Raw genomic sequence first — 138,764 nt, forward strand, 5'->3', positions numbered from 1 at the left:
AGGTTCCCATTTACCTGCTAACTTCCGTTTGCCTCTTTCGCTTTTGTTGGCAATCAGCACTCTGTCTCCACAGTGTAGATGTACCCCTTTTATCCTGCGGTTATACATCTCAGCCTGTTTGTTTTGTTCTTGTGTGGCATGTTTTTGGGCAATTTCAGCTGCTTCTGAAAGGTGAGACATCAATGCAGCAGCATAGTTGCTATAATCAACAGTTACAGGATCATTCAAAACTTGTTTAAACATGACATCCACAGGCAACCGTGGTATGCGCCCAAACATAAGCTGAAAAGGGGCATAACCAGTTGTTTCATGTACTGTTGAATTATAGGCGAACGTCAGAGTCTGTATCTGTTGTGGCCACTTGTCCTTAGATCTCAAGGGCAATGAACGTATCATGGTCCCCAATGTTCGGTTAAACCGTTCTGTGATGCCATTGCCTATAGGATGATAGGCAGTCGTGCGAGATTTGGAGACACCAGAAAGCGCCAGAAGTTCAGTGATAAGCTCGCTCTCAAAATTTGTGCCTTGATCTGTATGGATTCGCTCAGGGAAACCATAGACACAGAACACATGATCCCATAACTTCCGAGCGACTTGCTTAGCTGTTTGGTTAATGCAAGGAAAAGCATGTGCGAGCTTAGTGAAATGATCTGTCAAGACCAACACATCCACTGAACGTTGCTTATTATCCTCTGCACTCCAAAAGTCAAGACAAACCAACTCCATTGGCGCAGAAGTTTTTATGCTTTCCAGTGGGGCTTTAGCAGCTGGCTCAGGTGTTTTAGCCAGAATACACCTCCTGCAACACTTGACATACTCCTTAATCTCATGGTCCATCTTGGGCCAGAAAAATCGCTGTCTTGCTAAATGAATTGTTCTAGCCTGTCCTTGGTGACCAGCAAGATCATGGAGACCACTCAAAGCTTTTTCCTTCATACATTGAGGGAGAACATACTGGTGGCGTTTCTGTCTGCTTACTGGGTCCTTTGTCACTCTATACAAGATTCCGTCCTGGATTTTCAGACGATCCCACTGCTTTATGAGTGTTAGAGCTCTGATATCCAACTGGTCTCTTTCTCGTCGAGAAGGGCGTCTTTTCCGAATTACTAAAGGGAGAACTTTCGAAATAGTACTGTCAAGCTCTTGACTCCTTTGCAACTCATCATGAGAAAATCCAAGTAAAGAGATTTGGTTAGCAGCTGCAACCTGACTGACAGATTGTGCCAACTGGACTGCACGAGTAAATGTAGCAGTTTCCCACTCATTATGGACTTGGCAAAGTAACTTGATGACTACTGAGTCACATGGTTGCTCATATCTGGATAGACATTCCACACGATCATTACACTTGTGGCACTCAACCTTTAATCGAAATGCATCTTGTATACCATCTTCCTTAACGGCATCAGCTTCAGTCAGGAGATGGTTGTAGCTCTCATTCATGAGTCTGTGACTAACTGTTCTCGCAAACGGGTCTCTACTTAAAGTGTCAGCCACCACATTCTTTGTTCCTGCGATATGTTTAATGTCAAAGGAGTAAGGGGCTAGTTTTGAGACCCACCTTTGTTCACAGGCATCAAGTTTTGGCTTTGACATTATGTAAGTAAGCGGATTGTTGTCAGTCCAAACTGTAAAGGTGTGCCCTTTGAGCCAATGGCTGAACTTTTCGCACACGCTCCACTTCAAAGCCAAAAACTCAAGCCTGTGAGCAGGATACTTTTTCTGTGACACACTCAAGGTCTTGCTGGCGAAAGCAATAGGTCTGGCTATTTCTTCCCCTGCTGGAACTTGGGAAAGCACGGCGCCAAGCCCATCCAAAGATGCATCGATAGAGAGAATGAGTGGTTTTGAGAAATCAGGGTGTGCTAGAACAGCACATTTCAACAACTTCTCCTTAAGCATGCTGAAAGCAACATCGCACTCATTTACCCAGTCACTAGGATTCAGCTTCCGAAATGTGCCAACATGCTTCCCAAATCTCACTTTACCTCGTCTCTTTTGACCTGCAGTTAGAGCAAAAAGGGGCTTAGCAATCGCAGAACAATTAGGAATGAAATGTTGATAGTAAAAAATCATTCCTAAAAACGACTTAATTCTTTTTGGTGATGGAGTGCAACCATCTTCCTCCATGAGCTGTGACTTGGACATTTTAGATATAACATCTACCTTAGCAGAATCCACAGAAATGCCGCTTCCAGAAATAATATGGCCTAAAAATTTTACTGAATCACGCAAGAACTGGCACTTCTTGGGACTCAACTTTAGGCGATGCATCCTAAGCCGGTGGAAAACTATTTCCAGCCTGTTCAAAGCTTCTTCCTCAGTAGATGCAAATACAAGTAAATCATCCAAGTAGCAGAGTAAGCTGCTAAAGTTCATGTCTCCAAAAATGCTAAGCATCATCCGCATGAATGAAGCTGGGCTGTTGCACAAACCCTGGGGCATGCGGTTGTACTCATGTAGCCCCATAGGAGTAACGAAAGCGGTGTACTTCTTGTCCTGTTCCCTCATAGGCAAATTATAAAATCCTGAGGTTAGGTCCATCGTACTGAAGTAATTATTACCTCCTAAAGCAGCCAAGCAGTCCGACTGATGGGGGAGTGGGTGAGCATCTTTGAGCGTTCTTGCATTAAGCCACCGAAAGTCTGTACAAATGCGAAGACTTCCATCTTTTTTCCATACAAGCACTAACGGTGATGCATATTCGCTGACAGATTTTCTAATAATCCCTTGCTCCTCCATTTCAGTTAGCGCTTGCCGCAGTTTTTGGTAATGGGCAGGAGGAATCCGACGATATGGTAATCGGAAAGGCCTCTCATCTGTAAGTCGTATACAGTGTTCAAATTCCTTGGCTTCGCCACAATCTAACGAATGTTTAGAAAAGACATCATTGTACTTGATCAATAACTGAACAAGTTTCTCCTTAGATGCATCCGTGACTTTGCAGAGATCGATGTCAATTTCATCCAATCCAACATCACGCAGTTTTGAATTTGAAGTACAACTTGGATTAGCTTGTATCTCTGAATTAACCATCTGTATCTTTCCAGTGCCTTGCAAGATGGGGAAATCCTCAACAGCCAGACAAGGTGAAACATCTGCCAGTCTCCGATTCTTTCTCAGTGTGACAGGTAGGTCAGATAAGTTGGTTATCTTCATAGGAACCCACCTATCATCCCACATAGATGTTATCACCCGTGCAACCATGATGTTTCTTGGCATAGTCTTGGAAGTTGTTGGTTCAACCAAAATAGTGCTCCCTAGGGACAATGGAGTCTTACTAGGCAGTCGACCCCACACTAAATGTTCTTGTCTAGCAGCAAGAGTAACAGCACGCTGGAGTTTTACTGTTCCAATCTTGTGAGGGATCTCATCATGTCGCCAGCGTGTGATATTTGACATCACATCCAAAAAGTGTTCCCCTTCCTGTGATAGCTGTGTGGGACTCTGTGATATGAAATCCCAGTACTCATCAGTGTTCTCCATTTTGCTCACGATGTGTTTTATCAAGTTAGTACCAAGAATCAAATCATCGTGCTGACCTGGGACCACAAGAATTGGAACTCGACAGCAAATGCCATAAACTTTCATGTTAACTTCGTACAAACATTTTGGTTGCGCCGTCCTACCTCCAACACCCACAAGAACAATATTCTCCGGGAGTGCTCTCTTATCCAAAACAGCGTTTTCAGACAGCAACTTTTGTTCGGCTGCTTCACTTAGTGTACAGGACATAGAGCCGGTGTCAAGCATTCCGTTCAAGTGGAAGTGATCATTCACAATCACAGAGGTATAGAATAAATCGTCAAAAGGCCTTATTTTCTGTATATTTTGTGTGTATATAACATGAGTACCATCAGAAACTGCATTACATGCATTCTCATACTGTCGTTCCAGATCCATCATGAGGGTTTCATCATCACCCACACATCCCCTCACCGAATGTGGGTCTAATGGTTTAACGGACCAGTTCCTTGTGAGGAGTAGTTTACGTCTGGACTGTGTCGACTACTCCAGTTTGGGCACTCTCTCTTTCTGTGTCCATATTCAAAGCAAGACAGGCACAACCCTTCTCTTCTGCAATGCGCTACTGTAGAATGATTAGTAGCTCTGCACACTTTGCAAAACATCCGTCTCGCATTCGCATGTCTATAATCTTCAGGTACAGATGGAGTCTGTGCATTTTGTTTCAGCACACGATCAAGCAGATTGATAAGAGACTGTGTGCAACTGTCGCTTGACTGAACTGATGGTGGTAACGGTGACACATTTTGACCTGCTGATACATCTGGTTCATTCCCAGACAATTCACCATCCAAAGTCGGTGCTTGAGCATAAGTGGCAACAGGCTTCATAAAGGCAGAACGATTAGACTGTGCCTTCATCTGCGCTCTTTTCTCAGCTTGAAATTCATCAAGGCGTTCTTGTATTTCAGCTGCAGTCCATTTATCAGCAGTCTTAAATTTTAAGATGGCAGAAAGAGAATGATCAGGGCAGTATTTAACAAACATCATCGTCACTTCACGGTTGGGATCTTCAATACTTCGTCCCTGTCTCCTCAAACACTCATCTGCTATATCAACAGCTTTATTAAGCCGAATCCAATACTCCATAGCAGTTTCTCCTGGAACAGGTAAGGTACCATAAAAATCAGCTAGCGGCATCGAAGAATATGTCAAGTCACTGAAATGTTGCTTTAGTATGTCTGTGACAACTCTTGGGTCTTTTTGTGGCTGCAATAATGGGTTGCTACGAAGAGTAATCTTTATTATATCTTTGGCTCTGCCTGTTAAGTTCGACATAATTTCATCAGCTTGTTCAGGTAGAGGGATGCCTTTCTTTCTCAGATAAACGTTCATGAGTTCTTCCCACTCATGTACTGTCAATTTGTCAGATCCATCCCCTCTGAAGCAGGGGGGTGCCTTAACATCAGGCTTCATAACCAGCTTCATACCAGTTAAATTGAGAGACGGTGACTCAGTGAGAACCTGGCTTGTTCTTATGCTCTGTGGTTGATTATCAATAGTTTCATTCTTTTCGCTACCTTTTTTCAGCTGATCAGATATTGACTGACCTATTTGTTGAGCCAGCTGTGTGATCAAATTACTCAGGTCAGTGTTAGTGCACTCATTATCATGTGAATCAGCATTTACACACTGTTCAGTATTGTGCACCCTATCAGAAGTACGGGTAGAGCAAAAATTGGGACTACCAAAATTAACAGCTCTTCTTAGTGGGGTATGTTCAAGTTCACCAAAGATACGCCCCCTAGCAAAACCCAATTCAAACCCATTACTAGCTGAAAGATCTGTCTTCTCACCCTCTTGTGACATCTTAATTAATAATGATCACCAAAAATAAACAGTTGATAAAACAAAAAAAAATAGTCAGATCATTAACGTAAAATTAATTCACAAGTAATTGTTTTTCTTTTTTCTTTTTGTCCTTTATATTTTTTCTACTGTCTTTGGTAAGATTAATTTCAAACTTTCAGCTTCTTTTTTTTCTGTATGCACGGGTTAATGTCCAACCTCTTCCCTTTTGACACAGATACCAGCAGAAATCAGATGTCCAACGATGCAGTACACCCCGGCGACCAAACTGGCGTTGATCAAGCAGAATCCATGATGACACATCAGTTGAAAGTCACGGCACCAATGTGACCGGTCCTCGCTTTACTCTGCGTTGTGTTGTGATTAGGTGAAAGGAACCAGTCATATGGGAATTAACAGGCTTTTATTCTGCATGAATAAAGCAAACAAATGGCAAAGCTGAGTATATGTGCCTTCCTTAGGAGCTCACCAACCTCTCCTCAATCGCGTTTGCCGCGAACTGAGTGAGAGCAGGCGGAACCGGAAAACGACACTTAAAGGGGCCACGCGCAATTTTCCAAAATACACCAACCCATTGAAAACAAACACAACTATGATTTCATTAACTCTGAAATATAAGATATATAAAGAACAACTTTGAAAATACACAATTAAATAAAAATAATTGATGAATAACAAGGAGAATTTTGAGTGAAATTAATAAAAATAATATAACACCTGTTACATATAGAATGTATTTATACTGCAATGCATGCTGGGATTTTTGTACTTTGCATCACCCAGCAAGTGTAAGGTGTAGGCCAGATATGGGCCAGAATAAAAGCAAATTGTTGCCCAGAATAGGGTCAGTTCTAGTTTATTTGGTTGAATTCTGGCTAAATATGTGGTGTTGCTTTGACTTAAAGAGCCCATATTATGGGTTTTTGAAAATTCCCCTCCATGTAGTGTGTAACACAGCTCAAAGTGAAGTGAAGTATCCAGCTAAGGCTTAAATCTGTAAGAATACAGTGTTTAAAACGGTTGATTCATCTATAAAAGAGTCGACTCATAGTGCTTCAAACGAGTCGCCTTGATACCGATTCATTAGGTGTTTCGCCATGACGTACGAACGAAACCAAGTTATTCACGTGCACGCGCAAACCCGGGAGATTTCAAACCTGAGGCCCCGCCCTCTGACGCAGAAACCCAGACACACACACACACCCACAAACACACGCACACAAACATGCCGGTCGATTGAAGTCACACTGCAGATGGACATTATCGATTCTCTACCCAGAGATGAAACCTCAGCATTATAACCAAGCAGTTGGAAACTTCTGGAAACTACAGGCTACAAAGAATACTTCATCTGCGTTTGTTAAAGTAAGGATCAGTAAAGAGTAACTTACTAATGGACGTCAGGATGAGTTTCTTCCTCCATTTATCAAATGTAAGTACGTGCGATTAAAGTTGCCTCGTTGACTCTAGCTTGCAAATGTATTTAGTTGTGATTTGTTACTTTTAACCGAGTGTACTGTATCAGGTTAACTGGCTATATTCTCTTATCGCGTGCAAAGTCACGTTAAAAACGCGACGCGTGCTGTTTGTTTACGGAGCTCCGTGGTAGAGGTCTGCATTCCCGCGGCTGTCCCCGCGCCAGATTTCTGCGGCGCGGGAATAAATTTCCGAATCAATCGCGGGAGCGGTCGGTAACAGGTTTAATTTGGGACGGGAGCGGGCTGTCTAGCAATATCGTGGATATTGCTATGCGAATGAGACAGAGCTTTGCCTGCCTGTGTGTCTGCTTGGCGCTTGTGTGTATGTGTTAGTGCGCGCGTATGAGAGAGAGAGAGAGCTCTGTCTGGCTGTCTCTGGACTGTTTTGCTGGGTGATTTTCGGTTATGTTCTCCCCCGCTCTTTAGCGGGATCGGGCGCGGCGGGCAGAAAACGGGGCGGTTCGGGCACCGGGACAAGAAATTCTAAATATAAGCGGGAGCGGTCGGGTTCAGGCTAAAACCTGGCGGGTGCGGGCGGAAGCGGGAGCGTTGTCGTCCAGAGGTGTGTGTGTGTTTGTGTGTGTGTGTGGCAGCTAAAATCCACGCCTACACTATCGAGCGTGTATGAACTGTGATTACTTTTATATTGCTGATTAGCTATTGGGCATTTCATTCTCTGACTGAAGGCAGTCGACCAATCGTGACAGACTGTCATCGGTCCAATCAGCGCAGATTAGCTTCGCACTAAGGAGGGGTTTGGGAACAAATGAATCACTGGACGATTCATACAGGAGTCGCTGGGATAATTAGGTAAAAATAAATGCAGATTATAAGACCATGAAAGTGTTTTTTGACTTTGCATGCATATTAGACTGTTGTTGGAGACCCTTACAACCAAGATATGACCCTATTTCATGTATAATATGGGCTCTTTAATTGTGGCTCAGATCTGACAAACAGGAGCGGACCGCCCTAGAGCCATCATTCCATTCAGTATGTGGTCCAGATGCAAGTGTTTGGTGTGGGCCAGATTTGAGCCACATGAATTTTGCTAGCTGAGCTTAAACACAAATTTATAATTGCACAATTTTCATAATAATGAATTTAATGTTTATTTTACTGTGTGAGACTACGGATGCACAGAAAATTGCTGTCTGCCAGAGGGAAAACCAACTATCTGGACTTCAGCATTGTCTTTGAGGATCAACAAGTCATGGCTGGTTTGGAAAATCTGTTATAGCTTTTCTAATTGTACTGGTTTTCTTTTATACAATACACACATTCTGTCAGATTTTGTTTAAAATGTGAGTATTCCTACAAAATAAAGTTTCTGTATGTTAATAATTATTTTCATGACATGGGTAAAGCACTTTTTTTCAGAGCTTAAAACTGCTGTCAGTTTTAAATAGGTTTGTTTAACAAATCATGTGAACCTTTTTGTTATCAGTGGAACATGTGTAACGATGTCATAAATAAAATTATAATCAAAGTTTTGAGTAAGTCAGCAATCTCAGTAATACTTTTATTATGCGTGACGTTTGTTCCTTGGAAAGAAGGTGGGGCTTGGCGTCAAGAGAGAAGATATATATACATTAGATGTCGCCTACCCTGTTGTTGTCTATTGGTTGGAATGCTTCAATAGAGCTGCCATTTTAGTACAGGGTAGCGCTCGTTTGAAATGAATGCGGTACCAAGCTGCAGTGGAGGACTGTGGCCATCTTGAGCCAAAGAATTACATATATATACATATATCACACCTCCTTTACTGCTTTCACTTCTCATACTGATAGGGGAGCGATTCATTTGTGAATGAATCTCCGTTATGAACGACTCTTCACTAGGAGACAATAATACAAGTTTTTGGCAGCGCAGCATCTCGTCATATTTCTTTTGCATTGTTTGGTGATTTTATTCAACAAAACTAGCATAAGCTGAGTATTTAGTGTGAGTTGGTGCTACTTGCCTTATGGTGAATGCAGTAGTGACTGTATTATCATCAATAACGTTACCTGTGTAGCACAATAGTTCATAACATACAAAAACGTAAAAAACGAAACCTTACCTATGTAATGTTCTGCCTCTGTGCTTTGTTTTCTTTGTTTGCTCGTTACTACACCCGTAGACAGCGCTAAAGTCCAGCAGTTTCAGGTAGTAACATTGTCTTGGCTAGTGCGGTTGTCCTCAAAGCACTGTACAAATATGGTGGCGCTATTGACGCATGCTCAGGGTCCCTATGTGATATCTAGTGTATATATCTATAAGAGAAGAAAAGCAAGAGAGAGAAGGAAGTGGTACTGGCAGTCATGGAAGACACACGCTGCGGTTGGTTGTTCATCATGCTTTCATCAGCCACCGTTGTTTAAACCCAGCAGAGATGGCAAGAAGCGAATGAATTGAAGTGAGAACCAAAAAACTTCTACTGCATTTCAGCGTGTCAACTGAAGTGAGAACCCAAAAGCATCTACTGCATTTCAATGTGTCAACTGAAGTGAGAACCGAAAAGCATCTACTGCATTTCAAAGTGTCAACTGAAGTGAGAACCGAAAAGCATCTACTGCATTTCAATGTGTCAACTGAAGTGAGAACCGAAAAGCATCTACTGCATTTCAATGTGTCAACTGAAGTGAGAACCGAAAAGCATCTACTGCATTTCAATGTGTCAACTGAAGTGAGATCCGAAAACCATCTACTGCAGTTCAGCGTATCAACTGAAGTGAGAACCGAAAAGCATCTACTGCATTTCAACGTGTCAACTGAAGTGAGAACCGAAAAGCATCTACTGCATTTCAATGTGTCAACTGAAGTGAGAACCGAAAAGCATCTACTGCATTTCAATGTGTCAACTGAAGTGAGAACCGAAAAGCATCTACTGCATTTCAACGTGTCAACTGAAGTGAGAACCAAAAAGCATCTACTGCATTTCAGCGTGTCAACTGAAGTAAGAACCGAAAAGCATCTACTGCATTTCAATGCGTCAACTTAAATGAGAACCACAAGACCTCTATTGCCTGCACTGCAAAAGCTTCAGCCTCGCAACCGCAAAGCCCCCTCCTTCACAAGGATTCGTGAGTAAACAGCTAATGATTGTCTGAGACTCTTGATTCTGATTTACACTTTGAGTTTTTTTTCTACAGGAACTTATTGAACTGGGTTATAATTAAACTATTTTTGACCATTTTGAGTTTGTTACGGATTTATTTCTTCCTGAAAGGTTATATAAGAGTGTGTTTGTTGGGGTTTGCATTGATGTTTCTTTGTTGTTGGATTGCTGATTTTCGAACATAATTGATAGTAATGAAAAAGTGTTTTGAGTGTTTTTTCCCCTTTATGATCACAACTTGTAGGTCTGTATATGCTGTATAGATTTCCTGCTTATATATATATATACGGTCTGGCAACCAAGCATTATTACGTAAGTTAAGGAAATGTTACACATGTAATAAAATAATGTTTGGCAAAAAAGCATTTTGTATGTATTTCATCAATTATATATTATAAAATGTTATGAATTAGTAATTTTCATTGGTAAATATGAGTAAATTGTGGTTAATTTGCTTAAATTCTAAAAGCACATTCCACTAATAATCTACCACACTAAAATAATGCAGTAATTTTTACATTATTTATTTTAGTAGATTTTGCTAAATCTTTTGAAAATTATTTAAAATGAATGTGTGTAATATTGCTACCATTATTTTTTAAGTAAATAGCACATAGGATTTTTTATAGTGTGGATGAGTGGAGAGTGAGACTGATTCCTGCAAACAACGCAGTGACATACGAGTCTCTGCATTCCCAGATAGCAGTACATATGGGTTTTTCTGCTTCACTCAAAAAAATTATATGTCGGCTTTAACTTTTTTATGTCAACAGGTTCCACGTAACAGAGTTAAGTTACCTTAAAGAAAGAATATTTATTTGAGTGAACTTAAGTAAGTTACATAAAATTAATGTAATTTTTAGTTCAATCAACATAACATTTATAATTTAGGTTTAATTTATTTACATTGTTTAAAAAAAACATTAAATTCATGGAAAAATACTGGCAGTGGTTGCCAGGATTTATCTTTAAAAAATACAGAAGTTTTATAGGACCGATTGAACTTACAGAAAATAACCGTATTTCATCAACTGATACAATGCTCAGTTCACAAAAACCTAGTTTAGCTCACAAAAACAAATTCTTTAAATGTACTATGTGTTCATGTGTGATTGCAATTAACGAACAAATTTAAACTGCATCAGTAAGTCCACAGTTACATTTAAACAAAAGAAGATGCAGCACAACATTGGCTCTCTATAATACATCTCGTATGTGTACAGATGCTACTATTCTGCACAATGGTGACACAAAAAACGTTTTACAGTATTTTGCTATTGTTTTTCTTGATTTTACAAAAAAAAAATACCAGCAGCTGTGGTTGCCAGTAAACTACTGTACATTTGTAAATTCATATACATCAAATACATGCCACAGTCTGTATTTGTCGTCAAACACATTTAACCCCTCACATCCCAGAACAAACTCCCCACTAGTGTCCTCACTACAGAGGGTTGAACACTCAGGCAGTGATGAAGTTAATCAGATAATTAAGTTTCTTATTAAAGGAGGATTGATAATTATTGATAAACGACTGTTAACAGCAGAATAACTGAAGGAAAGAAAATCACAAAATACAGCTAAAACCAAAGATAAAATCAACTGAAAATAAAACTCTAAATAAAATAATAATAATCAAAATAATTACACAATAAAAATGTTCTTTCTGAAGATCTCAGCAGAGATCATTAAACTCCACAAACTTCAGGAGCTTCACTCATTACTGAGCTCTAACTTTATGTCTGTCATGTGGACAAAAGCTCTTCATGAAATTTCTTTTGTTCATTTGTGTGGTGTTTGTTCACCATAAACAAGAATTAATGAAAGAAAAGAGAAAGTGTATTATTTTGTGCATATTGCTGAATGCTACTGTTGTTGTAGTTCAGCTGTAATTGTGTGTTCTGTACATATGCCTGTGATTGATTGTATACAGAGGGTGCTTCTGGGTTATATGAGAGTGCAGTGATCAACAGAGATAGAAGAGTGTGAGACAGTATCATGCTGCTGTAAAACTACTAAAGAATAATAAATCCTTTTTGCTTTGTTCAAAACGTTCTAGTGCCGTGTTTCAGTAAAGATCCAACGTATTTCCACTACTGGACACAACAGTTATGGCGACGAGGATGGGATTTTTACCGTACAGAAACTGAGTTAGGAATAACTCCATTGAGGCCTGTGAACTGAGCGAGCAATTCGGAGGGTAAATTAGTAGCCTCGTAAAATGGCATATGGAAAGCCTGAGGATTTTCACTATGAAGAAAGTGAGGAACAATTCGACGCCTATTTGGAAAGGCTCAAACAGTATTTTGAAGCGAATGGATTAAAGGATACAGAGAAGAAGACAAAAGCGGTGTTTCTAACAATTGTGGGGAAGAGGACTCATAGTTTGTTGATGGACTTATGTACACCGGAAAAACCATCGCAAAAGACCTATAAAGAACTGATTGATTTGTTAAAAATGCACTATGTGCCTCGAACGAATTTCATTGCAGAGAGATGCAAGTTCCATGCAAGGAATCAGCTGGAAGGTGAATCGATAAGTGAGTATGTGGCAAATTTAAGAAAATTGTCAGCCACTTGCAAGTTTGGACAGTTTCTGGAGGAAGCTCTACGCGATAGATTCGTGTGTGGAGTAAGAAGCACCGAGTTAAGAGATCGCCTGTTAACTGCTGCTCATTCTAGAAAATTAACCCTTGCACTGGCTGTGGAGATGGGTTTGGCATATGAAGTGACTGTTAAGAGCTCACAGCAGTTTTCCCAGAGGACTTTCAAAACACACGTTGTAGAAAGAAAAGGCGGTGGCAAATTGAACGTGAAAAATGCTAAACCATGCTACCGATGTAATGGAAGTGGACATAAACCCGAATGTTGCCGTTTCAAGGATGTTGAGTGCCGCGGCTGTGGCAAGCGGGGGCATATCGCGCACGCTTGCCGCACACGTCTTAAAGAAAAGAACGACAGTAAGCCTGCCAAGTGGACCAAGCACCTCGATGCCTCTCTGTTGCCGAGTGAGGGTGAGCCTGATCCGGGGGTCGCGAGCAATAATGAAAGTTATGCAGAGACGTTGCAGCGCCAACTTGAAACTGAATGCAATATCCGCTTGCCACAATCTGACACCGGTATACACACGGAGCGTCCAGCTGGCGGAGTTTTCAGTGACAGTGACATAAAAGGGACAGAATTGTTTGCTATTGATTCAAATGTAAATCAGGTAGACAAACCATACAATGTGTATGTTAGGATAAATGGTCTGAGGGTAAAAATGGAAATTGATACAGGAGCGGCGGTTTCTGTGATTTCAGAAAAACTGTACCAGCGCAGATTTTACAAGGTAAAGTTATCTTTTGCCACATGTGTGTTGAAAACGTAAAGTAAAGAAACGTTGGAGATAAAAGGGAAGATATCCATACAAGTAAAGTGTAAAGATGAAAGGCACTGCTTAGATTTGTTGGTGGTAAAAGGGGATGGGCCTTCTCTAATGGGAAGAGACTGGATTAGCCGCTTCAATCTAGATTGGTCACGTGTAAACAAACTCACCTTTGAGACGGTGCAGCAACTGTGTGACAGATATTCATCTGTTTTTCAGCCTGAATTAGGGATGCTGCAAGGCATAAGTGCAAAGCTTCATGTTGTAAAAGGTGCTGTGCCTAAGTTTTGTAAGCCACGCCCAGTACCGTATGCTTTGAGAGAGATGGTAGATAGGGAGTTGTCAAAACTAGAAGCTGATGGGGTGATTTCTCCTGTCAGTTATTGTGAGTGGGCTGCTCCTATAGTGTGTATTCCTAAAAAGAATGCAGAGATGGTCTTTGATTTTATCTGCATACCAGTATGAAATCCAGTACAAAAGGTCTGAACAGCATGGAAATGCTGATGCTTTATCTAGATTGCCCGTGAAAGGGGATGATTCTGTGCATTCCAGTACTATTTACAGAATTTCTTATTTGGAGAAACTGCCTGTTACTGCGAAAGAAATTGCACACGAAACAGAAAATGATTCTGTTTTAAAAAGAGTGAAAGAACATGTAATGAATGGATGGCCACAATAAATAAAGGATGATACCCTAAAGCCATATTTTTCTAAAAGGATGGAACTGTCTATTGAAGATAATTGTTTTGTTTGCTTTGGGGCTATCGTGTGGTAATTCCTGAGAAATTACAGGAAAGATTACTGAATGAGCTTCATAGTCACTGGGGCATGGTAAAAATGAAGTCATTGGCCAGAAGTTTTTTTTGGTGGCCTAATCTTGATGTCCACATCGAACATTTGGTGGGTCAGTGTGATGCATGTCAACAGCAGCGTAGTATGCCTTGTACTGTGCATACATGGAAATGGGCATCAGGTCCGTGGGAGAGAATTCATCTAGATTTTGCAGAAGATCATCAGCAGATGTTTCTTTTAGTGATGGATGCCTATGCTAGATGGCCTGAAATCATTCCCATGAAAACAACTACATCAGCTAAGACTATTGAGAAATTTGTTTGCGTCCTATGGTCTTCCGCAGGAAGTTGTAATGGATAATGGACCGCAATTTACCTCCCAAGAATTTAAACAGTTTTTACAGTTGAATGGGGTTAAGCACATTAATTATTTGTTGTGTCCGGTATTTCCACTACCAGACACAACAATTTGAAGTCACCATGATGGAGGACAGAGTCTACTTTAGTTGGGCTGTTAAGCTGTTTGTTTCAACACTAGTTATTGATTGATTGCTATGAATACTTGTATTCATCACACTATTTGTATAGCACGAAAAGTCAAAAGATAATATGAAAGTCAGCCTGAAAAGATTAACCTTAATATCAAAACTATCCTCATCTGCTCGTCTATTTGTTGATTATATTGTTGTTGCTGCGTAAGAAGCAATCTACGAGTGTAAATGAAGCCATTGGAGATTCAGCCCTGAACAAAAAAGTTAAAACGAACAGACATCAACAATTAGTCTTTGAATCTCAATACTGGTGACAAACAAAAAATAAAAATCTAATTAAAACAAACCAGAATGATACAAAACAATCTACTGAAATATTATACCCCAAAAACAACATAAAATAAAGAAAAAAAAAAGAGTTTGTAAGAACTTTAAGCTGCAAAATTTATTCATGCTGCAATGCATTCTGGGAGTTTTGTCCTATGCTGGCACCCAGCATGCTTTGTGGCATGAACGAATTAAGCTGATTTTTTTTAGCGACCAAGGTTGAGGTTCATATCCTGATTCTTGATGTTTGCATGTCTTAATGTACAGCTGGAGCTCACAAGGTTTTTTACATGATATTTTTATTTCCTTTACTTTCTTATTGACTCTCAATGAATAGCTGCAGTATTGTCCCAAACTGCTCAGCTATAAATTTGTAATTCATTTTTTATTACCCAACTTATAAAATACCAGATGTTACACCTGTAACAATTTATTACAATATATCTTCTCATTGCCTTTCTTATTATAACTGATAAGTTTCAGAATCAAAGTCATAACAATCAGTGAAACATTAGAATAAAAGAGTAAAGGATCAAGAGCCCAACTAAAGCAGCCTCTGATCTCCATGATGGTGAGGTTAAATAATAAAATATATAATAAAAACATATAAACCTCTGTTCATTATCAAATATTCTTGCAGACATTGAAAAGGATTTTATTCTCTCAGCGTGAAGTATTTTCTAAGTGTAAAGCAATTAATTTTCTCTTTTCAAAAAGTATGTAGTGTTTGCAGCAAACATGCCAGCCTGTGGTAAAAATACTACAATGATTTGTCTGTGTAAAATGAGAAGCCTGCACAGGAGCAACACAAGGAAAAGGCTATGCTGAAGAATGACTGGTTGTATAGAATAACTGAATATGTAATGCAGTGATTATATATGTTAAATACATGTATGAAGCTATATATGTCAGAAGCTAGAGTGAGTAACATATTATCAAGTTATTATGCTATCACGACAGTATATGTAAACACTTAGTCCTTTTTGCATAAGTAGCATCTATGAAAAGAGAACTCTGGTGTCAAAACAGTTGCTGACATGACATCCATCTGTGACATCTCTGCTGACCATATAGCAAGCTGGCAGAGAGCCTAGAATAACAGGACCACTTAGAGTAAAAACTTATCCTAAAATGGTCAAAAGTTAAAATGAGACACCTAGGTGTGTGTCAAATTACCTGTATAAAGATTGTGGAAAACACAGAGACTTGAGAAAGAGAGAAGCAAAGAAAGGAAAGGAATTGTCCAGGACAGACTTTAGAGGTTCTGAGGTCTGCTTTGCTCTTTCTCGGCTTTATTATGGAGAATAAATCTATTTTCTGATATTCAAAACCTCCGGTCTGATAATTTGTAATTGATAAGAAGTTGGCAATTCTGACAAATGACACCCAAAAGGAGTCAGAATATGACAATATGACAGAAATGTGTTTAAACTGTAATCAGTGAAGCTGCTAATGCTGTTATTTAATGGAGGTGTTTAATCGTCTTTTTAAATTCAGTTGGTTTGGTGTGAGGCAGTGTCTGTATGTGTTTATGTCTTGTTTTCAGGGATTGAGCTTGTCTACAGCAGCTGTTCATCAGTGTCTGAATTCACTCATTGTGGTCATTCACTCTGTCTCTAGTGAACTAAACTAATCGGCTAATTTAGTGACTAATGATAGAGGGTAAAGGGAGATTTCAGACACACTGATTACATTTTGGAAAACAAAGGTTAGAGCTGTTACATTTATTTTCCGTATTTTGTACAGTAATGAGCTGGTAATCATTGAACAGGTTTTCACTGTACAGACTTTTACTGTTAAAATCACCTGTTTTTTTCAGTGCATTGAGCATAAATGCTGTGCACTTTCTCAATTTTTTTGTAATCTTCATCTTTTGATTCCCATATAATGAGAGCGATTATTGTGGTTTGAATCTTCCTTCCTCTGTTGTTTTGAAACAACAACTAACCTATTGACCAAAATGTGGTACTGTAGAAGCAACAAAACTCTCTTTCAAGAGTTCCCACTTATATATGCTTGGCATTTATAGCAGGTTTGGCATGCTGTCCCAGGAGAGAACCCTGAGCTCGGAGATATTTGAACCCAGGGCTCCCACCCGGTCTAGAAGCATATCAGGAAAATCGAGATCAGGTAGGTCTCGGTCGCTCCCCAAAAATGCCTCTAGCTTGGGAGAGCAGCCGAGTATTTCAAAGAATTTCCCCCAAAAAGCTAGAAAGTTTGTACTATATCCGGCTGCTGGATATAGTAATTAAGGAATGAAAGAGTAGGGGGCTCCAGTTGGAGCAAAGTTTGAAACTGACTCCTGTGGGAGCCAGAGCGGGGGAGGGGGTTGGGGGGAGACTAGTGAAGGGGGGCCATAAGGGGTGGGTGGGGTTGGCTCATTAAGAGACAAAAATATGCTCGAGGAACACTCCAAACGGAGATAGAGCAGGGAAGTGGCATATATATGTATATATATAAGAGTATATATATATATATATATATATATATATATATATATATATATATATATATATATATATATATATATATATGTATATATATATTTATACATATATATATATATATATAAATATATATATATATATATATATATATATATATATATATATATATATATATATATAATGGGGTAATCTAAGGCCTGGAGGGGGTGATCAGGAGACTTCTGTGAGCCAGAATAGGCGCTGCGGGAATTGGGTGCAGCAATTTTTTATTTTTTTTTTATTTTGCCGTCTCTAGCAGAAATCATGAAGTGTGATTTGGGCGGTGGAGATTTCTGCTAGAGGGTGAGTGGCAAGTTTGGCGAGACTGCTGGAGTCGATGCTCGAGGAACACTCCGACTGGAGATAGAGCGGGGAGTGACAGCGCTCTATATAAATATATATATATATATCTATAAACTAAAATCCATATATATATATATATATATATATATATATATATATATATATATATATATATATATATATATATATATCAGTGGCCTGGGGGAGGCAGTGACTGACCCCTGCGGGGGTCGGCACCCAGGGAACTGGGCAAGCTGGCCTACTCTAGCAGGAGTCTGGGTGTAACTGACGCTGATTGGTCAGCTTGTAATTTTGTTTATTGTTTTAAATTTCATTATTTGAATGTGTATTGGTATATGTTTGTTACTAATTTCTTTTTTTTCCGGTTGGCTTGGGTGGGAAGTCACATGATTCTCACTGATTGATTTAACCTGCGAGAGTTTGTATGGTCACTCAGGATAGTGAGATCTCAATGCAAGCACCTGTTTAATGCTCTTGCTTATTCTACAGCTGGTTATCAGGCCAACACGGTAAACTAAACATTGTTTATGTATTATTTGTTTATTTTGGGGATGGGCGGTGAGGATGGCTCCTACAGGAGTCAAAGCTTGGGGTAACACTTCTGCGGAAGTCAGAGCCTTAGGGGGGGCGGGGTCCGGCAGGAGTCGGTAAATGGGAGGGGGCTGTGATGACTCCTGCAAAAAAAACGGCCGGGTGGCAAGTGACAGGGGGCTTGGATAAAACTCCAATTACCTACGTAGCTGGGGGAGAAAACTGAGTGTAACTCAGGAAGAAAAAGAAGAATGTAAGGTGGCTGGGTCATGCCCTCGCCCTTGAGTGGATGTGGGATGATGGCTGACGAGAGCCATCTGGGCTTCTTTGGGGGGCCAGTGGCTAGGACGTATGTCTTATAGGCATCAGGTGACCACCTTCCTAGAATCTGGATTTGTTGCTGCCCTTTGTACTTCTGTGATGGCTGCTCAAATTCTGAAACATAGTATACAGGAAAAAGAGAAAGTAATTCAACACCTTTAATACTTTTTCCACACATTTAAAGACCTTATAACCACTTTCAACCAAAAATGCTGGCGACATTTATCTTACAGAATATTTACTAAATATTAAAATGTAAATAAATGAATCCAATTAAACATTCGAATACAGAAAACATGTATATTAAAATCTAGCCGATTCAACAGGTTGTCACCTATAGAGCTGGAGACTAATGGTGTTGCAATAAACAAGCGGCAAGCTGTCAAATCTTAGCAGAATTTTACTGATTACGTAACTACCTAGTATCCTGATATTCATGGCATGAATACAGTTGTACTTTAGCATACAATGATACCTTGTACAATGATAAATTTTATTACCTTGTAAAGAAATCTAAGACTTTCTAATACTTTAAAGGCCCTCAAACTTCTCTATGTTGACTTATCAGCTCCCAACACATTCTGGTGCTCCGCAGACACCCTGTGTAAGAGTGACTAGGAGTGGGTCTGGGGGAAGCTTGTGAAGCAAAAACTACTATAAAGTATCTCTAAATCAGAATCGTGTTACTGGGCGGTTTGTGTCATCTATAAATGGAGAAGGAGGGGTGCAAAGGGAGAATAAGGCTCGGCGGAGCGACTCTGCTATAGTGGAAGTGCGGATGGTAATCGGCATTGGAGCATTATGAGTGCTAAATATTGTCAATAGTGATATAAAGAGTAGATGGGGAGGGGGGGTCGAATGTATAATAGAATGTCCTTGTGTAGTTGATCTGTTTGCTTAATAAAGAGAGTTCTTCATCCTGCAAAGTTAGATCAGCTAATGTGTGATGGGATGTGGGATGAAATTTGATGTTAGCTCGGAACATCTCTAAAGTTCTAGAGTCTAGTGTGAATATGACATCAAGGGTGTGGGCTGTATGGGTGGAAAAGTATCTTTGCAAAGAGTGTGAATGCATTAGGAATGGATGTAGAATGTGATGGGTTGAATGAGGGCAGTTTCAGCAGCCGGTAGTCGTGAACTTTAAAATGGAAAAACAAGAGAGAATTAGAAATTAAATCTTTGCAACATGGCACATGTACAGCAGACATAATTAAATGTATTGGCTGATATTCGTGCGATGTGTCTTCATAAGTGTATGGACATCTGTGAATGAAAGCGCTTTTGTTAATGCATGTTACAATAATTTTATGTCACAATGTGCGAGGGTTGTAGAAGTGGGCATTTGTCCTCCTGCAGGGTGGCAATTAGATGGAGAGCTGAGGGTATGGGGCGTTTCTTTGCTGGTGGTTTCACACTTCATTGCGGCTGAACGAGTGCATCATCTGGGTAATTAAAGTACACTTATTATTTTTAAAGTTTTCAGTGTGAACGCACTACTAACACTATTTATACTACAAAATGGCGTAGAATAGTGCATAAGTATGCGATTTGGGACGCAGCTAGAGTCTTTGCACTTAGTCCATTCATGAAACTGTCAAGAGAGAAGACGGGACCATGGATGGTGATACTTCTCCTTTCAGCTATTGGCTCCTTGGAGTATCAGTCAGAGTTCGAAGTGCAAAAGATCGGCAGCCATTTTGTCAATCGCTACGGTGTTTATGCCTGAAAGAATGGCTCCACTCGCACCAGCAGCTGGTTTGGATATCAGTGCACTTTTCCATAGACGTACATCAACGTATGAATGTGTTGTGGACAAATGTTTATGGATTAAATAGCCTGGTCATTTGCATTTAAACTACTTCAGCTGTCAGAATGTTATGGATCTGTTGACCAGCGGGGGCTGAGAGGTGAGTTCTTCGTTTAAATCATTCTATATGCGCTGTTCTCGTCAGATTTCCTTTTAAATCATGCACATTACCGAAAGAGAACCGCTAATGTTAGGTGATCAGTGAGTTCAGCTTCCTTGCGGTGGCTTGGATCGGCGGCGTTTTAAGTTTGGTCGGAGTTGTGACTTGTGTAGTGTGGGGCAATTGAATTAGAAGTTAGAAGAGCTGATGTGCCGGCGTCTTGCGGGGATTCGGTCTCGAATGCTGGCGGGGCAGCTGCTGAAGTTTTGAGGAGAGCAAGGTTCTGGCTTGAGGAGTTGTTGTATGTTGTTCTTTCATGTTAGAAGGTTAAATGATGCTGAAGTGTCGATTAAATGCGGTAGCGTTTGTAGCGGGAAGCATTCTTCCAAAACGGAGATAGAGCAATACTTCTTCTTTTTCTTATAATTTTACGGCGGTTGGCATCACTTCCTCTTTCCCACCCCTTCTCATACACACACATACAAACATACATACCTCTCCCCTACTCCTATGTTATAATAATAACCATAATACTCTCATACTACGATTTACACCAGGGGTCACCAATCTCAGTCCTGGAGGGCCAGTGTCCCTGCAGGATTTAGCTCCAACTTGCCTCAACACACCTGCCTGGGTGTTTCAAGTATACCTTGTAAGACCTTGATTAGCTTGTTCAGGTGTGTTTGATTAGGGTTGGAGCTAAAATCTGCACAACACCGGCCCTCCAGGAACAAATTTGGTGACCCCTGATTTACACTAATACCATAATGATAATGATAACCACCACATTGCTCTTACTCCTACTTTTGCTTCTACTACTTGGTTATATTTAACTCCATTCCCTTTACTTTATTATTTAAATGATTTATTTTATATCCTATCATAAACACCTGTTTCTCTGAGATACTTTATAAGTATTCTGGTCTGAATCCTGTCCTTTGTACTTAGAAAACCTTTTAATGTTATTTCCTGAATCCCTATTTCCCTTAGATCTTTTCTCATTTCCTCCCTCTGCTTTTCATACCTTTTGCATTTCAGGGTGCTTTCACACCTGCCTTATTTAGTTTGATTAAATCGCACTAGAGTTCGTTTCCCCTTTCGGTACGGTTCGTTTGGGCAGGTGAGAATGCAGCAATCGTATTCGAGTGCACACCAAAAGCGGACTAAATAAGGGTACCAAGACCTGCTTGAAGAGGTGGTATCGGTACGTTTTCAAATGAACCCTGGAGCGGTTCGTTTGTGGTGAGAATATGATTCGTACTAAAACAGGTCCAACCGCAAAAAGTACTGCGCGTTTTGGACTAAATCAGCTGCCGTAGGCCGATGCGCTGTGCATTTTGGGATATGGAGGAAAAATATTTGTTGACAGCGCTTTACCAACAGAGAGTGGAAAACATTACCTGATGGATCCTAGGTAATATTTCCGCAAGATAACCATGTTGCAGTTTAGCTAAATTAATTCACGGCTCCTCCTAAAGTGAGGAACGATGCATTAAAGAGCCCATATTATGGGTTTTTGAAAATTCCCCTCCATGTAGTGTGTAACACAGCTCTAAGTGAAGTGAAGTATCCAGCTAAGGCTTAAATCTGTAAGAATACAGTGTTTAAAACGGTTGATTCATCTATAAAAGAGTCGACTCATAGTGCTTCAAACAAGTCGCCTTGATACCGAGTCATTAGGTGTTTCGCCATGACGTACTAACGAAACCAAGTTATTCACGTGCACGCGCAAACCCGGGAGATTTCAAACCTGAGGCCCCGCCCTCTGACGCAGAAACCCAGACACACACACACACACAAACACACGCACACAAACATGCAGGTCGATTTAAGTCACACTGCAGATGGATATTATATCGAGTCTCTACCCAAAGATGAAACATCAGCATTATAGCCAAGCAGTTGGAAACTACTGGAAACTTCTGGTAGCTACATGCTACAAAGAATACTTCATCTGCGTTTGTTAAAGAAAGGATCAGTAAAGAGTAACTTACTGATGGACGTCAGGATGGGTTTCTTCCATTTCTCAAGTGTAAGTACTTGCGATTAAAGTTGTTGCCTCGTTGACTCTAGCTTGCAAATGTATCTAGTTGTGATTTGTTACTTGTAACCGCGTGTACTGTATCAGGTTAACTGGCAATATTCTCATATCCCGTGCAAAGTCACGTTAAAAACGCGACGCGTGCTGCTTTGTTTATGGAGCTCCGTGGTAGAGGTCTGCTGTCCCCGCGGCAGTTTTTTGTGGCGCAGGAATAAATTTCCGAATAAATGGCAGGAGCGGTCGGTAACGGGTTTAATTTGGGACGGGAGCGGGCTGTCTAGCAATATAATAATAATAATAATAATTCATTTTATTTATAAACGGCGCCTTTCTGGACACCCAAGGTCGCCTTACAGTAAGCATCATCAGACATGCTAAACAACTTAAACATTACTAAAAACAATCAATGACTAAACAAGTTAAAACGCAATAGCGAAAAAGAACATAATAAAAACATGATAAAAAATTGTTAAGTAAAAGCCTGCTTAAAAAGATGGGTCTTTAGACGTGATTTAAAATTGTGAAGACTATCACTGCTCCTAAGGTCTAATGGAAGTGAGTTCCATAGCCTAGGAGCCATAGAGCTAAAAGATCTGTCTCCCATTGTGCTCAGTCGAGTGCGAGGTGGTGCCAGAGTGAAGTTGTTAGCTGACCTAAGGGTACGAGAAGGGGTGTAGATATGGAGAAGTTCAGTGAGATATTGAGGAGTGAGATTATGAAGTGCCTTGAAAGTTCATACACGAAAGATGTGTCTGCTTGGTGCTTGTGTGTATGTGTGTTAGTGCGAGAGAGAGAGAGAGAGAGAGAGAGCTTTGTGTGCTTGGTGCTGTGTGTGTGTTTATACAGACAGCTTGGCTGTCTGGACTGTATAGCTGGGTGATTTTTGGTTGTGTTCTCCCCCGCTCTTTAGCGGGATCGGGCACGGCGGGCAGAAAACGGGGCGGGTTCTCAGGCTAAAACCTGGCGGGTGCGCGCGGAAGCGGGAGCGTTGTCGTCCGGAGGTGTGTGTGTGTTTTTGTGTGTGTGTGTGTGTGTGTGTGTGTGGCAGCTAAAATCCACGCCTACACTATCGAGCGTGTATGAACTGTGATTACTTTTTATATTGCTGATTAGCTATTGGGCATTTCACTCTCTGACTGAAGGCAGTCGACCAATCGCGACAGACTGTCATCGGTCCAATCAGCGCAGATTAGCTTCGCGCTAAGGAGGGGTTTGGGAACAAATAAATCACTGGACGATTCATACGGGAGTCGCTGGGATAATTAGGTAAAAATAAATGCAGATTATAAGACCATGAAAGTGTTTTTTGACCTTGCATGCATATTAGACTGTTGTTGGAGACCCTTACAACCAAGATATGACCCTATTTCATGTATATTATGGGCTCTTTAAACACTGTTTTCCAGCCGCGGCCGCGCTTCATTTTCGTAATGTATAGTTTGTCTAAAGCAGGGATACAATTAGCCAGCGCAGTCGTCCCACCAGAGTAAAAGGTTTTGTTTACCTGTGTTTACTGGCATTTTCCCGCACCTGAATTCTGACCAATCAATAAGCAGTTTAGGAAATATGTTCAACAACATCTGGCCAATAAGAGATGTGGGTTTTGTCAGATGACTGCATTTTGGTTCGTTTCAACTGGTTCGGACCAAAGCCAGCAGTGTGGTGTGAAAACGACCCAAAGACGGCAGAAAATGCAACAATATATCATTTATTGCGCTTGGTCCGGACCAAATGAAGCTAACTACAGATGTGAAAGCACCCTAAGTATCACATGTTCTACTGACTCTTCTTCACTACATCCCTCACATAATCCAGTTTCATGTTTGTGTAACGGGTGTCCCATCAGCAACACACCCGTCCATAATAACTCAGGTCTTGGACACAATAAAGGAAGCCATCCACCATTGCACTCAATCAGATTTATTCTCTCCGTCTGAGATAAAACTGAGATAAAACAAAGATATGTAATGCAGGAAAGTGCAGCATTAACATTCAGCTCTCTCTCTTTCACAGTCACACCGATCTCTGTCAATGTACATTTTCTTAAACTCAAAAACATAACATATAAAAATTGATAAACAACATACCTGAGATAAAACAAAGATATGTAATGCAGGAAAGTGCAGCATTAACATTCAGCTCTCTCTCTAAAAGGGAAAAATACAAAAACTCTATCGTTGGGATCCTTTATACAACTTTAAAATGCATTAGCAATGTAATGCTTCAGCTAGCAACACACAAATCATCTAAATCGTAAAAAAATAAACATTAGGAAATCAAAACATGAACTAGTGTATTATTTAAACAACATACACATCTGTTTCGCTCGATGAAATTATATAAAATTGTTTACATCATCCTTTTTTAATTAGTTTGCGAGAGAGAGAGACGAGCTGCGCTTACCTTTCACAGTCACACCGATCTCTGTGAACCTACGGTAAGCACAAAGGGACAATATTCTCCTGCAATTTATTTACCACAAGGGGGCACTCAAACACCATCTTATGTATAATGCCTAATTTCATGTCATTCACTCTGATGAATTATATCATCTTATCTTTTTAACTCCGTTACATTTGCGTATCAATTTAAGCGTTTTATTTAATAAACAATGACCCAATCTTAATCTTGTTATCACTATTGATTCTCGCCTATTACCTCTACTGACTCTTTTGTGTTTAACAGCCTGTTGAATTACATACAAATGCCTTCCTTTCTTTTCTCTGTCCCACTTCTCTTGCCACTTTTGATTTATTCCTACCCATATTAGACTTTTCACTTCTGCTTTACTAACCCTTATTTGCATTTCTACATTTTCTTTTGTTAATGCCCTTTTTGCTAATTTATCAGCCATTTCATTTCCCTTTATCCCTTCATGACCTGGAACCCATATAAATCTTACCTCCTTTCCCTGACTTGTTATTTTTGTTATACACTGGAGTACTTCATACAAGATATCTTGTCTACTTGAAGAAAATGACCTTAGACTTTCAAGAGCTGATGCTGAGTCTGAACATACCAAAATTTTGTCCTGCCCTGTCAATTGTACCCATCATAATGCTACTAACATGGCTAGCATCTCCACTGTGTACACTCCACATTATCAGATGTCCTTCTATTTATTTCAAATTCTTTTCCTGGTATAATTACCCCCAATCCAGACACTCCAGTTTCTGTGTTCTTTGCTCCGTCTGTAAAAATCTGTGTGTACTCTTTGTATTTTTCTTCGACCCTTTGATTAAATATTTTTTCCAGATTTATGCTATCTCTTGCCTCATTCTTTCCCTTGCAAATAAACCAGTCTACCTCTGGCCAAACTAGCCTCCATGGAGCAATTTCTGGATAGATGACAGTAGAACTTATTCTCATATCAAACACTCTTAATTCTTTTGCCACCATGTTTCCACACCGACCAAAATTTGTGACTTTTCCCATTTTCCCAACTATCCTGTAATACTGCTTTAGAGATATGTGAATTTGTATGCCCTTGTAAACCTACCCAATAATTAGCCATCAACTGCTTCCTTCTTAATTCCAGTGGTAATTCTCCCATTTCCACTTGAATAGTTAACACTGGTGTTGTCTTAAAAGCTCCACTACATATTCTCAGTGCCTGCGCCTGAATTACTTCTAATTTATTCAAGTTTGACTTGGCTGCTGAACCATATACTACACTACCATAATCTAACACTGACCTTATTAAAGCTACATATATTCTATACAGTGATTGTGTGCTTGCACCCCAATCCCTTCCTCTCAAACATCTCATTACATTAATTACTTTTTTGCATTTTTCCTCCATTTTATGAATGTGGTCTACAAATGTTAAACGAGAGACTAACTTAATTCCTTGAAATTTAAAATTCCCAACCCTCTCTACATCTTTTCTGTACATCTGTATCTTAAGCTCCTCTGCAATTCTTCTCCTAGTGAAGAAAACCGACTGAGTTTTTTCAATAGAAAACTTAAACCCCCAATCATATCCCCACATTACCACTCTATTAGTTGCTTACTGTAACTTCTTAATTATATGTTCCATATTCTTTCCTCTCTTTCACAATGCACCATCATCTGCAAATAGAGACCTACCTATATCTTCTGGTACCTTTGCAAACACATCATTGATCATTATAATAAACAGTAATGGACTCATCACACTCCCCTGAGGCATGCCATTTTCTGCTTCGTATACATTTGACATATCCGTCCCTTCTCTAACCTGAATCTTCCTTCTAGAAAGGAAATCTTTAACCCAGTTAAATAACTTCCCTCCAATTCCCAACTCATTTAGTTTAATCAATAGCCCCTCCTTCCACATCATATCATATGCTTTTTCTATATCAAAAAATACTGCTATTACATTCTCTTTATTTACTTGAGCCTTCCTTATTTCTGTTTCTAGTCTAATCACTGAATCAATTGTACTCTTTCCCTTCCTAAATCCACTTTGACATTTATCCAATAATCCTCGTTTTTCCAGGTCATGTGTCAACCTTTCTGTGATCATTCTCTCCATGATTTTACAAAGATTTGATGTAAGTGCTATTGGTCTATAACTTGTGGGTTTAGTTGGATCTTTACCGGGTTTCCTTATTGGAATCACTATTGCCTTTTTCCAGATTTTGGGTAGCTTTCTCTCCTTCCATATCTTATAATACATATCCAAGAGCTAGAACATTGAACTTTCTTCCAACTTCTTTAGCATTAATAACATATTTTATCTTTTCCTGGAGATGTAGGTTTTGCTTTATTAATTGCTCTCACCATCTCTGCCAATGTAAACGGATCATCTAATTCATTTCCTGTTTCTTCCTTCCTGTTAATCTTATGAAAATGCTGATTCTTTGTTACTGTTCTCCTCCTCCTCCCTTCTTCTGATAAATTTTCTGAACTATGTACCTTAACCAATGCTTCTGCTATAATCTCTGCTTTCTCCTTATTTGACGTTGCTATTTTTTCTTCATTTGCCATTACTGGGTATTCCCACTCCCTTCTGTCTCCTCCCATCCTTTTTAGCATTCCCCATACTTCTCCTATTGGTGTAGTTCTGTTGATATCCTCACAAAATTCCCTCCAACTTGTTCTCTTTGCTTGACGTACTGTTCTTCTGACTACTGCTTGAGCTTTTTAAAACTGAATGAGGTGTTGCATATTATGTGTTTTTTTTAATAATCTAAAAGCTTTGTTTCTTTCTCTTATTGCATTCCAACATTCCTCGTTTCACCATGGCACAGTTTTCCGTTTTCTTTTGGTTTCCTTTTTTGGCTTCCTCTGCTGCCCTAATAATTGCTGTTGTAACTTGATTGTTTACTATATTTATATCTTCATGAACTTCAATCTTTATCATTAACTCACAACTGATTTTTGTAAACATTTCCCAGTCTGCTTTACTAAAAATCCATTTAGGGATTCTATAATCTAACCCCACTTCGATCTCTCACCTACTGAACTTATGATTGGGTAGTGATCACTTCCTACTGTATATGCTGTCCACACCTCCCATTTACAACTTCCCGACAAAGAACTAGATACTAATGTTAAATCTAAGACAGATTAAATTCCTGTTGCTACATTTATTCTAGTTCCTCTACCTTCATTCAAACACTTTCATCTGTCAGTTCTTCTATTATTTTACCGTTAGTATCTGTACGTGTCCTACCCCACATTAAACTGTGGGCATTAAAACCAGCACAATATATTACTTTATGACTATCCTGTCCCTCAATATTTAATAACTTTTCTATATCCAACTTCTTACATGGATTATAATAATTAATGATTCTAATTACCCCACATCTTTCCCATACCTCCACTACTATGTACTCCTGCTCCACACCTATCCCTACTACTCTGGGATACTGAATGGGATACTGAATTCCATTCTTAATGAAAACTGCACATCCTCTCTTCTAACTCTCTTCTAACTATTGAACATCCATGTACTACATAATCTAAATTTGGTTTAAGCCATGTTTCTTGTATACACATCACGTCTGGTTCCTCATTTAACTCATTTATAAATTGTTTAAATTCTTGTCCATTAGCTAAAATGCTCCTAGCATTCCATTGTAAGATTATAACCATTAATATTACTACCCTATACATGATGCCTTCTGACTCGACTGATTTGTAAGGATTTCCCTTACCTCTTCCCATGTCAGTCCTACTAGTCCAAGATGGTTGTGTAACGAGGAGACTGACACGGAGGGATCCATTATGCAGTATTTATTAATCACACTCTTACTCAAACACACAATATGCACAAAGGTGCAAACACACATCAACAGTAGTAGTAATGGTCTTAAGGCTGGCGGTAGACAGACACAGAGTGATTTACCAGGCATGGGTCAAAGGCAGGCGGCGTGATTCAGAGTCAATGTATCAGGCTTGGGTCGAGGGCAGGCAGCGAGTATCAGAGTCTGTGTATCAAGCTTGGGTCGTGGGCAGGCAGAAGGCAAAGCAGAGTCAGAAACGGGCTGGAGTAGTACACAGGAGATCAGGCAGAATATAACGCTCAGTAATGCTGGCCGGGGCTGAAACAAGACTTCGCACTAACTGAGTGTTTGAGTGCGGCTTAAAAAGGGTACGTGGGTCGTTAACTGGATTCAATTCAGGTGTGTGCACAATCAGTCTAGGTGGATAATGTAATGCTTAGAAATCCGGGGATGGCGGCCTCTGCTGGCCAGCGAGGGGAATGACTGGGACCGAGTCGGTGACAGGTTGACAGCAGCTTTTACTATCAGCTGTATTTTCTCATTTTTTGATTTGACTTCTGCTGTACTATTTATCACACCTGCTATAAACGTTACTAGTTCTGTTTTTTGACGTAGATTTTCTCTGAATTATCTTGCTGTTGAGAATCCATAACCACTTCATTTTCTTTGTTTTTCTTTTCTCCTGACACTTTAACCGCTTCAGCGTATGTGATTTTTTTCTCTACTCATATCTTTTGTATATTTGTCTCCCTCTGCATGGCTTCACATCCACTGAATGCCAAATTGTGAGCACCTCCGCAATTGCAACATTTTGGTTGAACCCCTGCTCCACAGTTTCCATAATCATGATCCCCTCCACGTCTTGCACACCTTCTTTGCCTATTACAGATTTTTGCTGTGTGGCCAAACCTTTGGCACTTATAGCACCTCAATGGTTTTGGTACATACAATCTCACTGGATAACTCACAAATCCAAGAAATACTTTCTTTGGCACTACCACTTCATCAAACTCTAATAGCACGGTTTTACTGTCTTTAGCTTCTCCATCTCTTGTTGTCTTCATTCTTGTAACATTCACTACTTTTGCTCCTTTTATATTCTTTTTTCATTTCTTCATCTGTTACGCTGAATGATACTTCTGTGATCACCCCTTTAGCTACACGTTTCCTCCCCACTGTATTCTCCACCTTACATTTGACCATATCCTTAATTTTCAGGGCTTTTTCCATTTGCCCAGCGTCAGCACATCTTATTAGTAGGTTACCATTATTAAGGATCTTTGTGTACTCTATCTGTCCTATTTTATTTGCCAGGCTAGTTGTTAACCAAAATGGGTTTGCTTTCTTTATAATCTCTTGGTTTGTTTCATTAAACCTAATCACTACTTCATACTTCTCTATTTCTTTCTGAAAAGAGTCCATTCTTTCATCATCTATTTCAGACACTTCTCCATCTTCACTTCTTACTCGTTTATTGTTTTTATCACTCATCCTAACATTTCCCCACCTTCCCTTTCCACCACTATCAAACCAATCATCATTATAATTCATATCTCCTCACCTACCTTCCTCTGATCCATTCACAGAGCTGTTGTGCACAACCGCCAGTCTTTTTCAATAAACGTTTTTATCAGATTTAAATTTCCCTCCAACTTGCAAAACAAACGACCTTGCGAAAATGGCGTCCTGCTCCCAGTCCTTCCTGCCAACTCGAGACCAGCCGATCACTCCCGCCGTAAACAGCCAAGATAGAGCAATAAGGAGAAAGTGATCCATTTATATTGAGCTAGGATCATTCTGATTGGATTTAACTGATTACGGATGAGTGGCCAGCGGTGCACAATCATATTACGTGCTCCTCTCGAAATTAGTTTATGAAACTTCACTTCATTCATCCCTCTCCATTTCATTCACCTTTCTTTTATAATTAAGCGAGCTGTTAAAATTTGAAAACATGCTTTTTCTATTTTTTTCCAACACAGCACTTTTGGTTTTAATAGACAAACATAGGTGAATTGTTTAATTTAAACATAGTTACATTCTTTGGACCAACTGAAGCTATAATCCATTTTTTGAGTGTTGGTAGATTTTCAGTTTATTATATTATATTTTTATTTATTAATTCTTTATACACATTCTTTGTTTTGTGGACAATAGTATAATTTTTAAGTGCTATTTTTTTTTTTTTTGAGTATCTTAAATTGCTGCATAAGAAAAAACAACAAACAATTAGATTATCTTGGTTTGTAAAAGTCTAATTCACTGATAAGGAGTTTGTTGTTGTATAGTAGCAAGACTGTGTTGTACTGAGATTAGAATGAGGGCCAGCAGTACATTGATCAGGTTTTAAAAACTTTATCATCAGAATCACTCAAAACACACAGACAACAAGAATAAACATATAAAACTTAATAATTGTTGAAATAATTTCTTGTTGCAGTACATTCATTCACTTTTTCTTCAGCTTAGTCCCTTATTCATCAGGGGTCACCACAGCAGAATGAACCGCCAACATTACCAGCATATGTCTTAGGCCGCGGATGCACTTCCAGCCACAATCCAGTACTGTTAAACACCCATACACACTCATTCACACACACACACACACACACACACACACACACACACACACACACACACACACACACAAACACACATTCATAAACTACAGCCATTTTAGTTCATCCAATTCAGCTATACACTCTCAGAAATAAAGGTACACGAACTGTCACTGGGGTGGTACATTTTCAAATCAATAAGGACCTTTTAGGAACACATTTGTACATTTTGAAAAGGTACGACCCCAGTGACAGCTCGCCTACCTTTATTTCTTTTTTTATCATTCTCTTTATTGTATTTTTTCATCAGTACATATTATAACTTTTGTCTACTTTTTTCCTTTTAAACACAAAGTTGTAACATCATGTTACTATTGTATGTATAAGAGAACTAAAAAAACTGAGAAAAGTGGGGGGAAAGGGTCAAAAAACAGTAAAAGAAAAAAAAGTAAAAAATAAATAAATAAATAAAATAACTAAATAAGAGGGGATATTTGAGGTGTTTTACTTGGGTTCAATCACTGCTCTCTTGTTAAAGTACTCAATAAATGGATCCCATATTGGAAATTCTTTGTTTTATTTTTTAGGAAAAAAATAAGGGAACTAAGGGAAAGCCTTAGTGTTCGTTGTTGAGGGAAGAAGAAGACAGGGTCGGCGATTCAGGTAAGCAAATATTTTATTTATTATTAAATGCCACCACACAGGTAACGGGGTCTGTGTGTGTGTGCTCTCTCCTCCCCCGGCTGCTCCTTCTCTTCTCCTTAAGAAGGGTGTCTTTCCGGCTCAATCACTAGAATAAACAGGTGTTATTTATTATTTCTGATTGGCCTGCTGATTAGCCGCCGGGCTCTGAGCATGCTCTCCCCCCTCATTGGGTGTTTGATCATGCTTACCTCTCCACATACCCCCACCGCCCGCCTCAGGCCGGGGAGCCGTCCGGCCTGCAGCCCTCCCCCCCCCCCCCCCCCCCCCGCCCTGGAGAGGAAGTCGGCTACAGCCATCTGCACCCCCGGTCTGTGGATCACCTTGAATTTAAAAGGCTGTAATGCTAGATACCAACGGGTGATCCGCGCGTTGGTATCCTTCATACGGTGGAGCCACTGGAGAGGAGCATGATCTGAACAGAGGACGAATTCCCTGCCCAGGAGGTAATAACGAAGAGTGAGAACGGCCCACCTTATCGCCAAACACTCCTTCTCTATGGTGCTGTACTTAGCCTCACTCTTACTGAGTTTGCGGCTAATGTACAGCACCGGCCGTTCCGCTCCTGCCACCTCCTGCGAGAGAACCGCCCCCAGACCCCGATCGGATGCGTCCGTCTGTAAAATAAAGGGGAGAGCAAAATCAGGAGCGTGAAATAGCGGCCCCCCGCAAAGTATAGATTTTACCTTTGAGAAGGCCTGTTGGCACTGCTCCGACCATTGGACGGTATCCGGTCCCTCCTTTTTAGTGAGATCGGTCAATGAGCTGACAAGGGCCGAATAATTAGGGACAAAACGCCTATAATATCCTGCCAGCCCCAAAAACTGTCTCACCTCCTTTTTGGTCTTAGGTCTCGGACAGGTTGCAATAGCTGCAGTCTTATCAATTTGGGGCTGCACCTGCCCGTGACCTAAGTGGAAGCCCAGATACCTTACCTCCACTCGCCCAATTGCGCACTTCCGTGGGTTGGCCGTGAGCCCGGCCCGTCTCAGCGCTGACAATACTGCCCTCAAATGTTGCATATGCCGCTGCCAGTCATTACTGTAAATGATGATGTCATCTAAATAAGCAGCGGCATATGCTGCGTGAGGGCCGAGTATTTTATCCATCAGGCGCTGAAACGTCGCCGGTGCCCCAAACAGCCCGAACGGAAGCGTCACAAATTGGTGTAATCCGAACGGCGTAGTGAAGGCTGTTTTTTCGCGGGATATTGGAGATAAGGGGATCTGCCAATATCCCTTCGTTAAATCCAATGTCGAGTAATACCGAGCAGCACCTAACCGGTCGAGCAACTCGTCAATACGCGGCATTGGATAGGCGTCGAATTTCGACACAGCATTCACCTTGCGATAATCCACACAGAACCGGACCGAGCCGTCCGTCTTAGGTACCAAGACAATCGGGCTGGCCCAGTCGCTGTGGGATTCTTATACTACTCCCATTTTCAACATATTACTCAATTCTTCCTGAATCACTTTTTTCTTGTGTTCAGGCAGGCGATACGGCCGGGTCCTAACGACCACGCCCGGTTCGGTCTCGATGTGGTGCTGAATTAAATTAGTTCGACCGGGTAGGGGTGAGAACACGTCAGAATACTCTCGTTGAAGGTGTCGGATATCGATGAGCTGGCTAGCCGAGAGATGATCGCCCCCGGTGACCAGAGCGCCCGGCCGCTGTCGGCCGGTGCTCTCTGGCCCCAGGTCATCCTCATTTGTAACCAGCGTAGCCAGCATCACCTCCTCCGGCTCCCTCCACTGTTTTAACAGATTAATATGATATATTTGACGTGAACCAGCCCTATCCGAACGAACTACCTCATAATCGAGATCGCTGACTCGTCGTGTGACCACAAACGGCCCTTGCCACTTGGCGAGTAATTTAGAGCTGGAAGTGGGTAGCAGTACAAGTACTTTATCTCCCTGTGAAAATTTACGGAGTTTAGTGCCCTTATCATATCGCCGGCGTTGGTCATCCTGGGCCTTAAGCAAATTCTCTGTAGAGAGCCGCCCCAGTGTGTGGAGTTTTGCTCTAAGGTCCTGAATATATTGAATTTCATTTTTACTATTAGAAGGCTCGTCCTCCCAAGCCTCTCTAACAACATCCAAAACCCCTCTGGGCTGTCTGCCATAGAGAAGCTCGAAGGGGGAAAACCCCGTGGAGGCTTGGGGAACCTCCCGCACAGCGAATAATAAGGGCTCCAACCACTTATCCCAATTTTTCGCGTCCTCGTGAACGAATTTACGGATCATTGATTTAAGCGTGCGATTAAATCTTTCCACCAGCCCGTCTGTTTGTGGGTGATAGACGCTGGTGCGAATAGATTTAATGCCCAATAATCCGTAAAGCTCGCGCATCGTGCGTGACATGAACGCGGTGCCTTGATCAGTGAGAATCTCCTTGGGGATTCCCACACGGGAGATGAGGCGAAACAGCGCCTCCGCAACGCTCTTTGCTGAGATATTACGGAGCGCGACTGCTTCCGGGTATCGGGTTGCATAATCCACCAGAACTAATGCAAACCGATGCCCGCGTGCGGATCGCTCTAATGGCCCGATGAGATCCATACCAATTCTCTCGAAGGGGATCTCCATAATCGGTAAAGGGCGCAACGGCGCTTTTGGGGTGGCCGGCGGATTTACCAGCTGACATTCACTGCACGCAGCGCACCATCTGCTGACGTCACCGTGAATGCCCGGCCAAAAGAATCGGGTCATGAGGCGATTTAGTGTGGCCGCCTGACCTAAATGTCCGGCCATAGGATTAGAATGAGCCGCCTGAAAAAGCATTTCCCGGCGGCTCTTTGGTACTAATAACTGGGTTGTATCTTCTTTTGTCTGAGTGTCTTGGGTCACTCGATACACCCTATCATTAATAACCGCAAAATACGGATAGGAGAGGGGTCGATCAGGCTGGAGGATTTTCCCATCAATAACCTGCACTCTTTCGAGTGCATGTTTTAGTGTATCATCACGCGACTGCTCAAGGGGAAAGTCTTTACACCGGGAAATTCCCAGCCCTTTCCCTGAGTCAGCGCGTGACGTCACTGCTTGGGATTCCCCCAGCTGAGCGTCACGTCCCCTATCCAGCGATTTCTTCTTCCAAGAAGCACCCGCACATAAAACTCCCAATAATCTATTAAATCCAGGCCAATTAGTTCCCAGAATTAGCGGGTGTTTGAGGTGCGGGTTAACTGCTACCTCTACTCTATGCTTTTTCCCCCGGAATTGAATGTCTATTGCCGTTAGCGGGTAGTGAATTATATCCCCGTGCACACACCTTACCCTTACCGTGCGGCTAGTATCCAATGCCGGGTCTTGAAGCAGGCTTTGGTGGATGGAGGTCTGGTTACACCCCGAATCCACCAAAGCTTGATACGTACCCCCTTTCATACTCACAGGTATCCGGTATAGCCCGTCGCGACCGGGGGCGATGACTGGCGCGGCGGGTACGCGGATCAACGCACTCACCTCCTTTGCGGAGCAACTTTTTAGTGCGCTATCCTCGCGCCCGCGGCGCCAATGCATCGGCCCAGACCTTCCCACTATACCCCCGGGGCCAGCAGGACCAACCAATTGAACCGGAGAGAGACCTGACGCTGTTTTAGAAGCAGCCAGGGGTCGAAACTCCGCCCCTCCGTCCTGATAGGCGCACCCCTTCAGCGAGACCGGCTGCGGACCCGCCTTTGCGCACTGCTGTCTGGGTGCTGGTGTGGGCGGTCTCCGCACTCTGGGCCTGGGAACAGGACGGGAGAGAGAGAGAGACAGAGAAAGAGGGGGAGAAGAGAGAGAGGTTATCTCGCCGACCCTGGACCTCGCCACCAGGTGATCCTCCGCCAGCTGGATGGCCATTTCCAGATCGTTCGGCCGGTGGCACTGGACCCACTCCGATGTTCGGGAGGGGAGGCGGGCGATGAACTGCTCCAGCACCACGGCATCCATCAGCTGGGCTGTAGTTCGGCCATCCTGCACAAGCCATCTGCGGCAGGCGTCACGGAGCTGCTGAGCGAACACAAAGGGCCGGCCGTTTTCCTCCAGCTCCATGGAGCGAAAGCGCTGGCGTTGCTCTTCCGGGTTGCGGCCGGCCCGCTGGATAATGGCTCGCTTTAGGTGAGCGTACACCAGGAGATTCCGAGCCGGTAGCTGCTGTGCGGCGATCTGTGCTTCTCCCGACAGCAGCGGGATGACTCGTACCGGCCACTCGACCCGCGGCCAGCCACACGCCTCCGCTAACCTCTCGAAGAGGTCCAAAAACACTTCCGGATCGTCCTCCGGTGCCATCTTCTGTAGCGAGATGGGAGGGTGGGCGGCAGATGTCGGAGCGGGCCGGATCTCCTGGTTCAGCAGACTCCGGATTAGCTCGCGGTCCTCCCGCTGGGCCTCTACGAGGACTTGGAAGCGTCGATCCAGATTTTCCCTCAGCTCCACCAGCGCATGATGTTGTTGTTGGTGGAGGACCGTGAGCGCCTGGATGACTTCCGCACATGGATTATTAGACGGAGTAGACATTCTGGCAGCGAAGTTTCTTCTTCTTCCCGGGTTTCGGCACCACTGTAATAATGTTCGTTGTTGAGGGAAGAAGAAGACAGGGTCGGCGATTCAGGTAAGCAAATATTTTATTTATTATTAAATGCCACCACACAGGTAACGGGGTCTGTGTGTGTGTGCTCTCTCCTCCCCCGGCTGCTCCTTCTCTTCTCCTTAAGAAGGGTGTCTCTCCGGCTCAATCACTAGAATAAACAGGTGTTATTTATTATTTCTGATTGGCCTGCTGATTAGCCGCCGGGCTCTGAGCATGCTCTCCCCCCTCATTGGGTGTTTGATCATGCTTACCTCTCCACACTTAGCTTCTCAAGTTGCAGACAGGACATGACATTTTTTATTAATGTGGAGCAACGTGGAGGATCTTTTCGTTTCCAATTTCGGAAAATCAATCTACAGTACGTGCCAAAAGGGTTATAAATCTAATCACTGCACATTGATTATTAGATAATTCTGCATCATCACTGACACCAAATATAGCTAAAATAGGCGCGGGGTATATTTGTTTTCCCTCCACTTCTGATAGTAATTTAAAAACTGAAATCCAATAATTAACAATTTTTGGTGTTTTTTCAAGAGTCGGTGAAAATTTTTAAATTGTATTAAACCATGCCTGATAAACACAGAACTAGAATGAACTTGTTCTTGTGCTTCCTCCCATTGCCAATTTTCAATCTCTGCTCCGAGATCCTCTTTCCATGCCATTTTGAGATGCTCTAATGAAACCACATTCTAACTGAGATAATTTATTATATATAATTGAAATTCCTCCTTTCATGAATGGGTTCTGTAGAAACAAAGTTTCCACTAGGGAGGTTGGTGGTTCAATAGGAAATGATATAAAATTCTTTTGGGCAAAACTGCGAGCTTGTAAATTTTAATTTTTTTTATTTGTACTCGGCAGATCAAACGTCTGCTGTAATAGTTAAAACGTTAAAAAACAATTATCAATGAAAAGATCTTTAAAGGAGTGTCAGGCCTGAAATAAAGAGTCTGTTTGAGAATGGGGTAAATTAATGATTCTCAGGCAGTGGGCTTAAGACAGAACATGTTTGTCACTTAAAGTGTTTTCTAACCTGTTTCCAAATTTGAAATAAATTAGAAACCACTGAATTGTTTTATCAAGATGTGGGGGGAGCAGACAAAGCTGAGTAAAGTCGAGCTGGCCAAGAGGAAGGGGAACATAACTTATTTTCCATGTCACCTTAATCTGTTAACCCCTCTTTTATCCCAAAAGAAAGTGCTCTTATATTATATGCCCAGTAATACAACTGAAAATGTGGTAAACTCATCCCTCTTTTCATTTTAATTCTCTGTAAATATATCTTCTTGATTCTAAGTTTTTTTTTTTTTTCCCAAATGTATTGGTTATTCATTCTGTCTATTTTCGAGAAAGAAAAAAGATTTGTTAATATATACTGGGACACATTGGAAAAGAAAAAGATATTTGGGCAAAATAGTCATTTTTACTGTTAATACGGCCATCTAACACAGAGGAAGATTGGTCCATTTTTTAAAGAGTTGTAGGGTGTTTTTTTATTTAGTTTCAAGACATTTTCTTTAAACAGTGAAGAAAAGTGTTTAGTAACGGTAATCCCTAGATATTTAAATGAATTTACAACTTTAAAAGGAAAAGTTGAAAATGATTCTAATTGATCTTAGGCTTTATTGAATATAACGCTCTTGGAAAAGTTTATCTTATATCATGAGATTTTACCAAATTGATCTAAAATTGACATGATGGCTGGTATTGATCTTTTGTCGCAGTGCATGCTGGGAGTAAATGATGAGTTTTGTGTGGTTCTCCTAGCATGCAATGCAGCAATAACCATGTCAACATTGTTGAGATTCATATGCTGATTCTGATGTTCAATGTGTTTTAATACCTAACCGCACTGCTGTTCTCTCAATATGCTGCACTTCAAGACTTCAATTATCATTTCTGTGAATTCATCACCACATCAATATAAAGAAAAAGATTTCAATTACAAAATGAGTAAATCTGTGCTGTTTAAGAAGTAAACAATCATTTGATTAAATTTGTCTTTCTATAACACACACAGCGAAAATAAATTAAGGAATAGAGAGTGAAAGAGACCAAGCAAAGGAACCACACTTTTCCACTGTGGTGATTTTTGAAAACTTGTATTCTAAGACCTCCATGATGTCCTTATAATGCATTTCTACTGTTGTTGAAAGAATGTTCTTTGTTATTAAGTTACTGTTTGCCAATGTTTTATAAGAAACACATGTATAACCTGTTACCTTAAAAACATTCCTTAAACATGTATGAAAAGTTACAGTGAAAATGTGATACTTTAGTTTTAATTTAACAACACAGGGATGTTGTATGTAATTAATAAATATCCCTAAAATTGTCACGTTTTAGCGTGATCAAAACAAGAAACAAAAAGGTGCGGATCTAAGTGCAGTTTATTTATTTACAGTGCAACCAACAAGGTGATAAGAATACAAAGTAACAAATAAACGACAAAACCAGAAACTAAATCAGAGACGAGGCTCAGGAATAACAAACTCAAACAACTAAACCTAATTAGAAAACAAACTAGACAAATGACACACGAACTAGACTAATGCAAAATACAAGAACAGGATCAGAATAACAAACTCGGGATATAAGACTTACTGGAAACTTGGACATGGAAGATAAACGACGCGATAACAAACTGTGGTGAAATGGTAGTATAAATAGTCCAGATAATCAACAGTAACACAAAACAGATGTGATGACAGGTCAGTGTAGGTGTTCCGGTGTGTGCGCGGGGCATGTATGAGAATGTAGTTCTTCTGGGACGCTGTAGTGGTAACTGAGTCCTGATGCACTACAGCGCCCTCAGGTGGTCACTGACGGATGTGACATTACCCCCCCTCTAAAGAGCGGCTTCCAGACGCTCCCAGACTGGTTCCAAGAGGGGGGGCGGAGCGGAGCAGGAACAAATGGATGGATGGGAGGGCCAGATCAGGGTCAGGCACCCCAGCAGGAAGCCAGGGTGCAGCCGGGGAATCAGTCCGAAATGGGGAGGACCACCAGGGAGGGGCGGGAGGGATGACCCACGGATGATTCTGCCGAAAACACAAGGCAGGGGACCCCAAGCGAGTCAGCTGGAGAGGCAACTGGACAGGAGCCGGTGGGACTGGAGGCAGCTGGACAGGAGCCGGCGGGACTGGAGGCAGCTGGACTGGAGCCGGCGGGACTGGAGGCAGCTGGACTGGAGCCGGCGGGACTGGAGGCAGCTGGACTGGAGCCGGCGGGACTGGAGGCAGCGGGACTGGAGCCGGAGGGACTGGAGGCAGCTGGACTGGAGCCGGTGGAACTGGAGGCAGCTGGACTGGAGCCGGCAGGACTGGAGGGAGCTGGACTTGAGCTGGCAGAGCAAGGAGCCAGAGCGAGGTCGGCAGAGCAAAGAGCCAGACTGAAACCGGCAGGGCTAGGAGCCTGGGTGGCGCCGGCAGGGCGAGGAGCCTGGGTGGCGCCGGCAGGGCGAGGAGCCTGGGTGGCGCCGGCAGGGCGAGGAGCCTGGGTGGCGCCGGTAAGGCCAGAAGCCAGACTGGAACTGGCATTGTACTGCGCTCTGGGGCTGGAGCCGACACTGGCGGGCGCTCTAGGGGCTGGAGATGACACTGGCAGGCGCTCTGGGGCTGGAGCTGACACTGGCGGGCGCTCTGGGGCTGGAGCCGACACTGGCAGGCGCTCTGGGGCTGGAGCTGTCCTCTTCCTGCGCCTCCCTCGTCTGGTGGTTTGAGACGTGAGAACGGTGTCATCTGGAGAAGGAGCTTGCTCTGGAACTGGAGTTGACACTGGCGGGCATTGTGGGCATAGAGCAGAGGCTGAAGTTTCACACAGCTCCAGAAGACTCTCCAGGGGCTCTGAGAAGGGTATTCTTCTGGTAACCCGACGCGGGTAAGTCCGTAACTCCAGTCCTGCCTCTCTCCTCTTTCCTTTAGTTAAATCAGCTGGCCCCGAAAATATCCCTCTCTGTTGCCATCTACTCAGGCCTCCCTCTTGAGGGTTCTCTTCCTTCAAGGCAACAGAGAGGGGGGAGCCAGCGGTTAGCAAAGCCTCCTCCGCAAACCGATACAGGTTCCAGTCATCCTCGTATGGCGGCATGCATAACCGGACTGGTTCCAAAAGTCCTTCCCGAAAAAACATCATTAGCAAGAGGTCACTGTGAGAGCTCTTCGCAGCTAATTGCAAAAAGTCCTTTATATATCGCTCAATAGAGCGATCACCTTGTTTAAGGCGCACTATAATATTATCCGCTGGATCCATTTAAAGATCGCGTCGTTCTGTCACGTTTTAGCGTGATCAAAACAAGAAACAAAAAGGTGCGGATCCAAGTGCAGTTTATTTATTTACAGTGCAACCAACAAGGTGATAAGAATACAAAGTAACAAATAAACGACAAAACCAGAAACTAAATCAGAGACGAGGCTCAGGAATAACAAACTCAAACAACTAAACCTAATTAGAAAACAAACTAGACAAATGACACACGAACTAGACTAATGCAAAATACAAGAACAGGATCAGAATAACAAACTCGGGATATAAGACTTACTGGAAACTTGGACATGGAAGACAAACGACGGGATAACAAACTTTGGTGAAATGGTAATAGTCCAGATAATCAACAGTAACACAAAACAGATGTGATGACAGGTCAGTGTAGGTGTTCCGGTGTGTGCGCGGGGCATGTATGAGAATGTAGTTCTTCTGGGACGCTGTAGTGGTAACTGAGTCCTGATGCACTACAGCGCCCTCAGGTGGTCACTGACGGATGTGACAAAAATATTTTTAAAACACTTTTTTCTTCAAAACAATTATTAAAGTTGTACATAACTAAATGAACACAGCAAAAAGTTCACTGGTTCGAGCCCTAGACTGGGTCAGCTGGCATTTCTGTGTGGAGTTTGCACGTTCTCCCCGTGTTGTCGTGGGTTTCCCCACAGTCCAAAGACATGCACATGAATTGAATAAACTAAATTTGCTGTAGTGTAAATGAGAATGTATGGGTGTTTCCCAGTACTGGGTTGCGGCTGGAAGGGCATCCTGCGTAAAACATATACTGGAATAGTTGGCGGTTCATTCCACTGTGCTGATTAATAAATAGATTAAGAGACTTAGCCAAAAAGAAAATTAATGAATGATTATTAAATTAATATATAAAGAAATGACAGCCTGATCTCACAAGGAAACGTAAGCATTTTACGTTTGGTCAGTTTAGTGGCTAATTCGTACGAATTCCAAGGAGTTCAGTTGTACAAAAATTAACGATTTTAAAAAGGAGGCGTGGCAACTAACAGAACATAACATTCAGAACAGTGACGAGTCTGCATACAGACAGGGGGTGGAGCGGCTGGCATTTTGGTGCAGATACAACAACCTGGAGCTGAGCACGCTCAAAACAGTGGAGATGATAGTGAACTTCAGGAGAAACCTCCCTGCACTCCCTGCACTTTAATCACCGTCTGGTTCGGCTCAGCTGCCAAAACTGACCTCCATAGACTACAGAGAATAGTCCGGACTGCTGAACGTGTCACTGTCACTACCCTTCCTACACTTCAAGAACTGTACTCTTCCAGAGTGAGTGAAAGGGCTCTGAAAATCACTCTGGACGCCTCACACCCAGCACATTACCTGTTCGAACTGTTACCGTCTGGTCAGCGCTTCAGAGCACCAAGCACAAAAACAGCCAGACACAAGAAAAGTTTTTTTTCCCTCACGCCATCTACCTTATAAACAGTTAAATATTCCCGAACTGTGCAATAAATATGTGCAATACTCTCCCATACACACTTGTACAGCACCTTATATCAATATACAATGCAATACTTTCTACATTCGCATTTGTACACAACACCGTATAACCTGTATATTTATAACAAATCTGTACATACAACTCAACATCCAGAATTCTTAACTAACTGCATCTCTGTTTAATGTTTGTTGTCTTTTTTTTATTATTTATTTTGCGTTGTCACTTGGCAATAAAACTGATTTTGATTTAGTTTGTACGAATTCATATGAATTAGGCACTAAAGCAAAAAGTTACGAAGTGCCGTGAGATTGCGATGGAAGTGATGGGTTATTGTGCTGTAGTGCCCCCTGATTAATAAAGAGACTAAGCCAATATGAATGAATTCATGAATAACAAGAATTTATAGCAAGCAAAAAGAAAAAAACAAGATTTATGGTGTTAAATTTAAGGTTGCTTGTTTGAGCTCCGGCTGGGTCAATTTGCATTTCTGTGTGGAATTTGCATGTTCTCCCTATGTTCGCGAGGGTTTCCTCTGGGTGCTCCGGTTTCCCCCATTGTCCAAAGACATATGGTATAGGTGAATTGAATAAGCTAAATTGGCCAAAGTGTAGGACTGTGAATGAGAGTGTATTGGTGTTTGCAGCTGAAGGGGCATCTGCTGCGTAAAACATATGCTGGATAAGTTGGCAGTTCATTCCGCTGTGACGATCCCAGATTAATTAACGGACTAAGCCAAATAGAAAATGAATGAATGAATGATAAAATTAGAATTATAATAAGCTGGTGATGTTGTTTGTGAATTTAAAAAAGCTTAGATTGTGTTTTATTTCAGTTGTTTTTATGTAATTTTGTAACTGAAATCGGTTGTATACGTGTGTTTATCTTTCTTTTTCTAAAAGTATTTAGAGATCTCAAAAATATCTGGTTAACAATTGTGTTATAGAAAGTAGAGTAATTTATAAAATTACTAGTAAAGTGAAACAAAAAGTATTACAAACACTTTAAATGTATATTGGTTGTAACAGCCTAATATATTATGTATTACTAAGAGAAACAATACAAACTTAACAATTGAATGTCTAAAGCTGTTAAAGCTGAGTGATTTTAGTATATTTTTGTTTTTAATATTGTGAAAATATATTCTTCTTTTGATTTGATTTACCATACTAAATCTCAAAATCAGTCCCTCTTTAAATTTAATTTAAGGAACAATGCTTATCCATCAGACTCATCGTTTTATTTCATTCTTCCTCTTTGGTAAGAAAATAGGATATGTCACTACTTGAAGGGATGTGAAAGAGTGGCACATGAGTAGACCACACACTGTTTCATGAGAACACAGACTTAAATGTCAAAGCACTGTAAACAATGTGGAGCACTGTAAAATAATATACTGTAATGCAAGTACTTTCTTTTTGTGTTTAATACTGCAAGCACTTTGGTTGTTTATGCCTATAAGCCTGTATAATCGTAGACAGAACAAGCCAAAGAAATCCCCCAAATATCCCCAGGAAAAGAACCAATAATTTCTTTCAGCTTTCACTATATCATCTGTTGCTAGGGTAGAACGTTTTTAGAAGTCTTTACTGGCACTGAAAGTCTGCTCACTGCTGCCTCTCTCTGTCTGCAGGTGCTGCTACATTTCTACATGCTTCAAAAACAACTCCAAAGCGCCACCTAGAGCATTTTCACTGGGTTTTCAGTAAATTATGGAATTTATCTGTTCATTGTTTCTGCTATCAAAGAAAGCGTATATATTTAGTGTGCAGGGACAAAATACGTTATTTTTTTAACATACATTTTAATGTAAACTCAACTAAAACCTCTTTTTTATATAAAATTTTGTATAATTATGATTCTTTGAAGTGTTACGCAAGCGCGTATTGGGTTGTTTCTGTGCTGCTGTGTGTGTGTCTCTCTCTTTTTCCCTCTCTCGTCCTGTCCCGTTCCTGTTTCCAGGTTACCCCGCCCTAATTGGACGTGCTGCGTGCGTGCGCTGTGGTTGGTGCTGGGAGATGTCAGCATCTTTTGAAAAGGAACCGACGGAGTCAGATCGCTGGGGGGCAGGGCCGGATTGGGACTCCTTTTCAGCCCTGGAGTTTCAAGCAGACCGGCCCACTTTAGTTTACGAGTCACGACTGACTATATTAAAAAAACGTATTTTCCAATTTAGAGCAAATACAGTAGCCCAAGTGTTGGTTCACAGTGAACATTTATTTAAACAGTTAACAATGTAATGCTTAACAGTACAATAATGTATTTTCTGTAAAAAAAAAAAAAAAATTAGTGCTCACAAATTTGCAAACCTTGAAATTTAAATAAATAAATAAATAAATAAATAAATAAATAAATAAATAAATAAATACAAATATATTTTAAGCTATATGTCTAAAACAAAGATTTAAATAAAATGTATAAAAGTAACTTAAAATATTTTCTTTATAACTATGAGAACACAAAAGGGTAAATCTTCAACACTACTCATTAGTAACCTCACAATGTCCTTTTCTGCAATATCTAAATATATACATTGCAAAATTGTTAAAATATCCAGTCCTTAAATACAAATAAAGAATAAAGAAAAATATTGCACTGTTATCTGCAGGATGTTTTTAACAACAATATTACTGTCTAATGATTTCTCTTTCTTTCCTCTGCATAAGTGCAGCTTTAAGGAAACATGGCAACCCTAAAACATTAATAAACGCCTGAGCAGTGTACTGGTCTCTGCAGCTTTGTTTATCACAATGTCATTGTCCAAAGACATGAGGATTTCTTTTTTAGTGCACATGAGCATGAATGCCTCAAGGTTCTTCTGTGTTAAAGTGCTTCTGAGCCTGTTTTTTACGAATTTCACTATTGAAAAACTTCTCTCACAGGCTACTTGTGTGATGGACAGAGTTAACAGCAACTTGTAGGCAAGTCCAATTACATGGTAGGCATCCGTTAGAAGATTGTACTGAGAGAGAATGAGATGGACACAAATGACACAGTTTTTACAGGAGGAACAAGTTTTGCTCTCTAGTTCTACATCCTGCTCTTCCATGGAAGGATCATCAGCATCACTTCCTTGTGGCATTTCACAAGCTGTCTTGACAATGTTACCCTCCAGAGGGGACATCTTTAGTCTGTCCCACTGAGATGCAAGGCTGCACAGCTCACTACATAATGTGCCAACAGTAGCTCTTTTGTCAAATTTAAGCAGACATTTGCTTATTTCTTCCAGTGCTGAGCTTTGGAGTCCATTTTCCCTCACATGAGCAAAGTTTCTAGGGTCTAAACAGGCAAAATCTGAGCAAAGTTTTGCATTAGCAGAAAACCGCCTGTGCATACTGTCTATTACTGTGTCTATAATGACATTGTGTACTTTTACCCTAAAGTCAGCATCTACTGATGCCAGTCCCTCATCTTCTGCCAGCTCTCCTGGCATCTTTTTCTTCTTTCTGATCCTTTTCTCAGAAAGGGCAGTCTGCACTACAAGCTCACACTCTTCCTCCTCTTGCAACTTTCTATTAGCCCATTTCACAAACTCATCAGCTGCACACTTAACTCCTTCAAAGTCCCTGGCACACTTGCTGAGACCCTCCTCTGTCCCCTTAACCAGACGCTGAGCTGTAATGATATCCATTCCCCTTGTCTGTAGGTATTTTGAAAGGGGGGATGTAAGCTCAAAAATGCGAAGGAAGAGTTGAGCAGTGAGCACTGTCTCATATTTCAAAAGGGCCTCCATGAATCCCTTTGCCTTGGCCCTTACAGTTGGCTTTTGCTCTTTATCTTCAACAAGAGTGTGTAAAGTCATAAGTAATTCAAAAAACAAGGCTCCCTGAGGATTCCTGAAGCATCCAAACACTTTACTTAGTGCCTGATCCTTAGCCCACCACCTAGTTGGCCCTATTGGGCACAGTCGTCTGTGATGCATGTCCTGACTCTTCTCTTCCCACTTCTGCATGCGCTTGTATGAGTCTCTTAAAAAAACTGCTATGTCATTAAGCAGTGAAAACAGAGATGCACTTTCCACAACACTGCCTGTTGTGTCTGCCAGTACAAGGTTCAAAAGATGTGAATAACACCAAATATGAACCTGATTGGGGGAATGCTCAGAGAGGAGTGTAGAAAACCCCCTAAACTGTCCCTGCATATTAGCTGCACCATCTGTTGAGTTGCCCACACATGTGCCAATATCAATATCAAGGGTTATCAGCACTTTTTTCAGAACCTCTACAAAACTCTGGCCAGTAGATGACTCGCAGTCCACCACCGCAATCAGTCTTTCTTGAATGATATCTGTTACATATCGAAGTATGATTGAACACTGGTCTTTGGAGCTGATATCCTGGGTTGTGTCAAGCTGGACAGAAAACATACCAGCTTGTCTCACTTCTTCTGCTATAGTGAATTTTATTAGCTGGCCAATGACATCCACAACTTTATTAAATGTTTCTTTTGACAGCAGAGTAACTAGAGCACCTCTGCCTTTTGCACCAGTTTCATGTTGCTTTTTGCTGTTTTCAATGCAAGTGTTAACATGCTGTTGGAGGCAAATGTCATATTTACTCAAGAGTAGAATCAACTCCAGGATGTTACCATGATTAACAGCAATGTTTTCTAAGCTATAACCTGCCTCTTCTTTATCTCCTCTGTAGCTTAGGCCACATTTGCCTATGACTTTGATAACATCCACTATGCGCTCCATCACCTGCCTTTTCTTTTTCACTTGCTCAGCACGCACTGACATTTGGTTGCAAGTCAACAGGCTTTTTACATCTGCATTTTGTATTTTCATAAAGTAAGCATCTGCACTTTCTCTGTGAGTCTTACTTTTTTCGTGTTCCACTATCCTTTGATGAATGTGTTTCCAGTCTTTCATGCCCCCCTTTATAAAAGGGCCATCACTTACCAAAGGAGCAAATGCCAATCAAACAGAACAGTACAGAGATTGGGTTTTTTCACAGTAAGTCAGCCACTTGAGGTTTGTTCCATTTTTGCTATAGAAAACTGTTGGTATAGGAACATTTGGGGTTTGTTGAGGATGATAAGAAAAAATGTATCTATATCCTGTGACTGAGGTCGAGCAAAGTAATCAAAACTATCAACTGGATCATCTTCATCTGCCTTGTTCCTAGCCTGCGGGTCTGGGTTCTGCTGCTGAGTTGCTGCCTCTGTTATCTGTCCCTGAGTAGGTTCTACACTCCCTTTCACACTTCCTTCTGTATCCCTAAACTCAAGTGTGCCTGTATTTAATCACAATAAAAAGCATTCTGTAAACTTTAACATATGTGGAATGCATCTTTAAATTGAGTTAAAACAAAGCAAATTAAATATTTCTTATGGCAAGACATATAGGCTTTCATAGCACTTTTATTCCCTTTAAATCATAGGCTTTGTGTATTTACTACATTTTTCATCATGTTTGCTTATTCAGAGACTGTGGTACAACAGCTTACCTGTGTTTTCCATATTGGGGGCACCAGCCTCTTGCAGCATGATACAACTGGGTCCTGGCTCTGGGTCTGACACTAAATTTCAGAAATGGTATTAATTTTCACCACAAATTTTCTCTTTTTAGCTTTCTGATCAAGTTAAGTCAGATTTATTCATGTAGTGATAATAAAAATTTATTGGTTTAGTGTATTTATTAATGTAGCAATGTAGCCAGATTTATTGTACAAGTCATATTTATTATTCATGTCAGGGCATCGCAGTTTACCTGTGTTTTCCACATTGGGGACACCAGCCTCTTGCAGCACGATACAACTGGGTCCTGGCTGTGGGTCTGACACTAAATTAAATTTCAGAAATGGTATTAAATCTCACCACAAATTTTCTCTTTAGCTTTCTGATCACGTTAATTCAGATTTATTAATATAGTGATAATAAACTACATTTATTCATGTAGTGTATTTATTAATGTAGTAATGTAGCCAGATTTATTGTACGAGTCATATTTATTTTTATGTCAGGGCATAACTTAACATAAACTGTGAGTTGCACTGCTCCTAACTAGCTTAACGTTAACTTACCGGCTGTTTCATCGCATTCTTGTGTTGTTGTTGTATTACTCTCGTTGCCACTTGTTTTAGCGAAAAATGTACTAAGCTTAGTACATTTGGCCGCGTCAGTTTCTAGAGCTTTTTTTTCTTTATTCTGGCCTTTTCGGCGCCACCTTTGCGCTTCTTATTGTCCATTTTCACCTGTCAACTCTCTAGTAGCGCAAAGTGAAACTGAGTCGAGTGATAATTACGTCATCATTAACCTGCGAAGTGCGAACTGCGTTCTGCTTATGATAGGGCTGCGAGAAAATAAATAGAGTGGAGGGGAGGAGCAATTGTAAAATAATGAATAAAAAGAGTGAGGCTATCTATGGAAATAAATAAATAAATAAATAAATAAATAAATAAATCTGCTTTGAGTGCAGGCAGATCATTGAGGCAGAAAGGGACACACCGGCCGGCCCCCGCGGCCAAAAAGTGAACCGGCCCACCGGGAATTCTCCCGGTGCTCCCGATTAGCCAATCCGGGCCTGCTGGGGGGAGAGACGGAGAGTTTTTCTAAGAGTGTGGCGTTCGTGTGGAAAACATATCATAGTGCTTCTGTTTGTTTATAAATTGTGAACATTAAGGTGTTCTCTCCCTTTTTCCTCTCCCCTCCAATTTTTTTGTGATTGTCAAATACCGTTTGATAAAGCTGTGAGCTGAGCGCCGTAGGGGCTAAGTGCCATTTACTTTGACACTGATTTTCTCCTGTTTTTTGTTTAGTTAAGGAGTAAGGGTAGTTGTAGCCTAGGCTGATTGGCTGGTTTTAGCTGGTCAACCAGGCTGGTTTTAGAGGGGTTTTGGCCACTTTCAGGCTGGTTTCCAGCCATTTCCAGCCTGGCCTTAGCTGGTCAGGCTGGAAAATGACCAGCTAAATCCAGCTAAAACCAGCTTGACCAGCCTGGTTTAAGCTGGACATAGCTGGTTTTGGCTGTGCTCCCAGCCTGCCAGGCTGGTCAAGCTGGTTATAGCTGGTCATCTCCCAGCCTAACCAGCTAAGACCAGGCTGGAAATGGCTGGAAACCAGCCTGAAAGTGGCCAAAACCCCTCTAAAACCAGCCTGGTTGACCAGCTAAAACCAGCCAACCAGCCTAGGCTGGTTTAAGCTGGATTTTTCAGCAGTGTTTGTAATTTATTTTCTTCATTTATTTTTGATTCAGTAGGTAAGTTATCTTCGGGGTGGAGTTAGTAAATGTTTTGTTTGTTATTTTGGCCTTGCTCAGCCCTGAAGCTTTTTGTTTGCGCTCATTTATTTGTTTATTGTAAATACAAACCTTTTCCACCTTCTCACAATAAAATAAGCCTAAAGGTCATTTAAAAATCAAACCTGCTAACTGTTTATTTATTTGCTCTATAATTTTTATATTCGACTTCAGCCCTAGACATTTTTGAGGTCGTAACAGAAGTAATGTGAGTTATTTGTCAAATTGTAATCAAAGTCTCTTCATATATACATTTATGCATTTTCCTTTGGCTTAGTCCCTTATTTATTAGAAGTCGCCATAGCAGAATGAACTACCAACTTTTCCAGCATGTTTTACGTTGCTCTTTCAGCTGCAACCCATCACTTGAAAATCTCTTCACTTATATAAAATTTCAGGCTCAGAACCCCTTATTTATGTGTCCCTTCATCTTTTTTTCTTCTTTTCTAGCCTAATTTTTTCTTGCTGTTTGTTTTTTCTTTTCATATTCTCTCTATTTTGCTGTCTTCCGTCTAGTGTTACCTCCCTTCCTGTCTCACTTTTGCCTTTCCACTGCAGTACAACATTGTTCAGATTCATACACTGATTTCCATGACTGCATTTTAATGTTCTGAGTGGTTCTGATAAGATTAGGTTACTTATGGTGTTTATAAATCTTCATATTACCAATATGTTGTAAGATCATTTTGATTTCCCAATCTCATGATTTTATAATGGAGCCAAAAAAAAAAAAAATAATAAGATGAATGAACACTGGTCTCCCTTCTTTCTTAACGTAGTCACAAAAGCAGATGCCATGCAATTCAACATTAAATGTTGCATAATTTCTTAATTTTTTTTATTACTATGAAGAATTTACATGAAAAACAGAAATAGAAAATAACAATGAAACTGCTAAATAAACACAATGTCAGGGGGCAAAGACGATTAAATACATTTGTAAGAGTTGAAATATTGCAAATATTCTGATATCTTTGACAATTCAAAACATGAGCTGAAAACAGAGACTGGTAACTTCACAACCCAGCAAGGGGGAATGCGGGAAAAACCAGTTCCTGCTGCATTTGCATCTGAGTATGCTGAAACTCAGCTTCATCCCCCCATCTCACACATATGGTCATTTCAATGTTTGAATGTTTTAGATTAACCAAACTGACTTTAATTATCATGTTTGATATCATTTGAAATGTCTCAGTGCGATTGGTACAATGGTCTCATTCTCTCAGAAATAGACATAATCAAAACAATAAATATATAACTTCAGGCATCTTTTGAACCACTGTGAAGGGTGTGACTTTTTCCTTTTGTTATACACACACACCACCTTCCTTGAGGGAATTATCGGATTATTTAAGGTAAGGTTTAAGAAAGACTCAGCGCGATTCTGCCTACCCAAATCAGCCCATAACATGGAGCCTAGGTTCCACGTTATGTAAAATTTACACGTTATGTAAAAAGTCAGGAATGCATCCTTTTAATCTTGGATTTATCTTTGAATTTGATGTTTTGTATTGATCGTTTATGAATTGACTGATTGAATTTGGCATAATACATTTACCTGACTAATACATTATGTTTTGAATTATTCAAACCTCGTGTTATTATCACTGATAAATGTTGTTGTCCATAGCACTACAAGCCACTGTACAGTTTAGTAACGGACTAAAACATGTTAGACGGAGCAGCGTGGCATGCTATACAATGTTGGTAGAGATCCGACTAACAAATTGGCATTTATTCATGTATACTTGGACTGTAAAAGGCCAACTATTTAGAACAACAAAATATTGTTGAAACTACTTTAAATGTGGATATTTAGGCCTTCATCTACAATAGTATAATCTTGCGCGATTATTATTAAAATACTTTGTCTTGAATTAGTAGATAACAGATCTATGGGGACCACATAAAAAATCTCCTAAATTGAGTAAGTAGTGTTCTGCCTTTCTAGGAGAGTGGTTAATCGCCTCTGTTTAATGACCAAGACTGACAAGCTTGTATTAAGAGATTGTATACCCGGCCGGTGCAAGACTCGAGATGCTATCGGAATCTGAGTAAATGAGAATAAGGTATAATAACAAATCAAAAGAATATTCAATCATAATCTAAAATAATGTGAAAGGAAACAAAATAATCTTCTCAATGTTTTATAATTGGAGTCAGATAAAACGAGGATAAATATATTAATATTCTAAACCACCTCATACTAAAATTGAAGTCAGATATGAGTTGAGTTTAATATAAATCAACATTGTGCACTGGAAAGACTGAACATGCAGTGAACCTCCATCCACCATTGGATACCGGCATTGGACCAACTGGCTGGACCCTACACATTAGTTACAGGATGAGGAAAATCTGATGATAACACAACAAAACAGTTTTGAGGGCTTTGAAACTAAGAAAAGTGTTGAGGTAGGATTAAACATGTTTATAGAACACATGAAATTAAGACTTAGCATCTTGAAATTTGCAAAAAGAAGTTTGCAAAAAATAAATAAATTTATTAGATAACATTTTTCCATGTCCTTTTTAGTAAAATTGTGATAACCAAATAAGATATCTTTATGTAATAAAAAAAGTTGAAAATCCATGTATAACAATACTAAAGCCTTTACAGAACATTTTAGTATAGGCTACTGTGTAAAAGTCTTTGGCCACTAGTATTTTTACCCCCCAAAAATAAGTTGGTTATTTCTTTATTTTCTGTAGCAGTTATAATATAATATATATTAAAAATATATAAAAATTACTTTACATTCCCAAACATTTTTGTCATTTATTGTATTTATACAGTGATTTTATTGTCTGAACAAGGAGTCTGACAACAGCCAGTGGTCCACAAAGAGATCTAATCTGATAATAGGCTCGTTTGACTTGGCCAAAATCTGCGCAGAATAAATCACCGGTGATCACCGCCAGATGCATGCCGGTTAGAAATGTGTCCGCCTTGCCTTCGCCTCGCTCTGATGTCACGCTGACGTGCGCCAAAAACTCTCGCGATCGCGAGGCGGGTACCTCGGACAGAGCAGTCGGCCGCAGTTGCTCTCATAAGACTGCGCTCACTAAAAGCATGATGGGAAACGACTGGCTGACGACACAGCTTAATGCTGATTGGATGAGACTGACACATTACACTTTATTATCTTGTTTTACTAAGGTTTATACCTGGATTTGTTGAATACTTTTTTTTTTTTTTGTATTTTCGTTGATAATTAAAAAAGTCATAAAGAGCATTACATATGGTTATTTATTTAGATTTACACACAAACAAAAACAAAACACATCTTTGTAAAACATAACGTGACCTATCCAATATAACTAAATGTTACTAATAAATCATTAGGATGTGTGTGTGCCGTATTTTATTTCTCTCTCATTTTTAAGTCCTGTTTGTTGTCATTTTCACTTTTTGTATGTTTGTGTGAATTTTGTATTGTAATTTTTATGCAGCGTTATTCAATGAAAGTCAATCCAGTATATACACATAGGTAATCAGACTGTTTTGTCATTATGCCTCATCTTTGTGTGGTTTCATATGAGAAGTGAAAAGAAAAGGGTGTAGTAAACAAGACACACACACACACACACACACACACACACACATATATATATATATATATATATATATATATATATATATATATATATATATATATATATATATATTAGGGGTGTAACGATACACTCAGCTCACGATACGATGTGTATCACGGTATAATGTTCACGATTCGATATGTATCACGATATTTGGAATAAAAATTTAAAATTAAACTGAAATGCAAATTTTACCAAGTAAACTATTTTTTATGTATTTCTTTTGTTTCAGCTTGTTAAACTGAACCTTCTTTAAGAAAATAAATTAAACAGGCCTGTCTCTGGAAAATATATATATATATACACATAATATAATAAATAATAGTATAATAAATATATATATATATATATATTTATTATACTATTATATATATATATATATATATATATATATATATATATATATATATAATAGTATACTATATATAGTATATATATATATATATATATATATATATATATATATATATATATATATATATATACATATACATATATATATACATATATATATATATATAGTGTATATATATATATATATATATATATACATATATATATATATATATATATATATATATATATATATATATATATATATATATATATATATATATATATAAATATACTATTGAGTTAAAATCAATAAAATTTAAGCTGCCTTTGTCATAAGAATTCAGCATTACTGATTTTTTTTAATATAATGAATTGTTTTTCCAAAGAAATTGTCAACATTCTATCAATTAGTTTATTTGTGTGCTTATCAACTGAAATAGACTGAGCTGTATATGACAATCTAGAAATACCTTCTGCTTTAGTGAGCAGAACTCTGCCTTTGATTGATAGATCTCTTTGTAGCCAATGGTTCATCATCTTTCTCGTTTTTTCAATAATTGGTAGAAAATTGGAAATACATCTACTTTATCATCCTTATTTTAATTCCCAAATAGGTCACACTCTCTCACACAGGGATGTTACAAATTAGAGATTCTGAACAATTACCCACTGGTAATAATTCACATTTATGTTAAGGCAGAGACCTGAGGCTTTAGAAAAGGGTTCAAGAATTTCTATTGCTGTAGCAATCTGTGAGGCATCCTTCAGAAACAAAACAGTATCATCCGCTAACTGGCTTATTACCACTTTAGTGTTTTCAATAGATATTCCTTTTAAGGAGCTTTCTCTAATATGTATATTTAGAAGTTCAGTAGCTATCAAAAACAGGTACGGGGAGATTGGGCATCCCTGCCTAACTCCTCTTCTCAAAGAAAATCTAGGAGAGGTGCCGCTGCTGAGTCTAATAGAACTATTGCAATTAGTGTAAAGCATTTTAACAGATCTACAGAAGAAATTTCCAAATCCTACCCTACTAAGAGTTTGTAACAATTCATGTTCTAATGAATCAAAAGCTTTATAGTAGTCAAGAAAAAGTATAAAGTTGTCATTAGATAAGTAATGTGAATAATCTAGAATATCTAATACTAAACGTATGTTATTAAAAATGTGTCTTTTTTGCAAAAATCCAGATTGACATTCATCCATTAAATTGTTCAAAGTACATTTTACTCTTTTGGATAAAACTAATGCAATAATTTTATAATCATTGTTCAGCAGAGTAATTAGTCGCCAATTATCAATTAATAAGTGATCTTTATTTGGTTTTGGTATTAAAGTTATTAGTCCTTGACATAAGGTTGGAGGAAGGAAGGATCTATCTATGCTCTCATTAAAGACCTCAAGCAAAAAAGGAGTTAAAAGTTTCTCAAATGTTCTATAAAACTCAGCAGAGAGTCCGTCCGTTCCAGGAGACTTGTTGCTTTTCAGTTATTTAATGGCATCCGTAACTTCTTGTAAACTAAGAGGGGCTTCACATATATTGAACTCATCATCACTAATCTGTTTTATGTTATGTAGCGATTTAAAGAATTCTGTTGTAGATTGTTGACAAAATTTAGAAGAATACAAGTTACTGTAAAATTCAGAACAATAGTTTGCAACAATTTTTGCATTCTACACAATATTACTATTAATCCTCAATTTCTCAATATAATTATATTTAGCTTGTTGCCTCTCAAGTCTAAAGAAATACGCAGAGCTCATTTCACCCTCTTCAAGCCATTTCCTTCGAGACCTTATACAAACTCCTTCTGCCTTTTGTTTGTAAAATTCTTCTAATTTAATCTTTTGTTCAGTAAGTTCTGCTTTTCCAGATTCTGATAATTCTTCTATCGTTTTGGACTATCTTCTTCAGCTCTTCTCTTTTTTGCCAATTCACTACAGTATTTCCTAAAAAATTTTCCCGCTTAAAATTTGAGAAGTTCCCAATTATTACAATATTTTTTTTCAACTTTCACTTTATTCCAGTAAGTCAAAATAATTTTTTCTATTCCAGTAATAACTTCCTTACGTTTAAGAACTGAATTATTTAATTTCCAGTAACCAGATTTTTGAGTTAAATTACTAAAGTTTCTAGAGGGAATCATAATCGAAATAGCTGCTTGATCTGAGAACGGAGATGGTATTATATCAGTAACAATGTTATCCAAGTCAATGGAAGTAAGCCAATAATCAATCCTAGATTGGGAAGATAAAGATTTGTTATTCCAAGTAAAACATTCTTGTGTTGGATGAGATTTTCTCCATGGATCAAACAAGGAAAATTGTTCTATAAAACCCATAATATAATCTGAATTAGGAATTCCAGTTTGATGAGGCCATCTATCTAAAATATTATCTAGGACAACATTGAAATCACCACCAAAGATTAGATCAGAGTTAGAAAAAATGGTTAACATTTGAATCACTTGCTTGCCTAATCTATTGAAGAGAGCTTTATTTTCTTTTTGTAAGTTAAAACCATATACATTAACTATAATATAGGTTTCATTTAAAATCTCAGCGACAAGTACAATGTAGTGCCCAGAAGCATCACAGTTAGATCTTAAGATTTTCCCTTTAAATCTGTCCTTTAAAATACAAACCCTAGCAGATTTAGTAGTGCCATGGGAAAACCACAGATCTAGTCCCCACTGTGACCTCCAAAATTGTGCGTCTTCAGTAACAGAGTGGCAAAACAAAAATCTGCATTAAAGCGCTTCAAGTATAAGAAAGTAGCTTTCCTCTTAGTGATATTGCTTAACCCTCTATAGTTAAGAGAAACAATAGATAAAGACATAGAACAAGAGTGAATATTAAACAAATAAAAAAATAAAACAGACCCGGAAGATTCCTATATAAATATATAGCAAATCTTAAGCAAACGCAGCAAAAATATCCCAGGATGAGAACAGCAATCCCTTTTTAACACGTATATTGGTTATACTGAAAATTTGTAAAACAGAAAAAATTAACAGGAGTCTTAGGCCATACTCACACTAGGTACAGTTGCCTCGAACCGGGCCAAAGCACGCTTGTCCCCCCTCCCGTCTCCCCCGACGGCCCGCGCTCACACCATATCGGGCCTCGGCACGCTTACATCATCGCTGCTGCTCTGTTCAGAACATAGACTGTAAAATATATGGACGTAGTATCCGTGACGTCACCCATAGGTTTCTAAAGAGCGCAAAAGAAGCCACAAGTAGGCGCGGCCAACCGTCGCCATTTTGTTCGCGCATCATCACACCCACGGCGGGATACCAAACATGGGCAAAGAGGCGGAGAGTGAGCGGAGCTACAGACGCATGCTGCATTTTGCTTGGACCTGGTTCAGACACCTGGTTTACTTTGGGAGAACGCTTAATACTTTATCACTTGTGACTCGTTTGTATTCTGACCATGGGCCTGTTTCAGTAAGGAGGTTCAAACAACTCAGAGTTTAAACTTGAACTCTGAGTTGATTTACCGAGAGATTAAAAACTCTGATCTTTCGGTTTCAGAATAGCTGATCTGAGTTGGGTCAATCAACTTCGAGTAGACCAACTCCGAGTTAAGCGGGCACACTAGGCTTGGGCGGTATCCAAATTTTGATACCGTCAAACCGTCTCCATATTTTACCCTGGTATCCGGTATTACCGGTGTAATAAAAAAAATTATGACGTAAGGCTCAGACAGCGTCACCAAACTGTTGGCTTGAGCCTAAACCATTCAGAAACTGAATACCTTTGCGACCTTAGGCTCGTGGTCAGAGAGAGAGCGAGAGCGAGCGATTGCCGCACAGCACCTCTCTCTCTCTCTCTCTCTCTCTCTCTCTCTCTCTCTTAAACACACAAACACACATCTCTCCCGCGATTTATTCAGAAATTTACTCCCACACCGTAAGAAATCTGTCCGGCTCCCGCGGAACAGCAGCGAGAATGCAGAGAGCTGTATTCGGGCCATAAAAATTATACCCAATAGGTCCCGAGTCTGACAGGTACATTTTGATCGACAGCTTTATAAATCCCGAACCCGTTTCCAGCCCGACATTATTCAAATGTGCACACAGCTCTAATGCATTTTTTTTCAAGAATGAGTAATTTATGTTTTAACATCATTTATTCGTAACAAAAGTAGCTTATAGGCCACTTGGAAGTTGGAACAAAGAAATAAAATAAGTCCTCTGAAACATCGTAACATCTCAGCACTCTATAGGTCTAGGTACATGCACTTAGCCTTTAAATTAGCCAACACACCAATGAAAAGAATTCTTGCTTAACAAATAAACTCTAAATGATAATGGGTATTTTGGCAATAAAGAAATTAAGATAAAAGCTCTGCATGATTTGTTTATCCACTTCTCTTCACTATCTGGCATTAAGGCGGCGGTGAAGCTGAATATTAAAAGAATAATGCCACCATAAGCCTGTATACTCTGTCTACATTATGATTATATGGTTTAATTAATATTTATTTATAATTTAAAAACCCTTTACTCACCAAGATTAGGCTACGTCTGTTTGTGGAGGCACATTATTAAATCCACTGGCTTTAGCGCAGTCTTGCGCTCACGGGGTCCAGCAGCTGAACACCCTTTCCTGCGGCTACAGGTCGAGATGCAGAGTTCTGATCTGGCTGATTTTGCAAGTTTTGGGTAGGATTGTTTGTTCATCTACTAGTCAGGAACATCCATTTAATTTTCCATGACAGCAGTTGCAGTGTAGCGAGTGGAGTGGCCTCGTCTTTTTACCTGTCAGCTTGCGGTTTAGGGCTCTACCGTAATACGCAGTGTATGAGCGACCGCGAAATACCTGCGGCTGAAATAACCGCTCCTTCTGAGCTAGTGAATGGCTTGACCGCCGTCAAAATTCGCTTTTTTTACTACTTCGTCATCATTTGTTTCATCTTTGCAGGGATGGATTTTAATGCAGGGATTTTGGATTTTTTCGGGTCTCGCCGGGTTCGGGTAAAGATCTTCAGCTCTAATGCAGACCTCTCGTTCATATTAACCACGTCTCCCTTCTATTCAGTCGAAACTGCCAAACTGCAGGTCACTTTGGAGCGCCACTTGTCACGTCACCTCTCCCTGTCCCTCTCTCCCCCTCCCTCTCACCCTCTTCCCCTCCCTCTCCCTCTTCCTCTCTCTCCTCCACACTGTGCCGTGATGACAACCACACACACGTTTTTGTAGGCATTAAATAAAGGATATTTAATATTTTATGACAGTATAACGGTATTGAAACTCACACCGTTGCTATTTTTAGATCCCGCGGTATACCATAATACCGTAAAACCGCCCAAGCCTAGCGCACACCGTGACTTTAAAAAGGCATTATCAATGGAGCGCAGACATTACGAGTGACTATGGCAATATCTTATAAAAGAGATCACCATTTCTTTCTCCAGCTAAACTTGATGTTCTCATGCAAAGTTATAGCAAATATGAACGTATATATTTGAAAAGAAGCAACCATCAGTGAAGAAGAGACAGTTAGCGTGGGAAAACAGCTGCTCAAGTTAATGCCTAATTTCACTTTTTAAGTATTTAAATATTTAAGTATAATAAAATAAGTAATGTAATTTGTGACGTTTATATTTTTTTTTCTAAACTTTTTTTAATACATTTATTAGTTTTAAATGATTTAACAGTGCACTTGTGTGTTTGCCTTTTTTATTGATCAAGTGATAGAGGTTAATATAACATTTAGAAGGTAAGCAGTACTCAAAATAATTTTAGAAAGAATAATAATCCCATTAATCTAGTTACAGTGCATGTCGAAGGTGAATTTAGTTTAATTATTTATTAAAAAGGATAAGCCATTCTCGTACAGTTCTTCTGACTAAAATGTAGGCAATAGCTATGTTTCCATCCAAATATATTACATAAATTTATGTGCAAAACTGGAATATTGCATAAAAGATGCGAATAAAATTCCATCCAACGAGTCAAAGAGAAAAAAAATCGTCACTTCCTGATTAAACTGGCACCAAATATCAACAGTAAAAACAGAATTTACTGTGGTAGAAGAAGCTGCATCAATTAATTCTTTATTTAGCCTAATTAATGTACTTGCGCCTCGATGTCAGAAGACAATGCTGAAACACAATGAACACATGGGGGCGTCTGATGCCATGAGACGCGGAGACTCTTGACACGCACCAGACGTTCGGAGGTAATTAATAATATACACTAATACTGAAACAGTAAAGGCATTTTAGAATGACTAAAACAATATTTAAGACATGTTACAGTGTGTTCAGCCTGCTGGTTTGTACATTTTCATTATCATATGATCATGATCTTTTTTTAATGTACATACTGTAATTTGTTCAATAAAAGTGTTTCCATCGTAGTTTATGCGCACATTTTCTATCGAATAAAAGTTTATCCTACTCAGTTATGCGCGTTTTTATGCATATTTTAAAAAGTTATGTGCATCATGACGTTTCTATCAATCGTTTTTATGCACGTATCCAAAATAAGCATAAAAATAGGTGGGTGGAAACGCAAGGCTATGGCGAGAAATACTGCTTCATCTTTAAAAAAGGGGAGGAGACCGACAGAAACTCTGAGTTTAGAGAATAAAACCTGCTTCTGACCAGGTTAGATTCACAGAGTAAGTTACCATAGTAACTGACTCTGAGTTAAAGTTACCTTTCATTTTAGAAACAGGCTTGACTTACCCTGCTTTCTCGAGTTTAACAAACCTGCCATTTTAAAACGGAAAACCCAGAGTTTCTCTCATTTCAGGGTTAAAATACTCTGAGTTTTCAGTTAACCTCCTTTCTGAAACAGGCCCCACATGTGCTTGGTTGTACACTATATCAATAAAGTGTTTAGTCTTTTAAAAACACTGCTGTAATACATTGAGCCATTAAACATTGTTCTTATGACGTTTCTCAACAGGAGGAAAACGCGAATTACATCCAAACACCTCAGATATAGTCTGCATTAGTTAATGTAAGACTATATGAAATCCAGCATAACACTGTATGACAACGCTTCAGATGACTGTTCTAGAGCCTACAGCTAATCAATCTGACAGATTCTGGAGTGCATTACAGCTCTAAATATAAATATAAACGATAAATGATCTTAAATAAAACATACATGTATAGAGATGGTATATAAGTATATAACTTTACTCACATGGGAAAAGGAGGCCACGTGAACGGTTTGTGAGTGCAATTAAGTGCACTCAGCATGACATTCCATCAAATAATTGTAGGAAACAAGTCCAAAAGGCAGTTGACTTTGTAAAGCCACATAAAACAACACAGAAATACGATAAATATGCCGAGTTCAGTGGCTAATCTGCCGGATTCAGCTGGTGACGATTCAGGTGACGTGACGGCGACCAACGAGACCTAGCTGTCACTCAAGTGACCACGCCCTTAATTATGCAAACTTAATATAACTTAATATAAAGGAAACGGATGAGTTATAAAAAACCCCCCCCCCCCCCCCCCTCACAGTTGTCATGAAGGGTAATATTAGCTGTATTAACCTAAATCTTTTTTTGTACCAGGCTGTAAACACCTTTTTTTCTGCTGTAAAGTTGGCCATTCTAACAGTGGGCTCAATTAAAATTTGCTCTGTTTTGGAGCCAGGAGCGGCTAGCGTAATTTCGGATGAATTGCAGTTTTAGTTACTTCCGTATTGGCTTCCTGAGAGAGAGCGGGAGGTTGCCTCTTGGTTCAGAAGCGCTCTCTATGGCAAGCCTTTTTAGCATTTAAATCTTTGTTCTGACTCCATAAATATATTTAGAGATATCTCTAATTATATTTTGACTAGTCATAATTATAATTCCACTACTCAGAATGACAATTAGAGATATCTGCAATTACAATTGTACTAGTACGAAATCAGATTGGAGATATCTGCAAATATATTATGACTAGTCATATTCCTCCATTGACTTCCATTGAAAAATTGCAGATATCTCCAAATGAATTTTGACTAGTAACAATTATAATTAAAGATAACCCTGAGTTTTTACTAGTTATAATACATTTAGATATCTTTAATTCATCATATTTAGAGATATTTACAAATATTTGAAGATATCTCTAATTAATTTACTAATAGTCGAATTACAGTTGTAGATATCTTGAATTGGACTTTTGACTAGTCAAAATTCATTTGGAGATATCTGCAAATATTTTTCAATGGAAGTCAATGGAGGAATATGACTAGTCAGTCATAATATATTTGCAGATATCTCCAATCTGACTAGTCGAATTATAATTATGACTAGTCAAAATATAATTAGAGATATCTCTAAATATATTTATGGATAGTCAGAACAAGGTTTAAATGCTACAACGGCTTTCCATACGCTCTCACCCAGTAGCACAGTGGAGATTTCTCTAGTTATATCGTTTCAGTCGTTTGTTACGCAGTGATATGCAGTCAAATATTTCGCCAAACAGTCCTTAGGGATGCGATGACACGCAGTCAGATATTTCACCGGACAGATCCGCCACTTTTGGCGCTCATAAACAATCATTAAGCTCTTGTGCTGCGGGAATGAGGAGGTCTGCTAAAGGCGCGCAGCTGTCATGCTGTGAGGAGTTCTCGTCTTTAATAAACTACGGAAGTTTGCGATCACTGAACTGTAAGAATGATTAATAAATCCATATGAAACAACCCCTTAAGTCACGTATCGCTTTCAAAAGTCACGTATCGCTTTCAGTTTCGGGCTTTGGCGCGTTTTGCACTCACACACAAGCGTATACCGCGCCAAAGCCCGAGTGTACCGCGCTCGGGCACACCTCTTCCAACCGGGCCAGGGCCGCCAAGTGAACCGTGCTTGAGCCCGATTCAGCGCGCACACACTTCTCAAACCAGGGGTTTTCAAACTGGGGGCCACGGCCCCCTGGGGGGCCGCCAGATGGCGCTAGGGGGGCCGCAAAAATATTTAGATAAGAGGTAATCAATGGGCCCACATGGTTAAATTTTGTGTCCTGCATTATTCTGAAGGTTAATATATTTTTTATAATAATTTGAGCTCAAAAGTACTGCAAAAATTAAGCTTTATGCTTATGTCATTTAAATGCAGTTGACACTTTCGTGAAACAGGAAAAAAAGCACAGCGGCCCGCCTCTGTGCACGGGGACTTTTATTGAATAAGTGCTTCTGGCCGGGCATTTCCTGTGATTTTTGGCGCTTGTCTGCTGCACCTGACGGCGTTTACCTTTCACTTACGCTTACCTCTTTTTCGCTAAACAACTAAATGAATGCTCAGGTCTATTTACTGACAATATTTCGGTTAAAATACATGATCAATAAGAACATTATCGGAGGCTGGAAGCACTTCCCTGTTTATGGCTTGCGTTCCTAAGTAAGCGATCAGCTGGGTGCTGCGGAGCGCGCGCCTCTCTGCGCAGGCTTCACTCATGAGGAACAAATAGCATTTTAAAGACACGGCACAACATTGCACCTCGTCCAAAGTGCGACAGGCTTTACACTTTGCATTGTACAAATATCAGACGGTCCTCTTTGCAGCATGGCAAACAAACATATTAAAATTGTAAAGCAAAAAGTGCTGCAATAACAATGAATGGAGCTGTCATCACATCAGCGAGTTCTCAGAGTTTCACCCCTGTTACACTAATGACAGCTGGATGAGCTCTGCAGTGAACCTCTTACATTGGTTCATAACTGGATGATTAAAAAAACTAAATTGTATACACCCTGAATAAAACAACTATAGTCTAAAAATTATAATGTATCTATTTGTGTTATGTTATAGGGCTAATTAATTATTAAAAATTTAAATGTATTAGTGCTCTGTATTTAATAGAGCTCAACATATCTGATCAAATTTTAATACTCTCCTGAATATAAATGCATTTTTTTCAAGATGTTCCACTTTTTCCCCATATTTATTTGTGTAAATAATTTAAATGTAATGTTCAGTATTATTATTAATAGAACAAACTGGTATGAACATTTTAAAGTCAGCAAAGCTTTTAAAATTAAGCAAAGTAAAATTTGTGGCTCTTTGAACTTGACTACCCAATTCTAGATTGCATTTAGGAAATTATTTTTTATCAGTGTATGTCAGGATTGTCGACCTGAGTAAATTATGATGTGCACAAAAAAAAGGAATAAAAATAAACAAAACACACTGAACCACTACAGCCTCTATTGTAGTATTGCTAGTTACAACAGTACAGTTAACTGTTAACAGGCTGATGAATGACAAAACTCTTTAAAGCTTTAAATCTTTAGATACATTTAGACTCTCAGCTGTAAGGGTAAATACAGAAGAGTCTAGCTGTGCATAGGCAGAAAAAAAGCATAAAAATGGCATACAAAACTGTGTAAACGTGATGACTCGAACACAAAATATGGCTTGATGGAATCCAGTGAGAGAAGACCACAATGAACACTGCGCATGAAGATTTGATCAATAGATTGAAGCACTGAAACCATGTCAACTCAACTAACATCTTACAAAAATTAATCCAGATAGTGAATAATATAAATTTATTGAATAATATATAATAATATAAATGTATTGAATAATAAAATTTTAAAAAATTAAGTACAGTTGTTAATTTGAGGGGGTGGCGTGATATTTATTTTTTGGGGGTCCCCGAAAGAATTCGCCCTACACAAAGGGGCCCTCAGCTGAAAAAGTTTGAAAACCCCTGTCTCAAACGATCCGGGAAACGGGCCTGGGCACGGTACGGATGGCATAGTGTGAGTAGGCCCTTTAGGCCGTACTCACACTAGGTACAGTTGCCTTGAACCGGGCCAAAGCACGCTTGTCCCCTCTCCCGTCTCCCCCGACGGCCCGCGCTCACACCATATCCCCAGATAGCATACAGTTCTGGGCCACATCTGGGCCAACTAAGGCACATATGGCTCACTTCTGGCAATGGCAGGAGACATATGGGCCAGATGTGGCCCGTATGTGTCACACCGCGTGTAGTGTGAGTTGTGGCCTGCTGTATGTGGGCCAGATGTGGCCCGTATGTGTCACACCGGGTGTAGTGTGAGTTGTGGCCTGCTGTATGTGGGCCAGATGTGGCCCGTATGTGTCACATTGGGTGTAGTGTGAGTTATGGCCTGCTGTATGTGGGCCAGATGTGGCCCGTATGTGTCACCCCGGGTGTAGTGTGAGTTCTGGCCTGCTGTATGTGGGCCAGATGTGGCCCGTATGTGTCACCCCGGGTGTAGTGTGAGTTCTGGCCTGCCATATGTGGGCCAGATGTGGCCTGTGTGTGACACCCCGGGTGTAGTGTGAGTTGTGGCCTACCATATGAGGGCCAGATATGGCCCGTGTGTGACACACCGGGTGTAGTGTGAGTTGTGGTCTACCGTATGTGGGCCAGATATGGCCCGTGTGTGACACACCGGGTGTAGTGTGAGTTGTGGCCTGCTGTATGTGGGCCAGATGTGGCCCATATGTGTCACCCTGGGTGTAGTGTGAGTTGTGGCCTGCCGTATGTGGGCCAGATGTGGCCTGTGTGTGACACCCCGGGTGTAGTGAGTTATGGCCTACCGTATGTGGGCCAGATATGGCCCGTGTGTGACACACCAGGTGTAGTGAGAGTTGTGGCCTACCGTATGTGGGCCAGATATGGTCCGTGTGTGACACACCGGATGTAGTGTAAGTTGTGGCGTGCTGTATGTGGGCCAGATGTGGTCCGTGTTTGACACATCGGGTGTAGTGCGAGTTGTGTATTTTTAGTTGCGGTTTAACTATAAATGAACTGGAGCCTTTGAAGTGGTTACAAATTATTAGAAATTGAAAATCAAAGTTAATCTGTCTTTCTAAGTCTGTACACTTTTGTTTTATGAAGTAGAAAATAGAAAATAAATATTGTAAATTAATGTAATGTGATGCAAGGATTTACATTTTTCCGATTGACTACTTCTGCCAGTGGACTGCATACCTAATGTGTGGGAGGGGCTTGCTGCTCAAACAAAACACAGACTCTGATGTGAAGCAGCAGCAGTTCTGTGTTTCCTGTGTTTTATTAACATTATTGTCCCTCATCAGGCAGTGAGAGCGCTACACCTTCTCTGAAAATAATAACATCGCATGTTCTAAATAAGACTTTCTGAGATTGAAAATGATTCTTTAGGTTATTAAGAATAGGAATAAGCTATTGCTTATCCGGGAAAGTATATGTTTGTAACCTTATGTATTAATTCAGTTTATTTCCTCAATAATGGATTTATTTTTACTTTGAGGCTGCTATGAATATAAATTTATATTATCTGTTATATGTAAATGTTCCAGCATGATTAATATTCATAATTTCTTTTCATATTACCTGGTATGTCTATAAATGTCTATAAATGCAGTGAGTTTCATCATTTATTATGTTTTAATCCATTAATGTTTTGTTCGGTTCTCCATTTGAATGAATTAAGATAGTGTCCTACCGCCACCTACTGGGTGGATTTAATTTGCTATTAGTACTACTTTTTAATGAACAATTTTACAAATGAATTCATAATCTAATAATGCTGAATTAAAGTGCTGTTTTCTTGGTTTTATTTTTTGATTTTGTTTGATTAAATGCCACATGCAACATTGTTCTTTTTTATTTAATTTGAATATTAAATAGACATAAATGTTTTGTTTATGAATAAAATAACTATATAGAAAAAGTCAGAGAACTGAGCAGTAGAATGTGAATAACATGAATGTGTTCGTGAATAAGCTGATCTTTGTAAACAACACAAAGTTTTATTTACTTATTCTAAAAAATAATAAAAATAAATCTGACCAATTTTAATGCGCACATCTAACCCCGCTCCTAACCCTACCCCTCAGTTTGACGTCACTAGCTCTATTTGAGTGCATTGTTTCTGACATTGCATGTCAAACTGTGTGCCTCAGCTTGCATATGCAAGTCTGCAATCAGATACTAATGCTTCTGCAACACAGCCCTGAGGGTACAATCCTCAGTGCTGGTAAACACCACACATTATCTTATTCACAAACTACAGCCAATTTAGTTTATCCAAAATTCACTTAAACTGCAAATTTTTGCACTATGGAAGAAACTGGAGGAAACCAACAGAAACAACATGCAAACTCAACATAGAAAGGCCCAAAAGTCTATCCTGGTTCTGTGTGTGTGCACCTGTAACAACAAATTTTATAGACAATATGCTATTAATAAGCATGTTAATTAGCTATTAGTTCATTGTAAATATATCTTAAAGTGTTATAGTTTTTATATAACAAGCTACTGAATATTAAAAATAACAGTAAATATTCTAGAATTACAGCATGTTACATAACAGAGCAAGGACATGTTCACAGTATGTCTGATAATATTTTTTTCTTCTGGAGAAAGTCTTCGACTAGAATAAAAGCAGTTTTTAATTTTTTTAAAAGTGTTTTAAGGTCAATATTATTAACCCCTTTAAGCTATATATTTTTTCGACAGTTTCAGAACAGATCATTGTTATAAAATAACTTGCCTAATTACCCTTACCCTAATATATATAATATATTATTTATTTATTTATTTATTTATTTATTTATTTAAAAACATAATCATAAAACTGCCCCCTGGTGGCGAATATGTGTTTCGCTTCATCCTTGCATTACGGTGGAGTGGGCGGAGCCTCGTGAATGACGGTTATTTTTTTCAAACGAGGAAGTGAAGTCAAGTCCGCCATTTCATCTTCTTCTTCATATCGGGTAAGTTATTATTTTAAAATCATATTTTTGAGATATTTGTCGTCAGGTAATGTTTTTATTTGTTAGAAAAGCCCCTGTTTTGAATAGTGATAAAACTGTAACTTATATGTGGATAGTATGGCTAAAAACGGCTAAGAATGATGGCAGCCGTCAGTTCAGTAACTTAATCTGTTAAATTGATTGTGCTCTGGGTTTTAACAAATTCATTTAAGTTACAATTGTCCTTTTATTCGCTCGTCATTCCCAAATAAATGATCAATAAGACGTGTTATATGAAGAACAGCGTCGAAACGGGAGCTTGAATGAATGAATCATATGCTGTCCGTTTTATACAGTTGTAATTGGTGCCGAGTTCTGCTTTTGTACTGGTTTTGGCTCAAGCACTGAACGAACAGTCTCTTTTTGATGAGTTAACGTTAATCTTAATTATCATGATTTGCTTGTTAATGTGTGTTTTATCAAGTTTCAGCAAAAGTTTGCAGAGTAACGTTATGTGGTTCATGCTGGCCACTGTAGAGACTGGTCTGCATTAAAAAAATTTAAAGCCAAAACGTTTGAAAAAAAATCCACAGTTGAAACGTGATGTGTTTAATGACTTATGAAGGAAATTAATTAGCTAAAAAAAAGCCTAAGTGTGTTATGAAATATTAAACCTTGTTAAAAAATAAAATCAATTGTGTTAAATAAGCTTAAAATCCATATCTTATGTTTTATATTACATCAAAACAGCCTGGAAACTGAATTGCACCATTAATCTTGTACATATGTATCAAGTCCAAACAAATGGTTTTGTGGCAAGTAAAAATAATATTTTTATAAATTGATTGTATTTTAATAATTTGTTATAGAAAAGAAAGGAATCATGCAAGGATGCAAGCTGAAGGAAAGGACAACTCTCACATCAGTGCATTACTAATTGTTTGACTTCATCATCAACCAGGTACAATATTGTACATATTTTGTAACTTATATATGTCAGACTGGTTGTTGGGTACTGAAATAATATATTTTATGTTTTATTTATTATTAAAATATTACAAGATTTTAGATTACAAGAAAAAATCTATTATTAAAAAAAAATCTAATTCGAAAGAAATTCTAAATGTTTCCACAAGGTACCTTATTGAATTGTTTTCTGAAAAATGTAAAATTTGAATGTACTGGTGAGCTGGAAAAACATTTTTTTTATGTCAAAAGTAGATTAATTTACCTTTTATTGCATGTTTAAGTTATAATTTCAGAGTGAAAAATGTAAAAGAAAACCATTGAAAACAATGGCATAATGATTTTGCTTGTTCACAAGAGGTACTTGATTTATTTTTCCTGTAGTGATACATAAGTTTTTAAGACTAATGCTTGACACTTGAATTTTAAAGGGATAGTTCACCCAAAAATAATGACATCTTTTATCCACTTGTTTCAAAATATTTTTTTTGTTCTGTTGAACATAAACTCAGATGGTGCGGTGGTACAGTGGATAGCTCTGTTGCCTCCCAGCAAAAATGTTTCTGGTTCGAGCCTCGGCATTGGCATTTCTGTGTGAAGTTTGTATGTTCTCCACATGTTGGCGTGGGTTTCCTCCGGGTGCTCCGGTTTCCCCCAAAAGACATGCGGTACAGGTGAATTGGGTAAGCTAAATTGTCCATAGTGAATGTTTGTAAATGAGAGTGTATGGGTTTTTCCCAGTGATGTGTTGCAGCTGGAGGAGTATCTGCTGCGTAAAACATATGCTGGATAAGTTGGCTGTTCATTCCACTGTGGTGACCCCAGATTAATAAAGGGACTAAGCCGAAATGAAAATGAATGAACACAAACCCAGTTTTTCCTACTATGTATATCAATAGTTACAGGTTTCTAACTTTCTTCAAAATATCTGCTTTAGTGTTTAACAGATTCAAACTGCTTTGAAACAAGTAGAGGATGAATAAATGGTGGCAGAATAGTAAACTATATCTTTAAATGTTTTATTCTGTATGTTATGTGTATTCATATTTGTCTTGTGTTTTGTCATATTGTCCTTCTAGCTCAGATTGTGATGGACCTGGAATGCGACACCAGTTACTCAAGAACCAAATGAAGCACCAGAGTACAGATTATGGAGGTATCTGAAGTTTAACTAACTGGAAGCAGGGTCCTTGTGGGGACCCGGGGTAGAATAGGTCCCTAGCACCCCCTTGCTGTTCGTAAGAGGCGACAAATGGGGCAACTTGTTGGCCGTGAGTTGCGACTCGTGTTGGTGGAGGAAGAGATCCTGGTGATTGAGGATTTTGATTTGCTGCAGCTATCAATTATCCAACACATCACTTTGGCTCATACTTCAACTAGACGAGAGATTGGAAAGGCCCATTCCAATCAATCGGCTTGTCAGGACTTGCCTTTCTTCCGGAAGGCGCTGGCATAGGGTCAATTGAGTATTATAGACCCTGTGTTTATATGCTCAAGTAAATCATCACTGTATCCTTGATGTACATCCAGTGGATGTCCGTGGCTCTGTACATCTCCTTGTAAGACTCCGAGGTGGGTGAGGAGCAGAGATGAAGAGCAAATATCTAAACATTATGGCAAAAAATCAAAACACTAAAAAACGGATATTGGAACAAGACTTGGAGACTGAACTAAGAACTGGTTTTATTTTCCCATCTGAAAATGAAAACTGGCAAAGATTTATTGTACTGGAATCACTGACTGATGACATGCCCCTGACCAAACTGTCCCCTTTTGCGATCCACAAAGGAATCACAGGAATTGCAGGAACAGTTAAAGACATTAAAAAGCTGCGATCTGGACAAATTTTGGTGGAATGTGCTAGGAAAGCTAACTCAGAAAATTTACTACAAGCAACAACTTTGGCTGGAATTACTATGAAAGCATTCCCTCATTCTACCCTGAACAACAGCAAAGGTGTAAACCGCACCAGAGAATTACAAGATATGGACGAATCTGAAATCGCTTTAGAATTAAAACCAATAGGTGTAATCGACGTAAAAAGAATAATCATCAAAAAGGATGGGCAGATGATTAAAACGGGAACATACATCCTGACCTTCAACAGACCACAACCACCAGAGAAAATCAAACTTGGATATTTAAGTGTTGCCGTAGATATATTCATACCAAATCCACTGAGATGTTTTAAATGCCAGAAATTTGGTCATGGATCTGCAGGATGCAAAAATAAGACAACATGTCAAAATTGTGGTGAGGATGATCATGGAATGAACTGCACAAAACCTCCTAAATGTAAAAACTGCCTTGGAGATCATGCAGCCTCATCAAATAATTGTCCCATTTGGCATAAAGAGAAAGAAATACAGAAAATAAAACACACAAGGAAGATGAGTTATCCTGAAGCTCGTAAAATAGTTGAAGCTCTTCCTGCCTTCTGTCTGAAAAAGCCCTATTCTGTTGCAGTCACACCAAAAACTCAATCAATAAGTTGTCAGACGGATCTAACTTGGCTATTCAAGGACAAACCTCAAACCATAAGCAACACCAAAAATTTAACTTCCCAAAAAACAAAAAATGAACTCATTCAAACTGGACCAATTCAAGACTCATACCTAGAACAGAAAGAATCAAAAGTGAAAAAGAAAACTCCAAGTTCAACAAATCAACAACCAAATCAAGATAAATGTCGAACTCACAAAGATGACAATCCTAAAGATATTGAAATGACGGAGACAACGACCAGTCGTAGTCGTAGTCTCTCACCTAAATGTAAAAATAAAGGACCTGTACCTATATTTCCCACTTGAGAATAAACAATCACATAGTACAGTGGAATTGTCGGGGACTAAAAACCAACTTTGCAGAATTACAGCATTTAAATTCTGTTTTTAACCCACTTGCCTATTGTATTCAGGAAACCCACTTATCTCCAAATGATGCCTTAACTTTTAAAGGTTTTAATATGATTAGTTTATGTGGACCAAACATACAACGATCCTCTGGAGGATCAGCTATCCAGTGAGAAACGACGTTATCCACAGTTAAGTTGCATTGGACACTCAATTACAAGCAACAGCAGTTCAACTTACTCTACATAAAACAATTACAATATGCTCTATATCCCACCTCATGAAGCTGTAATACCTCAAGAACTGGACAAACTTATTTCACAACTACCAACTTCATTTATACGGATGGGTGATTTTAACAGCCACAACATCTTATGGGGTGAAGATCATTGTGATGCCAAAGGAAGAAGAATGGAAACTTTTATAGAAAATAATGATTTATGTCTTTTAAATGATGGAACCAAAACATATCTTCATCCAGGACATGGCACTTATACAGCAATCGATCTGACAATATGTAGTGCTGATCTTTTACTTGACTGTTCATGGAGAGTATGGAATGATCTATCCGGGAGTGACCACTTCCCAATTATCCTCACATTTCCACAACTGGATGTAACAAGTAGACCTTCAAGATGGCAACTCAAGAAAGCAGACTGGACCCCCTTTCAAAACGTGTTGTGAAAAATTTATTTCAGCTACCCAAGATAATCAGAACTCAATAGAAGACTTCACTCAGCAGTTAATCGCTATAGCAGATGAAACCATCCCAAAGACATCAACAAAACCACAACGAAAGACAAATCCCTGGTTTAATGAACAATGTAAAAAAGCTATTGAAACTCGGAAAAAAGCAGAACGTGCTTTTAATAAACATCCAACAACTACAAATTTTATCCATTTTAAAATTTGTAGAGCCCAAGCTCGCAGAACCATAAATAAAGCAAAGAAACAAAGCTGGAAACAATTTGTATCCAGCTTAACTTACTATACTCCCATGAACAAGATTTGGAACATGATCCGTAAAATGAAGGGAAAGGAAAATGGAACTCGCATACAACATATTATAAAACAAGGAATACTTCAAACAAAGGAAATGGACATAGCAAATACATTAGCTGAAGCCTTTGTAAAGAATTTATCAATAGAAAACTGCCTCCCAACATTTCAAATCATACGAGCACAGCAGGAATGCAAAGAACTAAATTTTTATTCTGACAACAAAGAAGTATATAATCAACCTTTTAAAATTAAAGAATTAATAAATTCTTTAAAATGCTCACATGATACAGCCATTGGACCAGATAAAATCCATTACCAGTTTTTAAAACACTTACCATATAGTTCACTATGCCTTCTACTGGACAAGTTCAACAACATCTGGTCTTCGGGGAAAATTCCAGCTTCGTGGAAAGAAGCAACAGTAATAGCAATACCTAAATACCTAAACCAGCTCTAACCAGTTGTTTATGTAAAACGATGGAAAGAATGATTAACAACCGTCTTGTCTGGACACTGGAAAAAAACAAACAACTAACTGACTACCAGTGTGGATTTAGACGTGGAAAGAGTACATTGGATCAGTTAATCCGACTAGAAACTTATATCAGAGATGGATTCATCAGAAAAGAACATGTTGTTGCTGTTTTCTTTGATTTAGAAAAAGCTTATGACACAACATGGAGATATGGAATTTTAAAAGATCTTCACCAAATAGGATTTAGAGGAAGACTTCCTACCTTCATTTCAAACTTTCTCACTAGGAGAAACTTCAGAGTCCAAGTGGGAAATTCCCTTTCAAATACCCACCAACAAGAACTCGGAGTTCCTCAAGGAAGTATACTCTCGGTCACACTCTTCAGTATTAAAATAAATAGCATTGTGGAAATCATTGCTCCAAATCTGTTCTGCAGCATCTACGTGGATGATTTATGTATCTGTTACAGAGGGAAGAACATGAATACAATTGAAAGGCAATTACAGCTAAATATTCACAAAATTAACTAGTGGGCTGTCGAAAATGGTTTTAAATTCTCTAAAACAAAAACTGTTTGTACACATTTTTGTATCCAGCGATCACTTCATCATGATACAGAACTTTTTATCAATGGAAATATGATCAAAGTTGTTAAAGAAATCAAGTTTTTAGGTCTCCTTTTTGATAACAAAATGACTTTTATCCCTCATTTAAAAATTTTGAAAAACAAGTGCCTCAAAGCTATGAACATAATCAAAGTGTTGGCAAAAACAATCTGGGGTGCTGATTTAACTGTACTTTTACGATTGTACAGAGTAATCATTTGATCTCGTTTGGATTATGGAAGCATAATTTATGACTCTGCCAGGAAATCTTATAAACAGATCCTCAATACAATCCACCATCAAGGATTACGGCTTGCTTTAGGAGCATTCAGAACATCACCCGTTCAGAGTCTGTACATTGAAGCTAACGAACCCTCACTTCAAAATAGACGGCTGAAACTTTCATTACAATATGCTATCAAACTAAAGGCAAATAAGAACAACCCAGCCTATACTGCAGTTTTCGAACCTCAGTTTGTACAATTACACGAGAGTAAGCCAAAAACCATCAGACCTTTTGGTTTACGTATCAATTCACAATTACAAAATCTAAATTTAAACCTGGACATTTTAAAACAAATACACTTCAACTCATTGCCTCCCTGGAATTTAAAGAAGCCTATAATCAATATGGAGCTAGGACATCAGAAGAAAGGAGTTACTCATCCCAATATGTACAAACAACAATACCTGGATATCAGAACTCAATACTCTCAGCACATACCAATCATCACAGAGGGTTCAAAGATGGAAAGTAATGTAGCAGCAGCAATGGTGACAGGGGAACAAAGTCATGAAATCAGTCTGCCTAAAGAATGCTCCATATTCACAGCTGAAGCCCGCGCTTTACTTTTAGCATTGGAGTATATAGAAAATGCCCAACAAAAGAAATCCATCATTTTTACAGACTCTAAATCATGCCTCCAAGTTATGGAATCTTCAACAAATGATCATCCTTTGATTGACAATATTTTAACTAAAGTTCACCAACTACAAAATCAGTTTTATCACATCATTTTTTGCTGGGTTCCTGGACATGTCAGACTTTTAGGCAATGAGCGAGCTGATGCAGCTGCTAAAGATGCTTTGAAGCAAGTAGTGAACAAATGCCAAATTCCTCCGTCAGAGATGAAACCTTTTATCAACGCTTACATTTTAAACAAGTGGCAAAAGGAATGGGATGAATTAGAAAGCAATAAACTACATGAAATCCAACCTGAAGTTTCACACAGAATTTTAAGACATTTTAAGAATCGATTTGATCAAGTAGTTTTTACCAGATGTCGTATTGGGCATACGAGAATTACACATGGTTTTTTGCTCCAAGGTGAAAACCCTACTCAGTGTTTGTGCTGCAAAACTGTACTTACCGTAAAACATATTTTACTGGACTGTCCTGCTTTTACTGATTCCAGAAGGACTTTTTATGAAATTAACTCTTTTAAGGACATTTTTGACAAAGTGAAACCAGAAAAGATTTTAGAATTTTTATCATGTATTAACACAAAAAATCTTATTTAATTTATGTTTTATTTTTTATTTTTTTTGTTGATTTTTAAATTGTATATTTATTGTTGAAAGATTCCTGCCATGAAGATGGCCTTGGTTGCTGACATGGCACTAAATAAAAAAAAAAATACATACAATTGGAAGCAGGGAACCATACTAATAAAGTTCCTTAAGGTAAAAGCACCTGCTTTATTTTGATAAGAAGTATTTTTTTATTCTAGTTCTATTGTTTTATTTTATTCATATACTGAATGGAAGTCATTCAAATTTCACAACAAATGATTTGCAGATTGAATATAGAATATAATGACATTTTAATACATTATTTCTTTTGGTTATTCTTTACATCTTTATATGGGCAAGTATTTAATCAATGAAAATAATTTTAAACAACTTAACTAAACAAATTACTCTGTTGGACTCTAATATTTAAAATAGCAAAATCCTCAAACTAACGCACACTCTTGTGATTGCATTCTCACATTCATACACTCAAAAACACACATTCATACAACAGTCTGACTCACACACAACATCCTCTCTCACAGGTTTTTCTAGCAAAACTCCACCACAAGCTTGTCCTTTTATGCTGCTTTTATTTCAAACATTTTAGAGCATGATATAGTCCAGGTTTTTATCACTAAGTATTTTTTTTCTCCATTCAGCAGGTCCCTTGTAAAGATGAACCCAGGGAAGGATCAAAAGTGGAGAAGACCAGATCAAGAAAGACCTCATCAAGATCTGCTGTCAGTTCAAAGGTACTTTCACTAATTACCAAGATTTCAGACAATAGCCCCTTTCACACAGTGATACCGGTAATATCTGGAAAATTTCCGGAACGACTTTACCGGTATTTTCAAAAAAGCGCTGTTCACACAGGCGAGGACGTTACGGAAATTTTCCGGAAAAGAGCATTCACACATCCATTCCAAAATACCGGTAAATTCTGACATCATTCACCACAAATGAGCTTTAAACGGCTGCGCTTGTATTTGTAAACATTTGACTAAATTACAAACTCTGTGGATGATCAATATTGTGAACAAATTTCGCAGGATCACTTTCGCATGTCGAGATGTTCATAATATGTGCGTGTGCAGGCGCTCACAGGCTGTTTCACAGGCACACGCAAAGCTTGAAGGTAAACAAACAACGGCTTATCATAAGCATGTCATCTATGATTATTTACACAGTTGGCATTAAGAAGAACATATAAACGTGATCTGACAAACTTCTAGCAGCTAAATGTGTCTGGAAAAATATTCAAAGGTTTTTATTCTCACAAACCGCGCGGAGGTAAATGCGTCTGACTGTTGTGATTGGCTAAAGCAGACATCTCACGTCAGCACGTTCTAGACGTGTACGCGCTTATTACGGCAATCTTCCTTCTGCATTCACACAGCGCAGCATTCCGGCAAATTGTCGGTAATGTTACAACTTCTCTTTCCGGAAAATAGCCAGAATGAATTTACCGGTATTTTCAAAAAGGACCTGTTCACACATACAACCTTTCCGGAAAATTGCCGGCAATTTTCCGGAAAGGTCTGTATGTGTGAAAGGGGCTTATGAATTGATGGAGAAAACTTTGAGTGTCAGATCTTCCTACATCGCCTAGCAAAAATTCTTCCCAGTGTCTTGTAGTAGAAGTGATGCTGTCAATCAAGTTTACATTATTTCGTAAATTGCTTTCCGATTTAATAAAAATATGTTAACCAAACTTGATTAATGTAACAATTTTGATGAAAAGGGCATGTTTTACTAGAGCTTTTAGCACAAAGGCACCCCATCTTGGAATATTGCTGTGTCTGACGTCATGGGGTTGGTATGCTGGAAATGTTTTTGAATGAGGTATTTGTATTATTTATACATACAGTAGTCTGTCTTAAAGCGTCACTAAATTGTACAGGCATTATAGGTCAAAGCAATCAGTTGTTATATTTATCAAAATAAACAATAAGGCTCTTAAAACACTGCTTTGAAAAATGTAGAAAATGTAAAAAAAAAAAAAAATTCAAATACCTTAACTGAAATGAAGTCATTTGTTTTATTATTTTTAAAATATATATTTTTGTAAAGTCATTTGTTTATAATTATGTAAAAAAAATTCCATGTACTATAAAAGTTATTTAAGCAACAAATTTGCCAGATTGTAAAGGCAGACACAGAATGAGCAAACAAAAAAAAAAAACGTGTAAAATGTGTAAATAAAAGGCTACATTTAAAATTTTTACATCTTTTCATCATATACGTAAAACCTTCCTAAGCTTGAAAATATATTTCCTTAAAATAAACTTCCTTTGTTAGTGCAAATTTCTTTTTAATTAAATTCTTTGTAATTAAACAATTAAACCATTCAAACAAGTTTACACTTATAAAAGGTCCGTAATGAAAATCAGATTTTTTTAAACTAAAATAGTACCATGTACTTTTACTCTGTATTAGTATTATTTGCTAAAATTTGTTTTATTTTAGCAATATAATAATATTTCTAGTCCTTTAATTTAATGTGATTTAATTTTCAGTTCTCTTTCCATCTACGAAAACATAAAAAAATTATTTCACAAGCACATTTAAAATAGGTTTAATACTATGAAATATTATATTAATATTATTTTTTATTTTTTATAAATCGATAGGTAGTTCCTATGGAATGTTTTTATGTATTGCTGAGAATACATTTCAGGTGTTCAATACGTTGCTTGTCAGTCTTAAAAATAAAAATAGGTGCTTAAAAAAGTGCTTAAAAGTCCTTAATTTTAATCGAGTTGTGCCTGTATGTACTCTGCAAACAGCACCTTTTAATTGTTGTCTTCTCCTATTTTCAGGATGTTTTGCATTAGACTTTTTTTTTGGATTTGACCCTTGCTCGCCCCTGACCTCACTCTTGGACTGCCCTGTTGGATTTTCAGTTTATTTTATTTATTTATTTATTTTTTGGTTTTGGGTAGATGCTATAATAAATATTTAGTTGTAATTATTTAAATAATATGTTTTTGTTAAATATGCGATTTCTGTGTTTGTTCTGTCTACTCGTACTTGTTTATCTTGTTTCTGTAATTATCATTTGTTTATTTGACTCTTGCCTCGCCTCTGATCTTGTATGCGACCTGCTTTAGACGTATTTCTTCCTCTTCGATACACCTTTCAGCTTTTTTTAGCCAACTTTCATGGCATTTACGTCCGTACAGATGAACTTTTATTTAATTTACTATCTGAGAATTTTTTTTCCACCAGCTTCTCAAGTGTGTCTGACCTATTTTGCACGAGACTTGAAAGGTCCGAAATCTGGGAAAGGATGATCGTTGTATCTTTTTTCACACATCTGCGTTGTTTAGGGGCTGGTGATTCACAAGGAGTTTCTGGAAGATATGGAAGTTCGACCTCCGCTGCCAGCATAAGTTCCTCAGAGTTAATATTCTGCTGAAGGTAGTCATGTAAATTGTCTGTAATCAATGCGTTAGAAGGGATATTGTCCAACATTTCGGCCGTCGGCGAACTGCTATTTTGATTAGCCAAGTTAGCATGTGCTGTCTTTTTGGTCTTTCCAGCCTCTTTTTTCATGCACTTTTTCTTTTCTCTGACCCTCCCATTGTCGTCTGTAACGGATCGCTATAATATCAGTTCAAGTTAACTTTTAATATACACTTTGCGAAACGTTAAACAGGTCAGTTTAAGTAGTTAGGATTGCGGAGCTCAATGAAACCCGTGCGATCAAGGAGCCATCTTGAAAGCCTCCCGAGTCTGAGGGCGTCATAGGGAGACGCTGTAGGTTCGTATAATTACCAATAGATGTCAACGCACTTTTTAAAACCTGATTTACGCCTATTATCGCAGTTTTCTTATTCTAAAAATATGTAATTTTTATTTTGTTCATGAAAAGCGTCTATAAACTGGGTCGAAACTACTGTATGAATAAACTTTGGTCCACGTGACATCCCTTCACGGTGAGTTTAACGCCACTCTGCTATTGGTCAAACTGCATCAGTATGGAACAAAATCAATGCCTAAAGTATTGAAATAAAAAAGCTTGTCGAATTACACTAACTAAAAAATAATGCATTGAATTAACAAGTGCTTTTTAATGACATGAATTGCCAGGGTTTGTATTTTTATGTCCCGAAATTTAATATAGCTGTTTATTTGAGCTGTGAATATTTCAACTAAAAATATTTTGCACACATTTTTATACTTAAATTCAATAGTTCATAATTCACCATTCAGAATTCAATTCCAAAACATTCAGTTCTGTTTAAAAATACGATATATATTATTCAAAATGCAATTTTCAGTGCATTTTATTTCAGTTCAAAAATTCGCTTCCATAAATTCAGTGGTTCAAATTCGACTGTTCAAATTGGCATGCACTAAATTCCAGGGGTTTCATTACCACGACGTAAAATGGGCGTGGCTCGGTCGGTGTTTGGGAAACGCCCCCTTAAAAAAAAAAGCAATACTGAGAGGTCACCGATCATGCGCAGTACAGGTTCTTTTTTAGCGCGGTCATTTCAAACAGGATGATTATGGATAAAGAACCTACCGCGGTGGATAACGAGGGAAAAAACAATCATACAGGTTATTTTTTTGTTTTTATAATGTTATATTTTAAAGATTTCATTAGCAAAAACGGCTGACCTCGTTTTACTCAGTTTTACTGTCTCTGGGCTTTTGTACTTCCATTTTAAACCAAATAATAATGGTTGTGGTAAGATTAACCGTGTTTTTGTAGTTTAAAATATGGTATTCAGTCATGTTTAAACAAATAAATACCACATTTTCTGTAATAAATCGTGGTTAATTTTTCTGTCTCGATCTTAGTTAATTAACATAACATATTTATTTTCTATTTTTCATTTAAAGTCATCATACACAAAACAACTGAGATCAGGACAGGTATCTGATGTTAACTAATATAAAAGTGATCATACATAAAACCCCTGGGATCAGGACAGGTATCTGATGTTAATGTATATAATATAAAAGTGATCATACATGAAACCCCTGGGATCAGGACAGGTATCTGATGTTAATGTATATAATATAAAAGTGATCATACATGAAACCCCTGGGATCAGGACAGGTATCTGATGTTAATGTATATAATATAAAAGTGATCATACATGAAACACCTGGGATCAGGACAGGTATCTGATGTTAATGTATAAAAAAGTGATCATACATGAAACCCCTGGGATCAGGACAGGTATCTGATGTTAATATATATAAAAGTGATCATACATGAAACCCCTGAGATCAGGACCGGTATCTGATGTTACTGTATATAATATAAAAGTGATCATACATGAAACACCTGAGATCAGGACAGGTATCTGATGTTAATATATATAAAAGTGATCATACATAAAACCCCTGGGATTAGGACAGGTATCTGATGTTAATGTATATAATATAAAAGTGATCATACATGAAACCCCTGAGATCAGGACAGGTATCTAATGTTAATATATATAAAAGTGATCATACATGAAACCCCTGGGATTAGGACAGGTATCTGATGTTAATATATATAAAAGTGATCATACATGAAACCCCTGGGATTAGGACAGGTATCTGATGTTAATATATATAAAAGTGATCATACATGAAAACCCTGGGATCAGGACAGGTATCTGATGTTAATGTATATAATATAAAAGTGATCATACATGAAACCCCTGAGATCAGGACAGGTATCTGATGTTACTGTATATAATATAAAAGTGATCATACATGAAACACCTGAGATCAGGACAGGTATCTGATGTTAATATATATAAAAGTGATCATACATGAAACCCCTGGGATTAGGACAGGTATCTGATGTTAATATATATAAAAGTGATCATACATGAAACCCCTGGGATCAGGACAGGTATCTGATGTTAATATATATAAAAGTGATCATACATGAAAACCCTGGGATCAGGACAGGTATCTGATGTTAATGTATATAATATAAAAGTGATCATACATGAAACCCCTGGGATTAGGACAGGTATCTGATGTTAATGTATATAATATAAAAGTGATCATACATGAAACCCCTGAGATCAGGACAGGTATCTGATGTTAGTGTATATGATATATAAAGTATTTGGCACAAAAGCCGTGGGATCGGGACAGGTATCTTAAGTTATAACAGTATTAATGTAATCTGAGAGGTATCTTAAGTTATTTTGTTTAATATAACATACACTGACTTCACATGAAACACCTGCGATCAGGACAGCTATTTAGTACTGCATATAAAAGGCATTGGACACGAAACCCCTGCAATACGTACAGGTATCTGAATCAAACGGCTGTTTTCACAATCTGCGCATGATCCGTGACCTATGCAAATTCACAGATAGGCCACGCCCACCCGATGACGCAGTAGCGGTTACGCTGTACTGAAACCCCTGGGCTGTTTCTCAATTCCAAGAACGCAGAGAATGGACTTGCGTTCTTGTAGAGTGCGGTCTTGCCAGGTGTCCTCGGAAGAACGAACTCAGGAGACCGCGAGGGCAGAGAACGCGTCCTTTGAGAAATGGGATGCTGCGTTCTTCCTGATGGTCATGTGACCTTCACGCGTTTTAAATGGAAATTATTTAAACATTACAGCCTTCATACCACGATTTATTGTTTCCCCCCTCTTCAAAATATATACTTTGCATAAAAACATTATAAATATACTCTGCACAATATAAATAAAACAAATTTTAATACGAATTTCATCAAACAAACACCCTTAATGTGTTTATTCCTTTATTAAGATGTTCATGTTAATGTTTACTTTCACCGTTTCATTTAGGGAAACTCCTGAGGTAAATAAGTAATATATCTGAACTTTAATAATAAATCTAAATAAAATGCTGCGCTTCCCACCTCCAGTCGCAATGCCTTCTGGGACTTCCAGAGCGAGTTCGCTGCTGAAGTCTGCATCGGTGCGTCCTCGATATCAAGATCACATCCGGGAAGTTTTAAGCGTCCTCCGTACTTGCGGTCTTGAGTATTGGAACTGAACTTAGGCAGCTGATGATGACGTTGCACGAGAACACGAGGACGCAAGACCGCTGAAGAACGCATATTGAGAAACAGCCCTGGAAAAAAGTGCCTGTCGTTGAAATTCGACATTACATCCGGGAAATGCAGGAAAAGCAATGGAGTACGGATCCAAGATCACTCTCTGCTGTTAGACGTCCTCGACAGCAGGTGGTGCTAGCGGCAGTTATTTCTTCATCAACAAGCAAACGCAAGACGACGTGTTAATGGGCGAAGATGGACCAAGAGGTGAGTTTATTATCAGCACAAACAGTGTTTGTTGTTGTATGTAGTTTTAGTGCAGTGTAAAGTCTGACTTGAAGGCATTACAGTTTACCGGAAGCCGATTGAGCTGGCTGACTGAAAATCAAGGTCAGTCTGTATATACCCCATTAATACAAATAGAGTAAGTTACATGCATTAGTATGGAGCTTCAACTATATGCAGTTACAAAATCGTCACGTCTGTTTTCCTTAAAAATCGACGATCTTCATTGCCTGATAAATTGCATAAATAAAGTGGGTCTCATAATGTACAAGAAGCATAGCATAAATAAACACATAAATTCAGTTTTCCTGTGCCATGTCTTTAAACTATGAACATTTATTTTACTCCAGTATTTTCAATAGTGTCTGTGCTAGCCAGCTAATCCTGACAGTCTGTGTTTTTTGTCTCCTTTTACGCTTGAACAACTAAATGAATGCTTATGTCTATTAAATGGAATGTATTGTAATCACATTACAACATCGATGCTGTAAAAGGAACCTTATAAAATTGAAAAAAGTCCTATGAACCGTTCACTGGAAGTTTATGATTATGGGAAGAAACACTAGCTGTGCACCCTAAAGCATACTTTCTGCCCCTTTCTATTGATGTTCTTTCGCTCCTACAAAAAAAAAAAGCCAAATTTCACATGCAATTCAGTAAAATCCTGTAATTTGCGCACCCAAACCGTCAAATGCACACAAAATGTGTAATTAAATGCTGCCCTTTATTATTATTTATATTGATATTCTTTTACTGGGAGCTTAAACATATGACAGATAATGTAGATAACATGCATCAAAGGTATACAATATCATTCAATAGAAATAAAAGTGGGCTTAATAAAAAAAAATTATTCACTATGTGAAAATGGCTTAAATACATACAGGAACATTCAGTAAATATTTCATAAAAACATCCAGTAAAATGTAAGTTTGTCTATGGGCTAGGTGTGTGACTAGAGCGCTTAACGAGTTGCAACTTCAGATAACTCATGCAAACAAAATCAAGCAACATTTTCATCAGTTTCACAGCAGGTGCAGCAAATTCTCACAACACAGATTAAAAAAACTTTATTTACAGTGTGCAAAACAGTGTTGTCAAATTAATGTAGTTTTTTTTTTTTTTTTTTTTTACAAAAGGTTGTGATCTTTTAGCCACAGTAGCTTTTGTAAATATGGCCCACTTATAATAATGTTAAATAATTGTGATTTGGTTTTTTTTATGATTTTTGATGTAATCCAGCAGCCCTGTTATTTAACTTTTGTTTGGTTTTGTCAGCAAAGGTGAGGTATTTAACACTCCTTATCTATTTCTCTTTAGCAATTGCTTTTGGATTATGTTTTGCAAAGACTTCGTTCACGTTTGGAAACTGCTATTGGACGCCTACCCCTTGACATGGACTTCCTAGAGTTTATCTGCTCGCAAGAATTGGTCTTTTTAAGTGCTGTATCCAATTCAGTTACCATACCACAGGACATTATGGATGGCATCACAGAACTGCTTGGACTAATTCAGCTCAACCTGTCAAACGAGGAGATACGCACTCCTACTAATGTTCTTCAGGAGTCAGGGTCGATGGGACGGCCACGTCTTGTCATCTCACCAGATTTCATCACCAATCTCTTGGACATAAACTGTTCTGTTCCAACCATTGCTAGCATGATTGGAGTAAGCACACGCACAGTATTTAGGCGAATGTCTGAATGTAACCTTTCTGTTCGGGCACGATATAGTAGTCTCACAGATGAAGAATTAGACGATTGTGTGAAAGAATTACAACGTCACATCCCTCACTGTGGATACAGAATGATGAGAGGAACTCTAAAGGCAAGAGGACACCTAGTGCAGTTTGAACGGGTCAGAGCTTCATTACACCGGGTTGACACACTTGGAGTCCTGTCCCGAATGACACAGATGGGCTGTGTGGTACGAAGGACCTATTCAGTCTCCAGTCCTCGGTCAATAATGCACATTGACACAAATCATAAGTTGATTCGGTAAGTTTGTCATGTTTGTTCAAAGTTATTTGCATATTCCAGTTCTTGCAATTATGTGAGTTTTTAAGACATTTGTATTCTTTTTCTTGATTTAGCTACAATATAGTCATCTTTGGTGGTGTGGATGGCTTTTCACGAAAGGTAGTTCACCAAGTTTATATTAATAATGTACATTGTCATTTTTTACAGTTATTTCTCTTTTAACAGATAATGTACCTTGGAGCTGCCACTTATAACCTCGCAGCAACTACCTTGGATTTTTTTTCAGGAAGCAGTAGAGACATTTGGCTTTCCTCTCAGGTACATTTAAGTTCATTAAAGAAATTGTTACATTTTTGGGGGTTTTTTTACATTAATTAAAATGCATGTTGCATATTAATTTGCATATTATGTTAGATTTTTTTTTGTTGTTTTTTTATTTAGTGGTGCAAACAAATTTCCATAGTATACAATTGGCACACAAAAAAAATCTATCATTCTGTCTTTGTTTACCTGGCCTCCGAATACTCATGAATTTATTACATCAAAAACAATGTTTTTTTTCCCCACATTTACTATATTAGAATTTTATATGAAGTGATAACAGAGAGGCTTGAATTTTATAAAGCGCTGTGCTTTAACTGGCATGTTTTAAGGGTACGAGGTGATCGGGGTTGAGAATGTGGATGTGGCTCGCCTTATGTTTACCGTTCGTGGAACTGGAAAGGGCAGCTTCATTTCTGGAAAGAGCATAAACAATCAGCGGCAAGTTTCAATTTTTAAATTTTTTTTCATTCTTAGGAATGTTTATAAATTTTTTTAAGAGTTGCACTGTTATGTAAGAATGTGTAAGAATATTACATTTTATTAGCATTTTCCATTCTCTTTAGTATTGAGAGGCTGTGGAGAGACGTCTGGACATCAGTAACAAATGTTTACTATGATGTTTTACATGGTTTGGAAGAAGGTGGCTACCTTGACATTTCTGACCATACTCACCTCTTCTGCTGCCACTATGTATTTCTTCCACGGCTTCAAGATGATCTTAATCTTTTTCGAAACACTTGGGATAATCACACAATACGCACAGAGGGTTGTATGACTCCTAACCAGTTGTGGGTGATGGGAAGCATACGCAGTCCTGTACAAGAATCTGACATAGAGGTATGTTCGATAGAATTTGGCAGTATAAGGCAACTGAATAGATATTTTTTTTATGCCGTTTGTTAATTTCAGAACTGTATGCGGGATTTTGAGACATTAAATATGCTGTTTTTAGGGATTGAGAATACCCCACATTGACTGGGAAAGTAGTGGCCTGTGTGTTGATGGACACTCCAGCATTGTTGTGCCTCCGACAGGATGTCCCCTGACTGAGGAGCAACTGGTACTGCTCCAAGAAACTATACATCCCAAAAGACCTTCACAGACTTTTGGCTGGGACATATATTTAGCTGCACTTGATTTTTGCCAATCTGTTCTAATGGAATAATTGTGAATTTCATCTTTATCTTGTGGAAATAAAAATGTATACAATCTAGTTACAAATGAACAATACTATATATAACTGAAAAGATGTATGCTTTGGTTTTTATAAATTGGTTTATATAAATATGTTGATGAGATCTAGGCTGGAAAATGCCATTTACCTTGTACTAGTACTTGATTGGCATGCTTTGTTTAGTTCTGACTTCTATCATTAGCAATTAAGTAATATTGACTGGAGATGACAATGCCTTAAAATAATAACTATATATAGAACAAACAACCTGCTAGAAAGAATGTGTAGTTTCTTTTATTATTTCACATCTTGTAGTTGTACTGTGCAAGCACAGTATAAAATCCACTGAATTTATCCAAAACATTTGAAATTCAATTAATAAAACAAGTACTTTTAAGTATTCTGCATATTTTGACGTTATTAAACAAGCATGAACAATACATTGTGTAACAATGTAAACTTACAAAGTGGCTGTAAAATATATATATAAAAACATCAGCCAATTACTTAAGAACTGCTATATCTTATAGCATAGTAACAATATAAAGACATCAACATTATGCATAAATGTACACAATCAAGCTTAAATGCGCAGTACAGAACTTTAGATCTTTACCAGCATCTCATAATAGTATGTGTAACATACTTGCCAAAAAATTACACATGGCCAAAACCATACTGGCAAGTACCAATGCACATCATTAAGTCACTCACAAAGGACTGGTATTCGGAAAGACTTTGGGATATCACTTTTTACGATTTCGACAACCATATTTTCTTCCATCCGCTCCCATCCAACCCAGAACTTCATGAGGTTTTTTAGGTCCTTGGCAGATGCTAAAGTAACAAAAAAATAATTTAAAAGTTATAGAATCAGCAGTAAAATTATTTGTCTTTCATTGTGTAAAGTTGAGAAATGTCAAAATGTTATGAATTTTTTTTCTAAATCCAAGCTGGGGAACACGGGTCCTGGAAAGTTTAGCTCTAATAGAAAAAAAAAGGTTTATCTGTCTGGAGCCTTTGTAATCCTGAAGAAATTGATGGTTCAAATGTTTGATTAGGGTTGGTGCAATGTTAACTAAAATTCTTGCATTCATACATCCAAACTTCACAGGCATGAAGGGATAATTCACCCAAAAATGGAAATTGGCATTTCTCATCTTAAATGCTGCAAAAGCATTGTTCATTTTTAGCATGTTAACTAGTTAGCTAATGAATCCTATTAGTGTTGATTAGTGATTTGGATACTCATATTCTTTAGTAATATATTGCCTTGTTAAAAAAAATAAAAAATAAAAACAACTTGAAGGTTACCTTAATCCAACTAAAGTCATAAGTGAACTAAACAGAAATGGAATTAAGACATGTGGAGTATGCATAGTGGAATTATTTAAATAAACATCGCGTTCAGACTATTACCGTCATGTAGGACTTTTCGCCATCTTTTCCCACAAGACCCAATCACGCTGCTGTCGGCAAAGGACCACACAGGCGCACACATCGCAAAATGTATAAGTTTAATAAATTCCATAACACTCTCACCAATCCTTACTCATTATTTGCGTCTAATAGCCCAGTTTGTCACAGGGCATGAATGAAATGTTCATGAGTTAAAGTAAAACTGCCGAACAGCAGTTAAAAGTCAGGCATCCTGCTGATTTTATTCCGAAGGGCACTTTTTTGTCAGACGGCTCACCGGTCAGGTATACATCCACGCTAAAATATCAAGGTGAAAGTCACCATAACTTGCGTGAAATAGACCCAGCTCCCAACCCAACTTTCAGAATAGATTAACGGCCATATTTTTTTTAATCGTGCGATAAAAGTATCTATCTTATCTATCTATCTATCTATATAAATAAAAGAGCTGTCAATTGATTCTCACTTTTAATCACACTTTTAAAAAATTATTCACACTTTTTTAGAAAATTAACCGCGATTAATCTCATTTAAAAGTAATGTAAACGCAAGACAAAAACTATTTAAATTCAAAATATAATTGTTTATAAGAACTTTTGTTTAAAGGGCACCTATTGTAAAAAATCTTCTTTTCAAGCTGTTTGGACAGATCTGTGTGTTGGTATAGTGTATAGACCATCATACTGGGGTGATATGAACACACCCAGTCCTTTTTTTTCAATTTCACTACAAAAAAAAGGGTCGGCCAATTGGAGCTGTTTTGAAATCGATCGCACCATTACGTAGGTGTGCGATTTCCCCCCGCCCACCGAATTGATTGACAGCTGCGCGTATTAACATCCTGCGTTTGCCATTTCCGCCATTATTAGCGTGAACGTCGAAGCGATGCCACCGAGAGAACACCCTTGTGCTATTTTAGGATGTAAGGCTCAGCACAAGAGCCTTCACCGTCTTCCTGCAAATGAGCAACAGAGGCTTAAGTGGCTGAGTTTTATCTTTGAAGACAAGGTGCCTGAAAATGTACCAAAACTGTTGTATGTTTGCGCTAACCACTTTAGCGTAGACTGCCTCGAGAACGCGGGACAATACAACTCCGGATTCGCGAGTAAATTGTTTTTGAAAACTGGATCAGTTCCTACAATACGTGATCCTGTCTCACTTCAAGTAAGTATTACATTTTATGTACTTCTAGCCTTAGTATTCTAATTATGTTAAGCCGATGAATAGCATCTGCGGCTAAAGTAGCTTCGGCTGTTTGTTTGCACGTGTTTACCTCTTATTGTGCTTTTCAAAAACAGTCTAAATACTCGAAGCTGCATATGGTAGTGTGTACATGAAGGGGGTTTAGCCATTAGGAACAGAAACCGTAGAAAAATAGCAACATTGTAAAAAGCAGTATCACTGGCTACAGCTAAAGTTTGTTGTTGTTAAATGTTTGTTGTACTGTAATCGTAAGCCGAAATGAATAGCATCTAAAAGTTAAAAGCCGCTAAAGTTGCTTCGGATGTTTGTTTGCACGTGTTCACTGCTATTATGCTTTTCTAAAACAATCTAAATAATCGAAGCTATAAGTGGTAGTGTGTACAAGAAGGGCTTTTAGCCATTAGAAACAGAAACCATAGAAAAATATAAACATTGTAATAAAGCAGTAACCAGTACTGGCTACAGCTAAAGTTTGTTGTTTATGTGGGATGTTTGTTGTAATGTGTATACTGTAATGTTAAGCAGAAATAAAAAGCATCTGCGGCTAAAGCTACTTCGGATGTTTGCGCGTTTACAGCTATTGTGCTTTTCTAAAACAGTCTAAATACTCGAATCTTTAAGTGGTAATGTGTACATAAAGGGGTTTTAGCCATCAGAAACAGAAACCGTAGAAAAAATTAAACATTGTAATAAAGCATTACCACTGACCAAGTTACAGCTAAAGTTTGTTTTGTATGTGGGATGTTTATTGTAATTTTTTTCACTGTACTTGCACGTGGTCTGCAGTTGTTTACAATAAGATCGGTATGTTTTAATCAAATAAAGGTCATTTTAAAACATGTATGTTTTCTTACAAAGGCCACGACGTCGACTAAGAGCAACAAGGTGGATGTTGCTTGCCAGACAGAACCTTTTCACACATCTTTACACAGTGTTGGCACCCAGTTGTCTTTTAGGACGCTTCAGGCTAAACGCAGGAGTACAAGTAAGTTAAAATTTCTCAGTTTATTTTAAGTTGCTGCATTAGAAACGTGTTTTATTATCTTTATAAACGTGCAATGAGATTAATCATAAAATTACACTATAGGTGTCCAGACAACAATATCCAGTTTTGAACTGACTGTGCCATCAGCGTCCTCTACTGCGTTTATGACTTCGACACCCCTCAAACCTTCACTAAAAAGACCTCGTCTGGAGCTGGAGGAGGAAGAAGAAGAAGCCGAAGAGACTTTGACAGAGTCAAAAATTATAGCCCAAGACTCGGATTTGACATTTGACCCTGCAGAGGAATGCACATCTGCAACTGAACCAACAGACTTGTCGTGAGTTTATGCATTATGTAAATTATTTGACAGATTGTGTATTGTCATCATAACATTCATCATAATTTTTTTTTATTATGTTAATGTGTATATTTATTTTTACAGAATCCAAGAATACCCAGTTCATAACATTGCCAAGTTCATTGTCTATGAAACATGCCTCATGGAGCTCTTCAGTGACTGCCCAGTGTGTCAGAGGAGATGTGATGTAAAGTCACAAAGGCTTGGGACATTTCTGAGCGTACAGCAAGTCTTCCCACACTGCGAGTTTGTAAGAAAATGGAACAGTCAGCCAATTATTGGTAGTACTCCAGCTGGCAACCTGCATCTTTCTGCTGCAGTCTACTTGAGTGGTGCATAATTTTTTGTAGTTGAAAAGGTAATTATCTATCAAAATTTATCACATTTCTTTTAGAAACATAATATAAATTTTGTCACAGGGTGCATGCACATTGTACTAAAAATTCTCCTCTCTGTTGTCAGGTATTTGCTGCAATGAAACTACACATTTTTAAATATAATTCATTTCGCCGTCATGCAAGACTTTGCATTGAACCTGCTATTGTCCACAAGTGGAGAAATTGGCAGAGTGAAATGCTAGAACAGCTCAGTTGAAGAGAGAATGTGATTGTTGGAGGAGATATGAGGGCTGACTCCCCAGGTATTTAGTCAAAAGATTTAATTTCTAATTCAATACAGTCTAATAAAAAAAATAAATATGAAATACATTACAATTATTCCAAAAATGTGTTTAGAATAATTATGTACGGTTTGTTCTTGAAGGTCACTCGGCCAAGTATGGGAGTTATACAATGATGGACCTTGCAACTAACACAGTGGTCGACCTACAGTTAGTCCAGGTAATACAGAAAAGTATTATGTGAACTAGCATAATATTTTGGATTGAAAATGTGTGATTTATATATATATATATATATATATATATATATATATATATATATATATATATATATATTTTAACCTTATTAAAAATTTTATAGAGTAATGAGGTGGGTGGCAGTTACCATATGGAAAAAGAAGGCCTAAAGAGAAGCCTTGACCTGTTGGATGCCCGCGGTGTTCGTCTGGAATGCATCATCACAGACCGACATCCTCAAATACAGAAATACCTCAGGGATCGAAATGTCACTCAGTTTTAAGATGTGTGGCATATCGAGAAAGGTATGTAATTTAGCAGTTATTAATTTACTTAAGATTAAATTGCTATTTACAGTTCTTACATGTTTATTATTATTTTTGTGTTGATGTCTTTTTTTCATCAAATTCCAGGAATTTCCAAAAAACTGGACAAGATATGCCAGATAAAGGGTTGTGAGAAGTTGCGTAAATGGTTACGTAGCATCAAAAACCACATCTACTGGACTGCTGCATCATCCACAACAGGTCCTGAAAGAGTGGCAAAGTGGACCTCTATCTTAAACCATGTACAAGACAAACATGTACATGAAGACCCCAATTTTCCGGCTTGTCTGCATCCGCAACGGATAAGCAGAGACAAGAACAAATGGCTGTCGGCTGGTAAGTTGTATACAGACATATAAAATATTCTTTGCGATTAAAACTAATTCAAAATAGAGCTCGTTTCATTGTTCAGATTTGTTTTTGATTTCGAATCTAATACCTTAAATTTTTGCTTGTTTAGCAACGATGCCATTCTATAAGCTGGAGAAAGTTCTCGCTAACAAGAGAATATTGAAGGATGTGGCCAAGCTAAGTCCTCGCCACCAGACGTCAACTGTTGAAGCTTTCCACAGCGTCATACTGCGGTTTGCACCCAAAAATGTGGTATTCCCTTTTCTGGGGATCCTATGCAGGTAAAGCCAATGATCAGAAATTAATATTTACAATACTATACAGTCTTGTCATGGTACGTCATTTACATATTTCTTTTTGTTAGGTTGTACTTGGCTGCACTGCATTACAATGAAAATGCCGGGCGTCCCCAGGCCACATCAGCAACTGGTAAACCTATTTACAAGCTTGCCTTTCCAAAGGCAAAGAAAGGAGAGTATAGGGTCCGAGAAGTGAAGACACAGCAAACTTTCGGTATGTATATAAATGTTTATAGTATTATTAATAATTCAATAAATAAAAAAAATAATTGCACTTTACATTCACAATGAAAACTCACTACTCAAAATACAAAATTAAGTTACTAAAGAGATAACTGTTATATTGCACAGGTTATGTAGAAGAGCTGCTGGACCTCATCTTCAACCAAGTGTTTGTGGACCCATCACCCTATGTTGATGAAGTGTTGGGAATTCACATACCACCTGCTCTATCATCAGCCTACGATCGACCTGAGATGGAGGAGGCTATCTCCAGCAGGGTGACCCGCTTCAATCAATAGCTATCCTAAAACCCACATAGCTGCCCTGCTCTTCAGGAAACTGTCTTCGAATCTTCAGCACCACACAGGCAGGAATCACAACACGGACTCTCCGCCCGAGGAAACCCCAACACCAGCTCACAAAGCTCCGATAAGCCAAAAAGCGGCACTGTCTAACAGAGACATAATAATGAAACATTGTTTTAGAAATTGCACTACAATTTGAACTTGGGAGTTATCACATATACATTTTTAATTTTGATAAATTAACTAGCTTTAACAAAATTTCAGAAGTCATATTTTGTTTATTCAACTGCCAATGTATATTTGATATGTTTGTATGTGTTTGTAGATATACTGTACTTTCTAATGTTCATGGACAATTTTATTTCATTCAACAAAGTGACAACTTGGAGTTTATATTTTATATTTGCACAAGGATACATTTTATATTTGCCATCACATTTTAATTTATACTTCAATATAAAGTTTTTATATGACTCAGGAATTGAAGCATCTTTTCTGAAGGGTTGATGTTTCTATGCCATACTGATTTTTATATATTTTAAGAGTTTATATATTAATGTTTAGTGAATTTAAAATTATTTTTCAATAAAAAGTACATGCATTACTCAGCCTTTTATGAAGTCATTCAAATTGTCATCTCAGAAATAGCAGCAATAAAAAACGGTACGTATTTCATTTTTATTGACATTGAGGTTTTATATTCAGATATTCGGACATTCTCCTTAATAGTATCATTTCAGTAAAATATTCTTTGCAAATTCAAAATAGGGAAATCGTATTAGCAGCAAATGACAAAATACAACATTGTTTACAGTCAAGTAGATAGTTTTAATGTTGTTTACAAGTCATACTTGCATGCTAAATACGATCGAATGTTTAAACTATCATGATAAACAATACAGGGACTTCTGAATGTGCGGATATAAAACCAACTTTATCGCTATTGTATTGACTACACAGCGTTAATGTGCTTAAAAAGAAAGCGAGCATGCAGATCATGAACAAGGTAACCTGCTATTATTTCTATTTATTTAAACTCACTTTTGCACTCCACGAAGTCGCAGGGGACCATAGTCTGCTTTGTATACGATGCATTTTGCAAGGAATAAATATTGAAGCAAACGGGATCCATTTCTGGATGCTCCGTCATGCACGAGGGTTGCATTTCCAGTTGATCCATTCGTCTTCTAACCTTATTACACGACACAGTTATGCTGTTTATTATCTCATTCGATGTCTTTAGAGCAGCAACGTTAACATAAACTGGAAATTTACCTGCGGTATCTCCCTGCAGCATACATTTTCAGCCTCAGTTGGCATTTTTTCACAATTGCCACACAAGCACCTGCCAATATTTGTCAACGTCAATATTCATGAATTACGAATAAATCATACCAATGCAAAATTTATCTCTGTGGATATCTTTATGTCTTGTCTGTGTTTGACGTAACGCATGACGTTCGCGAACTTTATCAAACAAATTACGGATGGCGCATGCATAGTTACATAGCGGCTGTAAAAGTAGCCTATTTAAAAACATAAAATATTTTGTATGTACCACTCTGACACATTCTGGCACATTCGGATTATAGATTCCTCAACAGTCGACTCTGCTTGATCTGTGTCCGAGTCTGGGTCATATATGTAGGGTTGAATTGTGTTCCTCTCACTCATGATGACTCTTACTGTCTGCCTCTGTGATACGGTGCACAAAGCAGACGCGCTCTTGGCTCCGCCCCCTTGTTACGTTGGGCGGGCAGTCGAAACTCATTATCATGTTAAACAACACACCCCAAAACAGCAACCCGTGTACACGCCTCTAAATTTACACTTTTTAACACAGCATAATAACCATATCTGAATTGCGTTTTGATCTGAACCTATATTGGCACACTCAGAAGAACCATAATATTAGTATTAAATCTCAAAAAAGGGCTAAAATATGTGCCCTTTAACTTGTAACAGATTTCTTTATGTAAACAACATACCCACAATAAACCATCAAGATCCTGGCTTGACAGCCATATTAATTACAGAAATAAAAACACAGGCATATTAATGCCATTTGAATTTCAAAACAATCAATGCCAATAAATAAAAAAATGATTTTCAGGTTGGATTCTAAGTGGACTGCAAAAATGCCAAAATAGGCATTGCAGATATGGAAATTGGAAAATAATAATAATAATAAAGTATTGAATACAAACAATTACACTCATTAAAAGTTTTGCTGTGAGTTAAGAACATTAATTATAAAACAGAAACAATTTTTCTCAGTCCTCCTTTACATTCAGACAGTTGCTATAACAGTCCAGTCTGTTGACATTATCGGGGGACAATGTGGACCGTTTCTTTTGAATGATGTAAGCTGAGAGTGCCAAGCCATCTCCCTGCAATTCTGAACTTTAAGATTTAGTGGCTACGGACAATAGGAAGGTTTGTTGCTGGTAGGTTTCTCGCGCGCACACACAACTACACACACACACACACACTCACAAACACATAACGCGCAGAGGTCAGGGCAGCTGGAGCAACTCCCTTCAGATTCAACACGCATGATCTCTTCATCATATTTGCTTAAACTAAGCATTCTAAAGTATGGCTGTATTAAACAAACATTCTGACACAACGATGCGAAGCAGACGCTTTACAAAACTTTCGTTTATGAAGGAAACACGTCAAACTTAATAAAACATTTGAGGGCGCGAGCTGAAAGGCAGATAAATGTGCTGTCTTTGACTTCATTTACTTGGACACCAATACTCAGATTTTAATATGATTAAGATAATACTCTTATTAAGAGTCTACCATGTCAGCAGCGACTTTTGATTACCTTAAAGAACCACTGAGTCTTGAAATGCAAAAGTCTTTCTTTCCGTTCGCCATGCGGTTTCTAATTCCATTAAAACAGAAGACGAAAGTTAACAATGAAAACACCCGAAATTAGATAAGATTCTGGATAGCTCAGTAATATGACATTAATTGTTTTATACTGAAACTTGCCTTCAAAATGTGCTTCCTTGGACTTATCCATATTTCTTTGCATGTTTACCACATGTCGGCCACAACAGGAAAAAAAAAAAAAAAACTGCAACTTTTTTTTTTTTACGTGTTAAATATTTTAAATTACGCACTAATTTTGACAGCACTAATTTTTATATATATATATATATATATATATATATATATATATATATATGTATATATATATATATATATATATATATAAAACAGTTATGTCTGGTTGGCTGATAGCCCAGCTGATAGCCCAGCGATATTTTCCAATAACAGCACTGGTCCAGCCTCTCAACCCTTGTTTATCAGTCCACACACACAGTGATAGTAGATTAATAGACTCACTACAGTTTGACAAACTGTACTTTTGAGGCTTTTTAGGTGGGAATGAACTTGTTTATGGACAGAAAAACTAGCAAATTTACTAAAACTACAGCTGATTAAATGATCGATTTATTTTTATAAAAAGATAAGTGACACTAAGTTGATCTCTCCTTTTCGTATGTTGTAGTGCTGTATTTATACCATAGTAATCTGGTAGTGTTTTCTTTGCTGTGGCTCTTTCAGGGTTAATTTTTCTGATCTCCCCATTGCAGAGAAATACTGGGAAATCTCTGTAGACTGATGTCATTTCATGCTGTTTAGCTTTATAAAATTAGAATGTGCGCAAAAATCACTAGTTTTGTCATCACTTTAGACATTACGCTAGAGAATAATTCAAACACTAGCTCTACAGTGACGTTGGTGAATGAGCAGCAGTTTCTGCAGTTCTGGCAGTTATCTCCAGATGTGATCGACAGTAGTTCCTCATTCAAATAGGTTTGAGACTCTCTGTTTGATTTTCTTTTTTATATACAAGATTATGCCATATAACTGTTGTATAAACGCAATATCACACTCATAGCAGTGCAATATGGCTGTATATCTTAAGTGGTGGGACACCAAGGCACTCAGCCATTGCTGATATACAGCCATATTGCACTGCTACTTGTGGGATATTGCATTTATACAGCAGTTCGGTAGCATAATCATGTATATAAAAAAAAAATCAACCAAGGAGAGTCTAAAAACCCTTTGTATAAGGAACTATTTTTTTTCACCATTCATTCACATCTGCAGCTGACGTCAGAACAGCAGAAACATTTGCTAATTCACCAACATCAATTTAGAGCTAGTGTTTGAATGATTATCAAGCATAGTGTGTAAAGTGATAACAAAACAGTTGATTTTGCTCCCATTTTAAGATTATAAGGCTGAACTTGACATGAAATTCAATAAGTCTACAGAGATATCTTCTTACAGTGTTACAGTCTACAGTATTTCTATGTTGCAATCTGCATATTACAATAGGTAACCCTGAAAAAAGCAGCCCAAATCCCTACCAGACTGAAGTTGTGTTTGCGATAATGAAAAATGCTGAACAGATGCAGGCATTTTTCTTTCTTTTTGCCAACACAACACATATTCCTGATATGAGAATCACATCTCACACTCAATACACTGGATATATATGGTATAACTCAGTATAAATACAGCACAACAACATAAAAAAGAAAGAGATCGACTTAGAATATTACTTAAAAGCATACCTGCCAACATTTGTCTCCGATAGGAAAGTAACTGTACTATGGTGTTAGTAACTGTATTAAGCACCAGGTTTAGGGTGGCTGCTGCGAGCGGAAACTGTAAAATTGGTCTGAAATACAGGAGGCAAAACGGGAGTCTTGGCAGGTATGCTTGCCAGTTTAATAATGATTTGATTAGCTGTAGTTATTATAAATTAGGCTGTTTTAATCTTCTAAGGGCTTATTATCTGGTCCTGTCGCCGTCTTGTGGATAGACAACGTCAACCATCTTAGGTCACCTCAATGGCAGGCTAAAGCCTGCTTTATACTTCCGCGTCAAGGGACCGGCGTAACCAACGGCGCATGCAACGCACGTAACTGTGCATTTATACTTCTGCGGCGCTGTCTCTGTTGGTCTGCATTAACACTTCCAAAACGCTAGTTGGCAGTGAGGTGTTAATGTGTCTCTGTGTCAAGTTTCTTCGCCTGTGTTTTGTATGTTTTGAACGCTTCCGGGATGTACAAGTGGCTCAAACTCGCTCATTTTGAGGCAGGAACTGGTGGACGTGCAACAACTTTAACTATTAGGTAAACACAAAACAAAACTTTCCACCAGGAGCTCCTTCGCAGGACTCCACACTTGTAAACAATCGCTCCATTGGGCTCGCAAGGAGGTGCATGCAAGCAACGCCGACGGCTACGGCGTAGGGCTATGCGTCAGCACCGTAGCATACGCGTGCGCTTGACGCAGAAGTAAAAATCAGCCTTAATGGCCGCTGACGCGATGTCTCTCAGAAATTATAAATATTTTAAAATAGGCATTATCTTTATAAATAAACTGCAATCTAAACAACTGTATTCTCAACTAAGCCTTAAAAGTACATGATGTTGCCTACCAGCAGCAAAATTTGTCAAATTGTAGAGTGTCCTCTGGTTGTTGTGGGTGGAGTAATACACAAGGGTGAAGGAGCTGGACCAGTACAGCTATTAGCCAATCAGATTCAAAAACCAGCCAGAACTTTGTGTGTGTTTGTGTGCGTTTATGAAGAGTTCAGATGCAAAAACCTTTAAGAGTCATCTGAAAATACCATAAAAAGCCTCCTTTGTTTATGTTACGTTATTTCACTATAAAGACGATAAACAGGACTTATCCTTTGATGTAAAACTGAAAATACTAAACCTGCAAGCAGGAGCCTCCTAAAAATGCTCATTTAAGAAGAAATTTTCAGACGGCATTGAGGTTTTTGCATCTAAACTCTTTATATACACACACAAAATTTGTAAAACTATAAAGTACATACCTGTCTCAATGAATTTTTTTAGATACCCTGTGATCCTGTCCTTTTTATCAGTAGAGTATTCGTCATCTTCACTGTCACTCTCTGTAGGCCAGGAAATATGGGAGAGCAGCATCTAAAAATATAAAATTAAAATAATAATATATATATATGACTGAGTAAGTATTTGTAACCTTTTATATTGTTTTTCCAATAAAATCAGCTTTAAGTGCTTATTTATTCATTTTATTTTCTTTGCCAGATGACAATCAACAGGGTTTGTGCAGATATCATAATGTTAAATTTAAGTCTTTAAGACCTTATTAAGACCATTAAGTATTAAATTTAAGACCTATATTGCAATATCAAAAACAAGCGAGAGAAAATGTACAATCACAAAATTAGTGGTAAAATAAATGTATTCATATTGAACAGTACTAAAGACAGGTTAGATGCACCATTGAAATACAGAAATAAACAAACATCTTAATGCTGATTTACAGTTTTGCCTGGTGCAGCAGCGCACACCTCACAAAACAGATGAGGCTTTTATACTTGACATGTTTGCCATTGAGATATTCTAATAAATAACAAGGGGCGGTCAAAAGAAACAGACAGTAAAATCAGACTATGGCGTTATTTCTCTGACAAATGTATCATATAAGGTATTACAAGTCAAGAGCATATTCATGTACTATGAGCAAGTGAATCTCTTTGCTCGTGCAACGATTTCCTCTGTGGACAAAACTGCATGCGAGCTCTCAAATATAATACGCTGCTTGTGCTCAAATTTTCTCACTCTCAATTAAGCACTGCTCAAGCACAAACTTTCTTGTGCGCTCTTAGTACATGGTTCCCTCTTCCTTTTGTGCTTTTTGATATGATTTACATTGGTGCACTATTTATTACCAATAACCAAAATAGACTTACATATTACATTTTTAATCTAATAAACCATAATAGTTTTCTGTATGGTACATGATGATATATTTCCAGTTTCAAACACTTAAAGACACAGAGAATAGTTTTATTTTAAAACTTTTATTAAACATCCATAAGGTGCACCATAATAATAAAATAAAAAAAACATTTAAATATAACTAATGTAAGCAGAAATTAACTGATATAAAATATGGAACTTAATAAGGTATTATAGCATACTGTACTATTTACTCTTCAAATAAATCTCACAATCAATCCCATTTTATCATAGCAACTAAAATAAAGTGAACACGTTTCTGCTGTACAGTGTTTTGAAAAAGTACAGTAAAGTACAATCTTCAATGCTGTATTTTTATTTTTATTTTTTTTACAATATAGAGTATATTATACTACAATTCACCACACTTTACTGTAGTAAAACAGTATTTCATTTTATCAGTTCACTATTCTTAATACTGCTGTATGCTGAAGCATCTCTGGAGAGCAAAAGCACGAAAGGAGGAGGAAACACAAGACACAAAAATTGTGAGTCTGCATCATCATTTGCACGTGAGCAGCCAGTGTTTAGAGTGCTCATGTGCAGTTTTGTTCACGAACAGATGAAACCGGTGGGTAAGCAAAGAGATTGTATTACATGAATGCGCTATTTATTTTTAAAACTGCGCTTACCACATTTGTCAGTAAAATAAAGCAAACTTCTGCCAACACAACGATGATTTGTCGCGCGCACTGAGTTTAATAACAGGAAGCTGATTGGCTATTGCAAATTGAGCATTTTGTAGATGTAATACCGCAAATTACAATAGGACTATTGAAATAAAGAACTACAACACCCCGAAAACCTAGAAACAACTAAAAAGAATTAAAATGAGCGTTAGATGTAGCGTTACATGGACATCAAAAAAATAACACCTGTGCAAAAATAGTTAAGCCCTAGAACATCAAATTTAAGAATTTTTAAGGCCTTAAATTACAATTTTAAATTTTTTACTTTAAGACCACACGGAAACCCTGAATCAAAATGACTTGCTCTTTGCAAGGGGAACGGCATTTGAAGTTCTCTAAACCAGAAGGAAGCCTTACCTCAGAGGTGACCAGGTCCTCTGATTCATTTGGGAAGAATACCACATCCTTCCTCTCAGTTAAAAGATTCCAAACAAAAGTGTCTTTCAGCCCTCGTTTAATTTGTTTGATTTGGCGTGTTCTTCTCCCAATAACCTAAAAAAAACTATATTATCAGCACACCCACAAATGAATAAAATAGCTGAAAACTGAAAATGTAAGAAACATTCAATAATCAAAATTACAAACACTAAGTTTGACACAACATCAATTATGAGATGCTGCTTTAAAGCAGTTTACAGTGAAATTAAATCACTAATTTAAAATGGTTGTATATATTCTTATCAAGCCATTAAAGGCATGACTAAACTGCTTTTAGTATTCAAGAAAAATCAGTTGCAAAAAATTACGGAAATGTATAGAAAACCTTGGGCACTTTCTATTGTCACAGATGTAAGAATCAGCTCTTTGGTTTAAATTATGTTTAAACTTTGGGGATTCGAATCAAAGATTCGAACATGATTCACATAGAATTATTTAAAGCTTACACTTAACTTAAGTATTTGTCCAGCAAATAGAACGTTTAGTGTAAAGCAATTCTGTATTATATTATTACGTGGCCAAAAGTAACAATATAAAAACAGTATCTAATTATTTAATGAGCAAGGTAGCAGTATCTGAAGCTGAGGCATTAACTTATAAAGCACACAACACACCAACACGGATCTTAAAACGAAACAAAAGTTTATTGCTACTCTATAACACAAAGTACTAATCTACGTAAAACAAACAAATGCACATATATACACACACGCACAAGCAGTTTGAGGAGAGTTTTGGCTGAGTGGATTTAACTTCTAGCCTTTGCTAAGTTCTTAGCATTGCAACCTGAGAGAAACCATAAAAGCAGAGAATTTTGCTATTCTTTACTACTTAAACATAATTCACACCAGATTCAGTAACGGGTAGAAACCTTGTTTGTGCTACTTGCGTTCTGATGTAATTTTGGTTTCCTTGACTGGTCCAAAGGGAAATCCCGGCAAAGCTGATTGGTCAGCGTAGCAACTTCAGTGACGTGATGGAATTCCCTTGTCGGTGAAGAGGGGTTTCCTTAGTCGGTTGCTAGGGATACGGATGTTGGACAAGACGGCGTTCGAAGTCCTTCCTGGGTTCCTGTAGTTAGGATGAGTTTCAGAGTTTGGATGTGTTGACCCGATGGCTTGTTGTTGAAGCGGTTGCACAAGCAGATCGGGGGTCGAGCCGGCAGCAAGTGAAGGTCGCGGTCTGCTCCGTGATGTAACGAGGCTTCTGGCGAGGCGATGTAACGGCCACAGCACGAGAAGAGCGACGTCCGGGCAGCGACGGCGGTGACGACTGGCAAAGATGACCGGCAAAAGACGACAATGAAATTCCTTTGTTCAAAGTTTATAGGCTTTGGTAGAGGCTGGGTCTACACAATACTTGTCCAATCAGATAAGGTGCGGGGTGGAGTCACACCCCAATTCTACCCTCTAGGAGGCCGGGTTGACACCTGGTGTGGGTGCTGCTTTGATAGCATAGTGGTTAAAATAAAGTCTTATAACATCGACACTTTTCATAGTATAGTTTCTTCATATAAACCAATGCATTTGAAATGTTCCTAGCTTTCAATCGATACCAAACATGAAGTATTTCACAAATATTCTATAGATTTCATTTGTCACTGAGGGCTATTACTCAATAACTATCCATAAAAGTTTTGTTAAACACATGGAACATGTACACACAAAAACCTACAGAAACATAAAGCAAACGTACAGTACTCAAATAAACTGTTTTACTTATATGTCCATTAAACTTTGGAAGCGTTTCTGATCGCTTCTGTATCTGCCTAAGAATGTGTATTCCTTGCAGACGCCAAAGGACACGCGAACCAAAAGGTACTTCTCAAAAACCGGTTTGGTGGGTTTTTGATTGTAGAGCCTCTTATTGTTTTAAGGTGTAAAGTTAATTAACACGCAACTGTGATGTTGACTGGCTAGTCATCCTATGGATTGCCTTTTGCTGGGTGCCTGTGGATTGCTTTGAAAATGAAATCAAAGCTCAGACATGTAGGCACCAACCAATCTTTTAAGGATAACATGGTCTATGGCTTGTTCGGTTCTGGAACGATCCGTTGACTCTCTACATCCCCCATTTGGATGGTGATGTCCCTGGCATGAACATCGGCAGACACTGGAACAAGAGGCATAGGTAGAGAGAGAACAGACACACAAGACACAAACCACATTTCCATTCCATAGACTGAGTTCTGGTGCCGGCTTTAGCTTAAATTGTTCGGGTTAAGAACACAAGGTGTAGTGTAACATTGCCTGAAATAATTCAAATTTAGTTATTTAGCTAGTTTACTTCATTGCAAGTATGGAGTGGCGCTAGCTTCAACTTAAATAAGCAATAATTCTGCAGCAATTGACACTAATTTGGGAGAAGGAGTCAATCCTACTTTTAGGCCCTATGCATGAATTTGCAGGAGTTCCCTGTAGAGGGGACTGGAACTGCAAATCAGTTAGGGAGAGAGAGAGAAAGAAGGAAATCAAGAGGCATAGTGATGCAACAAAACAAGGTAGGTTAAAAACCAGCAGAACAGTGTTGCAAATGTGGAGTGGATCCTCTCTACTAGAGGTTGTTCTAGCAGTGCTGTAGAGGAGAAAGTATTAGTGTTGTGTTTAACTAGGTGTTTCCCTAGAATGTCAAAGATTATGTTAGTGTGTAGTTGATCTGTGTCAAGTTGTGGTCCTCCCCCATTTGTTGTTTAATGATGATGGAGCAGTCAAATGTTCATCCAGTAACGGAGGTAGCGGAGTTTGGCATGGGTCAGGAAGGGTTTCAGGACTTAACTGAGGTTTGTCGGAGGAGTGGCAGACGACCCGAACGGCACTTTTGGGAGCCTGAGGGCTTTCACCTGCAAGTGTTTGTTGGTTCAGGTGGTTGTTGCTTCTCCGCTCGGCGACTAGTCAGGCTGAATCTGCTTTTTCCTTTTCCCGTTTCCTGTCCTCCTCTATGCATTTGAGAAACTCTTTCATCATCAATTTCACCAGTTCTTGAGGGTTAAATCCCGGTGGGGCATTTTCCTCTTGCTGGGATTGAGTCTGAGCGTTGTCAGGGTGAAAGTTTTTGGAGTACCTTCGTTGACTCCTTGGACTTGATGATCCAGGGTTTTGATGTCTTCCCTTAGATGGTGATTAGCTTTTGTTTGACCCCCATTGGTTTCTTTCCCGGTGGTGTTCAGGTGAGCGTCGTTGTCCATGCGGTCCATGCTAGTGACTGTTCCTTTGTTTAGGTCTTGTGTCATCGTAGGAGTTCCGTTGTCTATTGGACGAAGACGCATTCCACGCTGGGGATGGTGGTCTCACGCTGTTTGAGCGTTGGGCACCCTCTAGTGCAAGTTCTGGATGGGTGTTAAAGTCAAAAACTGTGGCAGTTTTAGTGTTTTTCTCTAACACCATCTTTTGTTTGTCGTGGGCTTTCTGTGTCAAATCTCGCATTTGCTGGATGCTCATTGTTCGTGGGCATGCGAGTACTCCGAGATGTTGGCTTACTGCAGGATGGAGGTTTCTCAGGAAGAGAATCTTAAAGTTCAGGTCTTCTTCCATATTCGGTTCGTTGCGAGTTCCGAAAAAGGCTTGCCTGAGTCGGTTGTAGTAAGCATGTGGGGACTCATTGCGAGCTTGTTTTGTCTCCAGAGCACTTAACAGTCCTTGATCTGATTCAGGGTTTGCAAACTCTCTTATGAGGGCTTCTTGGAGCAAGCGGTAATCGTTCTTTACCCGAGCCGGTTGTCGGTTTAGGAAGCTGCGCACCTCAGTGCTGGATGTGGCTCGAAGCAAATACAGTCTTTCTTTATCAGAGACATTGGGTCTCATTTCCAGGTGGAAATCAATGTCTTGCAAATAAGCGTGGATCTCCAACCCACCTGACACACTTGGAGTAAACTTGCCAATGTTTCTGGCCAGCTTGTCAAGGTCTTTGAGGTCCAGACTGTATGACGATCTGTGACTGACTATCACAGGCTCTCGTCGCTGTGGGGTAAGGTAAGGCTCTTCAGAAGGTGTTGGCGAAGATCTTCGGCGTGGTTTTTCACCTCTTTTAATAGGTAAGGGCTCAGGGACAGGGGATCCTGTCCTGCTTGGCTGGGGCGAGGCTGGTGCACATCTTGTCTTTGGAGGTTCATAGCGCAGTGCATAGGCATGCCTGAGTTCACTGGCGGACTCCTCTTTGATGTCATCCACTTCCTGCATTAGGCTGTCGATCTCATGTCTTGCTTCGCTCAGGTGAGTTTCAAGGGCTTTGATTCTGGCCTTCTTGTCTCTTAAGTCCACCTTCGCTTCCTTCAGTAGTTGTTCAGCGTAATCTAGCTTGTTAGCGACGTCAGCGTGGTCTGCTCTGGCTTGTTCTCTTTGTTCCGTGATGGCTGTTAGGGCTTCTTGTAGTTTGTCGATCTCCTCTGTAGTACCTTCATCCACCTCACTTGGTTGTTCCAGACGTTCCTGAGCCTCTAGCTCTAGCTGCTCGATGTGGGCTTGCAGGCGTGTCAGCTTGTGTTGGAGTTGGGAGGCGTGTCTGTCACTCAATTTGAGGGTGGCTATGAGTGTGTGACTCAAAGTACCAGTGATTTTGGCCAGCTCCTTGTGGTTGAAGCTTTGACTTGGGTCTTGCTTCATGATGCTGTCTATGTTCTCATCCAATTGGTTTTGCGTCAGGGGCTGCAGTGTTTCGGCTGCTTTAGGGATGAGACTGCCTGTTACAACGCTCAGCCATGTTTCCAGGTCCTTCCAGTGGCCAACAGGATCTTTGGAGTGAGCCATGTTTTGTGGCGGGGGGGAGGACTTAGGATTTTAACTGACACAGACCTTGAAGAGAGATAGAGAGGAGAAAGAAAAAAACAAGGTATAACAATGCAAACAGAAAAGGAGAAATGTTAATGTGCAATGTTAAGTGTGTACTAATGTTGAGTTAAGTGTGGTTCTCTGGAACTGTGGCCCTCTGGTGGGTACGCGTGTCTAACTGGTAGTCTCTGTGGAAAGAGTCAGTAGAACAGTGAGAGAACAAAGAAAACAAAAGTGATAAGGAGACTAAGGAGTAGGGTGAAAATCTGTAGTTTCCACTTTCCTAGAGAGAGGGTTCCTTTAGCTTTTGTTAAATATAAAAATAAGATTTCTAAATACCAGGACTGAAGTTGCTATTAACTTTCTTCTGAAGTGACAGAAAGTAGGACAACAATAACAGTATTGGCTTCTGAATAAGATTGACTCCGTACACCAAATAAATTGTTTCTGGATGCGTGTTTAGAATTGGGTCTAACAACGCCTATCTTCTTGGTGACCTGATGAGTGAGAAAGGAGGGGTGAGATCAGACAATTTTAACAATTAAAAGTGTTCAAGTGTCCCAAACATCTATTAAATGTTTCTGAAATTCTCTGCTTTTTGACTCTCACAAGCACAATCCTTAAACCAGCATCAATAGTACAGTAAAAAGAAGATAGTTAGTTGAAAGAGATAACAAAGGAATTTGTTTTCTCTTAGCATTAGGTGTAATTAAGGATGTCAAAACAATGGCACTGTTGAGTTGATACTCAAAAAGTGTTGGTTTTATCGTGTTATATAGTAACCACTTAGCCTACGTATTAGAAAAATCTGAATTTTCCTTTTGAAGTTGGCTAATTGGAGGGCTACTGCTCTAAGACTAGGCTCAATGATGGCTTAGGTTGGTACCATTACAGCTCACTGGGCTGCACTGTCCAATTGCATCAATGAAGCAGCAGGGGGAGCACTGTCTGTTAGCAGGCTTAAAATAAACTAAATTTAATAGACTAAATTCAATTTTGAATTGAACTTAACTTTAAATCTGAAACGGGGTAATAACTTTAAGTTATCTTTAAGATTGATAAGAACACTTATGACTAAATTTAATTATTAATTATTGCTAAAATGATAGAGCCATGCTTAAATGAACCATTAATGAAATTAAAATTTCAAAACAATGAAGTTGGTTAGAGTAACATTTAATGCAGTTTATCATTAAATTAAACAATTATAATTTATTTAATCAGTGAGTCTTATCCGTATAAATCAACAATTATAGGAAATGGGTGTTCCTAGATGTTGATGAATGGAAAAAGTATTTATAATTGAATAAGTCAGAGAGCGTTAATTTATAGTAATGAAAACAAAACTATAATTCATCACTTATAAAACCAACAGCTTATGTGAGTTCAAACTGATCAAATTCAACAGGCCAAGTACAGCAAGAAAAACAAAAATTAAATAAAATAATAGTGATTAAACTCAGCAGTTAGATCGTGCACACTTTTATTAACTTTGCATTTGTCAACTTTTCCAAGATGAGTAAAGAGAAACGTCTGAGATGCAAGAGTTAGTTCAAGCATCAGCCATACAATGCATTTAAGACCACTAAATGCTATGTGCTATCTATTAGCCTTCGCTGCTACTGGAAATGCATAGACTTCAATGCAAACGCGTTAGCGTTAGTTTAGCTTAGCTTCACGCTATGCTCTTTGTTTACAATCCAAGCTGGCGCTGGCAGACTGCACATGCGCGCTTGAATGTAATTCCGGCAAGTCTCTCTGTACTTCCGGACCAAGGTTGCTGCTATGGCAACGACCACAAAGTGGAGTAATAGCAAATTTCACAGTATCACTTGAGATGGCGGCGCATCTCACACTGTTCAAGCAAAAAGCACTAGTTAGATTTTATATCTTAACAGTACTGAACGATTCTCAACTTATGAAAGCGAGACAAAATTAATCAACAGGATTTCTGAGATTAATACAAATCGTGACAGAGATATGGGGGATCTCAGCACTCTGTGTTAAGTCTGTTTAGACTGCAAACACATCCGTGGATTCAAACCACAATTTCAATTGATCAATTTCAAAACTTCTCCTATAAACTACGCTAGGCAGCTCTCTCTGAGCTCCGCATTTTAAATAATTTACTAAGTATTAGCAAATTACAGGGCAACAAGAATTTAGTTAGCTATGTTAGCTAAATCAGTTACCAGGAGAAAACACAGCTGAGTTTCCATCCGGGAATCGCAGCGTACGAAATCATACTGTGAAGGCCTTATATATGAGATAATCACAAAGGAATACGCTTTGTCTTTCTCTACATGCGCTTTAGAGCAGCTTACAGTTTGTCTCGGCGGACAATTTAAATGACGTTTTACTTTCTTAACAACACTAAATGCAGTCAAGCAATAAAACAAATGGTACCACAATGAAATTGTGCAGTAGCAAAACTTTTGTTCCCTCTAATCTATTCTTTCCGGACAAAAATAGAAAATAGAATTAACAACATGATTTCTGGGTTTTGTGCTTTAAAAGTTAGATCTGCTTGCCCAAATTATTCTCCACCACTATGTAAGAATCAGCTCTTTGGTTTAAATTATGTTTAAACTTTGGGGATTCGAATCAAAGATTCGAACATGATTCACATAGAATTATTTAAAGCTTACACTTAACTTAAGTATTTGTCCAGCAAATAGAACGTTTAGTGTAAAGCAATTCTGTGTTATATTATTACGTGGCCAACAATAACAATATAAAAACAGTATCTAATTATTTAATGAGCAAGGTAGCAGTATCTGAAGCTGAGGCATTAACTTATAAAGCACACAACACACCAACACGGATCTTAAAACGAAACAAAAGTTTATTGCTACTCTATAACACAAAGTACTAATCTACGTAAAACAAACAAATGCACATACATACACACACGCACAAGCAGTTTGAGGAGAGTTTTGGCTGAGTGGATTTAACTTCTAGCCTTTGCTAAGTTCTTAGCATTGCAACCTGAGAGAAACCATAAAAGCAGAGAATTTTGCTATTCTTTACTACTTAAACATAATTCACACCAGATTCAGTAACGGGTAGAAACCTTGTTTGTGCTACTTGCGTTCTGATGTAATTTTGGTTTCCTTGACTGGTCCAAAGGAAAATCCCGGCGAAGCTGATTGGTCAGCGTAGCAACTTCAGTGACGTGATGGAATTCCCTTGTCGGTGAAGAGGGGTTTCCTTAGTCTGTTGCTAGGGATACGGATGTTGGACAAGGCGGCGTTCGAAGTCCTTCCTGGGTTCCTGTAGTTAGGATGAGTTTCAGAGTTTGGATGTGTTGACCCGATGGCTTGTTGTTGAAGCGGTTGCACAAGCAGATCGGGGGTCGAGCCGGCAGCAAGTGAAGGTCGCGGTCTGCTCCGTGATGTAACGAGGCTTCTGGCGAGGCGATGTAACGGCCACAGCACGAGAAGAGCGACGTCCGGGCAGCGACAGCGGTGACGACTGGCAAAGATGACCGGCAAAAGACGACGATGAAATTCCTTTGTTCAAAGTTTATAGGCTTTGGTAGAGGCTGGGTCTACACAATACTTGTCCAATCAGATAAGGTGCGGGGTGGAGTCACACCCCAATTCTACCCTCTAGGAGGCCGGGTTGACACCTGGTGTGGGTGCTGCTTTGGTAGCATAGTGGTTAAAATAAAGTCTTATAACATCGACACTTTTCATAGTATGGTTTCTTCATATGAACCAATGCATTTGAAATGTTCCTAGCTTTCAATCGATACCAAACATGAAGTATTTCACAAACATTCTATAGATTTCATTTGTCACTGAGGGCTATTACTCAATAACTATCCATAAAAGTTTTGTTAAACACATGGAACATGTACACACAAAAACCTACAGAAACATAAAGCAAACGTACATTACTCAAATAAACTGTTTTACTTAAATGTCCATTAAACTTTGGAAGCGTTTCTGATCGCTTCTGTATCTGCCTAAGAATGTGTATTCCTTGCAGACGCCAAAGGACACGCGAACCAAAAGGTACTTCTCAAAAACCGGTTTGGTGGGTTTTTGATTGTAGAGCCTCTTATTGTTTTAAGGTGTAAAGTTAATTAACACGCAACTGTGATGTTGACTGGCTAGTCATCCTGTGGATTGCCTTTTGCTGGGTGCCTGTGGATTGCTTTGAAAATGAAATCAAATCTCAGACATGTAGGCACCAACCAATCTTTTAAGGATAACATGGTCTATGGCTTGTTCGGTTCTGGAACGATCCGTTGACTCTCTACACAGACATTACATATATATTTTAATTACCGCATGAGACAAAAGGCGTTCATAAAGCCACCTTCTGTTTTCATCTGTTGGACCAGGAAGATCCCAGGATAAACACAGTTCCACGATTTTTGTGTATGCATCCTCAGTCAGTGGAGACTGTCCACTGAGCTAAAAGAAAACAACAACAACAACAACAACAACAATTTATTCCAAATAGATGTAAACATTAAAAAAATTAAACAAGTTTACAAATATATACATACCAAGTTGATGGTCTCGCGAAGGTCGATATCCGGGCAATCTTCTAACTGTAAGGTGGCTGTGTCCTCAGAGCCTCGAAGAAGAACATGAACAAATGCTCTGCTAAGCCCAGCAAGGCATGGCCCGCCATGCAGAAATGAATGGCCTAACATTCTCCCTGCTACTTGAAAGAGATCACTTTCAATGAGAAACTGCGATGACGAAGGCTCTAGGTGGTCTGCCTCACCCTCAAAGAGGCAAGTGACTCCAGTGTTGCCTGTTAGTTACAAATCAGTATTATGTCAATCCTATCAAAAAAATAAAAATAAAAACATAAATTTTGTAGTGCAAGTATTAAAATGTCATACCGAAGTTCAATCTGAAACCATATTTCAGTTTTTCCAGAACTGTGGAAAAAAAAATGTCTGGAAACACCATCACCAACTGCAGCATCTCCTAAAACAATGAAGATATAGTAACTAAAGCTATAAGCATGAATGTGCTATATGAACTGTATATTTTATTACATCCAAGTTTTTCTTTCTTTTACTCTAGGCTGCACCTTGAAGCTGACATTTAACAGGACATGCCCACTCCACGTTTCTTTGCTTGTAGAAGTTGATTAGCTGCCTGTCCTGTTCTTCCACACTTGATCTTAGATCCATGGACATGAAAAGGGGCTTCCCTGTCTCATGTAGCTGAAGTATTTGTTTTCTGTACAACAATGCAGCTGTCTTTGGATCCAAATGAGTTTTCCAATCTGTTCAATTAAATTACATTATTTTAACAATGCATCAGCAGCACAAGAATGTAAAAAACACACACACAAATAATTACCATTATCCATGATTGAAAAATCAGCAGTGTTGTTCACTTCATTATTCATGAATGAAAACTCAGCTGTGTTGTTACTGTCATCATTCACCGGACTACAATTTAAAAATGGTAAACAATTAAAATTATGGAAAATGTTACAGTGCAAGGTAAATATAACATATTTTCCGTGTCTCACAAAATAAATATTTACAGCTAGCACACCTTTCCCCACATTCACTGGCATGGACTTCTAAAATTCCAAATGGCATTACTTCTTGACAAATAGGACAGCAAGCCTATAATGCCGATAACCAAATAAACACAAATTACCACAAAAATTCAACTTTATATCACCTTGGGTCAAATATACATTAGGAAGAAACTAACCTGTTCATTGTTCTTGACTTCGTTGTCCTTGTTCTCACATTCTGCCTCCTGCTGATACTCATCTTGTAAATCATTCTCATCCTCCACCACAACAACATCAGTACAGGACTTAATGTGATTGGTTAAAAGCTGAAGTGGGTAGGATTCGTTGCATTTTTTGCAGATTGCCTTAGGCATATCACAAAAGGCTTCAGAAGATGGTGGTAAGGGAGCAGTATCAAGTATGAAGACAGGGCTGATAGTGGAAAAAATTCCTGAGCCTGAACTTTTTTTCCTTGCCCCTGAGGTGAGTAGGGGTGGGGGTACTATGTATGCAACGCACTTTTAACACATAACTTGTGGGCCCCTGGGCCCAAATATATTAACAGCCTATGTGTAACCCTGATCATCATTATTGTCAAGTGGCTCTTTTTAGACACATGCCAGTAATGTCAGTGACACATGCCAGTAATGTCAGTGACACATGCAAGTAATGTCAGTGACACATGCCAGTGTCAGTGATCTTGTGACATGTGCCAATAGGTGTCACTATAAGCACGTTATAAGCACATTAATCTTATAAGTCTCTTTGCTTTAATATTTAAAAATCATTAGGCAAATGACACCTGTTATCTTACATGCATATATGTTATGAGTTTTCAACATGCATTTTATTATAACTTTTTAAAGGATATTATTTAAAATACCTTAAAATGAAAATAAGTTAAATAATAAAATAAATGAATGAATTAAAAACATAGAGAAGTCCATATTGTAGGGAACAAAGGAACTGCCAGGATGCAATAATATACAGTACAACAGATAAGTGTAACCCCTCCCATACATAAGCATGCCACAATAAATTTGACTGACATGTACTGTCAAATGACTATATTACGTACGGAAGAATGACTACGAATACATAAAATAAATGCGTTTAAATTAAAACATCGTGGAGTAGCTCAGCAAATAAACTAACTTGCAACGCGATAAATTAGGTTAAAAGTCGCGTAATGATTAAATATGGTTTTGCTCGTGTTAATTAATGTCATAAGCTTCGCCGGGTGTCGATGTCACTGCAGTGACATGCAGCGCGACACTCTGATTGACACAGGTCACTACACATGCCACTAGCGAGTGACACATGACAGTGGAAAACCGGAAGTGTCACTACACTCAGTGGCATGTGCCAGTGTCATCTGTACGTCAGATGCCGTGTCACTCCATGTTAAAACTGCTACTGTGAATCCGCGTTCAAGCGCACACAATAAGCTAAAACTCGCCCCAAGCACCGGCAAAAACAAATAACAATGAATGTGTCGAGGAAAGAGTAAGGACATATCTTAATTATTTATTAATAAACTTATTCTGAGTCAGTGTCGCAAAGATCCTGACTGGCAATCTCCTCTTGGACTCGCCTTTAGAAATTCATCTTTACGGATTACATGAAGGAGTTTTTTTGTTTTCGATTTGTTTTATTTCGTTAAGTAATAATTTAAAGCTTTCTATAAATATATTTATTATGTCTGTGAGGCATATACATTTTGCTTCATTTTGTTAAGCGCTCCTGTTTAAAAACCAGACGACAGAAAGCGCATAATTTTGGTTTTCTTTATTTTATAAAAACGCTGTAACGTTTTTTGATGTATTACTCGTACTTTGTGAGCAAAAATGACGGATAACTTTAAATTGCTCCCACTGAAAAAATGCAAGTGATTGCTCTGGCGCCTCGATGTCCTGCAAGCTTTTTATAAGCAAACTATGCGCCTAATAGCACACATTCTTTAACGTTTAAGCTACCATTGTTTTATACTTGAACTGTTTTATATCTTTTAAGTCGTGATGATCTGAGAAGGCAAACTGATCAAACAGACAATGATGGTCTTCCGCTGGGCGCTGTTCGTTAAAAAAAAACAACTTATTTTTAACGAATAAAAAAATGCTCCAAACGTTTTTCTAAATAAGCTGAATAAAAAACGAAACTAAATATAAACACTTTGCCATTAGGCTACATACAAAACTGAACTATTTCATAGCTGAAACACTAAGTTGTTTAAGGAGAAGGGGGAAATATATTTTTGTCCCGTCTATTGCTTCACCGTTATTTCGAGAATAAACCCAGCGTAAATATGCAGATGTCATTCCCAAAACATATCAGCGTATATTTGCCGAAAACGAAAGTTTCATACAAATTCTGAATGGATTATAGCCTGGAAGTGCAAAGCACGCTCCTCTTATTATCACTAAAAAGCGTCACTAATCTTAGTTCATAGAGATCTCACAAAGATCCGTTATAATTTATAAAGCTCTCTAAATTACACAATTAATCTTTTATTTACATGGCGTCTACACTCAAAAGATGATTCACGAGCACACAAAATGGCACTTAATAAAAACCAATCCGGCGCTTTCAGCAGTGAGTGAATTCTGTGAATCTAGAGAAATGACAGATCAATATCCGTGAACCTGATTTTTTTTTTCCCCGCAGCCACAGTACACCGGAAATCCGGCGTGGTGCCGGAACGCTATCACCCCTGTGAAGAGGAGCTATGTAAAGGACTGAATTCTCTCCTATTTTGGTAGCTTTAATAAGCCTGCCAGTGTACCCACAGTCTGCAGGTGCCATTAGGACAAGTTTACGACTTCCCCAACCTCCTGAAATTAAAAACAAGACTGCTACGTAATGCCTTATTATATGTTATTAATAAAATAAAAAATTAGTAATCTAAAATTCATTTTCTATTACTTATAGGGGTGTAACAATACACTCAGCTCACAATATGATGTTCACGATACAATATGCATCACGGTATTTTATTTATATTCAGTTAGCAAAATCCAACTTTTTCGATCATAGAAAATGGCATTGTCTTTTACAATAAATACTCCTATGCATCTTGTCATTTCTTCAGCTTTGGCACTTAAGTGAGACACTCGATTGCACTTTGGTGTTATGGTTGAGGCTTAAATGATACATCATATTTGTTGTGTTCTCAGCTTTGCATGGCAGCATTTCTTTACAGTCTTTACACACAGTTTGTGTTTTGTCTGTTTTCTTGTTACCGTCCTATTCAGTAACTGGAAAACCAAAATGTTGCCAGATGTTGGACTTATAAGAGAATGAGCCATCCTCTATTTTAGCTACACACATATTGCCCTGCTACTAGTTCAAGCAATCTGAATGCATGTGACAGCAGGTGGAATGTAGCTTAACCAATAAGAGAATAGATGTCATATTGCAATAAAATTGTCATAACGCCACAATGCATATTGTGACATTTTTGTATTGCAATAAATTGTACTACGATACATTGTTACACCCATAATTACATAAATTTTTTTGTTTACCTAACAACATATTAAAAGCAAATTGTACTAACAGCTTGTGCCAATGTAACACATTTTTAAGTTAAACATTATTAGCGTTTAGTATAATAAACAGAAAAACGGGATGTGGTAATTGAGCTTGGACTCCATTCAAGCCAACATTGTCTTGTGTGCATACACCCAGGTGTAAAGGGATATCAAAAAATAGAATCTTGGCTTTTATCCACCCTCAGATTTTTCAACACACATTTCTTTATTCTATCAAAGACAAGTATTTAGTATTAGCCATAATATTTGTTTCTACTACAGATGGGTGCTTCTTAACTTAAAAAAAAAAAAAAACATTTTATGCTTAACAGAAGAAAGGAACTTAGAACAAGATATAGAGTAGTAAATGGCAACATTTTTAATTTTAGGTTAACTATCTTTTTAAGGTTGATGTGGTCTGAAATTGGTAAAAAACTAAATATGACAAGAACAAATGTGTAAAGCAACTAGGCACAAACTGCATATTTACACACATTACTATTTACTATGCTTTTATACAATTACAATATCTTACTCAAGACAGTGAATATTACCTGATGCTTTGTAAAGAAGTCAACCACCCATTACCCCACCAAGCTTAGGATATAATTCGATGAGCTTATCACATAACAGTTAAGGACAACAAGAATAATTAATCAAGCTGCTATCACTTCTCCGTATGAACATTCATAAAAATAATATGAGCAGAATTTATAGGCACATTATGTTATGTATGGTTAGGTACCTCCTGATGAGTCATATTTTCATCTAGCATTGCAGTTCTGCGCCCTAGTCCTGCTTGAGTATGTAGAAGCTGATCTGGACCACTAGGAGATCGTTCACACTGGCCCGGAAGTAGGTGAAATGTCACCTGAAATGGTTTGGGTTTAATTGGTAAAGGACCTGTGCCAGTGAATCGTCGTTTCCCTCTACGATTTGTGAATAATCCAGGAAAGGATCTATCAGAATACCAGAACAAAATCAGAACAGAAATAATACATCAGAAAATGTAGGAATGCATTTTACAGCTTTGGAGCTTTGAAGGTCAAAAGAGAACAAGCCCTCCAGACTAAGCCTATTTATTGTCTCCATTCAGAGTTTAGGTTCCTCGCCAATGTTGCATTCGCCTTGATTAGTTGAGCAATTAATTTTGTGACATAGACACCTTTTTAACTGTATAGTGGAATTAAATTATTTCACATCTCAACTGAGTTTGCTGGATACAGCACTGTTTTCTGCAGAGCTGTAGTATAGATTAAATTATCCAAATTAATAACCGATTAACTAAACTAAGTCAGTTCACTTAATGTCCAATTGGCAAACATCACATATTTTTTTCCCACTGTTTAACTGCTTGGAAACAATTTGTAGTTATAAAAAAAAGTGTTATATAAACAAAGGTGACTTTGTACTGACCTAGTCATTTCTGACTGAACCGATGATGGCCCCGGAGTTGCAACTCTCGGTCTGACAACCTGAGATGATCTGACAAACCACAAAATAAATTAGCTATTAAAAGTTATCATTACATATGTGTTGACATTCACTTGAAATTCTTTCAAATGTTGCTATACCTGTTCATATCTTGACTAGTCGAAGGCCCGTCTCGCTCTTGACGTGTCAAAAGTGAGAGAAGGTGCCTTGGAGACCTTAAAACATCGTTGTCTCCCTTGTGAGACAAGCACAACAAAGATGGAAAGTGAAATTAAAAAACAAAAAAATCTGTCAATGGTGTAAAGTAGTTTTGCTTTCAATTCCTATTAACATATATATTTTGTTTACCCCACTGTAGATTTGTATGCCTGTTTCTTAATTTCACTTGATTTAAATAATATTTCTCTAACAATTATATTTTTTTCAGAAATCAAAACAATAACCTTGTTGTTGTCTGCACAATATTGATGCAAGTCGGTTTCATTTAAGATAATGTATCCAGATATAAATGTGTAAATTTAAATGTCAACACTGGGGCAAATGAGCTCACATAATCAATATACTTGGTGCTGTAAAAGGATGTTTTCAATTCTGGCATTTTGAAAACAGGTTCATGGAAGTGTTTTAATGTAGTCGTGATTTTGACCATTCAAATTCTTGTAAAAAATAAAATTTTATTCTTTGTCTCCTGCTAGGCTGGTAGTTTGGCAATATAGATTCAAATTACTTGCTTTATAAAAAAGCAAGATGATGGACTGACACATAACCTTTCTCGAATATTACAATCAGTCATCAAATAAGGTAGCCTAACATATTTCAATGGCTGAGTTTTAGTCATTTTCAGTGACTACTGCAAGCTAAATACAGTACATTTTAAAATAAACCTTTCATCATCCAGGCACAGTTTCTAGAAGTGTTGATAAACTCATAGAGCTGGTGCCAATGACTGTAAAAAATATGGACGACGCGACAGCCCTTTTTCCCATTGAACGCCTTGAGGGCAAAACGCCTGCTTGACGGGCACAAACTGTCGCAAAAGACTGCTGAAATTGGAGCCAGACATGCGCAGAAGGATTGTCTGATGGAGCCAGAGGAGGAGCCGCGAAAATGAGCAGAGTCGAGCTTCCAATCAAACGCTTTATGTAAAATCAACTACGCCCCCCGAACTTCTCAGCATGCGTTTGCTGTCATATCAACACAAATGGATGTAATAACGTTAACAAATATGAGGGTTTTATATATTCAATCGCGCCAGCTCCGGGCCGCAGCGCATAACTTACTCGCGGCGTCGCGGGCTGATTCCGGCTCGCATGCGGCAGCGCCTGCTCGCTCGGCCGCATCTGGCTCGATTGACTCGGGCTGGAATTGGGTAGTGAGTCCAGGCATCCGGAGTAGGTCCAGCAGAGGTAACATTAGTCAGTCTGAGCTCTAAGAGATAAGTCTCCGGCAGGCGAGAATCTAGCCGGAACTGTGTTTTGCTATCTGGGTGGCTAGGCGTGTATCAGCAAACTAATAAAGCCCGAAAAAAGCCCTGAACTTTGCGAATAAACAGTGTTCCACCAGGATCATGTATGTCAGAAACTATAGTTTACTGCTGAACTCATTTTGTCATGGTAAAATAACACAGAAATCGAATAATAACATTTCAGTCTACTTCAGTCTCCTGCCGAAGCTCAGACGCCGCGCTTTGAGAAACTGTCAATCACAGCTGTCAATCACGATGACACGCCCAGCATTAAATTACTGCTAAAAACAAACTGTTTACAAAAATGAAGATCTGCACCTATTTCAGCACAATAACCAGTGCCTTAATCGACCAGAACTATCTTTCGGGACATTTTATTGCAAGTGTAATATTTTTTTTTATTTGGGCTCAAGTCTCCTTCATTAACACGGAGGAGGCGGGCTTTATGACTTGTACTGCAGCCAGCCCCCAGGGGGCGATCTAACGGCCGAAACCTTCACTCAAACGTAGGCTTGCGGCACACTTGGCTGGTGCACGTCTGAGGGGACGCCCCTTCCATGACGATAATCCGCGTCTATTGCAGCGGGAATTTTACGCGCGAATGAAGCGTGTAGCAAGTTCACTCAAAATGTCCACGCGTCTATTTACGCGCAAATGGCGCGATATATTAGTGCAAGCCGCATCTGGCGTAAACGACCCAATACGTTTATTGCGTTTATTATATACAAAGATGTAGCCGACCTCGCTCCCCATCAATCAACCCCCATCTCCTCTCCCTCGCTGTTAACAATCAAAAACAGTCGACTCCTTAATTACACGCCAAAGTTTTCCTTAAACTTGAGAGCCCTTTAACGTTACAGTGACATAAACTCGCCTTTGATTCAGATGAATTGCATATTATTATAAGCAATTTGAAGAAGTAATCTTAGATGTTATGTCTTAATTAGTGATTAATACTCACCTCTTGGTCCATCTTCGCCCATTAACACGTCGTCTTGCGTTTGCTTGTTGATGAAGAAATAACTGCCGCTAGCACCACCTGCTGTCGAGGACGTCTAACAGCAGAGAGTTCTTCTTCTTCTTCTTCTTCTGGTGTTTTATGGCGGTTTGGCAAACCAACAAAAAATAGGTGCATTACCGCCACCTACTGATCTGGAGTGTGGATTGTACATAATTGGGGTCGAAAGAAAACACTTATTTATACACTAAATGACTATATTAAATTATATATATAAAAAAATAAATAAAAAAAACTAAATTCTATGCATTATTCCTATATTTCCCAAATATTTAATTAATATCTCATGAATTTTTGATTGTCTAAGCCCGTTTCCTAGCAAGACTTTCAAAGAAATTACCTTATCTTCCAGCTGTCCTAATTCTTGTATTAAATCAAACCTCTCTCTTTCATAAGCTGGGCATTCTAAAATTATATGATTGACTGTTTCCAGCTCTCCACAATTATCACACTTCCCTGATTCATGCTTTCCTATTTTATGCAAGCTGTAATTTAATGACGTATGGCCTATCCTTAGTCTTGTTATGATGACATCTTTCCTTCGATATCCGTATCTTTTCCTCCCGTTTCCTACAAATTCCTGAATCTAATATCAATGTCTTCCTTTGGTCTCCTTGTTCCACCCCTGTTGCCATTTCTTATATATTTCGACTGCAATATTCTTTTAAATTCTGTTTTACTTAATGCTAATTTAATTTCTATTTGCTCATTATTTAAAGCTTTTTTTGCTAGCAAATCAGCTTCCTCATTTCCATCTACACCCACATGTGCCGGTACCCAGAGAAATGAAACCATTATTCTTAACTGCCTAATTGTGAATAAATTTTGTAAAATTTCAAATACTAAATCTTGTCTAGCTTCAGATTTGGCACTTTGAAGGCTTTTAAGTGCAGCCATTGAGTCCGAACAAATTACTGCTTTTTCTGGTTGGACTTCTTCAATCCATTGAAGTGCTATAATAATAGCTAATAATTCAGAGGTAAACACTGACACGTGATCTGATAATGTCTTTGCAATTTTGATGTTAAATTGTGGAATATATACAGCAGCAGCAGTTCTTCCACACTTAGGTTCCTTCGACCCATCTGTAAAGATTTGTAATACAGAATAATAATTCTGTTGGATATATTCTTGAACTAATAATTTAGTTGGAATAATTATCTCCTTGTTTTGAATTCTTTCGTGAATTTGCAGATCTACTACTGGCATAGGAAACACCCATGGGGGAATTGTTGGTATAATGACAGATGGAGCAACTTCCAGATCTTTCCATTCTAAACTGTTTATTTCTTACTACCCAACCAAAACTTGCTATTTCTTTGTACACATACTCCCAGCAATCTTTTAAAAGACGTCTAACAGGATGGTTTTCCAAATGACCTTTTATTCCTATCCAATATCTCATTCTCAGCTGAGACATTCGATGTTCTAATGGCATCTCTCCCATTTCAACTTGTAATGATGCCACTGGAGAAGATCTAAAAGCACCACAACATATTCTCAGAGCTTGATTTTGTATGACCTCTATTTTTTTAATCAATGTTTTATTAGTAGAACTATACACCATACACCCATAATCAATGTTTGACCTTATCACAGCATTATAAATTCTTTTTAATGCTGTACTACTGGCACCCCACTCAACTCCAGCCAAACACCTTAATACATTTATTCCTTTTTTACATTTTTCAATTAATTTCTCAGTATGAATTTTAAATGTTAATTTATTTTCCATCCATAAACCTAAAAATCTGATTACATTTACTTGCCCTAACCGCGTTTCATACATTTTGATGTTTAATACTGGATTGCTTTTTTTTTTCGAGAAGCATATTACTTGCGTTTTTTCAACAGAAAACTGAAAGCCCCATTTATTAGCCCAACTCTCAACTTTATTCACTGCTATTTGCATTTTATTTTCTACAAATGTTACATTTCGTCCTCTTTTCCATATCGCTCCATCATCCGCGTACAGTGATCTTCCTATTCCTGATTCTATATTTTGAAAGATGTCATTTATCATTATGTTAAACAGAATTGGGCTACTCACACTTCCTTGAGGTGTGCCGTTCTCAATTGGAAGAATCTTAGACAATGCAGTCCCTACTCTTACTTGAATCGTTCTACCAAATAAAAAACTCAGAATCCAATTGTACATTCTCCCATCTATTCCCATGTTTTCCAATTTTAAGAGAAGACCTTCTTTCCACAACATATCATAAGCTTTTTCCACATCGAAAAACACTCCCACAAGTACCTCTTTCCCTATTTGTGCCTTTCGAATTTCATTTTCTAAACACAAGATTGAGTCCATTGTGTTTCTTCCTTTTCTGAATCCGCTTTGACGTGCTGAAAAAATGTTTCTACTTTCTAATACAAAAACCAATCTATCCATAACCATCCGTTCCATAATTTTGCATAAATTTGATGTCAGTGCAATAGGTCTATAACTAGTTGGCTGAGAATGATCTTTTCCAGGTTTGGCTATTGGCACTATAACCCCATGTTTCCAATCTACTGGCAAACTTCCTTTCACCCAAATTTTGTTAAACAAAATCAAAATGGTGTTCAAAGATACATCTGACAGATGTTTAATCATCTCATAACATATGTCATCTTTTCCCGGAGAAGTATGTTTAACCCCTGAGATAGCTCTTTTTAACTCATATAATGTGAACTCTGAGTCTAATAAACTTCCTGATGTATCCTTCTTTTCATATATATGAGATTTTTCCCTAATTTTCTGTTCCCTGATTTTTCTCATGTCATCTGAAATATTTTCATTACTATGAATTTTTGCAAATGATTCCACCAACATTTCTGCTTTATCATCATTATTAACTGCTATTTTTCCATTACTAATTAAAACAGGAATGTTATTATTTTTCTGAATTCCTCCCATCCTTCTGATCATATTCCAAACTTCATTAATTTCAATTTCCTCCCCTATTCTATTACATAATTCTTTCCAGTAAAGTCTTTTTGCTTTTCTTATTTCTCTCCTAACTATTGCCTGAGCTTTCTTATAATTAATAAAATCCTTGAACAATACTGATCTCCTGGCTTTCTTCATTGCATTATTTCTCTCCCTAACTGCATTACTACATTCTTTATTCCACCACGGAACTGCTTTTTTATTGTTTACATTTTTCTTTTTACCAATAATTTCCTCTGCAATTTTTCTTAATATTTCACTTATTTTTTCATTAGACTCTTCTATGTTATCATTGTCATTGACCATTTCCCACATTTTATCATGACATACATCTCTAAAAAGCTCCCAGTTAGCATCGTTAAATTTCCATCTTAAAATTCTCTCTATCGGAGTGTTGATGATGTCCACCCCAATTTTACACCATATTGGATAGTGATCACTTCCCAAGGTACTGTGTTTATATATTTTCCACTCACATTTCCTAGCTAATTCTCCAACAAAATAACTGAGAAATAAACAACAATACAATGGTGCAATCTAGAGACCTTCAAGGTACCTGCAAGTTTTGGCTGGAGCAGAGAACATACATTTTTTTAAATAAAGCTCCAGCTGATGAGTATGACATTGACTGTGGATTTTCTTTTACTGTAATCCAGAAGAGGATGACCTTAACCCTGAATCTAAAGCATGTAATAAAATCTGTAAAAAATAAAATGAAATTTTCATCATCTATAACCAAATTGTTGTCTCTTTTTTTTTTAAAATACATAGATATGTACAGTATGTACGCATTCCTCTAAAATCAATCATTGTTGTAAATTAAGAGCATTATTGTATGCCCAACTGCCTACAACATATAATGATTTAAGGAACTCTATATTAAAATAAAATTATTATATTAAATGACATTAAGAGCTTTTAAAATATTAATTTTATGATACATTTTTATGATAAATTACATTTTTGCATATACTTGGCCAAAAAATGTACATTATTATGGTCAACTGCTCAGATACTTCCAGTCAATATGTGGCTGAGTCAGGCAACCAGACCTCTACCTCTGGAAAAATTAACCTATGATTTACATCAAAGATCTGATGGATCCATTTGGTCCTCATGGATTTTTAAAAAAAAAATAAAATAAAATTAATCTCGTTTTATTTTTGTCTTTACTTTGAGACATTTGTATTCATCTGTTAGAATGTCTAACAAAAACTTGCTGTACTTGTTGTGAGATAACAGTGCCACTGTTGTTATGCTAAAAATAAAAATTAACTTTGTATAATGTTTTATTGAATGCAAGATAAAAAATAAAAAATAAAATATTTTCCAAGAGATGGATTGCGGCTGGAAGAGCATCTGCTGCATAAAAACATGCTGGAAAAGTTGGCGGTTCATAGAGCTGTGGCAACCCCTGGTTAATAAAGGGACTAAGCCAAAAAGTAAAATAAAATATGTATTTTTGGTAGACATATAACTTCACAGTAACTTATAAGTACAGCACAGAACTTTTTTACTTCTAGTTTAGATAATTTAAAGGTTTGCATTTTTATTTTGTTGGTTATTGGCTATGTATTTTTAATCATTTGGAGGTTTGAACTATTCACAGCATTTGAAAGGATATCTTTTCGTCATTGTTACCTAATTTATCACTATTTTCATGATTCTTACAATGCAGCAAATCTTACAATCATTTGATCATAAAAATAAAAAAAATTAACAAATTAACCCACATGCAGGACAAAGACATTATTTGGAGTCATTATTAAACACAAGGTTATCCATTGTCATCAAAACATACTGTTACACAAACAGTTGAAGATTTAGAAAGTAAAAATAATCAGATAAAGAGTGGTTTTCAAACAAATACATCTTGAAAAAGGTTATATTTATAAACATTTACATATTTTAAAAGAGCTTTTATCCAAATTTCAAATAAAGTGAAAACAATTAAACATCACATGATGATCATTAATGAAACACACTTACAGAATTACATCCACACATATTATTCTGAACTCATGATATTTGTGATGAACATAGATCACTATTGCTAATAACGTGTGATTAAAGAGGATACTAATGTTTAGCTTATTTTTACAGCTTTTTTTATTTTATTTTTTTTTTTACCACAACTGTACATGTGACAATACAATTTCTTGTCCATGTGGAAGATAATACATCTACATAGGTTAACTGCCCTTTTACTCAAAGGGGATGAGTAGAGCCCCGTAGAAAAGGAAAAAGTATTCACATTTCAAACGAGAAATGAGTGAGAGAATATCAGCAAGACTATTACCTATGCTTTGTTCAATAAATAGTGTTGGATATAATAGTCTGGTATATACTGATCAAGTCAATAAAAGCTGTTTTAAAAAAAAATACTCATTGTAAAATAACAAAAATTATGCCTGGCTTTCATACATGTCATAAATATATGCACAATGACCTTATTTAGATAATCTTTAGTTCATTAAAATTTGTATTTGTTCCATTTTATTACAAAAAGGCTTTAAACTACATTACCCACAATCCTTTCTCGCTGTATAGATGGGACGGGAAAGACATGGCGCTACAAATTGTAGTTCATTGAAAGGTGTAATTAGGGTTAAGTTTAGGGTTACGATCTTGGTTAATTGGTAACTATTTGAAACACAGCGATAACTCATTAATAAAGGACACTGTTAGTAAAGTGGCAAAGTTAGCAAAACATAGTTAGCAACACGAAGAATCTTTTAATTTGGCTTTGAAGTTATAGTTCAATCACAACATCGCAATCTACGTCACACTATGTCTCTATTTGGTAATCTTCCGGCTGAAGGTAGTTTATAGAGTGGAGGAACTATGACGTCAATTTGTATGCAAAAACCCGGAAGCGAGTTAGCATTTTAGCAGTTCCGGTTCCCTCGTCCCAAAGTCAATGGGTTTTTTGAATGGGGTTTCAGTAAAATCGCTTAAATAAGGTCCGTGGCAAACACAAACTCAAAATACTTACACGTTTTGTTCTACGACATAAAACACATCAGTTACAGCTCACTTTTGAATTTTTAAATTGGTAATGCTTCTTTAAAAAGACGGTTGCTATCAAGTTGCTAAATGGGACTACAGGCGGTGTCGGAGACATTACACGTCATCGAGCTGATCTGGTCTGGAACGCAGCTCGCTTGTGTTGGGCATTTGGATTTGTCTGTTATTTAGGTATTTTCATGAATAGTATTTTATAGTTTGTAGTATTTTTCTAATTAGGAATTCAGATTGTGTGTAGATAATTCCTTCACTTGTAAAGGCTGTCGAGACAGATTCATTTGTTGATAATTTATTTTAATAAACAATATTATGAAGATACTGCTCACCAGTGCTGCCTGTCCCTTTCCTGCTCTCAGTAATGCAAACGTGTGAATAAATGTGTAGAAATACATGCATGTTAACTGTCATTTTAACGTGATCAAGTGATTTTCGTCGGGTTTTTCTTCTTCATCTGAACACATTTTACTCAGTCATAACTGCAATATTTACACTCCTCCGTAAAATGTACAGCATGTGACTGTATGGGCTGCTTTTCAGTGTATTTCGTGACAAAAAATGAATTTTTAATGTTGCTATGTCCATGACGGAACTTCATTTCTGTCGTCTGTTAAGGTAAGCAGACTGTGTGCACGCGAGCGATACACTTATTTAAATATGTCTGATGATAATACTATATAGGCAGATTTATACACAGTTTTAAAACTTTTAGAACAACCGTAAAGCAAAACAGATGTATTTCCCACGTAAAAACTATCCAAAAGGCACAGGTCTATGTATTTTTGCGTATTTATTTGTTTATAATATATACCGTGGATTATAATATAATAAACAGAGAGATTAACTCTTTGTCATGGACATTATTTCTAAAAATAAGCTTGATAAGTCGTCTGTAGCAGGGTGGGGCTGCCGTCACAGACGAGCGCCCCGAGGGCGCTGTAGTCCGTTTATAGCCTAATGTTAGCTTTTTAACTCTTGCGTTTGCATTTAAGATCCAAAAGTGTTCAAAGTTGTATTTTCGTGTGAGGATTATTCGGCTGGACAAAACGTGTAAGTGTCATGAACAGTGTTTGAACACAGAGCTTATTATTTGCAATCTTCGAAAAGCCTATGGGAAAATCCCATAGGGATTTTCACGAGGGAACCAGTTTTATGCTAGCAGCCGATTAGCCTACAAAGTGACGTCATAGTTCCTCCACTCTATAACCTTATAATATAACTTAAATATCAAAATGTGTATTAATATTACATGTTATTTATTGTCTTATTAAAAATATAAATGTATATTTACCGTGAGATTCCTTTGTGGGGGTAACCTGATGTGCAAAATGATCATAGTAAAACCAGATCATAGGCAGTATACTAAATTTGAAACGAATAATAAAATAATAAAAAAGCTTCATGTTTGAAAACATTTCCAGCATTTCCTGAAACTAAACCCTGCATCCTCCAGGTGTACAAATATAAATATATGTCAAACTTAAATGAAAAATATAGTGCCCATTAAATAGTAAAAATAGTAATTCATTGTAAATGAGTATGTAAATAAACACAATACATTTTTAATGAAACATTTATAATTTATTTATAATGCCACAAAAAAAAAATCACCAAACATGCAAAAACCAAAAATATATATTTTATAACAGTTTGTAATGCAATAATATATAACCATACATATATAAATGATTAAAAACAATTATAATTGAAGGAAATGTATATTTTGTATTATTATTATTATATTTATTTTGTGATATTTATTCATGTCATACATCTGGTATGTCAAGCGCAAGTAAAACTGCACTGCAAATAATCTTTTCAAACGATGCCTTTGGAAATGCTATTAAAATAAACAGCTTTCACAACAACAAGTCAAGTTCATGACAAATGCAAATTATGTTTATAATAACAAATTTCTGAACTTAAACATCAAAAGTAGAATAAGTTCAAAGCATATTCAAGTATTTACTGAAGAATAGCAAAAACAATTTTTACAAAACACTGAGAACCAAAGTGTGCTTGGTGAGTCCAGGTGTTTATGCTGACTAGACTGTCATATTGCAATCCGGTTAGCATGAGGAGACTTGGGCGTAAAGTGTCAGGAATTCCTGGAGGGCTCCCATGTGTTATTCCAGGTTTTGCCACTGTAAAGTATTAGAAGTGCACAATATCATTACTGAACAAAGAATGAGTGTTATGTTTCATTTAGAAAGTTCAGTGATATTTATTTATATATGTAAAGTGTCATTAAACCTGGCACTCTTGAATTAACTGTATAATAGGTTAAACATTTCCAGCATGTTTCCATGTATTCCAAGCAGATCTGTCAGTTCTACAAACTCAGAGATCAGGATAGTGACTGCACTTCTCATTATGAACACCCTTATCCTTCTGTTACGTGCCAGCACAGATTGGTTATTTATGTTTGTATTATGTGTCTCATTGCGTTTTTCTTTTTATCACCCCAGTTCACTTCCTTGTGTTTGCCTACTGCTGTTCCTGATTGGCTGGTTCACATCCACTTGATGCAACCAATCCTGACACTGCTTTATGCTGATTGGTTCCTCTGTGACAACTCGGTTCCAGTTTCAGCCAATCAGATTACTCCGGCTCACTATATATATATATATATATATATATATATATATATATATATATATATATATATATATATATATTTTTTTTTTTTTTTTTTTTTGTCTGCCAGCAGTTTGGCAGTCTTTGCTGGCTCACCTTGTTACTGGTTTTTGTGCTTGTTTGCTCGCTTGATTGAACCTGTCTTTATATCCCCATTTTGTTAAGATTTGTTGTGATATATTGTCCGTCTTATCCTTTATTTACACTGTGTTGTTATTTTGGTTTAGTCACTGTCTAATCTTACCTGTGTAATCATTCATTCCCTTTCCTCATGTTTCCCTACAGACTTCTAGTTCCTCAAAGGACAAGATGTTGTCAAGTCGCTGGACAGATCGGCGCATGATTATTGAAAGCATAGCGTACATACCTCTAGTTTGCAAGCCACTTTAGCAACATACACTCACGAACGCATTTGTACATTAAAACAGCCCAGGAATAAAACGATCCATAATCCAGCTGGGGTGACCGCACCACAGGCTACAGCCAATCTTATCCACAAACGCTAAGAAATTAAATACAGTCAGTTAAAAACCACTACATAACCCGACGATAAAGGGAAAGCAAAACAATGTCTACCTGCAGGAACGGAAGGGGCAGAGGCGGGACCAGCGGGACTCCGGTAGTGACGCACAAGCGGCGCTTCAGTACACAAACGGCATGCACTAAATTCCAGGGGTTTCATTACCACGACGTAAAATGTGCGTGGCTCGGTCGGTGTTTGGGAAACGCCCCTTTAAAAAAAAACCAATACTGAAAGGTCACCGATCATGCGCAGTAGAGGTTCTTTTTTAGCGCGGTCATTTCAAACAGGATGATAATGGATAAAGAACCTACCGCGGTGGATAACGAGGGGAAAAAACAATCATACAGGTTATTTTTTGTTTTTAAAATGTTATATTTTAAAGATTTCATTAGCAAAAACAGCTGACCTCGTTTTACTCCGTTTTACTGTCTCTGGGCTTTTGTACTTACATTTTAAACCAAATAATAATGGTTGTGGTAAGATTAACCGTGTTTTTGTAGTTTAGTTTAAAATATGGTATTCAGTCATGTTTAAACAAATAAATACCACATTTACTGTAATAAATCGTGGTTAATTTTTCTTTCTCGATCTTAGTTAATTAACATAACTCATATTTATTTTCTATTTTTATTTAAAGTCATCATACACAAAACAACTGAAATCAGGACAGGTATCTGATGTTAACTAATATAAAAGTGATCGTACATGAAACCCCTGGGATCAGGACAGGTATCTGATGTTACTGTATATAATATAAAAGTGATCATACATGAAACACCCGGGGTTTAGGACAGGTATCTGATGTTAATGTATATAAAAGTGATCATACATGAAACCCCTGGGATCAGGACAGGTATCTGATGTTACTGTAGTGAAGACTACCTTGCCGTTAGGGCTAGTTAAAGGGAGCGTAGCAAACCAGGGGTGTCGGTTAGAACACAACAGAGAGATGAGGTCAAGTTAAACAGGGTTTATTGCAAACTGCAAATTGTCCACAAAGGGGGGGAGCCAGCCTGTACAGCTATCAATCAGTAAGAATTAACAGGATGGGGAGTGAGCTCTAATCCAGCAGCAAACATTGATAGTATGGGCAGAGCAGCTTTAAAGCATCCACTGAAGTCCGTAGGGCTTTGTACATCCACATTTAGGCCAATGAGAGGATGACTTGGCGTGCGCTTGCTTGTATGAACTGAAACACTAGTTCCTTGATCTGAGCACTTATGGATGTTTGTGGGTGTATAGGGGTGTGTGGTTTCTCTGAAACACACAAAGTATAAAACTAAATTAAAACTCTTACATTGATAAGTTACATTCAAAATATAGGCTGCTCCCCATAAACAAGAACAAAGTGAACCATAAACATATTATATAACAGTAAACATTAAATGTCTTCACTTATAACTAGACATGAGAGTTTTAGCCTGCTATGCTAAGCACTGTAATGATTTAACACTAGCATCACGTTTGGAATGTTCTCTCATTCTATTTACATGCCATCCGGACTGCTACTCACTCTTATAGGACGCACACAACACCATAAACAATCTTCTGTCACGAAAGGGAACTGCAGTGTCCGTCTGTGGCTCTTAACAGATGGAGGACTGCACGTGAGCAATGGCTGCGATGATCTAGCGATCTCTAGAGTGAAAGCACTTTCTTTTCCGGCCAGCGGCGATCTATACTTTCATAATAAAAGTCCTCCGGGCACCATCCGCAACAACATGCTTTCACTTTCTTTAATCGCCTTTTGCACAGCCGCCCCCAAATTGCTTGCAATTTGACCATGCAAAGTGTACTGTTAATTAAGATTCATTCAAGCCATTTTCCTCAACGTTCTCAGCTGGGATTGCAGGTAGAAGAATAAGCCGGGCAACCGGCCGGGTGTAAACCCTGTCCTTAACTTGTACATCTACAGATCGTACACATCCATCCACACTTGGGTGAACTTTAATCACCCTGCCAATAGGCCAGAGTGCTCGAGGGTACTGTGGATCCATCAACATGACTACAGCTCCATTTGTCAGGTTGGCTTGAGTATCACGCCACTTCTGGCGGCACTGTAGTGTGGGCAGATAGCACCTGATAAATCTTGCCCAGAAGTGATCAGCCAACACTTGGCAGTGACGCCATCTCCGCCGGCTTAATCCTTCACTCTTTGGATACACAACTGGAGGCAGTGTGCCATCAAGCCGCCCCATTAGAAGGATACTTGGTGTCACAGCATCCAGGTCGGCAACATTTGAGGAAGTGTAACCCAATGGTTTAGAGTTTAGTATTGCTTCGACCTCCAATAGAACAGTGCGTAAGACTTCCTCAGATATGGGCTGAGCTCCAATGACAGTATTCAAGGCCATCTTAACAGACTTAATCTCCCTCTCCCATGTCCCCCCAAAGTGTGGAGCTGCAGGGGGGTTAAAACAGAAGGCGATTTTCTGCTTGGCGAGGAGTTGCTGAAGGTCAGGAGACATGCGACTAAACCATTCACTCAGCTCCTTTTCACCTCCTCTGAAATTCGTGCCCTGGTCGGAATAAAGCTCAGCTGGACTGCCACGGCGCGCAATGAATCGCCTTAAGCTCATTAGGAACGAGTCCGAATCCATGGCATGCAGGAGATCCAAATGGACCGCTCTAGTTGTAAGACATTTATAAATAATGCCCCATCTCTTTTCAGAACGTCTTCCTATCCTCACTTGAAATGGACCAAAGCAATCAACGCCTGTTGAGTAAAATGCCGGTTGGTATAGGCGAAGGCGAGCTAAGGGAAGATCTGCCATCTTTGGAACTGAGGGTTTAGCTTTCCATCGCTGGCACCCTTGGCATTGGTGTTGCTCTCTCCTTATGGCTTCCCTTCCACGAAGGATCCAGAACGTGCGACGAATCTCCGCAAAGACTCTCTCTGGACCTGGATGACAGAGTCGTTCATCGTAATCCCGAATGAGGAGTTTTGTCATATGGTGTGACGGGTCTAAGAGAATAGGGTGCTTGAAGGCTGTGTCTAACCCTTCAGCTCGTCGGAGTCTCCCTCCTACTCGTATAAATCCCTCACTGGGATCGAGCTCTGGTGATAGAGATGCAAGACGGCTGCTGCGAGGCACAGCTTTACCTGTTTTAAGACAATGTAACTCTTCTGGGAAGCACTCTGCTTGGATCCTACTGAAGATAGACTTCTCCGCTCGACGATAGTCCTCCGCAGTTAAACAGGTATCTTGATTGGCCGCCCCATATGCCTCCTGTGCTACTGACTCCATCAGGTCATTCCAAGACTGGTAAGTTAAGGCCCCTTGAGCCTCCTGTCTGTTAGCTTTGGAGATTGTTCCACATAGAGTCACTTTCTTGTACTCAGAAATGTCCTGCTCAAGGAGTTCTCCAGGTTGTGATGGCCAGTCCGTAGAGGGTTTATGAAGAAAGGGCGGTCCTTGACTCCAACGATTTGGAACAGCAAGCTCTGCCAAGGCCTTTCCCCTGGTCACATCGTCAGCTGGGTTCTGGGCAGTGTCAACATAAAGCCAGGTACTCCCTGCGGTTAGCTCCTGAATTTCTGCAATACGCGTGCCCACAAAAACTTTAAACCGGCATGACTCCGAATGCAACCAGGTTAATATTGTCGTTGAGTCACTCCAGAGTATTGGTTTATCTGTCTTGATGGTTAGCTCTGTCTCGATCTTCTTCGCTAATTGAGCAGCAGTCAACGCTCCACAAAGTTCAAGGCGAGGGATTGAGTGTTGGCGACGAGGTGCCACTCTAGATCGTGCAGCGAGGAAGGCTACCTGTATTCGTCCTTGGACATCTTCAGTCCTAATGTATGCCACGGAGCCATACGCTTTAGTGGAGGCATCGCTGAAAACATGTATCTGTCTTGAGACCACCATCGGTTCAGTGAGGCCTGGAGCATAAGGACGAGGTACAGCAATGTGAGGTAGCCAGTGAAGCTCAGATTCCCATGTCGTCCATGCCTTCTGCAAGTCAGGGGGGATACATGGGTCATCCCAGTCACGGGGTTTGTCCCACATGCTCTGAACAATGAGCTTTGCTCGAGTAGTGTAGGGCGCTATGAATCCCAAAGGATCGTATTGGCGGGCCAGCACTTTATAAATGTTCCTCATTGTCAGTGTCTTGTATTCCACAGGTCTGCTTCTATAACCGAGGGTATCTGATCCCCAGTGCCAACTGAGGCCCAGGGCTGGTTCCGGAAGACCAGGTTCGTCATGCGAAAGCCACCTCTCCATACTGTCGGACCTCACCTCAGCAGGTAAGTGTCGGAGAACATCAGGTACATTGGAGGCCCATTGTCTGAGCTCAAACCCTCCAGATGCCAGCACGTCTCTGAGCTGGTCAACTAACTCCTTGGCCTCCTCAGCTGTCGGCAGACTCTGGAGACAATTATCCACGTAGAAACAATGTTCCACTGAATGAAGGACTGCATTATTTACTCCACTGTGATCCCTTGCATGTCTATGGAGTGCGAACGTGGCACAGCAAGGTGAACATGCAGTACCAAAGGGGAGAACCTGCCACTGAAAGACTGCAGGTGGATCGGCACGTTTCATGTCTCTCCATATAAATCTGAGGAGCGGCTGATCTTCTGGTAAAAGTTGGACTTGGTGGAACATGCCTCTGATGTCGCTACTGATTGCCACGGCATGTTCCCTAAAACGTAGCAGAACTCCCAGAAGAGAGGCTCCAAGAGTTGGTCCTGGTAGGAGGGTGTCGTTAAGGCTACGGCCTTGGTATGGGAAAGAGCAATTGAAGACTATACGACTTTTCCCGTTATGACGCACCACATGATGCGGGATGTAATATGACTCAGCAGAGTCTAATACTTCACTTGTAGTGAGTCTCCTAATGGCTCCTGCCTCCTCCAACTTACTAATGGCTGCACAGTACTCCTCAGCTTGTTGAGGGTCCCTGGCCAGACGTCTCTCTAGGCCCCTGAGGCTAGGTAAGACACTTTCTTTCTGAGCTCTGAGGGGGGGTACACCTTGTTTCCTCAGCAAAGGTGTAGCATATCTGAAGATGCCTGCGACTTGTACTTGCTTTGTTTTGACTTCCAGAAGTTCTAACGCCTCTTTATCCTCCTTTGACCTCACAGCCAGCCTAGTGCTCTGATACGGCAAAGCGTCCATCTTCCAGAGCCTCTCTACATTCTGCATCAACTCCAGGGTTGGTGATGATATACTAGTGTGAAGACACTGCTGGGTAGTTGGAGCCCACTGGATGAGATGTGCCGGTCCTTGGAGTGTCCAGCCTAATCGAGTGCGAATGGCTGCCGGACCTCCTGGAGGGCCTAGTCTCACAGGTTCAACAGGAGAGATCAGCTGAGGGTAGTCTGCACCAATCAGCACAAGCGGCTTGACGAAGGAGAAGGACTCCAAGGGAAGGTCAGCTAGGTGCTTGTACCTCTTCTTGAGACTGGCCACGGGGTACGAGTGGTCTGCCAAGCCTAAGCGCTTGGAAGTAAAAGCATTCTTGATCTGGAATGTTTTCTTGGGCTTCGACGTGGATGATATTTTAAATGAGACTGAAGCTCCATTCAATGTCTGAACTTCCTGACGGATTGTACGGAGAGCGAGGGTTTCGGGTCTCTTATCCAAATTAAGTTGGTTGACTGCCTCTGGTAAGAGCATTGTCCTCTCTGATCCATCGTCCAAGATTGCATAAGTATCTAGTGTCTTGTCTCCATTTTGTAGGGTGACTCGGACAACCTTTAGCAGTACTCGAGCATGAGACGATGGTTTATCAAGATACAGGACATCCAGGCTGGTGTTCACTAGGCAGCTTTCAGCTTTGGACTCTTCAGGACGAGTATTAGCATCATGTAGTACTCTTAAGTGCCTCTTTTGGCAGATATCGCAGAGCCTCTTCAGGTCACATTGAGAGGCTTGATGGGCTCTTCCACATCTCCAGCACCGTTTGTGCGATTTAATCCACTCTACGACCTGTTCCCGTGTAAGCTTCTGAATGGCCTGACATTTATTGAGGAAGTGCTCTGTATTGTTACAGTAGGGGCAGTAAGGTTTGATATGGCTCTTCTGCTTGGAGGAGGATGGGCTCTGACTCTCTGACTGAGCTCTGTTTGAAGTACTACTCTTAGAACCATGAAGAACTGTAGCAACAGGCTTATTAAATCTTTTATCCGCTCTTAATCCAGTCACCCGTGAGGTGCGAGGTTCTGGAGTGGTGTCGTAACCTTGGCACCATGACTCATAGCGTAACCATTCAGCTAAGTCGAGCAGGGTAGGGGTATGTCTCGGATGATGGAACCTTGAACGACGAAAGTTAGCTCTCATTTCGATGGGAAGCTTGGTAAGTAAGCGTGCTACATGTGAGCCGCAGCTCAGCTCGACATCTCCATCTGGGCCCAAAGTCTGGAGCATTCCTACCAGTGACTGGACATGCAGCGAGAACCGTTCAAAGGCCATTAGATCTCCTCTCTTGATCTCCGGTGACTCCATCAAAGCAGCTATTCGCCGTAAGGCTATATGGTGTGGCTGTCCAAACTTCTCTGTTAAAGCCATCATTGTATCGGTGTATGGCCGGGGTGAATTAATGAAGGAGTCAGCGATGAGACAGGCCTCCTCAAGCTTCACATGGTCTACAAGTATCTGATACTTAAAGAGTTCAGAAGCATCTGCTGGCAACAGATTAGTCAGAGCCAACTTGAATCGTGAAAACTCCATGGGGTCATTATGGATAAACTGAGGGATTTTCGGAGCAGGCCCCCGATACTCTCCTCCTGATTGACATGTGGATACCCATGATTGCTCTCGGCTCCTTGCATTCTGAGGCTGACTCATATAAGGTCTTACTCGTGGCTGAGGTAAAGGACCTCTACTGGTGCTATGCATACTGGGCGGGTGACCAAAGCTAGATATGTTGGGTCCTGACTGTTGCGTCTGGCACCAAGTGTTATGTTCCAAGCCTCTACTATGGTGAGGGGAGTTATGACTCTGATGTGTCGAATGTGGATGAGTTTGTGCTATGTGGTTTGGCGTCATACTGTCTCTCATTAACTGTAACTCACTCATCATCCGATCAATAGCAGTAAACACACGGTGTTCTTCAACTGTTGGCTCTGGTAGGTAGTTAGAGGAAGGCCGGGGGGGAGGTGGCGTATCTACTTCTTCATTCTCTTCCTCAGGCATCAAAGGGGCCTCTGCTACTGGCATAGAAGAAACTGGCCATGATTCAAATAGTGGATCGCACTGTTCAGCTACTGGTGCTTGGTTCAAAGCCGATAACATGGGTTCCCTTCTCTGGCCATATAGTGAAGTATAACTGCTCGCGTTGCTTCCTCTGATTAACTCACTTTGCTCAATGTCCACCTGAGTGCATGGTTTAGGGTTAAGTGGCCATCCACGGCTGATATCCTCATACTGATTTTCTGGATCTAACGCATACTCTGCTTGTGTCTCAGGGGGTCTGCGCCACTGAATGTGAGGCTGCTGGCTGTGCACTGACTCACTAGGGACAGGCGGGGACAAATTAAAATTTCTTGAAGTATGTGACCTGGGTCGCACAGCACTCACTTCATAATCTTGTAAATATGCTGGTTGTCTCACCTGACGTCTTGGCCGTGGGAGGGCCCACGATGCGTGCTCACTCTGCTGCATAATCCTAGCACAACTACGATCCGGCTCGAAGGACCATTAAATGTAGTGAAGACTACCTTGCCGTTAGGGCTAGTTAAAGGGAGCATAGCGAACCAGGGGTGTCGGTTAGAACACGACAGAGAGATGAGGTCAAGTTAAACAGGGTTTATTGCAAACTGCAAATTGTCCACAAAGGGGGGGAGCCAGCCTGTACAGCTATCAATCAGTAAGAATTAACAGGATGGGGAGTGAGCTCTAATCCAGCAGCAAACATTGATAGTATGGGCAGAGCAGCTTTAAAGCATCCACTGAAGTCCGTAGGGCTTTGTACATCCACATTTAGGCCAATGAGAGGATGACTTGGCGTGCGCTTGCTTGTATGAACTGAAACACTAGTTCCTTGATCTGAGCACTTATGGATGTTTGTGGGTGTATAGGGGTGTGTGGTTTCTCTGAAACACACAAAGTATAAAACTAAATTAAAACTCTTACATTGATAAGTTACATTCAAAATATAGGCTGCTCCCCATAAACAAGAACAAAGTGAACCATAAACATATTATATAACAGTAAACATTAAATGTCTTCACTTATAACTAGACATGAGAGTTTTAGCCAGCTATGCTAAGCACTGTAATGATTTAACACTAGCATCACGTTTGGAATGTTCTCTCATTCTATTTACATGCCATCCGGACTGCTACTCACTCTTATAGGACGCACACAACACCATAAACAATCTTCTGTCACGAAAGGGAGCTGCAGTGTCCGTCTGTGGCTCTTAACAGATGGAGGACTGCACGTGAGCAATGGCTGCGATGATCTAGCGATCTCTAGAGTGAAAGCACTTTCTTTCCGGCCAGCGGCGATCTATACTTTCATAATAAAAGTCCTCCGGGCACCATCCGCAACAACATGCTTTCACTTTCTTTAATCGCCTTTTGCACAGTTGCTGTATATAATATAAAAGTGATCATACATGAAACACCCGGGGTTTAGGACAGGTATCTGATGTTAATGTATATAATATAAAAGTGATCATACATGAAACACCTGGGATCAGGACAGGTATCTGATGTTAATATAAATAAAAGTGATCATACATGAAACCCCTGGGATCAGGACAGGTATCTGATGTTACTGTATATAAAAGTGATCATACATGAAACACCTGGGATCAGGACAGGTATCTGATGTTAATGTATACAATATAAAAGTGATCATACATGAAACACCTGGGATCAGGACAGGTATCTGATGTTAATGTATATAATATAAAAGTGATCATACATGAAACCCCTGGGATCAGGACAGGTATCTGATGTTAATGTATATAATATAAAAGTGATCATACATGAAACCCCTGGGATCAGGACAGGTATCTGATGTTACTGTATATAAAAGTGATCATACATGAAACACCTGGGATCAGGACAGGTATCTGATGTTAATGTATACAATATAAAAGTGATCATACATGAAACCCCTGGGATCAGGACAGGTATTTGATGTTAATGTATATAATATAAAATTGATCATACATGAAACACCTGGGATCAGGACAGGTATCTGATGCTACTGTATATATATAAAGTATTTGACACAAAAGCCGTGGGATCGGGACAGGTATCTTAAGTTATAACAGTATTAATGTAATCTGAGAGGTATCTTAAGTTAATTTGTTTAATATAACATACACTGACTTCACATGAAACACCTGCGATCAGGACAGCTATTTTGTACTGCATATAAAAGGCATTGGACACGAAACCCCTGCGAATACGTACAGGTATCTGAATGAAATGGCTGTTTTCACAATCTGCGCATGATCCGTGACCTATGCAAATTCACAGATAGGCCACGCCCACCCGATGACGTAGTAGCGGTTACGCTGTACTGAAACCCCTGGAAAAAAGTGCCTGCCTACACAAACACACACCTAAATCCGACAGGTCCGGCCAAGATGGCTACCTGGGGTCCGTTCTTCGTACCTCGCTTAAATGATATAAGATTATTTGGCAGATCCCGGATCTTTTAATATTGATAACTGATCTCTCGCTAATTTGGTTCTTCTAACGACTTCGCGGATCAGATTAGAATGTCTGGATAAACTGATCTGAGATCGCTGCGTGTGTTGTGAAGGACAGATCTATCGATCCTCGAAATCATGATGAGCAATGCAATGATTGGCTGACGGCACAGCAGCGTAATGACATCATCTGATTAATATTCAATTATCCATGTGAGCAAAATTACATCAAATTAGCAGTAAACGGCTTGTTAAATATGACATGCAATAACTTTCCACATGTTGTGAGCTGCAGGCTTTACAATTTCATGTGTCAGGAGTATTCATCATGTGTTTCAATGCAAATCAATGTATTTAGTTCTACATTTAGAAAAGATTTTCTTTATTATAGTAGCCATTTTTTAATCGGTGTAAAGAATAACTGGTTGTTTACAAAAGTGTTTTCATATTGGTAAAGGCGTCTGCAACTTTTGTGAAGCATCAAATCACCGGCATATTAACTATCAAAACATGTTTATGACTGCTGAAATGTATTATTGCTTTAAAAAATAGTCACATATTGTGCATTTCTATTATACACAATTTGTACTAAAGCGATCTAAAAAGTTCATATCAATAAGCTTTCTCTTTGCACCACCAGGTGGCAATCTTTGTAGCCTACTTTTATTTCGAGGGTGCAGATTGCATACGTTTTATTAAAATGTATAACTTAATTTATTTTATTAATGACTATAACTTTATTTATATAGTTTAAAAATATGTACCATTTCCCTAAGTTTATATAACTACTACTGTAAGAAAATATCAGAATTCGGAACATACTTTCTGTATTATCTTTGCTTGAACTAAGCCAATCTAATCCTGTTTATATGAATTGAACCTGCTCCCGATCAGGTTTGACCTAGCAGAACTGTTGCTATGACAACAACTCTCGGATCAGCTTTGAAGAACGAAACGATCCTGGATCATGTCAAATCGTCAATATCCAAATCCAGCTAACTGAGTAATCCACGTACGAAGAACGGACCCCTGATCAGACGTGTTTGTTCGACCTCCTGCACCATAAGTATTTAGATAGTATAAAAGAACTTTTAACTTGTCGTACATATGTCACGTTCAAAATAAATGTTCGGGTAGATCCAATAGCGAGTGAACAAAGGAATTTATTAAACACAGTCAAACTCAAAAAAGGCAGGTGTAACAAAAGAGTGAGGTGCTAAGGCTAGGGGAACAGGACAGGAATCAAACAGGAAATCAGGCTCTAGCAGAAGCTCCTCACGGTCCTGAGCACAGACAGAAAGACACACATGAGCACACGTAACGAACTGACAATGAACATTAAACACGTAGCACTTAAATAGTCACGATGATGTATATCAGCTGGCGAAGAATCAATCCAGCGTAGTGACGTAAGGCCACGTGACCAAAACAACACACGTGGGCCACAAAAGCAAAACAAACCCACATGATTACACAGACACTCCGGAAGAGCGCACAAACCTGCAACCGTGACATTACCCCTCTCTCAAGAGCACCTCCTGGTGCTCCCAGAAGCGCTTACCTGGCGATTGTAATCATCGATAAGAGAGTGATCCAATATGTCCTTTGCAGGGACCCAACTCCTCTCCTCCGCACCATAACCTTCCCAGTCCACCAAGTACTGAAATCCTCGCCCCCTCCGTCTTGAGTCCAGAATGCGCTTAACCGAATAAACGGTCTCCCCATCTACGAGACGCGGCGGGGGGGGAACCGGAGTGGGCGGATTAATCGCCGTATGAAAAACGGGCTTTAATTTGGAAACATGGAACACGGGATGAATTCTCCTGTACGCTGGAGGAAGTTTGAGGCGGACTGCCACCGGACTAATGATCTTGATGACAGTGAATGGGCCAATAAATTTGGGTGCAAGTTTATTACATACGGAACGCAAGGGAATATTCTTAGTTGAAAGCCACACTTTTTGACCGACGACGTAAACGGGAGGCTTCAACCGGTGGCGATCGGCTTTAGCCTTAGTGCGCGCACCCACTTGGAGGAGGGTCTGCCTGGCCCTGTTCCAAGTGCGTCGGCACCTCTGGACAAAGGCGTGGGCGGAGGGGACCGCGACTTCGGATTCCAGACTGGGAAAAGCTGGTGGCTGGTAACCTAAACTACACTGAAACGGAGAAAGGCCCGTAGCCGACACTGGTAATGAATTGTGTGCGTACTCCACCCATGGGAGCTGCTGACTCCAAGAGGAGGGATTCTGGGAAACCAAACAACGTAACATGCGCTCGAGATCTTGGTTTGCCCTCTCAGTCTGTCCGTTACTCTGAGGATGAAACCCAGAAGAAAGACTTACAGTCGCTCCTAATAAATGACAAAATTCTCTCCAAAATTTAGAGACAAACTGGGGCCCCCTGTCAGAAACCACGTCCGTCGGGAGGCCATGAATGCGAAAGACGTGATTAATGACAGCATCCGCTGTCTCTCTGGCTGAGGGTAATTTGGGCAGAGGAATAAAATGAGCTGCCTTCGAGAACCGGTCCACAACGGTCAAAACAGCCGTATTGCCACCAGACGGCGGTAGCCCGGTGACGAAATCTAGCGAAATGTGCGACCAGGGTCTCGAAGGCACTGACAGCGGCTGAAGGAGTCCAGCAGGAGGGCGATTGGAAGTCTTAGAAACAGCACAAACGGAACAGGCCAAAACAAACTCGCGTATGTCCCGTGCCATAGCTGG

General features: G+C 38.8%; 4 protein-coding genes and 1 long non-coding RNA gene across 5 annotated transcripts; 3 read left to right on the forward strand and 2 right to left on the reverse strand.

The window, feature by feature from the left end:
* Window positions 1–68,001: 68,001 nt before the first annotated feature.
* Window positions 68,002–75,345, forward strand: LOC147842774 (uncharacterized). The gene is made up of 3 exons (XR_015498286.1): window positions 68,002–68,094; window positions 69,179–69,255; window positions 75,208–75,345. It is a non-coding gene; the product is annotated as an uncharacterized LOC147842774 (long non-coding RNA).
* A 6,435-nt stretch (window positions 75,346–81,780) lies between these two features.
* LOC100148190 (uncharacterized) lies at window positions 81,781–85,343 on the forward strand. Its single transcript, XM_087265155.1, is given in 9 exon segments — window positions 81,781–81,811; window positions 83,150–83,826; window positions 83,922–83,967; window positions 84,034–84,084; window positions 84,086–84,126; window positions 84,462–84,473; window positions 84,475–84,570; window positions 84,696–84,969; window positions 85,085–85,343. Coding segments are annotated over 9 exon segments (1,422 nt in total). The 5' UTR covers window positions 81,781–81,799; the 3' UTR covers window positions 85,298–85,343.
* Window positions 85,344–85,867: 524 nt separating this feature from the next.
* LOC141375915 (uncharacterized) lies at window positions 85,868–109,597 on the reverse strand. The gene is given in 9 exon segments (XM_087265177.1): window positions 85,868–86,039; window positions 86,041–86,143; window positions 97,512–97,623; window positions 99,513–99,647; window positions 108,652–108,780; window positions 108,876–109,129; window positions 109,221–109,275; window positions 109,277–109,308; window positions 109,415–109,597. Coding segments are annotated over 9 exon segments (1,005 nt in total). The 5' UTR covers window positions 109,524–109,597; the 3' UTR covers window positions 85,868–85,963.
* On the forward strand, window positions 87,587–92,234 carry LOC147842775 (uncharacterized). Its single transcript, XM_087265168.1, has 11 exons — window positions 87,587–87,889; window positions 88,787–88,913; window positions 89,016–89,250; window positions 89,356–89,629; window positions 89,734–89,911; window positions 90,034–90,110; window positions 90,252–90,432; window positions 90,541–90,789; window positions 90,914–91,085; window positions 91,169–91,317; window positions 91,455–92,234. Exons 1-4 carry the CDS (start codon window positions 87,611–87,613, stop codon window positions 89,609–89,611), a joined length of 897 nt encoding a protein of 298 aa, XP_087121294.1. The 5' UTR covers window positions 87,587–87,610; the 3' UTR covers window positions 89,612–89,629; window positions 89,734–89,911; window positions 90,034–90,110; window positions 90,252–90,432; window positions 90,541–90,789; window positions 90,914–91,085; window positions 91,169–91,317; window positions 91,455–92,234.
* Window positions 109,598–127,379: 17,782 nt separating the features above from the next.
* Window positions 127,380–134,838, reverse strand: LOC147842776 (uncharacterized). Its single transcript, XM_087265108.1, has 2 exons — window positions 134,722–134,838; window positions 127,380–134,465 (listed from the first exon to the last, which is right to left on the reverse strand). The coding sequence occupies exon 2, from the start codon at window positions 134,032–134,034 to the stop codon at window positions 128,227–128,229; it is 5,808 nt and encodes a 1,935-aa protein (XP_087121234.1). The 5' UTR covers window positions 134,035–134,465; window positions 134,722–134,838; the 3' UTR covers window positions 127,380–128,226.
* Between the last annotated feature and the right edge of the window lie 3,926 nt (window positions 134,839–138,764).

The sequence above is a fragment of the Danio rerio genome, chromosome 8 (genome assembly GCF_052040795.2).
Source record: "Danio rerio strain M-AB ecotype USA chromosome 8, GRCz13ab, whole genome shotgun sequence".
NCBI classification, from domain to species: Eukaryota; Metazoa; Chordata; class Actinopteri; order Cypriniformes; family Danionidae; genus Danio; species Danio rerio.

Bases quoted from the DNA above. Each gene is read 5' to 3' on its own strand.
- LOC147842775 (XM_087265168.1), top strand. From the start codon at position 87,611: ATGCCACCGAGAGAACACCCTTGTGCTATTTTAGGATGTAAGGCTCAG. The intron at 88,914-89,015 runs GTAAGTTAAAAT...ATTACACTATAG, and splicing joins GGCTAAACGCAGGAGTACAA to GTGTCCAGACAACAATATCC. The intron at 89,251-89,355 runs GTGAGTTTATGC...TTATTTTTACAG, and splicing joins ACTGAACCAACAGACTTGTC to AATCCAAGAATACCCAGTTC.
- LOC147842776 (XM_087265108.1), bottom strand. From the start codon at position 134,034: ATGCAGCAGAGTGAGCACGCATCGTGGGCCCTCCCACGGCCAAGACGT.